The sequence below is a fragment of the Perna viridis genome, chromosome 6 (assembly GCF_037379345.1).
Source record: "Perna viridis isolate PV_CMFRI_1.1 ecotype Kerala chromosome 6, ASM3737934v1, whole genome shotgun sequence".
NCBI classification, from domain to species: domain Eukaryota; kingdom Metazoa; phylum Mollusca; class Bivalvia; order Mytilida; family Mytilidae; genus Perna; species Perna viridis.
In genome coordinates, this window is record NC_142450.1 from 16395511 (window position 1) to 16519593 (window position 124083).

Below are 124083 nucleotides of genomic sequence, written 5' to 3' on the forward strand. Positions count from 1 at the left end.
TGACCTTTTACACAAACTGGTTTATAGAGTCTGTAGAAACCAATATCCAAAATGATAGCAACAAGTCTGTATAATGGTGAGGTAAGAAACAGAGTGTAAAGACATGTTTTGTAAAGGGAGTTTAGTAGGTGAGAGGTATAAATGATGAAAAATATTCATGCCTAAATCTTCCTCCGCGGTAGTAAATGATTCATTATGTAAGTGGATAGCTATAGAAAATGAACATGTAATGCAACATGCATACAATTCGGTAGTAAATGACAAAGTATAGAAAGTCAAAGTAATTTTCTTACATAAAATATTTTTGTCGTATGATTTGCAACAAATCATAGCTAACGAGGCTTTATCGGCAGTACTAGTATATTTTTGTCTACTAGATCTTAAGAACAATACCCCTAGATATGTAAATTCCTGCAATGTATCAGGCCAGATCAAGGGGGTTGCTAGTCGAGATTCCTCAGAAAAAGGGGGAGACATTATTTGCCAAATTTTATCAACTTTACACAAAAAATGACAAATTGTCCAACAAAAAGGGAGTGCTAACACCCCTGCACCCCTATGGATCCCCTGATGTGAGTTAAACAGAAAGACGTCACAAAAATATGAATCATATCATGACGATAATTATCTTTTAAAATTTTCTAGCTTGATCGTTTACTATTATTTTAAAGATGCCAAGTTATTATCTGTTATTTTTTTTCATTTTTAGAAACCAATCGTCAAATGCAAGGGACGAAGACAATATGTGTTGTCTCAGTCTTCTTTATTTTTGGATGTATCATTAACTTGTATATATTTACAATCCTGAAATCCCCGATCGACATAGAAACGATGGCTCTCAAACCTTACATGAAGCCAACTAATAAACTGCCAAGCAAAAAGGACGTCAATATAAAATTTTACTCCCAAAGAGGACAGGACAAAGCTGTTTATGATATTTTACCAATCAAGAACGGATTTTTTATCGAAATAGGTGCTTTTGACGGTCAAACTTTGTCAAATACATTATGGCTTGAAAAACAACATGGGTGGAGTGGTTTACTTATTGAAGCCAACCCCGACCTGTGTAACCAGATAGACAAGCGTCATCGGAATGCATGGAGGTTATGTGCTTGTATAGCAGATGAATCGAAATCAATTTTTATCAAAATGAGCAAGAAGGATTCAGCGTTGGGTGGATTAAAGGATTCTTATATGGTAAAGGTGTGCTTTACTGGTTTCATCATCATTGCTCCATCGGATCAAATTGATACAGGGAAGATGACGTAAACTTATAGAATGGTCTGAAAAATTCCCAACGAAGCAAATTTTTGTCGTTCCCTCCGCGGGACTCGAACTCGTACCGCTGTGACATCTATGGCAACACCGCCTCCACTAAGTCCAGCGCCCTAGACCACTCGGCCAGCTAGGCTATATAAAATATAGCTTTCGCTGGCCGGGTGATTCCTCGTAAGATTAATCTAGGGGTGTAACTCAGTACACGATGTATGGTAGTACGGGACAGTTCATCTAGGTGTTATTATGTAGGATAGAGGATCAAATTAATGATGCATGTCACAACAAATCAATATTATACAACGTCTCAGAATGTGACGACTCTATTCTCTACACTGCTCCATCGGATCAAATTGATACAGGGAAGATAACGTAAACTTATAGAAGGATCTGAAAAATTCCCAACGATGTTAGAACTGTCAAATTTCCGAAGCAAATTTTTGTCGTTCCCTCCGCGGGACTCGAACTCGTACCGCTGTGACATCTATGGCAACACCGCCTGCACTAAGTCCAGCGCCCTAGACTATATATAAGTAAATGTGGTTTTATTGGCAATGAGACAGTCATCCACCTCAATAACGAACAATTTCATTTACAGGTCCCACACGGTCTTCGATGATGGGCAAGCCCCATACATGTACCATTAAGCAAGATATAAAAGGGCCCTAAAAGAATTGAAGTGAAATTAATGGAAGATGAAAATCAACCTAATCCATAGACAAAATGTAAAACGAATAACAAAAAACAAAAAAAAACGTTCATGGCTTGGGACAGGCACATAAAGTGTGTGGCGGGGTTAAACAACGTTGGTGAATTCTCGACCCCCCCCCACCCCCTCCTTACCTGGGAGAGTGATGGGGAAAGACAACAATTAAACGAACTATAAAAAATTGTTGAATCTTGAGATCGATACGGAATAAAAACACTTTAACAAAACGGACAAAAGACAAGCTCTATCTAACTTAAAAGAGTACTCGTTTTTTTTTGTTAATTGCAGGGTTGTCGATGAACATGACATGTGTATATACATGTAGATTGATGAACGTAGACTAGATATATGGAATATCAGAAAGAATAAAGTACTCACGCACTGAACCAATTTACATCGATTGTTTTAATTTGTACGCCTAAAATAATAGTCAAAATGGGAAAAAAATGTGGACAAGATGAAAGTAAAGGCCGAGGTCAACTTCAAACACAAGGTTATTGCCGAGAATTGTTAGCATAAAACTCTTAGATTTAAATTCATCATTTTGATTACGAATAACATTATTTTTTAAATACCACACAGAAATTAGAAATTCACGTGACATCGTAGTCAGTTTGCCTTATTTGTTAAGTTGATATGTTCAGTTAAATCTTTGAATTATGTTTTTATTGGTTTTAATACCCACTTGTTTGCCATGAGTTGCAACCCGTGAGTTATCGGTGGGCGAGGAGGTCCTAGTGGATGAAGGTCGTATCTAGACTCCAGTCGTGACGTAACCCTGTGTCATCGATGGCTGGATGATCGAGGATACGGCTGTATATGCCACTCGGCTCTTAGGTCATCTAAACGGGAGATCGGATGGACCCGGTTCGATCAATCGGCTGGTCACGCCATGTCCTTCATTTGTCCACCTGCTTTACTAATGGCATTTTGTTTAATTCAATGTTTCTAAGATTTGCAAAAGCTTACAAATGGCAAATGAAGAAGGCGGTGGCTCATGGGTCAATCGAGTAGTACGCTGTCTATGCGCTATTGATAGATGCGCTCTGTTCGAGTATGTCGTCTCTGGAATCCCTGATGCTATCTGCTGGAAATCCGTAGAGTCCTAGAATCGCCCGTGTTGGCACTCGGTGGCGGGTGGGGAACAGAGACGATGAAACTTATAAAAACTTAACATGGCGACAAAAAAAAACAACGGGGAGTCCGATGTTTCTTATTCAAAAAAACGATTAAGTGATGTCTGCAATTCTTCTGAAGAAAGTGATAATAACTGGCCAAGATTTATTGTAATTTCTGCAAAAGACAAAGATAAAAATGTTAATGACCTTTCTCTTTTTTTAATACAGAAAACTATCAAGGGTGTAGCTGGTGATGTTAAAGATACAAAGAAAATAAGATCAGGAATTTTAATTGAATGTCTCAGACCTGGCCAATCATCAAATTTGTTAAAATTAACCAGGATTGGTGACCTTGATGTGGTTTCATCTGCACACAAGTCACTAAATCAGTCACAGGGTGTCCTTAAATACCGAGGTCGAGACCTCGACGCCTTGACTGATGAAGAGATCTGTGAGGAACTGAAATCACAAGGCGTTAAGTCAGTGAAAAGATTTACTTCTCGACGTGCAGATGCAACCACACCAATGAGAACAATCCTGTTAACATTTAGTTCCACTTCAGTGCCATCTCATGTCTACATTGGTCCATACAGGACAGCTGTCAGTCTGTATATTCCTAACCCACTTCGGTGTTTAAATGCCAGAAGTTTGGGCATGGAAAAGGCCAGTGTAGAGGAAAACTGTTTTGTTTCCGATGCTCTGAAGAAGGACACGAGGGAATCGACTGCAAAAAAGATCTGAAATGCATAAACTGTGAGGAAGCTCACATGTCATCATCTAAAGATTGCCCTCTTTATAAAAAAGAAAAAGATATTTTTTAAGCTAAAAACTGAAAACAAAATTTCATATAGTGAAGCTCGCCAGAAGCGGTCCCTTTCCAACAATGTTCTTTCATCTGGCAAAACATCGTATGCTAGTGTTGCAAAGCGTGCTTGTCTGTCCTCGACTGTTGAGGTGCAGACGATCATGAGTTGGAAAGAGGATATCAATGGTCTTGCCAAACTGCCCACTGAGGTATCCACCAAAATAATGAAACCATCCAAAAAATGTTTAGAGGAAATTAAAAAGGCCAGAGCTAAAAAATCTCACCAATGTTCCCAGACTCAGTCATCCCAAAATTCCGGATCATCTTCAAAATCATCTCCATCATCACAACAGTCATCATCTTCGTCTTCCAAATCTTCTCAACAGAAGAATGTCCAACCCCAAAAAAAGTTGGGGAATTTCCGTGTGGAGGACTTGGAGAAATCTAAGTCTAGGCGACAGATTGTGTCGCCTGTGGTGTCGGACTCGGATTCCGAGTCTGACATGGAAACAACAGATCATGGACTTTGTCCAGGTGAAAACTGGCTGGGTCCCGACCTTGATCAGATTGACCAAACAGATCCTGTTGCCATGAAAAAATACAAGGAACAGCGTGCTCAGTCAATTCGAATTGACCTCAATGGTGGCACTCGTACTAGAAGGTCATCGAGTCGTGGTCGCGGATCCAAGTCAGTGAAAATATCCCCCATTCGTCACCCATAAAAAATGGTCAAATTATTTCAATGGAATTGTCGAGGTTTAAAGGCTAATATTTTGGAATTAACTCTTCTTGTTCAGTCATTTTTACCAGTTGCATTATGTCTCCAGGCAACTCATTTAAAAGAAATGGATCAAATTTCCGTAAAGGGATATACAATGTATAGTACATTTGCTGAGGCAAATGAACAAGCTGCGGATGGATCTACCATTTTTATTAGGGACAGAGTAATACATAGTTCAGTTCCTTTTACTACCGATCTACAAGCAGTGGCCGTTCGGTTATCCCTTGATAAAACCGTAACCGTTTGTTCCATTTACATTCCCCCAACTTCAATTTTGTGCAGAAATAAATTAGTTGATTTGGTTAAACAGTTGCCCAAACCATTTATTATTTTGGGTGACTTTAATGCTCATAATTCTTTATGGGGAAGTAATCATACGACTGATAAAGGTAAAAAAGTTGAGGAGCTCCTTCAAGCAAGAAGATTTGTGCATATTTAATGACGGATCTTCAGCGTTCCTTCATTCAGGCAATGGATCGTCTTCTTCAATTGATTTAAGCATTTGTGGTCCTCTCGTACTTTCAGAGTTTACATGGCGAGTTCATGATGACATGTGCGGGAGTGATCATTTCCCAATTGTTTTGGAGCTTTTATCCTCCAAAACGAGGAACGTCAACCTCGTTTTAAACTTGAGAAAGCAGATTGGGCTTCATCTGAAACCCACTGTCTTGAAGAATTACGATTAGAAACGATGAAGGATGTTGAAGATCCCATTTTATTATTTAATGAAAGACTGACATCAATTGCTAATAAAACAATACCTAAAACCTCGACAAATCCAAAAAGGCCTAGTAAACCATGGTTTACTGATGAGTGCGACAAAGCGATCTAAGAACGCAACAAGGCCCATCGCCGGTTTGACAAAAATCCTACACCAGCAAATCTGTCAAACTTCCGAATATTTTGAGCAAAAGCTCGACGTCTATGTAAACAAACCAGAGGAACCTCTTGGAAAAATTTTGTTTCTAGTATTAAATCTGACACTCCCCTCAATAAAGTATGGAATTTTATTAGAAAATTAAAAGGAAAAAATTCGAATTCTTCAGTGAAACACCTTAAAGTTGGTAATACCACTCTAACCACCGAAAAAGATATCGCCAATAAGCTAGCCGAAACTTTCGCTAAACATTCATCCTCAACTAACTACAAACCGGATTTTCAAAAAATTTGATCATCTGCAGAAAGGACAAAATTAAACTTCAAGTCAAATAATGCTGAATCCTACAACTCTCAATTTTCTATAGAGGAACTAAAATCGTCACTGGCTAAAGCCCACGATACAGCTAGTGGGCTAGATAATATTCACTATCAACTTTTGAAACATCTTCCTGATCCATCTCTACATACACTTCTTGCGTTAATGAACGAGATATGGACTTCTGGTAACTTTCCGTCCATCTGGAAAACGGCTTCAGTTGTCCCTATTCCAAAACCAGGCAAGGATCATTCGGATCCTTCCAATTATCGCCCGATCGCATTGACAAGCTGCGTCTGCAAGACAATGGAACGAATGGTCAATGATCGCCTTGTGTGGTTCCTTGAGAAGCACAACTTACTCACTAATATTCAGTGTGGTTTTAGGCAAGGCAGAAGTACTCTTGACCATTTAGTCCGGTTTGAAACGCTCATCAGAAATGCATTTGCTAAAAATGAACATGTTGTGTCGGTCTTTTTCGATTTAGAAAAGCCTATGACACGACGTGGAAATATGGTATTTTAAAAGATATATTTGATATGGGGTTGAAAGGAAGACTTCCTCTGTCCTTGTCTATTTTTTTTTTTTTTTTTTTTTGGCAGATCGTCATTTTAATGTAAGGGTAAATTCGACTTTTTCTGAGGAGAAGGAACAGGAAATGGGAGTTCCTCAGGGAAGTATTCTTTCTGTCACTCTCTTCAGTATTACAATTAATAGTTTAGCCCAAGTTTTGGAGGACAATATTGACGGTTCCTTGTATGTAGACGACTTTTTGATCTGCTACAGGGGACATAATATGAGTAATATTGAAAGGCAGTTACAACTTTGCCTCAAAAGAATTAAGAAATGAGCTTTGGAGAATGGGTTTAAGTTTTCTACATCTAAATCTGTTGGTATGCACTTTTGTCGAAAGCGAAAGCTGCATCCGGACCCAGATCTCTTTCTTTATGGTAATAAAATCAAAATAGTAGAAGAAACAAAATTTCTTGGATTACTTTTTGATAGTAAACTTTCTTTTCTTCCCCATATCAAATTACTTAAATCTAGGTGTCTTAAGGCACTAGATATTTTAAAAATGGTGTCCAGTACCGATTGGGGTACTGATACCTCAATTTTATTAAATTTATATAGATCTTTGGTTAGGTCTAAACTTGATTATGGATTTATTGTTTATGGTTCCGCCAAAAAATCTTACCTTAAAATTTTAGACGCTGTTTACCACCAGAGGTTGCGACTTTGCCTTGGTGCCTTCAGAACCTCTCCTATTGAGAGTTTTTATGCCGAGGCAAATGAACCATCCCTTGGAGACAGACGTTTGAAATTAGGTCTTCAATATGTAAGTAAACTTATGGCCTACCCAGATAGCCCTGCCTACGACTGTGTCATTAATCCTATTTATGTCGACATTTATCGAAAACATGTAAGCAAAACCCCTCCTTTTGGAATGCGAATAAAACCTCATTTGGAAGCAATTCATCTGGAGACCAATGCAGTGACACCTGTTGTTACTTCGAAATGCCCTCCATTGGAGCTTCCACACCCTTCTTTCATTTTTGATCTGCGTGAATATAAAAAGTCCGATACCAATTCTTTATTTTTACAACAAAATTTTTCTGAAATTAAAGCAAATTATCCAGATTTTTCGACGGTGTATACAGATGGCTCAAAAGATGGCGATAGCGTTGCATGTGCTGCGGTCCATGGTGACAGAACTGTAACTGAACGGTTGCTATCAAGCGCTTCCATATTCACAGCTGAAGCTCGAGCCATCTTGTTAGCACTTAAATTGATTACTCAATCTAATATGTCACAGTTTATTATTTGTTCTGACTCTTTGAGCTGACTTTTGGCAATTAAGAATCACAAACTGAAAAACACTCTTATCTTACAAATTTTATATTTTATTCATCGACTTCGGGAATTTGATATAGAAATTGTTTTTCTCTGGGTACCCAGTCATGTTGGTATTCAGGGGAATTCAGTTGTAGACAGGGTTGCCAAGAAGGCATTAAATGAAATAATAAAGGACGTTAGTTTGCCATACACCGATTTTAAACCTTTAATAAGGAAATATATTTTAAAGGTGTGGCAGGACCGATGGGACGGTCTTGAACACAACAAACTCAATTCCATAAAACCCGATCTAGGTGTTCATCAATCCGGGTCGGGCAATCGCAAAGAGCAAGTGGTCATGACTAGATGCCGCATTGGACATTCTAGATTTACACATGGCCATTTGCTTGTTGATGATCCTCCACCTGAGTGTATCTCATGTGATTGCCCTTTCTCTATCAAACATGTTCTTCTAGAGTGTGTGGATTTTGCCAACACCAGGCAAAATTATTTTGACTGCGCCAATATGTTTGATTTGTTCAAGACCGTTTCATCTCAAAACATTATCGATTTCTTGCGGGACATCGGTTTATTTTATAAAATCTAAATTGGATACCTTCCCTGATTTTTCAATTTTTTAAATGTTTTATCGAAGTTATTTTTCTATATGTATTTTATGTCTCCAGTTCACCTTTTATGTACCTTTTTATATGTAAATAGTTATTTGTTTTAATTTCATTATTTTATGAAGAGCCTTTGATCTTAATTTTAATATTTTCCTTGCATTAAATGTTCTTGCCGTGATATGGCCCTGGTCGCCGAAACGGCAATAAACAGCAATAATCAATCAATCAATCATTTATGAAGAGACTTTGATCTTGCTTTTAATATTTCCATTTCATTAAATGTTCTTGTCGTTACATGGCCCTAGTCGCCGAAACGGCATTAAAACATAACAATCAATCAATCAATCATAGTAAATGAGAAAGAAAAGGCAAATCTGCTAAACGAATGCTTTTGTTCGATATCCAACATAGACAATTCATACCATGATCCACCACATTTTGGAACTCGATGTGTAAATAATCTAGATATTGTTCAAATTAGCCCCAATGAAGTTCAAGATGTTCTTGAGACGCTACAGTTAGGCAAAGCTACTGGCAATGATTATATTAGCCATCATATGTTAAAATATACTGCTTCAAACTGTGTGTTATCCCCTGTATATTATATTCAACAAATCACTAAGGGATGGTAAATATACGTCTACCTGGAAATCTGCTAATGTAATAGCTCTTTTCGAAAAAGGGTCAAAATCAGATTCAACTAATTATAGACCAATTTCATTATTAAGTTGTGTTGGTAACGTCTTCGAACGTGTTATTTACAATCATATGTATAACTTTCTGGTAGATAATTCCTTAATTTACCGGTTCCAATCTGGATTTATGCATGGACACTCTACAGTTCATCAATTGATTGAAATTTATCATAATATTAGTCTAGCTCTTGAAAAGAAACAAACTATATGCACTGTTTTTGTGATATATCGAATGCGTTTGACCACAAAGGCTTAATTCAAAAGATAGAGGCATATGGTATATCTGGAAATTTATTAAAATGGATTGAAAATTATATGGCAAACAGAAACCAAAAGGTATTAATAGGAAATTGTCTATCAGATATTGGTTCTATTAAAGGGGGTGTTCCTCAAGGGTTAGTGCTAGGACCTCTTTCTTTCTTATTGTATAAAAATGACATTGCTGACAATACCACAAGTCTATCCAGGTTATTTGCTGATGATACATCACTGTCATATGCCTCCGGAAATATAAATCAAATTGAAGAAAACATTAACTCGGATTTAGAAAAGATATATAACAGGTAAAAAAAAACTGGCCAGTAAATTTTAATCCCCAAAAAACAGAATATTTGTTATTTTCTACAAATCGGCAACTGGATAGACCAAGTATTAGATTCAATGATCAGTTGATTGAATGTGTTAAAAATTATTAACACTTAGGTCTTACATTTCATTCAAATTGTAAATGGACCTGTCATATTCAAAATATAGTAAAAAGCGCTTCCAATCAACTTTCCGTGTTGCGTAAATTTAAATTTATTCTTAGTAGACAGATCCTGGAAAAAAATGTACCCATGTTGGAATATGCATGTGATCTTTGGGGTGGTTGTACACAAGATGATATGAACAAAATTGAACGAGTGCAACATGAGGCTGCAAAAAATGTCACTGGTCTTCCAAAATATGCAAATATAGACTCCTTATATTTTGAAACTGGTTGGGAAACCCTTCAATCTAGAAGGAAAAGAAGGAAATTTAGTTTGTTTTATAAAATTCACCATCAAGATTGTCCATCTTATCTTAATGACTGTTTATCACCGTATCAACGATATGTAAGGCAAAGAATTTTGCGATCTGATTCTGACTATCGGCAACCATTTGCAAGATTACAGTTTTTTTTTTTTCAATTCTTTTTCCCGTCCGCGATTAGACTTTGGAACAATTTGGAATCAAATATACGTAATCTTCCAACCATTTCTAGATTCAAAAAAGCAAACATATATATATTTGAAATATATAATAAACCTCCTTCTTATTATTTCACAGGTTGTAGATTATGTAATATTGTACACTTAGACATAGGTGTTGTGCCCTGAATGCAGATCTATTCCGTGTTAATTTTGTGAATGATCCGGGTTGTGTCTGCGGGTGGGTGGCTGAAGATGCCATACATTACCTTTTGGAATACCCATTATATTTTGAGACACGAGAACAATTATACTGCCTTTTTACCTGAATTAACAATCGAAACTTTCCTTTTTGGAAATGAAACCTTATCTGATGATTTAAACACAGATATTTTTTTATAAATTAGTTCAATTATTCAACAAACAATCAAAGCTTTTGACATAAGATGATCACATCAAGCAATTTTAACTTCATCCTGTTAATATTTCCCATATTTTCTCCATTTTATACTCTTTTTTTTAGTTCAGATAACCATTGCCAAATATATTGAAATGACAAGTTCATCACATATGATAACATATATACTGTTCTTGATTCAGTTTTGTCACAACAAGTTGTTTTATGCTTTGTTGCTGACGTATGTTCACAAAATATTTGTAATTAATTATGTGGAAAGGACCTTTGTAAGTTGGTATAACTTATATCCGATCCAATTGCCTGTAAATTTTAGCAATAAAATATGTTTAAACTAACCAATGTTCACATGTACGTTTGTTTGCATGACTAAAAATGATTGCAAATATCATTTGTAGCATTTTGCTATTGCATTGGATAGGAACATCTGTGGTCATAAGTAGTAGAATGTACCCTTTCAGTATAACGGTGTAATGCAAATAAAAGCTCCATTTTTGATACATGTCATGTTCGAAACAGTGACGGATACATCATGATTATTTCGGGGGTTGGGTCACTCTTTTGTGAAAACTGAGGAATAAAACAGTTTTATCTCATAAAGGATTTCTAATGGTACATGTACTTCCACTCAAATTTCAATGCAGCTTATAAAAAATGGTGGTAATGACATATAAAAAGTTATTTTTTTAATAGTCTGTGAAGTAAGTAGAACCTGTTGTTTTCTGTGTAGTTCATTTACTGTTCTTTCGGAATATCTATCTGTGTCTGTGAGATATTTCTTTTTTTTTTTGCAACTACCGAATACATTTATACATGCCCAGGGTACCAAATTTGGCTGACAATCAGCATTTTGGCAACCAAGAAGTGTGTTTTTCATAAAAATAATGGTAAATATAGAACATTTTGACTGTATTTTTACCTTTGTGTTATCAAGAACTTCAAATTTGTGCAATTGACTGCATCAGAAAGCAGATTTTAGATTATCAAGAGGCTCCCATGTGTTATGGCAAAAAATGGGGACCGAACTTGACTTTTTGTGAATATGAGGATCGAACATAGTTTGGATTTTGAAACAATTTGGTATTTATTTGTCTGATCAATAAAGACCACATTTTATGTTTAAAAAGGTAACTAAATTATTTTTTTATCAAAACTTGTCTTTTTGGCAAAAGTTGAGATATATGACTTTTAAATTACTGTTATAGGGTACCTATATGAAAACTACTTGAACAAAAATTAACAGGAAAGCAGGAGGACAGAGATATTTTGTCTTTAAATTGGACATTTAACACATTTATAGAAAAGAACAACCTTTGAATATATCTAAAAGTTTTTTTTTTATTAGTAATACGGTGCTCATCGACATTACAGTTGACACACTAGATACAAATAGGTCATCTAACGGAACAATCAATGATTCCTCGCCACGTTGTTTACATATATAAATGTAGGATTTAAAAGGAGTAAAAGTTGTGAATAGTGAATGTGTCAAAGATTTAACAGAACCAGGGGCGGATCCAGGATTTGAGTTAATGGGTTTTTTTTTTTTTTTTTCGGGAGGGGGTAATTGAATTAAATGCCGTACAAAGCGACTTGAAGGCAAAAAAGTATTGTGGTGATTTTTTTTTCTTACCGATTTAGGGGTGGGGCATACACCTGGTACGCCAGTCCTTGGATCCGCGCCTGAGAACCAGAGTGAGTCGACAAATATCAGCTGAAGGCAGTCTATGTGTTTTCAATGGATGTTTATGACAGCCTCATACGTTAGGGACTGTTGCAGTTGGCAAAAAAACATAACCGCACAAATATACGTGTATGTATCGTAATTTTATTGTACACACCAAATCGTATCGGGAATATCCGAATTTTAAATCGATACTTGAATTTAACTATTTGCCTCTAATTTTAACGACAAAAGTCCAAATTTAACTCGGAACGTCGAATCTTTAGAAAAGTTAGGGAGTTCGCGTTTAAATTCGGAAAAAATATGTGGAAATTAGGACTTTTCATGCTCAGTGTATGTCAGCCTTAACAAATCTTCACTGGTTCATTTTATAGTATTAAGAAGAAAATTGTATATGAAGTCTTCTTTGGCTACAAAATCGTCACTGGTCCATTTTATCGTACTAAGCAGCAAATGCTAGAAGTTAAAAAAAATTCATTGATGCGTTTTCGAGTTTTCATCTGAAAACATGTATATGAATGGTAAAGAGTGAAACATGGCATAACTCGAAAAAAAATTTCGAAATTTCATTACAATTTAGCTTCCTCTGTATTTTATAGTACTAAACAAGTGTGCAAAATTTCAAAACAGTTTATTGATTCTCCGTAATCATCTGGAAACAAGTATCGGTATTAAAGAAGGATCAAAGAGAGTGTACGATCTTGGCTTAACTCGAAAAGTATTTTTTGGATTTAGCTGAAAATTGAACTAACCTGTATTTTATTGAACAAAACAATTGTTCAGAGTTTAAAACAAAACAATTCATTAATCCAATGTCAATTTATCATCTGGAAACCGTGGGGGAGTGCGACGGACTGACGGACGGACACTCAATCGCGTAATATTTCTTAGTGTATTACACACCACTTCATGTGGCGGGGTTTGAAAATGGGACACATGTGAGTTAACAAGATTATCATATTCGAGTAAATATCATAATTGTAAAATTAATGTTCTGCATCACCTTTCAGTTAAAAGGTATATGTTCAATTTCAAGTAATATGTTATATGATATTTGTTGATAAGACGTGTGTATAGTACTTTTTTATATTGTACAAATATATTCTTAGTTTAGGTTAATGGACGAGTAGATGGTCTACATATTAATCCTGGCCCCAAATTCCTAAAAGGTATATGCGTCAAAACAGGCCCGTCGGCAGGAATTTGTAGCGTGGTTTTCATTAGACTCGCGAAACGAGTCCGGCTCCTCGCACCTCGAGGTTCTATCGACTTTAATAGTCACCAATCAAAACTTCAACTTTAATAGTGCTTATTCGTTTTAAGGGGGGTTTATAACCCCAAGACCCCCCCTCCTCGCCTACGAGTGTGCATAACGTTTTGAAATAATCATATCAAAGCCTGCCTGTTGTGGTGTGAAAGATAAGCACGGCCGCAATTTGAAAGTTATTACTGTATCGTTTTGCGATAAATTCTATTCTGACTAGTTTATAAGAAAAACTTATTTTGATTTATAATAAATAAACAAATCTCACCATTATGGTATTGAATATTTTGGAACAATACCATAGACAATCATTTCATCTGCTTTTACTTAGTTGGAACTATATAGATAAATTCCATAAAATGCTTATGATGTCGGGAAGAAAAAAGTAATATGTGCGTCCTTCTTGCATGCACCCTAACGCGTTACCGCTCTCTTATATAATGTATGACGTCATTATTGTCTCTATGTATTAAAATGTTCTGCATCACCTTTCAGTCAAAAGGCATATGTTCACTTTCAAATAATTTGTAATTTGATATTTATTGTATGATGTCATTCTTCGGTATTCCATTAAATGTTTATAGACGTCGTTCTCACGTCTCACGTTAATATTCTTCTATATCGTCGACACGGCTTTTTAGGCTCCCTTTTTTGGCCTTTAATTCTAAAACGGTTGGGACTACAACCCCCAAAACAATACCAACCTTCCTTTCGTGGTTTGGAACTCAATTTGTCTGCGGACGACGACAGCGCCATACCAATATACGACCGCTTTTGCGATTTAAAGAGTTAACTGAACACACTTCATTTGTGCCAATAAGTATTGCTTAATATGCAGAACAGAAAGAAGTCTAATTTCGAAATTTCATTACAATTTAGCTTCCTCTGTATTTTATAGTACTAAACAAGTGTGCAAAATTTCAAAACAGTTTATTGATTCTCCGTAATCATCTGGAAACAAGTATCGGTATTAAAGAAGGATCAAAGAGAGTGTACGATCTTGGCTTAACTCGAAAAGTATTTTTTGGATTTAGCTGAAAATTGAACTAACCTGTATTTTATTGAACAAAACAATTGTTCAGAGTTTAAAACAAAACAATTCATTAATCCAATGTCAATTTATCATCTGGAAACCGTGGGGGAGTGCGACGACGACAGCGCCATACCAATATACGACCGCTTTTGCGATTTAAAGAGTTAACTGAACACACTTCATTTGTGCCAATAAGTATTGCTTAATATGCAGAACAGAAAGAAGCCTTTAGGTACCCTGCCTTAAGTTTTGAGAAAACTCAATGATTTTACATACTTTTGAATCAGTCTCGTATGCTATTTTGGGGATTGAAAACCAGTGATAAGATAAAATAAATTTAAAAAAAACATCAAATACTATTTGCATTGCCCAGAGTGTGAAAAAAAATCTGTGTCTGAATGTTTGTGCAGGCGGTGTTGCCATAGATGTTACAGCGGTACGAGTTCGAGTCCCGCGGAGGGAACGACCAAAAAATTTGCATCGCAAATTTGACAGTTCTAACATCGTTGGGAATTTTCCAGACCTTTCTATACGTTTACATATATATATCAATCATAAAAACATAACTTATAATTATAAATAACTACAGTTATCATTTGACAAAGGTAAATCTACGGACGTATTTTGAGGCGTAAATGATAGCACGGTCATGCGTGTACTAACAAAAGTGGTAATTTGTAATTTGGAACACCATATATATATATAAAATTTAAGACTACAATGGAAAACAATGCTATTCTAAATGGTACCCTACTGAACACAAATTTAGGAAAGACTAACCACTTTCAATAATTAAATACAATGTTCTGGCTACAAATTGCACAAATCCGGCGATTTTAAAACACTATGTCCCAGTCCAGCATCACCTCACAGTGTTAGAAAAATATTGCGTCGACCGTACCTGTACCTGTTGTTGCTGTCCGTCTGTTATCCCGTAAAACGGGCGGATCCAGAAACTTTGAAAAGGAGGGGTCCCAGCCGATGTACCTCAGAAACTAGAGGCTCACAGGAGCCTGAATCGCTCACCTGGTTGAATTTTATCTTTCAAGGACAATAAATTTAACAAGTTAACCAACAATTTTGACTTTGGTAGGACCTATCAAATGGATCATTTCAGCAATTGAAAGTTTCTTTCTATCTATCATATTTTTCAAGATATTGGCTGAAATTTAAAAAAAAAAAAAAACGTCATTTTTCCCCTTTCAAAGGCAATAACTCGTACAAGGAGTCGTCTAAAAACTTTTATGCCTGAAGACTTTTTGTAGTCCTAATAATAAAGATCATTGCAGCTATTGAAAGAATTTGGCTAACGGTTTTGGAGATATATGCAGAAAAACTACAGTCTGACCCCTATGTTCTATTTTTAGTAATGATAGCCATGTTTGTCGACGGATCAAAAATCCCCACATCAGTTCTAAGCAGGATACCCCTAGGAACATTCGTACCAAGTTTGGTTTCAATTTGTAAAGTAGTGTAAGAGGAGAAGATTTTTGAAAGAAATAACATTAAAAATAGAAAAAAAAACGCTGAAAAAGTGCAATAACTCCTACGGATTAAAACGAAAATTTGACCGCAGATAGATCTCAATATGCTGAACACTTGTATCCTGTCAGACTTTAGCTAAACATAACGGTTTTGGAGACATATGCGAAAAACTACTGTCTGACCCCTATGTCATATTTTCAGTAACAGCGGCCATATTTTTCAATGGATCAAAAATCCCCACATTAGTTCTATGCAGGATACCCCAAGGAATATTCATACCAAGTTTGGTTCCAATTGGTCGAGTAGTATCAGTGGAGAAGAGTTTTGAGAAATTGTTAACGACGACGACGACTACTACGACGACGGACGCCAAGTGATGGCAATAGCTCACCTGGCCGAAAGGGGGTGCTACGACAATATTTGCCTTTTTCTGTCAAATTTACATATGAAAATTTTCCAATAAAAAGGAAGGGTGCTGAGCCCCTGATCCTCCAACTGGATCCGCCACTGTATAATATACGATTGTACACTTTTCACTTTTCATTTTATTTTCTATTGATAAAACTAAACGTAAGACGCGCTGATTTACTTTTGTTTTGCCTTTTTCGTATTTCTTTGAATAGCTTAATTTTCTCTTTCAGGTTCGTTTTTCTGTAAAACATTTTAAATGAAAGTTGTTTTGGATATGGGTGGACGAACGGTAGAAGGAGTGACAGTTTTATGCCACGGACAGGAACAACATTTAGTAGAGTCGCAAGGTGACGAGAAGTATAATCTATCATATCAATATAAATGTCCAAGTGCAATGAATAAAAGTATACATGAAATGAATCTATAGAAGTCTATGCTTTAGTCTATCAAGTTTAGTCGTTGATCATTCTTTGCTTGCCCATATTGAGCCCGGCTTGACTAGCTCCTTTATTGCTTCCGTACTGAAGACTAACGACGTTTTTGCCTGCTGCTAATTGTTCTTCTGTAAAATCAACTTCATGCTTTTCAGCCATTTTTGGACCCAGCTGTGGGCCAGTATACTCCGGGTGAAGCTGTGTCTGAAATGAATACCGATCAAAATGCATTTCTAATTCGGAATTATAATCTTTGTTTGCCATAGATCGGGTTAGTCATGAAATTGAATTAAAAATGAAACGATCATATCTTGAAAAAAAAATATTGAAATAACGAATTCTAGGATCATGTTAGTTTATTGTCCTTTTTCTCTCTTAATTCCTAAACGGTCCAAGACATCAACTTCCAAACGATTATTCCCAGCATTCCTTTTGTGGTATGGAAACTTATTGTATATTTCATGATGATCTATACCTTTTACGCAAGTTACTGCCCAGACAATGTCTATGGGCGACGATGACGACAGCATGATATCATCTATATGTGGTCGTTTCATTATGTACAGATTATTATCAGACAGAGAACTGCGTCCAACTTGGTTATTGAGCGCTTTTGATTCCACGATTTTTTTCATTTCCGGTACTAACTAAACGGACAAAGAAGCTTATGAAAATATGATAGCACCGTTATGACGTATATCCTCGTCTTTAAAAATAATCAAGGAAACCAAGGTTATAGCGTTAATCAAAAGAATGTAATCCAGGGACAAAGTCCAGACATGGAAAACAGAGATACACATTAAAGAACATATAGTAATTAAAATCAAACATAAAAGTAACAAATGAGCAACTCGGACTCAGCTAAAAACTGGGTGCATGGCTAAAGACTCAAGTTCCGAACATGTCTTACATTCTAATCTCACTCTAGACGCTGCAGACAACTAATTAAGAATCGTGTTATGTCGGGAAAAAAGTTAATGTATAACTCGAATGTCAAACGGCATTTGATTTGAATAATGGCCAGTCTGCAGTGGTCAGTATACGTAGGAGAGAAATGGTATGTCTGTTGCTGCTTGAGGCTTGATTGAAAAAATGTAACCAAAAAGTACCCTTACCGTTCTACCTAAGGCGAATATACATTTTGTTACTCCAGGTATATTCTTTCTCTCCCATAGATCGACTGTTTGAAATACTTCCGTTACTGGTACCCCATAGGCTTTAGCTGCCTCTTGGAACCGTTCAATGTTCTGCATCAATGCAAATCCTCCTCCTTTCTTGTCGATCTTTTTGATACATCCTGGCATTAGTTTGTTCATTAAGCTGTGAAATAACAATGATCAGTCTACACAACAGAAATAATGAACAAATATGGTGAAATGCGACGAATGTATCAGCGTATAACTTAAATTAAATAAATAGTAAAACAGGGGAATATAGTTCACGAGAAATGCATGTGAATCGAGCTTCATGTGAAATTGATGTGGCGTTCACGTAGAATTTACTTATCACGAACTTCGTGTGAAAAGTTCACATGCTCGAAAAATTATATTTGTTAATTCAGTTGAAAATCATACGTTATAAATTTGCATGTGTCGCAAAGATAAACATGCCACGAGGAAAATTCTTTTATTCTATCCAAGCCTTACCTCGTGGAAGTGTATATTGCGCATGATCATTAACTTACCACAAACGGTTCTATTACCTCATCACAGTGTATCTTGTATTAATTTATTTAAATTATATCGTAGAAATCATACCGTATGTAGTGTCTAACAACTATAAATTTGTAATGGTAAACAACTTAAAGTTGTGTTGCTGTTATCCTTCGTTGTGAATTGGTGATTCTTACATGTAACAAAATTCGTGTATTTGATAAAAAAAAATCCCGTGAATCAGCGTTTCAGTGCTTTGATTTATCATCTGCAACACTACTTTGTCGCCCTCTACATGTAAATGTACTTTCTTGAAGTAGGGTGACATATCGTATCTATTATTATATAGACAGCAGTGATTTACCGAATGTTCCTTGTGTAAATTCGATATTATTCATTCTATGATTTCTTCCGCCAAACTTTATAAAACGTCACGACACGAATATCAATCCGCCGTTCCCAAAATTTAAAATCACTGTTGAAAATTGCAACGAGTAATGGCGGAAATATATGAAAAGGATAATCAATTGGTTATCGTGAATAACCAACAACAATCACGGGAACCAAGGTTATAGCGGTAATCAAAAGAATGTAATCCAGGGATAACGCTGGACCAGACATGGAAAAAAGACACACACAACAAAGAACACAAAGTACATGTAACTAAAATTATACATACAAAACAACAAAAGCAAATGAGCAACTCAGACTCCACTGGGAGCACGGGCCAGGTGCAGCGGTAGGGTAAGCGTCCTCAGCATTTCTAGAAACTCCCGCCGAATTGCTCATAAAAAGTCAAGTCCGAGGCAGACGAACGAGGAAAGGAAAACTATGCCCGGTTGAATAAATCAGTTATCATGGTGCAGATGGATATACGACCAAAATAAGACCACTTGTGTCAAGAATGCATTAAGATTTACTCGATCATGCGCGGAACAAGTTCCATGCACTCGTTATATAAATCTAGGCGGACTTCGGCACTTGTGATCATATTTTGGTTATTCACTCTTTCCAATTAATCATCCTTTTTGTTATTCAACATATAGTCTTATTCGATTTTTATTTGGAGGTCAGTTTCATGCTAACGAGCCCCGTGCAGGTCCGGGTGTTAAAAGAATAGGCCTGCAGCAGCGCTAAGCTTGTCGTAAAAGGCGACTAAATAGTGCTCAGAACCCTAGCCGGCGGTTAGGGCGCTCTGCCCACAGAGCAACTGGGATGTGTGCCCCAGGCGGTGGAATGGGGTACCCCTGGCGTGTTACATGCTGGGGTTGTCAGGCTATAATACGGAAAACCTGACCGAAAACCATAGTGGTGCACCGTGTTGGGAAAGATGACACGTTCCTCGCACGTTAAAGAACCCTACTGTGAGTAGGAACCATAAGGGTCAGCCACAGGAGGCTAAATCGCCCGACCCTACCCACCTCCCTATTTCCAGTGGCAATCAAAATTTGGCGACCTCATTGTCCTTGTGTCCCATCTCTTTTTCATTTCATTATCATTTCATGTTCATTTTATCATCAATTTCATGTTCATTGTCTGAATATAGCTGAAATATTGCTGCTCGGACATTAAACCCCAACAAACAAACAAACAAAAATCATGCTAACAAAAGAACGATGCTATTTCAAAGGATTTTTTTTTAGAAAATTCTGGAGGCAAATATGTTCTAAACACCCTCTTAGTGGTTGATCCCATCGATCGATTTTTTGTAGAATGTTTTAATGCTGTTGTTTGCAGCCGGTTGTTCTCCGTTAAATTTATATCTTATCAATGTTTTATCGCCATACATCTGTATCAAAACTATTGCTTTCTGTCTTACTTGCATAATACAATGCCATCTCGTAATACATCTTCATAAGGCTTTGATCTGTCGACCGGTTCCCCCAAATTGGCTTCAATCCAATCTAGTGCTTGCGTTTCCAATTCTTTGTCTCTCTGCAAAAGTAATAACAGATAATGTGAAATGCTGTAATGTATATATTATCTTAATAATAATTTAGTAATAATATGATCTTCTGGAAATTGGATGTGTTTTGATGGATAGTTATAGCTATATGCATTTTCATACTTTAAAGTGCAACCATTTGATTTCGATGAAATTGGATAATAATATTGGGTTTTGTGGGCTAAAAACAAGTAACTCAAGTTCCATGCGATGCAAAAAAAAGTATGCAAAATACAAACTCAAAACACTTATTTAGATTTCGGTAATATATATTGCAGTTAAAGCGCTTTTAAAACACCACAAAATTGAAATGTGCCGATCCTTAAAGGGTGAATTCAAGAGGTTCGGTCTTCCGCTTGCAATGTTGACAACAATTTTTAAAAGAAAAAAATGTACTCATTCATTGTAAAAAAATAAACTTGTATTATTTACCCATTACAAGGCAGATTTTCATTTTTTTTATTTCGGTTGCTGCTGAATTATAAGTAAAATTTTGCTCTTGCGCAGAAAAAAAATCTAACCCAACAAAAAATCAGGATAAAATTGAGTGGTGCCTCATTTATCTATGCAGAAATTGACCCATGTCGTTCCTTGTTCATTAAGAAAATTTTGTATTTATTCGTCATGCATGCAGAACAAAGCACAAGTGATTATTTATAAACAAGAACTATTTTCATATTATTTTTCCTTGACTAACATTACACTGGTTAATTATCCTTCAGGTCAAATCAGGTGCAAGAACTTCCAAACCACTAAGAGTACAAATTGTGCATCAACCCTTTGTTTTCTCGTTAAATCATATACAGTGAAATCCGTCTAAATCGAACCAAATTTGTTCAGTTTACAGTTTTCACTTTACCCAAAATACTCATAAGACATAAAAGAAGGACTGTACTTGTAAGCATTCACCCGAATACATGTAATTGCACCTTATAGTAATTGGCATGTCAACCACCATGTAGTACATGATATATATCATACGATCGTTCTTTACAACAGAAAATTATGCATTGTTTTGGCACCTATAGCTCGGAAGCAGCAGACTCATTTTTCTACAGGCTGTCGCTGGCTTACTTACACGCCATGCAGTGAAAATACTTTTTTTTTAAATATCACCATTTTATAAACATCATTCCGACGCGATCAGTATAGTTTCCCTTTTTACTCTTTGACCTTAAAGACACTTCTATGGAAACGCAAGTCACTTGCATGATTGCAATATTGTTTCCTGATTGGCCTTTCAAAAACTGATAACTTAGTGGCGTTCGAAAAAAAAATGCATCAAAAATTGAAATTGTGTGCCATGTGTTATTTTCTTAAATGGAATGTAGAAAATAATAAGTAAAAAGAACAAATTTTACTGCGTCGGCGCTCTTGTTTTTAAAAGATAGTATTTGTTTTGAGTACATGTATATTTTTACTTATTGTTTTTACATCTTCTGTACTGTTTTGACTACTGGTTTTACCGGATTTGACTGGTAGCGATTATTGTTGAAGTATACTGAAAGTAATGAATCGTAATTAATGGAAGCGGAATGTTTAGCGCGCTATAAAATCTGGTTTTGACCCACTTTTCATTTTGAAATGTCGAAACTAAGTCAGGACCATTGCGGTTGTTTTCAAACTTTCCAGTTTTGCCCTGTTATACGGACTTTCCTTTATGACTAATCCTTTTGACTTACATCCTAGATTTTATTTTTACCTTTATAGCAATACCGAGAGTTAGAACGAGGGAATTCTTAGAAAACAAATACGACATGAACGCCAAAAAAAACACAATTACACATGAAGAGCAAATCGGCTAACCTTGGTTAATAATCCTTCAGGTCTATCTGCTGCCAGAACTTCTAAATCGCTAATAGGTACAAATTCTGCATCCACCCTTTCTTTAATTTTATCATTAAATCATATACAGTGACGGCTGTCAAAACCGAACCAAATCTGTTCAGTTTACAAAGGATTCAGTTTACCCAAGTTTAAAATACATAAAAGAACTTCAATAAGTGACTGGTTCTGACAGGAGTTCAGTTTAGATAGATTTCACTGTACAAGCACTCATCCCTAATACATGTACATGTAACTGCACCTTAGTTATTGGGATGTCAACCACTTGTAGTACATGTTATATATCGTACGATCGTTGTTTACAACAGAAAATGATGCATTGTTTTGGCACCTATAGCAGACTCATTTTTTTTACGGGGGGTCGCTGACTTATTTGCACGCCATGCAGAAAAAATACCAATTGTTTTGCTTTAGATAGTATCATTTTATATACATTAAAGTGTATATTAAAAATAATGAATGTAATTAATGGAGGCGGCAGGTTTAGCGCACTATAAAACTGGTTTTGACCCACCTACATGTACATATACCTACTCTACACGTTGACGTACTCCCAAATAGTTAGAGTGGGGAAACGCTCTCGGACCCACGTGGGGTCTGGGAGTAGACCAGAGCGTCAACACTGCAGCCCAGCCGCTAGTAGGACATACTCTGACTGAGTTTTTCGGTCAGGTATCCCGAAGGCTGGGTTCCGCTACATTCTACAACTAACTGGCATTACTAGCAGAATCCCCGTAAGGGACGGTCGTGCGAGATCCGTAAGGATAGTCAAGACCGTAAAAATCCCCAATCTTCATAATCATGAATTTAGGACTGAAGGGAAGACTTAAATGGCAAACGATACATCCAAAATAAAATAAAATAAAATAAAATGCAAAAAATGAAATTCGCCACTGAATATCAGGAAACCCTGTCTATGAATGAAAGATTATGCATGACTAGCTGCGCGCATGCAATCTGTTGCCAATTTAATCTCTTATCTCATGAATATGACACAACCTTTCACAAAAGTTCTCGTTTAATCAGCAAGGATTTGTTTATTTGTTGTAGTAGCCATTTTGACAGCTGGTAAATAGCATTTGCTAATTTTACTCCCCCTACAATCAATGCTATTGACGCTTCATTTCACGGCGATATTTTCCATGGGATAATTGATTGAGCAGAAGATATGAGTTTTATCGGTGATTTATTGGTTCGACTCCAAAACTCATAGTTTTGATGCAGATGTTTTACGTCACAGGTATAGCTGGTGTCAGACAGAGTAATAGTTTACATCCATACGCCCTTTTTTCAACAGTTAGCATCATGTTTAAAACGTATATTCGATATTAATAAATGTTCCAAATTTTGGAAAAAACATTTTTTCACTCACCCATTGAATAAAATAAAAAAAATGAGTCTATATTCTCCTCATTTTTTAACAAGGCAGATTTTCAAATAAAAATATTGATTTCGGTTTCTAAAATAATCAAATAAATAAAATAGGAAGATTGGAAAAAAATATCTTTATCTGACATTGCCAAGATTCAAAATTCACAGGTAGACTAGCTCCGGAGTCCTGTCCTGTACATTGTTGGTGAAAAACTAGTAAGATTTGATATATAAATATTCTTAACATCTAAACAATATTTTACATTATGGACAGGTTAGTATCCTAGTTATTCAAATTACACACTTGGATAGCATCACCTTAGCGATCTTTAGAAATATGATTTTCAAGAAACAAAATGATATTACATCCGTTCTATTGGAGAATTTTCCTATGAGAAAAATAAAGAGTACCAAATATTTTGGTTGGTTTTTCAATTTTCGAAAATAGGACGAACTAGGGTAAGAAGTCGGCACCAGGCCTGAAATCTTCCATATTATAAGAGGTTAAATATTAATTGTAATAATGATAAAATAAACATACCTTTGGTGGCATTTTGATGATTTATTATAAACAGTGTGTATCCAGTCTAAATTGTATATATTTTGCAAGGTGATTGTGAAAGGCGTTTGCGTAAATAATCATTTTGTGGAATAGTCCATTGATATTTATAGGGGAGGAAGTGGTGTGCACGCGAGTTAATGATTTAACGGTAATTTTAACGAATAATTAGTTCAAGGGGTACGTCTGTATTCTACTATGGTAACATATGTATAGTTCAATATTCTAGAACATAGTTACAGTATTCTGCCGAGTATTAAATTCGTCTAGCCATGGGTCGCTCACGGGACCGATGACCCCATTTGTCAACATTTTAAGCGTTAAGGTGACACAACGATCACTGTCGTTTAGAAGCATTTTCCCACGGTTTTGATACTTGGTTTGTTGCACGACGAAATTTTTATTTTTGTGATTTAAGATAATGGCACAATACAGAGCAACAAAATCAGGATTAGCCAGAGAGGCGCAAGAAAAGGTATGACTCTGGCTTATTGACACGTTTGCAGTTAACACAGTGACTTTGTTTTGATTAATCTCCGGCCAAAAAGTAAAACCGGTTATGATGATTGTTAAAAAAAATTATGGTCACACACTGATGACGCTTAGTTTTACTTTACATCTACATATGCACGTTGAATGGTCACTCGTGACCATTAATGACCCCCGGTGTGTCTGAGAAATATTTTAATGACCAAATCGGACCTAATAATATGGGGTAAGCACTGCCTAAATAAGCGAGCAGAGCACTGTGAGCTTTATTAATTATGCATGTACCGTCTATGCTAGACTCGTAAAAATAATAAAGGGCAAAGGGGGGAGTCGGGGGTCGACCCAATGAAAATGTTTGCTTTGCAAGTGCAATATTTTTATTTATAGTTTAGCAGCAAGCAAAATCAATATTTCTATTTGAAAATCTGTCTTGTTAATTAATGGGGGGTATTTTTTCAATGAATGAACAACTTGAACAATGTTTTTCCCCAAAATACCAACCCCATGAGCATACCCCCTTTACCCTCGCTCTCAAAATGGTCAATAACTTTATGGCACTTTGCAATATTTTACATTTTTTATTCATTGAGGGCATCTCTAGCAACATCATTTTCAGTTTTGACCTGTCAGATCAATATGTACAGATACCGGAAATAGTACAGTTCTCCACAAATGTTGGGAATATTTTACACATATTGTGACGTAAACAAAATTCAGACGACAGCTGCAAATTCCAAAGAAGAGAATGATTGCCTTTCCTATCTTAGAAAATCTATGCTTCGATTTTGATAATATAATCGGAGTTCTATTTTTTTAAGGCAGGTTAGGTGCTTGATAACAGCAACAATGGAACAGCGGAGATACACGTACATACATGTACATCCACATGTTTCCCGAAGTTTTTATAAACATAACAATTAACATTCACTTCTTAAAATAACTAAAACAAATTAGAAAAAGACTTGAAAACTATCAGAAAAGATGAATTTATTTTTACTGAAACGTAATCTTAACATATATTTTTTTATTTGTTTGATTGAAGGAAATGACGAATTTTCTCCGTAAGGACTGTCACTTTTTGTTACTTCTGGGACATGACTTTTTTTTCGTTAGTATATTGGGGAATCTTATGGGAATTTTAGAAAGTACACGTAATAACGGTAGAGCTCACACCGCTTCGTGGTGCTTGCTATAATTAAAGAAGTATTTGTACATGTAATGTTAATTAGCCAGTATATTGATAAAATTATCATGCAGTGGAAGACAAGATTCTCTGTTCTTTCTACTTTTTAATTAAACTACTTTTTCCCCTTTTGATGAAGATAACTGAAATAAATTGTGGCAGATGCCAAGAAGCATGGAAATGGGAAACTGAAGATTTTATTAAATTATCTTTTGAAACAAAAAAGTTGTGATGGGTTAATTTAAAAATTATGAATTTAATTTTGAATTACTTTCATTTTCATAAAAATCAGGTAGGTAGCTTGTTTAGAATTCCTCTTTTTTGTTTGTATTGGTAGAAAGAAAAATGCTGTAAGAACATGAAGCTACATGTATGATATAGTAGAATGGCAAATTGAAGGTTTTATTTCAATATTTGCAATATTTTTTTACTTATGATTATATAATGTCAAGTTGTCATTGTAGATAAAGTAAGTTAGAGATCTCATTCCCCATCACCTGTTAATGTGAGATTTCAGTAACATTTAGTACATGTACTTTGCAAATCTCTGTAATTACAGATCTGTTACCGAATACAAATGCACATGTGTATAAACAAAAGTCTTAGAAAAACTGCATAAAATAGAATAAAAGTATACAAAAGAAAAGATGTGTCCATTTACTTTTCAATCATCTGGTCTTAATTGTCTGGTCTAGACCACATTCTGGCTTCCATGGCAGTACAAGGAAACGGGTCTTAGCTACTTAAGTTGTTAAAGAATTCCAAACTGGAACTGTTCTCACTAAAGGAAAATGTATATCAGTGTGTTGGTCCTGGAGTGGTATTGAAGGTACATCTACATGTACATGTACTTCTTGGAATATGCTGATCTACATGTAGTTCTGCATGTAGCTGTTGATGGTGTTAGGATTTGGTCACATTTGATGTCAGACACCCAATAGAACTTGAAATCTTACCTTTGGGTGTATGAGATTTCATTGTCTTGCAGTCTCTGAGTGGTCTTACATTTGTTCATTGTATAATGATGTAGGTGAAAACAAAAACATTTTTGAAGACACATATCCCTGATACAAATGAAAGTCTTTGGACTGCTTGGTATAATCAATTTCCTACATCTATTTTGCTTTCATTGGGAAGGGGACAATTGATATTTTGGAATAATTACTTTTTTATTTGTAGGCCGCTAACACACACATGTACATTTTGTACATTTGTACATGTGCATTGCATCTTGGTACCGTATAAACTGACCCAAAAAAGTTCTGAATTCTCAAATCCGAAATTCCTGTTTATGATAGAGCATCAAAAATGAGACATTGCCAAGGAAAGCATTACATGATTTTACACCATGACAATGTCTGCGAAAAGAATGAGGGTCTCCTGAATGATTTAAGTGTTATAAGCTACATGTAGTAAAAAGCTTCTATATGTAAATGAACTAAATTAGGCATGCTGGAAGAATAAATATCAACCACTCTTTCATTCTACTGAATTCTGACTTGATTTTCTTGGACGGTGCTATTACTGTTTACCCTTCCATCATATGATATTTCATGTTATACAATGTATATATACAAATGTATATGTTACATGAGAGTTTCCTCTTGTTCATTGAAGACCCATGGGTGGCTTTGGGCTGGCATTTTCATCTCAGTGGGGTTGTTGTCTCTTTGACATATACACCATACATATTCTTGTTGTATATAGATAATTTAATCATACTCAATGATAGATTTAATTTCAGAATCAACTATCAACAACTCTCCTTGGTTTCCTATATCATTTAAAGACTTATTATCACAATGAATAAACACCATGAATTAGTGTCATATTTCCTATAAAAATTTCCTGCATACCAATAACATGAAATACTTCAGTTGTAAACAAAATGATTGTATTAAGAAAATAAGGTTGACCTACTTTGATATTTTTAATTATAAGAGATAAGATAAATAGATAAATTTCCCTTCAGTTATGTCATACATGTATGGTAGATGTCAATAATTTTCAGGAAGCAAGGTTGCTACATGTATATTGCCTAATGTGTATTTGTGCAATTTTGCTCTTATGTTCTTCCTTCACTGCATGTATATGTACAGTTGGCATATACATGTACAATGTACATGTACATTTGTAGAGATTACATTGTACTACATGTAAATGTACATGTGCATCCCAAAATTTGATTTTAACAATAATTTTATGTTAGAGAGTAATGAATACATGTTTGCTGTGGTACATGTGCATGCTTATACATGTGTATATACATGTACATTTTGTACATATACATATACAAAAAATGTTTAGTATATGACCCAAAATGCATTAACTGCATGCACTTGCCAAGTTGAAATTCAGTTTTGCTATTTGAAATTATTTCTTCTTGCTAAAATGTTCTTGCCAAATTCTTGTACAATGTTTTATAAGTTCTGTTCAGAAATAGCCAAGAACCTTAGATTAGTTGAACGTTAATTTTAGTACTTGCATTATTTAACTCAGGGCCTAATCTAAAATTTTCCATATTTGTGCTCTCTTCTCCCGTTTGTCTTTGATATTGCAGTTTTTGATAATAGATTGCATATACATGTACTTGTATAGAAAAACATGTCAATATTGTTATTTTTCAAACATAATTTACTAAAACTTCTTGCCATCAATGATTAGAAAAGGTCCAGTTGTAATAACTAGTGGCAATAAAAGTCTTAAAGTAATTTCAGCCACTGAGAATTGTGCTATTTAAGCATGAGTGAGTCAGTTATATTGATCTATAAAACCATATTAATCCCAGATTATAAAACTTGATAATGCATTTACAGTGTGTAACTGACCCTTCCACTTTCCTTCAGTGACTTTTTGAACTCTCGCTACAGCTTGGTTGAAGTGGCTGCTGTTCAAATTCCTCATTCATGTACAGATGTTAAAATCAGTAGATAGCAATGAGATTTTACTATTCACATACATGTGTTTCTAAGTTTAATCACTATTACTTCATTGCATTCAACTATTAATGCTTAATGAGATACTATATCTCTTGCTACATTCTTTAGATTATTTCAGCCTTGAAAATGTGGAAAATTATTTGGGGGCAAGAAAGGGAAATTTGTTCTGTTAGATAAATTGAAGAAAATGTTTACAAATTAAAAACTTATGGTTGTGTGTGAAACTCAAACCTATTTGATTTACCAATAATTTCTAAGAAACAAATCAAAACTTTAGTAAAGAAGCAAGGAGCAATTTGCATACTTATATTTTACCCCAGCTGCCGTGTAAGTAAAATACATATTCATTTCCTCTAAATACATATTAAATCTGCTAATTCACTGTGTTTCATGTGGTTTACATTTCACACGCCTACAAGTTCATGTCCTTATTACTTGAAATTTAAGCTCCCAATTTTTTTTTGGTCTACATGTGAAATAGAAGTACATGTACAACTTTGTAACTCTTAAGTTCAAGGGTTTGAATAGTACATGTAACATGGAAAAATTTTGTATTCCAGTAGTAATTGTACTACATTTGGTACATGTACATGTACAAGCAATGTAAACTAGTGCATATGGTGTACATTTACTCTAGAATACACATTTTGTTTCTACTTTTTATCTTTTTCACCATCAAACTATAGTGTCAAGGATTTTGTTACATGTACATGTATTATGGCAGATATAAAAATGAGGGCTTTCATACAGTTTTGATATAATGGTGTAAAAATATCCATAGAATGGTTTCCAGTGGGATTCAGGAGATAAATTCCACAATTTTCATATTTTTGCATTAAATTTTGTGATTATTTTTTTTTTATAAAATAAGAAGGTACAAATGTAATGTAGCATATGTAAGATTTTTGGGCTCTGCCATGGGAAATTAATCCAATGCAGTTAAAAGCTTTCTTAAGAGAAGTTTATTTATTTCAATCAATTAAATTACAGGTAGTTCAGTCATTTATTTCATGTCAACATATTTTACCCAAGTATCTAAGAGTTAAAGGAGAACTCTGTCTTTCTTTATCAGTGTTCCTTTGAAAGACCTGAAAAGGGATTGATGTTAGGTATTTAATTATTTTTGGCCTGTAGGGGGTCACAATGGGACACAAACATTTGTAAGTGACCATGGGAAATTTTGATTTGGAGAGTGATTCATTAAACGAAAACACTTGCCAATTTTCAAGATTTTCTTTATTTTGAAATACATGTATTAAAACAGGTGATTCATACAATTTGCATGTGGAATAATATGTACTTTATTTTATAATACATACGCATGTACAATGTCCTTACCAGCTTAAGATTTTCTGCTTCTGAGAAAAGTCATAAGATTTCATCTCAAAAGAAATAAATTGAAAATCTGTTTGAATATGTCTATTTTTCAGTCTGATGTGATTTGTTGTGGTGGGTGTGATGGTTGGATGAGTCTATGTATTTGTAATGTAAATGTGTGGCATTGCCCTTGTTTCCAGTTTTGAGTCTACCCGTCTGCAGGGTCATACCCCCATAATGATATTTTAACCCCCTGTTGCTATAAATTAACCCCCTGTTATGATATATTAACCCCATGCTGTGATATACTAACCCCCTGTTATTATTATATTTTAACCCCCGCTAGGGAGGGTTACAATATCGTACAGGGTTGGGGTATGTTAAAATAACTCTCAGGTCAATATTTCATATGATCTATTGACCCCAAGGTTAAGACATATGATATTTTTACCCTGGGGTAAATTTTTCCTGGAGATCAAAATATCATATTATCTTGGTATATCCAACATGGAACTGTATATTAAACAAACAGGCAAACTAATGTATACACTTTTAAACCTTATGTACATGTACAGGTATATCATAAACTACATTTTTGTACAGATACATGTACATGTACAATATGTTAATATGTTGATCTGTAATACATGTACCATAGAAGTCTGTGGAAGTCCTGCAGGGGGTGGGGGGAGGGCTTCTGAGGTTAGACACAGTTTGTTAATTGTGTGCTAAATTTGGGAAAAAGCGATTAAATGTTATAGCAGATGAATCCCGTCTTTACTTAAAACTTTCTGGATCAGAACACCACCCCTTTGAGTTTATTTGTAGTAGTTTTCTTTTGAACAAATATTCATTCTGCAAACTTTGCATTAAAAAGTGGAAAGCCAGACATGCATTTGTAGATTTTATTGTAGGATAATGGAAAAAAAGGCTTACACCTTGATTAAATTTTGATATTTCTAACTTTCAAGACCAAATATGAAAAGCCTTAAGATTTCTTGATATTCTATAGGTTTTACACAGGATTATAAGCATTTAAATTATTTATCTGATCATAGAAAATATTTATCTGTTGTCAAAATCTCAAAAGAAATGTCAGGCAGTCTGGCAAAACTTATACCATTAATAATTTTGCATTGTTTATATATAAAGATCGTCTTTTAAGATTAACCTCAGCTTCTTTTAAAAGGTTGAATTTGAAAAGCTTGATGTTTGTTCAGATTATTCTGTAAATATTTGAATTACAAAGGTTGGTTTAAAAAGGTAACATTGCATGAAGGGCACACAAATGAAATTGTAAATAGGGTGGTTAAAAAAGATAATACTTTAAGGCCACATCAAGAATAATGCTATAGATTTTTGAATTATAAAGTATGAACACTGCGTTGAGGCCGCATTAATATAACTCTTTAATTTTTTTTCACTTACATGTACTTGTTCATGTATTATTGTATTTCACCAAATTAATAAAGATTTTTGATAGTGATCCCAGCAGTTTTTATAAAAAAAAATATTTATGTCAAAATTGAATCATATATGTTGTACGCTGTATGTATATTGCGATGAAACCTGTCTAAACCAAACCCTAAATAATCTGAAAACCTGTCTAAACCTAAACCAGACCTTGAATAATCCAAAAACCTGTGTAAACCAAACCGAATAAATTGAAAACCAGTCTGAACCAAACCCAGAATAATCAGAAAACCTGTCTAAAGCAAACCACAAATGAACTGAAAACCTGTCCAAACCAAACCCTGAATAATTTGTAAACCTGTCTAAACCAACCCTGAATAAACTGTTAACCTGTCCAAAGAAAGAACTGTCTAAACCCAACCCAGAATGAGCCAAAAACCTGTGTAAAATAGACTTTTTAAGTCCTTTCATATCAATTTAAATATGTTTTAAATCTTGATAAACCAAACACCTGTCTAAACCAACCCAATTTAAAAGTCCTAAAGGAGTTTGGTTTAGGCAGGTTTCACTGTATATAAATAAATAGATTTTATTCAAAAAAAGGATGCCTGGGGATGAGAATCAAAAAAAATGTTTGCATTGGCCTACAATGCAACAATGAACAATGCTACATTTAGTTACAGTATGCTGCTAACCTCTCAACAATGTTTATGTCTGCATTGTATGCAGTCTTTCTTGAAGTTACATCTTTTTTATTTTGAATCCTGCATTCTGCATCCAAACAATTATATAATTTTAAAGTTTTGTGTGCTCAAAATAAATAAGTAATGTAATCAACTGCACGCAGTGCAATTTGATTTTTTATTCCAAAACCTATGCATAAATATATCTGTTTTTGCATTTGATGAAACAGCGGTGTATGTAAAATCAATTAACTGCATACATTTAGCTATAAAGAAATTTATGCATTTGATGTGTTCAATCTGGTTGTGTCTGCACAAGTTCTGTTCAACTGAAAACCCTGTCCAATTTGCCAGACCTGTAACGGTAGTTAAGGACATTTTATAAATCTTTACACAGCAGGTCAGGGGTTTGGGAAGGCAAGCAGCCATGGTACATTTACTCCTTCTGTCTGAAAATTCAATGGCCCCTTTCATCTAAAAAAATTTTGTTTTTTGAACAAATGACCCCTTCAAATTTGATATACATGTATCTTCAAAAAATCATGAAAAAAATTCCTTACCAACCACTTCATCTTTATAAAAGAGGTCTGATTTATAAACGGGATGTTCCAGGGACCTGAGGCTATGATTTACCTGTTTTTGTCCAAATTTTTCACATGATAAAATTTTCCAACAAAAGGGAATTCCAAACCCAAGAACCCTCCCTCTTCATCTGATTTTGCTCAAAATGACTTAGAAATTGCTGTGTAGCATTTAAAGTTGTGGCGGGGATATTGCAACACCAATGTACATACATGTACATATATGACTCATAAAAATGCTCTAAGCATCCATTTACTCCCTTGTGGACTTAATGCCAATTAGGCCTGTGATACATGTACATGTACACATACATGCTTCAAACCCAGGACATGTTATCTTCTACTGGGGTCCAAAATCAGGATTTGTTATTTAATGATTTCTGATGTACATTGTACATGTAGTATATGTATATTTTTTCTTCATATATTGTTCTGGCATGACAGATCTTAAAAGATTTCACAGACATATGAAATCCTTGTTTTTCTTAAATCCTTTACATAATTCAGGGTAGGAAACTCACTGAAATTCTAGCCAGTCCTGAATACAATTTTTCAATATGTTTACTATACGGCTTTATAGGTTTTTGCTAAAATTAGCCAGCCCTGCCCTAGCGGGCAGGCTACTCTTTCTAACTCTGGACATAATACTTGTATTTATACATGTATATGAATATGAAGTGGCATCATAGTCTACATTGTATGGAGACTTAAGGAGTGCATTTATTGACTTGAGTGAATTTATTACATAGAGGTTGTCTGGCAAGCTATTTTCAGACTGGGTGCGGGGGTATGGAAGAACAGATAACAACCTCTTACCTTGTTAGAGTACATGTATGGAGAGTTCAAGGTTCAAGAGAGTCATACAAATTTTACACAATTAATTTTAAAAATATTTTAGGACATGTTTGTTTGATGTTAGACAAATTTTAAAGCTATGCTATGCACTTCGTTCCCCCAATTAAACTACTTTTTGTACATGTATGGCATTTTATGTACAATTTGTATGTTTATACATGTGTACATACTGCTCTGTTTTCTGGCACCACCTCTATTTTTATTTCGATTTACTATGGTCATTGTATCGTTGTTGTAACTTATGGGATCAGCTAGCCTATAATTTGCATTGCTACGCTGCATGAACATGTGTGCCAAATTTATGGATGTTAACTGTCAGTCTCTGTAAGAATCAGGCAGTGGGTGAAACATGCTATAAAAAAGAACCCACCAATTGACAATTTGCACCATTAAAATTAAAGAATAAAGACATGATTTTCCAAATTAGTTTCGTGAATTGAGTAATAATTTTAATGAAATGCACTGAAAATGAACATTTCAGGGGCAGATAACTCTATGAAAAACCTAAATTTTCTAACATTCTATTGGAAAAATTTCTGAGCAAATCCAGTGATGCAGAGATAAAAAAGTGTGTTTTTCAAATACAGAAAGCAACCTTGAGTGAAATTGTATTGTAAGGTTGGTAGGTTTTTGACATGCATATTTGATTTTTCCCATTTTGCCTGATGCTTACAAAAACTTACACTTAATCACTATTTAATTTAATACTTCAACGTACATGATATACCGGTAAGTACTCTTGTAAGGGTAGAATAAGGCAGGGGCATGACGGGTATGCACCTTCCTTAAAACTTGCAAATCATGGGTTGAAAAAGAACAAATATGTGGAAAGCAATGTACAAACTGATTTTAGTATTGCATTTAAAAGATGTAACAAAAAACATGTTACACGTTTTATATTTTTTTCTTTGTTTAATTGGGCAAATGAAAATTAATTCCTCTCAGAAGTATTTTTGTCATGCTTTGTCCAGTATTGAACTGCACTCCCTTTAAACTGAAATCTGTCATCTGCCCTACCTTAAATTATAAAAACAAACTTCAGTTTTGTAGTTCATTTCAGCCTACTTTGTAGTTTGTTTACAATATCTAATCCCCAAAGTCTCAGGTTAAGTTTATAAAATAGACGACTTATCCTTTTAAATACCGTGATGTATAATTTTACATGATTTGTAACTAGTGAAATCGAACCTTTTGTTAAAGAGAAAAGCCCAAAGAAAATATTTACTCGGTCGTAGTCGTCATTTGATCTTAGGCTAAGAACAAAAAATACCTGTGTTTTGGTTAAAGGGGAAGACCATGTTATTGTGCAAGTCATAAATATCGAAACTAATCTGTTAAATATTTATGAAAATTAAATTGAAACAAAATAATTTCCTTTTGTTAATTAATTAATCGAGATTTATAATTAGGAAATTTTAATTTTCCGCGCCTATATGCACCACCATGATCGGTTGAACTGTAACGTCACGAAGTCGGTTTGTAAAGTGAAAGTAAATAGGTAATTGATTACGATGTCCGAAAAAAAAAGAAAAAAAAAAGATAGTCGAAGCAGTAAAATTTGTTCTTTTTGCTTATAATTTTCTACATTTCAGTCAGGAAATAACACATGGGGTGCAATTTTAGTTTTAGAAGCAGTTTTTTTTAATGTCGCTAAGTCATCAGTATTTTGGCCAATTGGAAAACAGAATGTGATCAGGTGACTTGTGTTTCCATGAAAGAGCATCTTTCAGGTCTAAAGGTAAAAAGCAAAACTATACCAAATGCATCAGAAAAATGAAGGTTGGTTAGTTGGCAGAACTTTTTATTTTTTTGAAAGTTTTTGATTTGGCTGGTTAAATTGATTTAGAGACACGTTCTGAAATAATAGTGCTTGTCTAGAGTTGCCAACACTGTATATGCCCTTGAAAGCAGCGACATAGCTATTTGAACTTGAAATTGGAAGATGCCCTATTCAAATACATTTGACATTGGCCACAATATTTGTCTGTGCTTTATTTTTATCACATTGTACATTAGATAAAATTGAAGATGAAGTTCATTTTGTTATAGAATTTACTCTATGAAAATAATATGATTTTAGGCTATTCCTATAAAGGATAGAGCTCATTCTTTGTTTACAGTGCACCCACATGTTGCTATTTGGTGAAGAGAATGTTTGAGACTTTCTTCTGGTAAAGCTTAATACACAGCTTATAATTTCCAAATTATTATTAAAAAAATAAATAAATATAATATTACAAAGTCACCCAATTTTAGAACATATCGCAACTTCGCTTTAATTTGTACTATTTTGGACTCACTTGAAGTTTGCCTATCTTAGCCGATTGGCTAACTGTTGCATTACACAACAAATTTCAAAAGCTTTATTTAAATTCAGTACTTATAAAACACTACAACACGTGTTCTAATGTGCTTTTAAAATGATGCAATATACATTTAGTTCTAAAATGTCAAGTATATTTTTTAAAAAAGGAATACTTAGTACACTTGTTATGCTAATAATGTACAAATGTACAATGTGAACAGATGTGAAATGAATAAAACATGAATGTATATTATCAATGATCATCCTTGCATAGTCTTCCGTAAATCGATCCAAAATCTTTAGGTTTCAGCTCACTAAAGTTTGTGACATTTTTTTAATTCTGAACCAAGTCCATACACAAATCTATGGTGAAAGGGAGAAAATCACCAGTTGATTTTGAGTTAAATTAATATTAGAGAATTGAATTCACCTGACAGATGTTGAAAGCAAGCCAAAATCAGTGGCATAGAATATTTGAGGATTAGTGACTTTGAAGACTTCAGTCTTTGATTTTTTTTTTTTATGCCTTATACAGAATCTGCTGTATTTTTAATTGATTTGGTCATTTCACAGTGGTTAATTTTCAAACTATTATCCTGTTTCAAAGAAGGGTGTGTGTTATTAAAAACAGACAAACCTATATTAGTGACCAAATGTGTCCAGCAGTACCCTGTCTTAAAACACCATGAATAAAATATCCCTGTATAGTGCATTCTATAAAAAATTAATTTGTAATAAAAAACACCTGTCTTAAATGTAAAGGGTCTTGACTTAGGTCTCCATGGTAATATGTCACTTAAGACAGGTAGGCTGCATTGCTGCTCAGACGTTAAACCCCAACAAACAAACAAACAAACAGGTAGGCTGCATATATGGTCACTTGATGGGATGGTTGAGATTGTACATGTACATGTATGCCCGCTGCCTATACTGTACAAGTGTCAGAGGTACAAAAATGTACATGTACAATGTATGTGTATAGAGAACTGGATCCTGATTTTTATCTGGTAGCGAATTTACGAGGAAAGGGGGAATAGCACAGGGGTTGACACCCTACTTTTATTGGAAAATTTGTCTTTTCCATGTGTAAAATTGACAAAAAATGTGAAATAATGTCCTAGTAACCCCCATTTTTTTTCTGAGGAGCCCTAGCTGGCACCCCTCATTTTCAAAATGTCTGGATCCACCCCTGTTATTTCCCCCTGCTTTGCAGAAAGTATGTATTGTTCATGGTGTCTGTCTGTTTGTTTGTCTCTCTACAGTTTCTTTGCAACTTCTTATCACATCCACTTCATATTTTGACAGATGCTTTATGTAAGTAACGTATGCCATATCTTGGTATTGGATTTTTTTTTTGTTTATTATACACCTGTTTCGAGACGGGCTCGGCACATATGTCGCATTAAATAGTGACATAAATGGCCAGCTTGTGGTAAAACAAAGATAAAATGGATTGTCCATGATTTATTTTGATTCTAATAGGACTACATGTAGTTTCTTCATATTCTTTAACAGGCACAGCCTATGAGTTGCATGAAATGTTGGTCATGTGTTTATCACTTTTTTACCATGGCTGTGGTCTAAAGAGCCTTTGAAGCACCTAATATTAGAATAATGAATTAGATTGTTCATAACAATACATTATAGCTCTTGATTTTTTTCTCTCCTGGAAAAGGAGTGGTAAAATTGAAATAATCACACTCCTATGAAATTTGGAAAACTGAATGATTTTGTATAATCAATGACAAAACAGGGTACATGTAGTTAAGAATTTTGAATACAAACATTGGAGATATTTAAGTGCATAGGTGTGATATTTGTATGTTTAAAAGTACAAGCAAGAATTTTGTACATGTACATGTATATGTTACATGTACCTGCATATTTGTTTATTAGGAGTGGCATTATAGACACATGTTAGACTTGGAAGTCTCAGACAAAAATGATTTCACATCAAGTCGAGCATAGATGACTGTAAGACACCTGAAATTGACTAAATTGTAAAAAGTTTCATGTACATGTAAAAATCACAAAAATTCAGACGTGTAACATGAACTGATTGTCTGTATTTTCTACAAATTTTGACTGTAAATTACACTCTACAGATTGTGAGATTACAATCGGTAATACTGATGATGTAGCTCCTAAATTAAAAATGAAATTATTCACAATCATTTTTATAAAATACAACCAAAATATTATTTCTCATAATCTTTTTAAAGTACATGTACAATGTACCATAAACAGTTCTGTGAGTGTCTTGTTTTATTTACCGGTATGTAAATTTAATGAGTAGCTACATATGTATTATGAAATTCATGTGGTCCACATTTGCCCATATCATATCATACATGTATTTACTGGTAAGACCTGGCGAAAGGGCAGAAACTATAAAAGTTATTTGAAGTGTACAATGTATTTCATCGTAGATTCTTTAATATTTAGTGTGTTACTCTATTCTCATTAATTTCCTAAGATCCATACATGTACATGTATCTGCTTGTGAAATATTAACATAAAATGAATTGTTGTAGATTCTTATTTTATGATGAATTTTTCATGTACATGTGAATTATTATACGTGAAGCTTTATTTTCACAAGTTTCACATGATATAATATATTTCTCTGTGAAAAATACAAATGTTAATGTATGCATTACATGCTGAAGGTATACATGTACATACATATACTCCATGCCCATTTTTTTTATCCTTAAGTCATCTTAAACAAATTTTTTAGAGATATATATCTCTGCTTCTATCTTTCTCTCACAACCCTAGCTTGCACACCTTATATCATCCTTCAAGGAATTTTGAATCATTTCAGGACTATCAGAATTTAACAATATTACAGATATCATATATCCATGATAAAAAATTTCCTCAGCTGTCACTCAATTTTTTATGGCTTTTTGAACACCTGGTTATTGAAATCTTCTTCTTAAGAAATGATATGTATTATTTTACAATATACTGGCAGTAAAAGTCTAATTAGTCTAAATGTCAGTTATAATTAGAGAAGTTGATGAAAGTTGATATACCTCTTAACTAATAACATTTCAACTTATACATATGTATAATCATCTCTGTTCTGGCACTCTGCCTTCTCCCTCTATACTACAATATTAGGATGGCATCAAATCGGAAAGTGTCGATGAATGAAAGTGTGTGTAATACATGTAGGTACTTTCTGAAAGTCTCCAAAAAAAAAAAGACACAAAATCTATTTACTAACGTGCACTATTCTTTTTGTTGAGGTACAATCACTTACATGTACAACTCGAATAATTTGGTATGTACAATGCACATTGTAGTTGTTAATACATGAAATGAAAAAAAATTTCTGTTTACAATTTAAAAAGTATGGAAATTCTTACGTGGTGGTGCAAAGTAAAACTTATGTTAAATTGTAGATGTGTTACTTTGGGTTAATTACATCATCTAACAGTTTAATGTAATCATTTAACAAGTATTGCCCTTTAGGTGAATCCAAAGAGTGGAGGAGGGGCTTATTTTCAAAAAGTAATTTTGAATGATTATATAAAAACTAAATTTAAATCACTAAATCAGTCAGTTGTCGGTCAGTGTTCAGAATTTCTGGATCTGCAACTGTGCCCACCTTCAACCTTACAAAGCTTTGATCTTGGAATGCATTCATTTACCAAAATATGCAGTTTCTTGATAGTTTCAAGGATCATTAGTATCATGTGGGATGCACATTCATGCTGTTTTTGTAGCAACGTAATAGTTTTGTCAGGTTATTGATAAAATTCTCTTCTGCTGAAAATAAACAAACACACTATTTTTCAAAGTCTGATTCAGCATCTTCCCATAAATATACCATCTATACGTCACTCTGTATCAAACAGAAGTTTTATTAACGTGTTTACTTCGATGAAGGTTATTTTTAGGGTAGGATTGAAGTGATACAAGATTTAACCTGGTTTATGTCGTGTGTAGTACATTCTATCTTGAAATACAGATAAGCCTGCAAGGCAATGTTTTAAAAAAAATTGTAGAGCTTGCTTTCTTCCAGGAATTTTAGCATTCCAAGAACAGAAATCATTATGTAAAACTTACATTTATAAATTACCCTGGTACTTTCTACGTGCCATATGTGTATTTCATCTACTTGTATTTGACATTGGAAAAGTCAATTTTAGAGTCTTGACCTGTCTTTACCAAATCCCAAATGTGAAAGAGAATCTTGTCTTTAACAAGTCACTTTTAAATTGAAAATCTAGAGATATTGTAACTGCATTTTTTGAAAAGTGCTTGGTAATCCAGGTCCAACACAACACTCAAGCATGTTAGACGTATTAATTTGACACAGCCATTTACATCTATTTAAGGGAAATTGACAGAAAAGGGCACACCATTTTTAAAACTAATGTAATGGGAGAGCATGATTTGACTCCCAAAATTGTCTTTAAGGATCAATATATCGTCGTAAGGGAATACAGTACTATAAGTTCAAACAACAGATACACTCTCCCTCACTTAAATGAATTAAAATCATCTTCCTCTTTCAGTTACCTGGATTGAATTATCATAATAAAAGGGATTGCATGTACAAGGTAGACAGACAGACTGACAAATTGAGAGTTTTTAGAATTTATAAGAAATATTATAGTTGATAAATAAAGGCTTAAATGTGTTATGTATAATTTTACCTCTTTGTGAATTTGTTCTTGAGACTTTTGAAGTAAAGATGTGATGGCTGTACACTTATTATACAAGTACAAGTAGTATGAATTATAGGAAGTGCCTTTTTTTTTTCATTTATGGTTGTGGAATTTGAAGCATATATGGTGTTTGACTCTTCATAAAATAGGTACATCTCAGTGATTCCTTAAGCAAGAATCGCTATTGCATGCCAAATCTTGTGAGAGATATTGGTTGATTGGTCTTTAACACCCAAGCAGCATTATATTAGCTACATCCAGTGATGAACGTAGAATAGATGATAAAATGAACATGAAATGGTGAGATAAAAAATGGGACACAAGGACTATATGGTCAACCAATTTTGATTGCCTACCTGGGGCACACAACCCAGTTGCTCATTGGGCAGATTGCCCTAGTCCTTAGTCAAGTAGTCCTATTTAGTCACCTTCTACTACAAGCTTAGCACTTCTGCTGGCCTATTCTTTTGACACAAATATCTGCAAGGGGCGATATTATTTAGAAAGAGCTTTTAAATCTGCTTTTTAAATTTTTTTTTTGGTTTTAGTCAAGTTGAGGGTGTGATGAAACAATCAATTTGTGTATACATTTTATGTACTTTAAATGTACTACTTTCCAGGGTGTGCTTACTTTCTCTATTTTTCGCTGTTTTTAATGATAGTCATGATGTTTTAAATACGGATATATAACCTTAAATGTAAATCAGCAATAGTGATAGAGTTATCTCCCTTTCCATATGCAATTTTCAGGTAGGAAAAAATGTCTTGTTTTCAACAGCTAAGGGAATACATACTGGAAGAGGACTATCAAAGGAATAAGAGCATACATGTACATGTAAGAATTGTGTGGTTTAACCCTCAGTCAGTGTTGCCTGTTGTTAAAAGTTGAATTAAAATTTGCAAAAGTATTGAAGTATTGCATACAGTCTTTATACATACATGTACTTGTATTTATAATTATACTGTCTACTTTGCTGGAAGTGCATTTTGTGTATATTTATCATCATGTTTATTCATATGTTCAAAACATTTTTTGTTACAGTTATCTCAGCAACTTTTTATCATGACCCACTTGATATTTTGACAGAAGCTTTATATTCAGTATCATGGGGTTTGATTTTATACTGAAGTGGCATCAGCTTCCTTTTTAGCTCGCCTGGCCATCACTTGGCATCTGTCGTCGTTAACAATTTTTCAAAACACTTCTCCTTTGAAACTACTTCACCAATTGGAACCAAACTTGGTATGAATGTTCCTTGGGGTATTCTGCATAGAACTGTTTTGGGATTTTTGATCCATTGAAAAACATGGCCGCCATTACTAAAAATAGAACAGAGGGGTCAGACAGCAGTTTTTCGCATATATTTCCAAAACAGTTAGGTTAAACCCAATCTTGACTGGGTTAAAGTGTTCAACATGAGATCTATCTGCGGTCAAATTTTCATTTTAATCTGTTCAGTCACGTTGGAGTTATTGTCCTTTTTCAAAATTTTTTGCTATTTTTAATGTTATTTCTTTCAAAAATCTTCTCCTCTGACACTATTTTACCAACTGAAACAAAACTGGGTACTTGGTATGAATGTTCCTTGGGGTATCCTGCATAGAATTGAAGTGTGTTTTTTTGATCCGTTGAAAAACATGGCCACTGTTACTATCAATAGAACATAGGGGTCAGACAGTAGTTTTTTGCATATATTTCCAAAACCGTTAGGTTTAGCCAAATTCTTTCAATAGCTGAAATGATCCTTATTTTTAGGACTACAAAAGTCTTCAGTCTAAAAATTTGTCAGAGGTCTTCTTATAAGAGTTATTGCCCTTGACAAGGGAAAATGACAGTTTTTTTTTTTTTTTTTTCAGTTTTAAGCCAATGTTTTGAAAACTGTGATAGATTTAGACTTTCATTTACTGAAATGATCCTTATGAAAAGTCCTATCAAAGTTTTCTTGAGTCAAAATTGTTGGACAACTTCTTGTTTAATTTATTGCCCTTGAAAGGCAACATTCAACCAGGTGAGCGATTCAGGCTCCTTGGAGCCTCTTGTTTTACGTAATTTATTTTCTAATTTCAGATTAACAGATCCTTTGATGTAGAGGAAGCTAAGAAATGTTTGTTGTGGATAGCTTCTATTTCTGGACAGTCCATAGAAATGAATGGAATTGAAGACAAAATGAAAATGATGGATAATTTCCACTCCATTCTCAAAGATGGAATGGTACTTTGCAGGTTTGTGGAATTTTTTTTGTTTTTCACTTGTAAATTTTACTGACATGGTATAACCGATTGCATATAGGCTTCAGACTTGGAGTAACTAACAGATAGGGCTCAGATGCAGATCCAGAAATTTTGACAATCGAGGTTCTTAGAGGATACTATAGAAATTTCTTTGAATGATATAGAATTAAATAAGTGTTTAAAATGTATAGCTTTGTTTCCTACAAGAGGGTCTCCAATCCCCTTGTTGCCTGCCTTCTCTGTCACTGGAACAAAGTTTACTTACCCAAATGATGATGACATTCACAATGACTGTGACTGTCCTCATGGTTGTTTATTGCTTCATTCAGTTGATTCTTGTTGTACATTTGTATTCATTTCTTGGTTTAGAGTTCTGGTGTTAGGTTACTATATTGACGAAATTCGGTCAGAATGTTCTTTTTACAACATTTGACTATTTGACCAACTCCCAGAACACATGCTGTATGTGAGACCTGTGACAATATGGAGAAATAGCCAACCACATTAAATCAAGTATTTTTGTGGGTAAAGATTTTGTGTTTTTTTTTTAATGTAAATCTGATTTCCTGTGGATTATTTAAAACAGAAGACACTTACCCTACTGGTGCACCTGGTCCATGTTCCCAGTTTTTAGTGGAGTCCAAGTTGCTCATTTGCTTTTGTTACTTTGTATGTATGATTTTAGTTATTTTATGTTCTTTGTTGTGTATGTCTGTTTTCCATGTCTGGTCTTTGTCCCTGGATTACATTCTTTTGATTACCGCTTTAACCTTGGTTCCCTTGATTACTCTTTCATGGAAAATACTGCTTCTACAGTATATTGCTGATTTTATAATATGAATATTTGAAAAAATAATTATCGTTAATTTAACATTTGAAACTATTATAATATGAAACTATGTAAATGAAATTGAAGATGACAGTTGTAGCTGTATTTTTATTGTAAATAGAGATAGATATATAATATTTTATACTATATGAAATATGAAATATATTATATTTTAAATAAGGCTAAGTCAAAACCAGATCTTCTTCTTCTTGTCGTTTGCCATTTCACTTGAATGCCAGTCCCCTCAACAAATCTGGCCATCTTCTGTAGATCTTCCACATTCATTGGGTGGTTTGGTAAGCATTGATATTTGGTGGCCTGTATCATAGCTTTACATTCTCTTCTCTTACTTAATGGTTCTATGTTTGTAATTTCCTCCATACTAGCAATAGGTATTGATTTCATGGCTCCTGTGATAATAAAACTAGATTATAATGGAGAAATGATATGGCCAAAGAAAGATTTTATATTCAAAGATATTTTGTTATATGAAAATATAAATATAAATATGAATATATGAAAAATATTCTACATGCAGTTTTCATGAATTAAAATTCTTTTTTCAGATTAGTAGATGCATTATTACTTCCACAAGACCAAATAGATTTTAATGCAAAATCTTTTCAAGAAACCAAACTACCAGCTTTTCAATGTGCCAGGGAAAGGGAGAGAATTGGAATTTTTTTGAGAAAAGCCAAAGACTATGGTGTGTCTGAAGCCAACATCTTTCAGACTGATTATTTATATGAAAAAACAAACCTGGTTCAAGTGTGTAATACAATAAGGGCACTGGGAATAGAGGTGATTCTTTATTTATTTTTTTTGTTCATAAGAATTTGTCCATCAAAATAAGATATATACAGTAACTAGCAATAATAAAGATACACCAAAAAGTTATGTACACTATTTTGTATATGAGGCTGAAATTGATCATAGTTCATTTGAAAATTGGTCAAAAAACTGGATTAAAAACAATAGATGTAGGTTAACTTGCTGCAAATGGTTTACAAACTATTTTATATTACAATGCACTTGAGTTTTCTTATATTTTCCTTGTAGAAAACAATACAGTTAATCTTCTTTTATCAGTGAAGTCCTAATTATAATATTTCTTCTCTCTTGATAGTTAATTTTAGTTTAGAACATGCTCACTATAACTTGTGTTTTGCCAAATTTTGTACATCATGAGTGAATAAATGATTTAAGGAGGTAGACCTAGGATAAGGGACACAGCTCTTACATGTCATTGGAATGTTTGTTTTCAGCATTTTACATCAATCTCATGTAAGCATCAAAGTAACTTGGACTAATTGGAAATGAATATGATTCGAACATATCACAGAGATCAAGAGTTATGTGACTTACTCTAGGTCTACCTCCTTAAACCACTTCTTTGCAAAATATAATCTTTATGCCTTATTTCATTTTTAATATGGGGAAGGCATTGCCTATATCAGCAAGCACCATAAGCTTTACCATATATGTATCGTCTGTGTGATACTCATAAAAATAATAAAGGACATTACAAAGAGAGGGAGGGTCAACCCTGATGAAAATTTTTGCTTCACAAGTGCAATATTTTTATTTATATTTAAGCAGCAAGCTGAATCAATATTTCTATTTGAAAATCTGTCTTGTTAATTTATTGGGGAGTGTTTTTTTCAATAAATGAATAACTTAAACAATTTTTTCCCAAAAAATTCCAACCCCATACCCCCCCTTTCCCCTCGCTCTCAAGATGGTCAATAACTTTATAGCACTTTGCAATACTTTACATTTTATCCCTTTAGGGTATTGCAATACTTTACATTTTATCCCTTAAGGGTATTTCTAGAACATCCATTTCCTCAGTTTTGGGCAGTCAGATCAATCTGTACAGATACCAGAAATATTACAGTTCTCCATGGATGGGAATATTTTTCATGGGTCGGTCTATTAACAGGACGAGAAAAAAACAGGACGGGCATTTTTCGATACATTTTTTACTATAACTTTATAGTTTCACTCAATGGAACTCAAAAATTTAAAATGATTTCTGAAGAAGAATAAAAGTGCTTTTAATTGATATAAAATTTGTTGGAAAATGTAAAAAAAATAAGGCAAAAATCTTGACAAGACAAACTTTTTTTGACAAGAAAATGGCGGTAAAAAGGGAGAAATGTTGATGAATAAAGTTCATTATTGATAAAATGTGTCACGTCTGTCAAATAATGTATACTTATTCTTATAGCTTATACTAATAGGTACATATGATATAAAAGTTATTCCATTTTGAGTCAGTTAAAGTGGAAAAATCTTCACAGGACAGACTTTTTCTGTTACGTGAATTTTACGGCCTTTTACGGGGGTTCAGTAACAAAACCCCAAATATTTGGATTTAAGTTCATGTCTGTCAAAAATCCTTAACATATTCTTAAAGATTAAACATTTTGCTATATTTTGATGTATATGTTCAGTGAGCAATTCAAAATCTTGACAGGAAGAACTTTTTCCAACAGGAAATTTGGTATCGGATGTGGGAACAAACAAGGTTATTTGTTTTCTAAATCTTAAATATCTGTCAAAAATTATTTATATATTCTGAAAGCCTTATTTTGTTACTGGACAAAAGGCCGTAAAATTCACGTAACACAAAAAAGTCTGTTTTTTCTTGTCCTGTTTTTAGACCAACCCATTTTACACATATCATATGATGTAAACCAAATTCAGACGACAGAAAATGATTGCCTTTACTATCTTAGAACAGCTATGCTTCGATTTTGATAATATAATCAGAGTTCTATATTTTTCCAAGACGGGTTAGGTTTTTGACAACAACAGCAGTGGAACAGCGGAGATACACATACGTACATCCATGTGTTTCCCGAAATTTTTATAAAGATAACATTCACTTCTTTAAATAAGTAAAACAAATTAGAAAAAGACTTGAAAACTATCAGAAAAGATGAATTTATTTTTACTGTAATGTAATCTTAACCTATATTTTTTTATTTGTTTGATTGAAGGAAATGATGAATTTTCTCTGTAAGGACAGTCACTTTTTGTTACTTCCGGGACATGTCTTTTTTTTTTCGTTAGTAAATGTGGAACCTTAAGGGAAATTTAGAAAGTACATTTAATAACGGTAGTGCTCACACCGCTTCGTGTGTGCTCGCTAATACCTTGCCACTGAAAGGGCATCCAAAAAGTTATGTGTCCATTTGTCTGTTTATCCCCCGACAGTTTCCAGATGATTATTTTAGAAGATATTGAAGGATCTTCATCAAACTTTGTATAGTTATTAGGTATCATGAAATACAGATGAAGTTTAAATTCAATTTGATCATTTGATTTACACAAAAGTTATGGCCATTTTAAGTTGTTTTTACCCTTTAAAATTATTTGCAACTTGGCATGGTATCATTTAATATTCATTTAGATGCCCTATTTTTCTCTTCCTTAGGCTCAGTCTAGACCAGATTATAATGGAGAACTGATCTGGCCAAAGAAAGTGGAAGAAAACCGACGGACATTCACAGAGGATCAATTGAAGGCCGGGCAGCAGATCATTAGTCTTCAGTATGGGACAAACAAAGGAGCAAGTCAGGCTGGGATGAATTTTGGAAAACAGAGAAAGATTTTAGATTGAATAATTTTGTGTTTTTCTGTATTTTCTCCTAACTTCAAAAAACTAGTCAAACTTTCCTTTTGTTTGGGTAACCATTTTTTTCAGTATCAGTTTTTTTAATAATAATCAGATTTTGTTGTAAAATCATAGCAAGGTTGCTGGTAAAGTTAAGTTTTTTTTAAACCTATGCAATGAAATATTTCTGTACTTTTCCCATATAGGGCTATTGATGAAATTTAGTGATACTATTTTTAAGGAAATCTTAGGGTAAGGGAAATAACTCTTGAAATCAGTGATATTTTTGCATTGTAATAAATTTAATCAAATCCTCTTAAGCATTCAGTTGAATAGGATGAAATTAATCGAAGTTACTCAGATGCTTACCTGAGATTTATGTCAAATGGTTTACACAAACGTAACAATGATTTGTAAGAGTTATTCCACTTAACCTAGATCTACTTCCTTGAATCTTTACATTTTTAAACAAGAAGTGTTGTGCCAATAATTTTACAAAGGTGCTGACTATTTGTTGTGGCTAACTTTTATTTAGATATGATATGCTTTTCATATAAACAACATTAAAGTTGTTTTCTTTACTTAAGTTTTATGAATCAGGTAAAGTGCAGAAAAAGATCTATAGTTTTTTTTTCTATCCTAAATAAATGGGTAAATAGAGATTTCATGTTTAATATTAAACAAAAATTCAAGTTCTTCTTGTTAAAACTGAAAAATATTGCCTACACATACTGTAACTGGCAGGTAGGGTGTGTCAGGCATGTTTCCTTAATAATGAAACCAAGAAATGATAATTATTATATTTATCCTACTGTATTCAGAGATATAGAAGATCTTATTCAAATATCACAATATTTTCCTTTTTTTACTCACCCTTGAAATGCCATGTTAAAACACCATATTTCTTTGCCTTTGTGATTAACATGTTATTGAGAAACCCTTAAAATCTATATTTTATACACCATTTGGAAATATAGCTTGTAATATTAATAAGACATTTACAATGCTATATAATAATTGAATGAATTTGATGGTAGTCCTGCATACCGGTATTGACCAAAGATCTGTGTAATTTTTAGTGCTTGTGGTAATATTTTTGTTATCTGCTCTATCCTATAAATAATTCTATATTTTTACCAAGGTTGTTTCATTGTTATGTACATGTATCATATGTTTGTTTTTACATTTAATGATTCTCAAGTTGAAAATCAAAATATCTTTGCAGTATTACATTTTACAAGGTTGTTTACTTATGGAAATCCATTTTGTTTTGGTTGTAAAACTACAGGGACCATTTGTTTTTTTTTTGTAAATAATTTGTACAAGTACTTTTTAGATATAATTAGAGTTAGTTCCCTTTGACCATTTTTATACAACAAAGGATACCATTATCATGATATTACGCTTGGTGCGCTTAAATGTATTTTCATGTATATTTACACTTACTTATTATATAATCATACCAAATATGCCTTTATAAGCCTCATTTGTGTGTTATGAAGGTTTTTGTTTTGTGTGATACATGTATTTTATCAAAACTATAATCCTAATTTCTATATAATTAATTGCCAGTTGATTGAATGATGCGAAGTTCAGTTTTGTGCTTTTATAGGCTAAATTCATGATGGTTATTCAAGTATTTCCCCTTGTCTGAATTTAAATTATGTTGGTCACACGTGAAAAAAATGGCTTTCTTATGTTGCTGTCCATGGGAAAATATTTTTAATCTAGATTATGTTGAAATGAGATGCTAGCACTGTTTAATCAGATGTTTTTCCCTTTAAAATGACTTATTGACCTGTTTCCATAAAAAGGACTTTATTTCCCAAAATTTTTTTATAGCTATAATCATCTTACAAAAGTATTCTTGGTCATGTGATGTGATGATAGAGGTCACATGACAGATCTGGCTAATTACTGTATCCTAGAGTTCTATAGTTTTGTACAGATTTGCATGTTTTTTGTTCTTGTGTATTAAGTATTGTGAACAAGTTGTTTCTGCAGTCAATTTCATAAAAAGTTGCTAGTATAAAATTAGTTGTGGGTTATATGGTCACAATACTTTGATCTATTTTGACATCAGGACATACGACTAATTTCATTCCTATAATTATATTATTTGAAAAGGACTGCTGCTATGTTTATGCTAACATGGAATGAAGGAGTCCTTAACTTAGAAGCCCCGTTCTTTAAACACAAGAAATTCCTAACAAATTAGCAGTAAAACATTCAATAATTTTATACAAGGATATGATTATGAATTGAAAGTTGTGTGAAGTGATCATAAGATGATAAAATGATCATAAGATCACTTGAAAGAAGAATGCTCTTGTAATTTGGCTTGTTGGTACAAATCAAATATAATATTTATACATGTACTTTACAAAACTGCCTTGGAGTATAATGAGACAAGAACGCTGTTATAATTTGGCTTGTTGGTACAAATCAAATATAACATTTATACTTTACAAAACTACCTTGGAGTATAATGGGTAATTAGTGTTTTTTGGTTCAAATGGCAATATATTATACCATTTTATTTATGATATCACCAATGAACTGAATCATTGGGTCTTGTTTGAACTTCTCGGCAGTACTTCACATCTTGTCCTATCTTGTTACCTAGCATCCTGGGTAATATTTTCGTTTTAACAATTTCATCTCAAATATAACCCCAGGTCACCAGTGAAGTCTTCTGTCTTTTGATTTTCTAAGTCGATGAGACATTGTTTTATTTATTTGCATACATTCAAATTTAAAAAAAAAAAAAATGTTTAAATATTTCTTTTACATTACTTGTATTATCTTTTGATACAAATACACAATAATAAAGTTAATTCAGATAATTTTATGTTGGTTTCATTTTGTTTCGTAAATGGCAATTTACTCCTGTATAGTGCATACCAATCGCTGGTGACCTGATGATATTTTAGCGATCCTAGGGTCACTTATGATATTGACCAGGGAACTAGATTATCCTATCTTGCTGCTTGTATTAATTTCTGTATTAATATTAAAACTTTGCTTTTAATGAATTGGTCATTCTTTCAAATTGATGGTGTTTATAATATTTCACTGAACCCAAGGGATGGGAAGTTGATAGGAAATTCCAATGGCCATTCAGTGGTGGATCCAGAAAATCACCTTAGGGTGGGCCAAGAGGGCCACAAAAAATATGTTACACACTTTTTTATGGATTCATATATACACAAAAATATGTTATTTTCATAAATTTTCAAATTCTTTAGGGGACCTGGGCCCCCCTGCCCCTCCTTGTATCCTCCTATGTCATTGTTGCATGAAGGTTGATAACAGTCTCTGTTTGCCTTAATAATTTTATAATTCCAAATATTTATGTAATGTCTAATTTGATGGGTCAACATCATGAAAATTGAACCATTTATTTCTGTATAATCACATGTGTTGTATTAATGCCGTGCGAGACAAAATAGTGCAGTGAATTTTGAAGCCGAAGACAGTGAAACATAAATTTTGTAGCATAAAGTGGAATAATAGGTAAAAAGGTCTGTTTTTACAGACATGGCAGAGTTTATTGTTGTGTAAATCACAAACATTACTTAAAGGCCTTTGGACATTATAAGTTTGTTAGTGATTCAGACTTAACTTTTATTACTCTATCATAATATAGGATCTTGAATGTCAGCACTGTGAAATGGATGTATTCACACTTTTGGACCCATTTGATGAAAATATTTTTTTCTCATCGTTTTGAAACTCTCCTTCCACTGAAAGATTATTTATATCTCAAAGTAATACAAGATTGTTTGTCTGATTTCAAATGGAGACAAATCTGAGGTCATTCATAGCTAAATTACAAGTGTGAATTCCTGCATTTTTTTATTCTTTTCTCAGATGATTCTACCCAACCTATGTGAACCTCAATGAACCATGAAAACTACTACTAAGGGTTTTTTTAACGTCCTTGACTATTCTTACATGTCTCTACACAGACGGTATCATGAAAATAGCCACCTGGGAATTTTATAATTGTCTGGTCAGTTCTATCTGATAATAGATCATTGTGTATTAAGTTCTATTATATATTGTATTAATATCTTTCATATATGTCAATACATGGGAAAAAGCATTGTATTTTTGAAAAAAATTTTGCAATATTTTTTCAATTTATTTAAGTAATCTTGTGAAAGCCTATAAGTTTTTGTTCGCTTTACATATTTCTCAAATAAGCAGATTAGGAATGAATGCAAGTAATTTGTATTACATGTATTTTGGAGACATTTGTATATTAAACAGCTGTGTTTTTAAAATACCATTTAAAATCCAATTAATACATGTAAAATATTATCTTATAGACTTAGTAGTCTTGTCATCAAGTATTTTTCAAAATTTGAGTGTCTGGTTTTAAAGGCTATCTGAAATAGATAAAAGTTGATGTTCTTTTAGCCTTGGGTTTTAGCGCACTTCAAATAAACTTTCGAAATAGACATCCACAATAAAAGTCAATGCAAACATTTCTGATCTAATCAGTCATAAATCCATACATTTTTTCTTACTTTTAAGATAAAATGAATGATAGAAATTGTTTACTTTAGTCGTTTTTCAAATATTGACACACAATGACACTTAAATTTTGTGCTAATAAAATCTTCATAATTCTGCATTGTACATGGGTTTTGAAATCAAGTTCAGGTGAATTGAAAACACTTGCAGGGTCACAATTGCTTTAGTTTTGGTCATTTAGAAAAAAATGTTGTAAACTGACAAGCTTGAGGTGGTAGACCTAGGTTAAGGGATATAACTCTCAAAATCAGTGCTATGTTTGTATCATATTCAATTTCACCAAAGCCTATCAAGATTTCATTTGAAACAGAATAAAATCAGTCCAAGTTACTTTGATGCTTATAAGAGATCTAGGTAAAATTCTGAATACAAACATTCCAATGGTTTGTAAGAGTAGTGTCCCTTATCCTAGGTCTACTTCCTTAATGTCGATTGCTGAATGTACTTGCTGAGCATTGAGACTAAGGATTCCATTAAAACATGCCGTACTAGGCGGAGGCACTATTAAAATATATTCATGTATTGTTTTTTTATCAAATTTAAAGTCTAAGGCACAAAAAAATGGTGGGTGGGGGAGGAGTTTGCCTGGGATTTTATGTTGAGTCAGAAAGAAACACGTAACTTTTTTATGTTTTTCAGCAGTAGCTGGAGTTAAATATCTATATTAAGTAATGGGGAAAATATTGAATAATCATTTTTTTTCTGTCCATGGCTGAATAAAATAAAATTTGCTCAGATTTGGAATATTTTTTTTTCTTCAAAATAATCCAAGAACACCTCCACCAACCTCCACACCCCTGTATAAAGATGTGTTCAATGCCCTGCATCAAACTTGTTTCTGAGGGGGGGGTTCTCTAGCAACAGGCACTCCCCCACCCCATATGTTATATCTTCGAATAGAACATCCCTTCAAAAACATTCAACTGATATATTATAGTGGTACCCGTCTAAACAAAACTCCTCACTAAATGAAGGATTTGTTCAGAATATTCTGATGCTTCTTTACACAGGTCAACAAACATTGAACCTGATACAAAGAATAAACAGAAGTTATCTCAGTTTGACTGATTATAACTTCTATTAAGTTCATTTAAGACTAGTTTCTATGAAAATTTACTAATTAAAAGCATAATGAGCTTTATATGATAGCTTCTTCTTCCTGTATGTTAGTAAATTATGTTTGATCATATAAGGCAAGATCTTGCAACTACATGTACAGCGAAACCTGCCTAAACCCCTTTCAGACTGTAGAATATTCTTTGTCTTGACAAGTGTATGATTTATCCAGGTTCAAAATAAGTTTAAGGAGTTAGACCTACGGTATGAGACACAACTCTTAGAAATCATTGGAACGTTTGTATTCATCATTTTACATCAATCACATGTAAGCATCAAAGTGACTTGGACTGATTTCATACTGTTTCAGAGAAAAGCTTAAAAGGCTTTGGTGAAATTAAATATGATACTAACATATCACTGATTTCAAGAGTTATGTCCCTTACCCTAGTTTGACCTCCTTAAACTAACAAGTTGCACTTTTAAAAATGTCTGGTCTAAACAGATTTTTGGTTTATTTGGGGTTTGGTTTAGATTAGTTTTACTGTACTTGCAGGAATTATTATCATCAATATAAAAAGGAACTGATGTTTATGATGAGGAAGACTTACAAATCGGATAAATATACTTTTGTTCTTTAGATACTGTTCATAATCCAGGCCATCAAAGTCAATTTCAAAAGATGAGGAAATATGCGTCTCTATTACAGGAAATTAATGTAAAAATAACTTGAAATGTTTCTGTAGTTGATGTTGCTTGTTAAGGGAAGTCTTCCTTTGTTGTTTAGTATGAATTTGTTTTTTAAACTAAACAATGACAGATCAATAACAGCTTTAAATTTAAACTTAATTGTAGTTGAATGATAAATCAAGTTGATAATTCTGTTCATTAAGTTGTTAAGTCTTGCTGCTATGATAGCAATAGGGTCCAATATTTCAAACTCTTATGGTGTCTTATTCATTTAGAGTTAAATACATTTTACTACTTTGCCTCAATTTGCAGTAATATTCAAATATTCTTTGGAAAATGTTTGAAGTATGTTGTTCGGGGACAAAAAGGTTGTTTGCCATCACAGTCATATCAAAACGTTGTGACTGTGGCTAATACCAACCTTATGACAAAATACTCCCTAATTGATTACGTATTGAATATTTGCCAAGGCTTCTGAAGAAAGAATTTAATTAAATTTAAGTCGGTATGATGCATCCTCTTTTTACCTTGTCCAAATACGGAAGTTGGAGGAATTCAGATCTTGAGACCGAAGTGGATGGTCAAGGACATTAAAACCCCCTTAGTTAAACCATTATTTCATGATCTGTAAATTTGAGGGCTTTACTGATGGTTTGCATCCGTCCAGCTGTTTGAGTAATTTTACTGGAAGTAATTACAATATCTCTTAATGTCTTTATATCAGTGGCAGATACAGAAAGCTTCCAAGGGTAGAAATCCCCCTTTTTTATAAGATGTTGATATTAAATACTTTTCTATTACCACTAATGAGGAAGTTGTTACCATTACAAACCTATTTATAAAATAACCACCTTGGAGTATTTTGAATTTGACAGTCTATAGCTGAAATATTGTGTTGATAATATCTACTGGTTGTTTAGATAATGTACTTACACGATGTACATTTATTTTTTAACTTTTATACATTAAACATTAAAATTTGTACTTGTTTCTTTATATGACTAATGTGTACGTTAGTAATTGCCATTTCTTTAAATGTCAATAAAGAAATATTTAATCAAAAAATCATATAAAAAAACTTAATGATTATCTCAGTTTGATGATTCTTTTCTTTTGCAATAACCAAAAAACTCTTAAGGGAGTTTTGTCTCGTCTGAAATGTTGCGGAAGGGAAGACTAAGGTATCAGTGTCAGCATCGGAGTTGACATCCACGTTAAGATTTTCAATTTAAGTTTTCTGATAAAGCCAGTTAAATATGAACCACGTGTGCCAGGGCTTAATTCTTGCTGCTTTTGCATCTCTGTTTTATGATTCTTTTCTTCTGCAATAACCCAAATAGCTCTAAGGGAGATATGTCTCGCCTGTGACGAATGTTGCGAGTAGACAAGACCAGTAGTTGCACAAGCATCGGTTCATCACAATTCCATATCCACTTCATGCATATCCCCGACAGTCACGGTCTATTGACTTGGAAGTTTCACATTTTTAGTTCAAATTTTCTTGTTAAGTTGTTTGATTTGAACCACTTGTGGTAGGTCAATCATATTTGGTATGCATCACTTTATCACAATTCTGTATCCTTTTCATGCATATGCCATCGCTGTAATAAGAAATACTATATAAAAGGAATATACCCTTGCAAAAAATACACAGAAATTGAACCATTTTATTACACGACAGAAACTTCCGAAATATACTAAATAGAATAGAATTAAAGACAAAACATAAAATGCCATACCAATATAAAAGGAACGCAACAAAAGAAAAAAATAAAATATATACAAAAAAAATATAAAAAATAAATATATAATTTTTACATTAACATTAAGCTTATTATAAAATGAGGGTTGGGGGCTTATGTCCTAGACCGCTCGAAAACCGCAAGAAATATCTGAAATCTGAATGAAAAATGCAAGCATGGATTTTCATATGGAATCCATTAAAAAATAGTTCTTAAAATTGGATAAAAAATTAACAAGTTATTGTCTTGATATCAGGAAATCGCATTGTCCCCCTTTTGGCCCTTAATTTCTGAAATGTTCAGTCTTTACACTCAAAATCAATCCAAGTCTGACCATTATGGTATAGATCATAATTGTGAAACAATATCATTGATATTCCTGTTTTTCTTTTTTTTTTTTTTTTAGTTTTATAGTTGAATTCTATAAAATGCTTGTTTTAGGCCCCTTTTTGTACCCCATGATAAAACGATGGGAACTATAACCCCCAAAATCAACACCAACCTTCTTTTTGTGGTTTGTAACCTTTTTGTAAAATTACATAATGATCAATCAACTAGTACTCAAATTATTGCACGAAAACCAAGTGTATACGGACAACATCAGCGCCATACCAATAATCGACCGCAATTTTTTTTTTTTTGCGGTCGTATAAAAATGGTTTACAATGTCCTTGCATAAAACGCCTGGGTCCGCTCCGGTAAGTTATTATTATTTTTTTTTTTTTTTTAAATTTATACAATGTAAGTTCCCGCTTTATTTGGACGAGTTAGTAACTTTGCTCTTAAAAGAATTAATGCACGCGGAGTACAAAATGTATTAATCGTATAAATTAACAGATAACTCTATTTGCCATGGAATGGATGGATTACCACCTGTAAGGGACTTGACACCTGACTTGAAATACAATACGTGCCATACTAAATGCACCCACAATTTCAACATTCAGTTCGCGTCTATAATACATGGTTATATAACTGGGGTCAATTATCCTATTAACCTTTACGTAACTTTAAATATGTTCTCAACCACTAAGTAGCTGACGAGTGTACTTTGAGATAGACTCCTGTTTTTAAACATGACAATTTATGTATTTGGGTTTAGCATTAGTATACTTCTACGGATGGAGTACGCCCGTGGAGGCGGCATGACGTAATTTAAGGGTTTGGTAAATGTTGGGTTATCAAAACAGGGTTTGATACATTATGAAGCATATTAGAGATAAACAAGTATTTCGATACTATTGGATTCTTGTATGGGAGTATGCATATTTTTATTTTTGTAATTAAGTTGTTTTAAGGGTCTATATCATGAAATGTGTAATTATTCATTCAAATGTGTCTGTTCTTAGGAGGTAATCAACATTGAAATTCCAACAGATTCTGTTTTACTTGGATGTCATTTACAGAGTTATCTCCCTTTATTTTAAAACCTACAGTGCATTCTATATAATGTTTATCTTAAGGATATATGATATATGAAATATATGATATATGAAAAACCTAATATTAATTTCAGTTAACTATGGCAATTCAAACAAAATTTCAAAAATAATGTAGAGGTGTATATTTTCATGATAATTAGTTGCATATGATAAGCATATTTTGATTTAGTCATTGTACCGTCATTCTTATATCCAGAAGTTTACCTTTATTATGATTTTAAGCGGTTTTCTAAAGGAAAGGTGATGAAGTACAATATCATGTTACCCATAAAGGATGTTGTTTTAGGTTTTTGATTTATTGGAAATTGGTGCTAAGTTGGTGTTGAATTGGTGCTTAATTTAGGTCAGTTGTGTAAGTTATGATAATTAAAATAGTTGGTGCATAGTTGGTGTAAAATTGGTGTTGAAAAGTATATTAGGGCTTTGATTTTCAGTTTTAAAAAAAAGATTGGAGATTGAAATTTAGAAGTAGAATAAAATGGGATAGGTGGCCAAAAAGGAGAGAAAAAGGAATGAGAGGAGGAGGATTGCAGATTTTATGTTTTGGAATATACGGTTGCAGACTGAATGGAAGATTGGAATTTATTTTTATGTGCTTAAGGGATGTGTTTTTCGAGACAAGTGATGCAGGAGGAATATTATTTTTGAGAGTTGTAACTTGCCGTAACTGGAAGTTAACTCGTTGTTGTTGACGTATACTTGCCTTAACAGGAAGTATTTGTATTCCGGACAATATGTTCCGAGGTTCCGGATAATGGTCCGAGGTTATTGTGAATTATTGACGTTAGTATAACTTGCCTTAACATGAAGTTATCGTGTTCCGGACAATGGTCCGAGTTGCCAGACGGTGGTCCGAGGTCGTAGATTGTATGTGTTGACGATAGTGTAACTTGCCTTAAGAGGACGTTATCGCTATATGCAGAATTCCTCGATTGTTGAGGTCTGTTGTGTTGCTCCCCTGTGCCATATGGATCCCATCCGTATCAAGGAATTTGAGAACTTTTAGATGATAACTTGAATAAGCGCACCGTATATGTGAGTTTTCGTAATTTTCTGATGTCAAAATAACTTTTCATCCTGTAACATGTATTTTATGTATAATTCGTAATAAACTGTTGATTAGTGACAATTCTCTTTATTTTGAACCCGCCTGGAATTGTGAGCAACTTGGCATCAGTGGTTAAAACATACCAGCCAAGAGCTTTGCACATACTCGGCCGCCATGGCAATAAAAATATGTAGGCTTTTCACCAATGAATCACAGTTCGCATGATTCTTAGCTGGAGTGCTACCTAAGTACAGCGGAACCTGTTCAAGCCGAACCCTGAACAATCCGCAAACTTGTCTAAACCAGATACATTTTAATGTTCCTTATATCGATTTATAGCCCCGTGCAGGTCCGGGTGCCTGCAGCAGCGCTAATTTTGTCGTAAAAGGCGACTAAATAGTGCTCAGAACCCTAGTCGAGGGCTAGGGCGCTTTGCCCGCAGTGCATCTGGGATGTGTGCCCCAGGTGGTGGAATGGGGTACCCCTGGCGTGTTGCATGCTGGGGTTGTCAGGCTATAATACGGAAAACCTGACCGCAAACCATAGTGGTGCACCGTGTTGGGAAAGATGCCACGTTCCTCGCACGTTTAAGAACCCTACTGTGGTATTCTCCCGGAGTAGGAACCATAGGGCTCCGCCACAGAAGGCTAAATTGCCCGATCCTACCCACCTCTCCCTATTTCCAGTGGCAATCAAAATTTGTCGAACCCATTGTCCTTGTATCCCATCCCTTTTTCATTTCATCATTGTTTCATGTTCATTTTGTCATCAATTTCATGTTCATCGTCTGAATATAGCTGAAATATTGCTGCTCGGACGTTAAACCCCAACATACAAACAAACAAAATCGATTTATACATGTTTGTTTTTTTAACCTTAGTATACCAATAATCTCTCCTGTAGCAAAGCACATTTTTTAAAGTTATTAATACTGTACATGGAAAATTTTTATAGCTTAAACTTTATGTTACAGGATGTTATTGAACGTTGTGTTATTTATCTTTCGTTCATGGGGTCTTTCAAGGAAAATTTTAGTCTACAGTCTCGTTTCATTTAAGTGTTTTCGGAGAGCCAAACCCGTTTTAATGAAATTATCATCCAGCAATTGAGACGATTACGTTTAAAATACCATTTTGTTGTGGTAAACTACATGTACACGTCATACAGGAAACAACTTCTTTGTCAAAATTTATGTTGAAAGGTGTCCTTAAACATGACAATGTACACAAATACATTATCATATATTCATATTATATTAAATACGTAGTGTAGGTCAAAACCTTAGCTAATATTTGTTTTTGCATAATAATGCCTCGTAAAGGTAATGGGGTCTTGATAAGAAATGCCTAATGGATACAAAATAATGCTGGCTTAGAGATTTTCTTTTGGTTACACCCACTACTTAAGAATAGTTTAGAGAGTATTTTTGGAATGCGTGACCGAGGTCACTGAAATGACACTTTTTCAATAATGCATGGTAATTGCCTGATAGGATTTTCTAATTTTTGCTGAATAAACTTTTGGGTTTGATACGGCATGATTTTTAAAGGGCTTAAAAGAGTAATCAAGGGAACCAAGAGGAAATCTAAAGAATGTAATCCAGGGACAAAGACGAGTCATGAAAAAAAAAACAAACAAACACAACAAAGAACACAAAATAACCAAAAATAATACATACAAGTAACCAAAGTACATGAGCAACTCGGACTCCACTAAAAACTGGAAGCATGCACCAGGTGCACTGGTGAGGTAACCGTTCTCTGCTCTTCTAGAAAAACCCACCGAATTGCTCATAAAAAGTGAAGTCCGGGGTAGACGAAAGAGGAAACACGTAACCTTTGGATCTGTACCGAGTATTAGACAAACACTAGAAGCCCGTGCAATAATATCATAATCCCTCGTACACTGATCTAGTCAAAACCAAAGACCATTGATATTTTTCAAATGTAAGCCTCCTCTGTTGCAATTGGCCACATAATACAAAATTAAGTATGGTGAATATATAAAAGAGACCACAACCCCACCGGTATGAAAATGCCACCCATTGGTCTTCAATGAATGATGAGGAAACCCTCACATCAAAGGACAGGCTGCAGCGGTGTACATGTATTAAAATTTTGTCACCCCCTACTCCAGCAATGCTAGAAATGACGAGCACGTATTCCGTACTTGGTGCAATCCTAACACAGCGGAAATAGATATTTACTTTTTTGCATCTTCTACTCCGGTAATACTGGTTGCAACATTCTTCAGTTGTTGCAACCGCTACTACCATATAGCCTCACGTAGTTGCATTGGTCTTCCTTATCTTGTTTATAATAGAATTGTCATTTTTCATGTCTCTGTCACCCATGATTCACACGTTTTTAGTTGCTCTGCCCTAATATTAAACATGCATTTGACTTTCACATCTAACGAGAAAGATATCTATATCTCATTTTGAATGTGCAGTTTAAATGGCGCAATTGAAAGATAAAAAAGAAAATGTTTGTTAAACATCAAAAAGCAAAGGAATTAAGTATACAACGGAAACTGTTAACCCATTCACAGGTATGAATCATTCTCCCCACTTTTATGTACATATATCCTTGACACAAACACAGTTTACGTTAGACAATCATATGATGCATACATGTTCATGTATGAAACAACAGACCAATTAATAATATAAACCACCAGCTAACTGCTGTTACCAACGCAACGCAACGCATACTTTTTACCTTAGTAAGATAAATAGATGGTAATAAATGGCGTGTCTATTGATTACATCCTAGCGCTTCCTAATATGTTCATTTTTGCTTGCTAAGCATTTATCACGATACATGGTGCCACGCCCTGCTTTAAAGCAGAAGTTAATAGAAAGCCGTGATCGAGATGGTCTATTTCATGTGCGACTTCCAAGATAAATGGACTCGTAATGAATGCTTATGCATAATTTCAATTTTAGAATGATTTTTCCCCATTAAATATAATGTTGATGTGAACTTGATCGATGGTCACAGGAAGACCGGGGATGGACTTTCAAGACTGTTTCCTCACTGTGACAGAAAATAGATAACCAAGACTTGAAGTGACTGAGCAAATGGACTGGAGACAAAAAATATTCATGTAATACAAGAGAAAATAACCAAATCTCTATATATCTACACCAGATGACACGTAAATCAGAAGTATGCAAGACGTAGTACTCTTGCACGGCCACAGAGTACTAAATTTTCTTTTTTAAGCTTCTGGTGTCTGAAGAATACCCACGAGATATCACTAGCTATACCACATCACAGAATACAAACAACTAAACAAGTTACACAGTTCATCTATACACTATAGATCTATCATTCACAGTAGAGGGTCCAGGGGGAGTTGGTTCCGGTAGTCGGAACTCCAACTTATGATGGAATTGTTTTACTTTCGTGCAGAATTTTTGCAGCAAATAATGGCCTGAGACCCATTTTGATTTCCCCTTTAAAAATCCAAGGATCCCCTTAGGCTCATGAACTACACATTAAATGTTTGTTATTTCTATTTTTATACTTTAATATCAATAAGAATAATAAAGTAATAACATATCTAAAATACTTTGTATGAATCAACCAGAAAATTGTAGACTTGGTTTTTTTCTACAATGTATTTGCAAAATAAGTGCTGAGGTTTGCAATTTCGTATAACTACATTTTCTTCTTAAATTTAAGTTATTATCAAGATATTGTAAACATTTAAGACAAAAAAAACAGTAAGATAACACAGAACTGGCAACAAGACAACGGCGATTCAACAACGAAAATGTTTTGGTCCTATTTATCACACAAATCTGGAGCACCATTTTTGGTCCACTGAAATCCACTAAAACAACATTTCTATTTTTGGTCCATTGAACATTTAAAATGCAAGTGCATGAAGTGATCAAAGGTCGAAAGATTGTATGAAAAATCCATTAAAATGTTGTAGAAAATTCCATTCAAATGTTTAAAAGGCATGATAAGATGATTGCAAATGAACGATGAAATAGATTAAAGTTCCTAATCCATAATGTGTCGAGATTTTCCCATGTTCATTCCAGCTTGTGATGCCCCCTTATTTGTTCCCATTTGAAGTCCAATAACACTTTGTCCTTGTTTTAATTGCTCCTCCGAAAATTGTCTCTCATTTTTCTCTGCCTCCTTTGGTCCAATGCCTCCCTGTCCCTTGGCTTTAGCCTGGAAGTGGAAATATATATTTAGCATTTAAAGCACTCTATAAAAAATTCTTTTTAATTTCCATTTTAAAGCACCGGAATTTTATACGTACATAATGTGTTTATTAATTAACACTCTTTTTTACCACCCCCTTTTTTCCGCCAAAAAAAGGCTTGCATTCGTTATGTTTTATTAGTAAAAATGTACATTTGTATCTATAGAAATATGCCAAACTGCATTTCAAAAGTGATCTTTCTTTTCTTTGAAATGACCCATTTCCCCTTTCCATCTCCATTTTTTTCATAAGGCTACAACATCGGTGTAATTCTAGACAGAGAACAGAATGTCGCTTTCCCGTCTATTCTTAGCTCGGGAAGATGAAATATGAATATTCGTGCCTCCGCAATATGCAACTTGGGTCACGAGTTTTGAACAAGCTCGTTTCACATACACGTGTATATGAGATAGAGTCACGGAGGTTAAAACTAACAAAAATGTATATGAGATAGAGTCACGGAGGTTAAAACTAACTAAAATGTAGCTCACTCTTAATCTTCTCTTCAACAAAATATGACTAATCAAAAATCATTTTATCAGAAAATCAGAGCACCACCAGTGTTTTGTCGCAATCAGGAACTGCTCACCCTTCAGAAGCAACCGAACCAACGACCCACTTCTAGCGGGTTCGTCCTCTTAATTTTTCAGGGTACTCTTTTCATTGTTCTTAATGAGATGTGTAGTACGAATTTAGTTTTTCTGCATTTTCTTGCATGCAGTTTCCTACATTTAACCGCAGTTGGTGTTCATGGTGTTAGGGGTGTGACATTGTCTTCCACGAATATTTCCTCGTCATTACACCTCAGTAACACTTTTTCATATTTTGAATCTACTGCATCAACACGAAGTAAGCTTAAATAATGAGGTGATTTTTGTTTCAAGTTCATTAACTTCATTAATCACCAACGGATATTTGCATTGAACACAATACAGTACAAAAAACGTGTACATGCAAAAATGCTCACAATGTTTTTTGCATATCAATTTAAAACCCCAGATAGTAAGCATTTTTGTCCAATTTTGACACTGGTGAAGTTTCAGTCATGTGAGCAATATATCCGCTTTTACTTTCTTGAATCGTTACCATTATGTAATACAATCTCTTTCATAACGTGACTCATTCTGACAAAAAAATTCTTACAATAAAGGAATGACAATAAAATTCGCATTAACATTTATAGATGAAATATTCCCATCTACCATCGACAAAAAGAAAGATATCAATATGGCGTCAAAAAATGTTCTTTTAGTATAAAGAAAAATTATCGCATCACCTGAAATTCAATGTCCTTCTATATGTAGAACTGTAAAATATTCATGGCGTAAGTTTGGCTTTTTTTTGACACCTAAATTTTCGTTTATCAAAAGTTTTTTTTCTAATGACATAAACTCACCTTACGCCCCACAGATGAACATGCGATTAAGACAGCATTAAGATTTTGAGCCTCCCAGAGATCGACAGTTTGAAAAAGTTCTGTTTTTGGTACACCATACTGCTCCATAGCATTTACTGCTGCATTGATGACTTCCATAACTTTAAAAGCTAGAGTTGGAACTTTTCCGTTAGCAATCTTCTGAAGTTGGGGATTGGGAGATAGGCTATTCATCAATCTACAAAATTATCCAAGTATTTATTCTATATCTCTGTTCATTTTTTGCATGCTGTTCAGCTTTTACCTATTGTTCTGTGAAGTATAGCTTAAAGTATAAGACACGTCAAAGGTATTGTAAAATACCATTCGCAACTTATCGTGTATATATACAAACCATGCTAAAAGCATTTTAATAACTCAGAAAAACAGCTTGTTGTGGAATGATGACCCATTTCAAGGCTAGTTCTCATTTAAGTACATGTATGTCCCTATGTGTACATGTAAGGTCTAATTAAAATATTGCACAGTCGTCAAAACTCCTACAGTGAAGTCAAAATTCTTAGATTAATGTCTTCATTTCTTTCAACAAACCTTATAAGATAAGACTGGAATGCTGACAGACAAAGTGAATCTGGCATCGTAAATGTTAAATTATTTTTGGTGAACCTACATGTATGTCCGTCAGTAATACTTCCTGTTTATATGTTATGAAATTCGCTGCTTTTCCTACAAAAAATCTTGCAGTAAAATTCGGATTTCTAGTTAAACGAGTTCATAAATAAACCATAAAACACAAGTTACGAGATATTTTAAAGCTATTTAATATGGTGCCATGTGATTGGTTTTGATTAATGAACTTGACATGTATTTATGCTTGAGTCTGAACCCTGCCTTTTTGTTGTTTTTACTATTACCTGTATATGCGTTATGGATATACCGGTCAATTACAACACCCCACATGTACATGTATTCCAGCATGCATACACATGTACAAATGTACATGTATGTATATGGTCATCAATCCATACATATGTAGATTTCCAAAACAACGAATTGATATGTCACTATGGTGACCATGCAGAACTTGTACACTGCTGACCATGAACATAAAACAAACTTACTTCGCTAAGAGCATTCCGTTTTTAAGAACTTCTCCAAAGTTATTCATATCCCCTGAAGTGTTGAAAGATTCGCCTGTAACTCGTGAAATCCATTGTAAAACCTCGGTAGCCAGGGATGCGTCGAACTTGTCTATGTTCTGAAAAGAAATTCAAAGCCGTGTTTGCTTTTTTGTTAACGAAAAAAAAACATTTACAAGTTTCTTACACTCATTTATGCTTATCGATTGGCTAACTGTTTTGTTGCAATCACGATTTTTGAACTTCTCGAAAGGGACTGAAAATTCTATCATATGTCTCAAAACTACTTGTTAGTAATAGACACTGAATTATCCCAGGTCAAAGTGTACATAGCGCCAGAAATGTTGAAGAAACTTCATTTATTTACTTGACCCTTTTTAGGCAGAGTTAAAGTACGTACGGAGCACCATACTAAAGGTGTACATGAACTAAGAAAATATGCACATGGAAAATTTGTTATTTTTCAATAGACAAAATTTTTATCCAGTTTTTATAAATTAATTTTAAAACATATTTTTATCTTTAAACATGAGAAAAGTAGTTCTGAATTGAACTGAATAGGGCGTGTCAATATTTTTTTTTATCCACTGAGATATTACAAAATTATTTTAACCAATTAGATGACAGTATTTATCTCAAATTAATTTATATCTGCGTATTATAACTATACGAATGTGTGCATGGTTGTACCTGTATATTTTCATTTTTAGAAACGAAAAATAAGATGGACGTAATCTTTATCACAGTTGAGCTCTATTCACAATAGTGCCAATGTGTCTAAGGCCTTGTATAGTCTGTTAAAATTCCTATGACGTTGTGTGTCGTTTTAATGAAATAATCATGATGATGAAGTAATTTAAATTCAAATTCGAATTTATAAAATTGAGTAACTTCATGGATGAATGCGAGAAAAATAATTTCAGCGGAAAAAGATACAATATCTGGTCGCCGTTCCGTACAAGATCGGTTTCAGCTCCGGATGTTGACACAACGCAACACTTGTTGTATAAAGAGGCGTGTACCGGGTGATTCATTTTAAATTGTTTTGGTCATAATCAACCTTGAGACAAATTTTAATCTAAATTCCACATAATAAATTTGAAGTGGCAAGAGATTTCCTGTCGTGATAGCGTTACTACACATGGTAACTCGGGGCTAAGTTTACTATACATGTATTGTACTTGTACGACGATACATTATGAATGATAAATTCGACGAATAAGGGACGATTAAAATAGGGTGAATTTAATCGGGAAAGACGTAATGGTACCAAATTTTCATATACCCAATGTCAACGATATGCTGAAACAAAACAAAAATATACAGCAATGAGAACGTTTCAATTTTTAAATAAAAATAATCTGCACAGACGGGTTTTAAGGTTCCGGGGTTGGAACTCCCTTTATGTTGGAAACAAGTTTTAATTTAGCACAAAACTTAGGCCAAAAGTCTGGAACCTCCGCCATTTATAAGCTTCTGGACAGGAACCACCTTAATAAAAATCCTTCCCCGGTTTTATTGCAGCATTGTAATTTGGTGCCACATATATCAAGTCTGCAGTAGTTCAGCTCGTTCAACCTAGTCCCACCCTTTTAACTCACTAATTGCAATTTAGTTATTAGCTCACATAAGATGCTTAAAGTGCATTTAATATAATATAATCAAATTAAATCATGCAGCTGAAATAAATGTTTGTCTAGATAAAACGAAGGTCAGTCACCATTAAACCACGGACAAAGATATAGCGTTAAGATTAGCGAATCAAATTGATCTAAGTGGGGTCGTGTCGAAACCATCCATACCTAAAGTTGATTTATTGATTTGATTTTTTTTTATTTCCTCTGTTGTTAAGTTGGAGTGCACTACAGAATAAATTTGAGATATTGATAGTATTCTGCCGCAAAAGTTACGTATTGAGGCTTGTAAATTTCTTAACTGCAGTTGAATCTGGCCAGGATATGTACATGTATCAGCCTACTTGAGTAAAAAGGGTGGAAGAAATTCCGTAAATGGAAGCAATTTTTTTTCTCAGTTTGCTTGAGTGATTTAGGTTGATTTCCCAGCAATTGGACCGTCGAAAGTATTACTTAGTAATAAATAAATGCTCGAGACCTTAATGTAACAGTTAAAAATGATCCGGAATATAAGACGGTAAATTCACTGTATGCATAGTGAGAATATCTATGGAAACAAGCAAAACGTTGACGTTGCATTGCCTAGCAAGAGCTTTAAATTATACATGTAACACATTTATTAAAAACGTTGCACATCAGAATGCCATGCCATTATCAGCGCTCAACATCATTTCCAGTCTTAATTTTGTCGATTAATATACGAGACCACTTTATGGTGATAAATCAATACCAGACAGAAAAGTCAAATATATTCACGAATACCTGAGAGACTTAAGACAGGTAAAAGTTGTTTGTACATCGTCTCGCCTTTCCGACAAGGTATGATGTAAAAAACAACAGATCTGAGTACACATTTAATTCTTTCCTTGAAACACGAGATTTTTTTTGATAAGTGAGAACTTAGAAAGGGCGTCACTTTGTAAACGTAACATCTGTTAGCAGTCAATTCGGCTTATAAATCTTTGCTAGATACTAGAAAAATTTCAAATATTTCCCATTAAGTGATAAGCTGAGGTTAGAAAATTGGATATAAAATCATGATGGCTGTGGTACGCCGGCTGCAAATTTTGTTTTTTTTTTAATCCATCATCGGTGGTAGTGTGTGACATGTACATGTACATTTGTATGGCATGTTACACGAAAGGAAGTAAATTAATAACAATTTCCGCATACATGTATCATTGTTCCCATCTACATGTTCTGAACGTGTATTAAATTTAACACCTATTCTTAATTATTATTTTTTCTATAATATTGACAAACCTTTTGATGCGCTTCGGCTGCAAAACCTGATTTTGTTGCCCTAGTAGCCATTTTCACTAGCTGATAAAAATTCCAAATGCACAAACTATAAATGTATGATAACTGAAAACGACCGGCGATTTATACCATACGGAACAGAAATGAGTGATTCACACACATTTCAATCAATGAAACATAAGTCACGTGTCATAAAAGTAAAAATTTCATTAGTTAAACGGGAAAATGGGTGTGACCAAATTATTTACTATAGTAGTAAAATGCATTCACCAGCGTTTACGTAATTTTGCACTCGTGTGATTTTATATTGACACTACCATATTTGGAAAATACATTTCAGGTATTAGAACGACAAACACGTACCGTTTGTTTGTTTACATATGCATAAGGATCTGTGTACGATACAATTGTCTCAATTAAAATACCGTAATTGCGTCACGAATTCTTTGCATGCATGCGGTCTTTTCAATAGATTTTTAAATATTTTAAGGCATGTCGTAATGAACTTGATATTTAAGTTACACTAAATGAATTACGTTTAAGTGCATTAGATTTGCGATTTGAAAGGGTCAGTTACCTTCAGTCTTTTGCTATTTTTATGCTGTAACATGTACTACCCCTTACAGTACAAGTCACACGCGGGAGACTTTCCTCCTCTAACAATACCAAGTGCGCATTGTAACGTTGTGTAAATAAATTTAGTGTTACTGACTATTTTAAAACGGTCAATAGCTAGATTTTTTTCAGAAAAAGGGAGACGGTCGGATCGGCTTTAATATTTGGACATAACTTGAATTTTAATCTAATTTTAAGCATTTTTTTTGCTTCAAATGGGGAGGGGGTCGTCGTATCTACCGACCCCCCATGTCTTCTATTCTACGGGTATGTGGTGCGTAAAGGTTAGTAGATTACACTGAAAAGCATGGGGACTATATTCCCTTTTTCACTTGTTTTGTTCACAATCACTCTGAGTGTAATCATATATCTGATCAAAAGGATGTTGCATGGGTCTATAATATTCATTGTACTATAGAAAACTACATTTTTTTTTGTATACATGAATTGATATTCACAAGTAACCGGTAATGGATAAAAACAAGTGCTAGGATTTTAAACTGCTTGAATGCTGGAAAATATATATAGTAAGAAAAACTTAAGCAGATGGTCTGCCCGAATTTCAACCATAGCAAGCCCATGTTTTCTATGTACATGTAACTAGTTTAGCTTTAAACAGAATCATGTTCTATTATGGCCGATGCACATTTCAAACATATGATTCCTCTGCTATTAAATATACTTACCTAATGTCAATCACATAATACGCAACAGTTTTTTTCTTCGTCTTTATCCTATAGCAAAACGTGTACCTTAGGTCTATTACAGCTCAATTTTCTTTAAAAAGGAACCGAAAAGGTATGGTATATAAGAAAACAATTTTGTTTCATAGCAATTCTTTCGTTTTTCGTAATGTTCGTTCCTGGTATTTTATACACCGCCACACGAAGTGGCGAGGTATTATGTGATGTCCTCCGAAATGTTCCAGAACAGCGATCCGTCCTCCTACTCAAAATTTGCGTCTATACCGTCCTTTTGGATCTTTGGTATTTAGATGATAACTTGCAATTGAGAACGGATCAATGAATTTTTTTTTAAACTTGAATATTTGTCCAGTGTGGTAAACGCGTTTTTTTTAACTACCGATCGGCATTCCAATAGGGAAAAATGTGCTCTTCTACTTGCTGACCTATTTATTCCCTCTTATGAAGCTGATCTGATCCGAAAGAAAGAGCATCGTTTAGCTAGATCCTTTAATCTCCGCTATATAGATGCCATATTTTCGTTAAACAATCCTAGTTTCGGGGATTTGATACATCGCATCTACTCCAAAGAACTTGAGATAAAGGATACTACAAACACTGTAAAAGTCAGCCTCATATCTTGGTCTACACTTAGAAATCGGTGGTAAAGGAAAACTAATGACCAAACTATACGACAAACGTGATGACTTTTATTCAGTTTTGTCAACTTTACTTTCATCTGTGACATCTCTTCAGCACCTGTGTATGGAGTTTACATATCACAACTCATATACGTTATTCCAGATAATGTCTTTACTATGCAGACTTTTTGTATCGCGTTAGACTTCTTACAATTACATGTAGGCTTCTGATACAGGGTTTTGTTGCTACAAGATTGAAGTCATTGCTACAGAAGTTTTATGGTCGTCAACATGAACTCGTGGATCGTTACGGTGTATCCATCTGCCCTATGAAAACTGATTTGTTATAACATGTCATAGTTTTCCTTTACCCTTTCATCTACCCCAGACTTGGCTTTTTATGAGCATGCAACTAGGCGGGTGTTTCTAGAAAAGCAGAGGACGCTCACCCTACTGGTGCACATGGTCCAAGCTCCCAGTTTTTAGTGGAGTCCGAGTTTCTTATTCATATTTGTTACTTTGTATGTATTATTTTAGTAACTTTATGTTCTTTTTTGTGTTTGTTTGTTTTCCATGTCTGGTGTTTGTCCGCGGATTACTTTGTTTTGATGTCCTCTATAATCTTGGTTTTCTTGATTATTCTAGCTATTCAGTACCATAAACTACAGGTTAAGTTGTGTACATGTAGTTCTCGAGTTAGGCCACCGTCCCCATTTTTCTCCATTACGTGGCGGGATATCACTTAATGTTCAATTAATGGCCTATTTTGATCTTTTGGATTTTTGTTTTTTTTCTGGTTTTTGTGACTTATTTTTTTTTTTTGGGGGGAGTGGTAAGGAATAATTTGATATGTGGCATAGGTTCTTCTTTTTTACGTATTTAAGGCAAATTAAAGTGTCAAAGACACCTGTTTTTAATTTAATACTGTATTTTAATTTGAGGTTGACTCTTAGGTTTAATACAAGTATTTCTTCATTATAGTGCGGCGAAAATTACGAGAAGAAATCGACATTCCACAAACACTCACAAGATATAATTTACATGCCGTCATTTATTTAGCGATTAAATATTTCATTAAACTTTTAAGCTTTTAAAAGGTCGCTTGAGGTCACGAATTCTTATCACAACCAACATTTGTTCTCCGTCAAGTAAAATTCAAATTTGAAAAGGGTCTTGGCTGGGGGCTTTGGTAATATGCCCACTTTTAACCCCGTTATTTAATCGCTTCAATCATGCTGATACGACATGCGGCCTTCTTCAATACATCTGGGTTCTCAGATAGCATTTCAGTCCAAAGCAGTTTTAAATGTGAAACTGAAGTGACTTGAGTTATCCCACTGGTGGATCTGGAGGTTAGAGCCTCCAATTTGTTTAAACATTATGTTAATAAAATAGACTTGAATCCCATTTTCTGAATCCCTCCATTTCCAAAATCTTTTATAAATAATTTACTGGTATAGTGGTGATAAAATGTAACTTTTTTTACATGTCCAATAAATAGACATAACTAATGCTAAAATGCTATTATTTATATTAGGATTACATAATCAAACAGAAAAAAACGGTTGCCGTAGGAAAAAGGGGAAGCAACCCCATGCCCAAGTGTCTGTAGATAAAATCGACACAAAATACTCAAGTTTTGAATTTTAGAAATACAAAATTAATCTTCTTTTACAACAAAGCTGTTCAAAATTGAGAATATCTTTTTTGATTAGATCTACCTTGAAAATATTGAATCACGCTACAGTTAGATGCACGAGTGCTCAACGTACATTGTATTATGCAGCAGGGTCGTGTGAAAGTTTATTAACATACATGTACATTGTACTTCAGAGCAGAAGAATATAAAAGATATATAACTTACAAGTTTTATGCAAAACTGTAACAATGTGTTGTAAAATAGTGAAAATTCACTGAATATACTCCACCTTGTTCAGTAATTGGGAAAAATATAGAATAATTATTAATATTCATTTTTTTACAGTCATGGATGAGTTACTTAACTCCTTGGTTCAATGTTTAAATTGTTCAACACTTATTCTACTAAATAGTTCACCTTCGCAATAGCAAGTGGCAAAAACTGACTCGGACCAACTAACGTGCTAAAAATGTTGGATTTGCGCATCTATGTACGTGTATATAAATACTAACATTGTGCAAAGTTTGAACACTATTGGCTGAATATTTTTTTAGATACTTATTACATAATTGTAAAAAAGAAAGTAGATACTCACTATGTGTATTGATCGCGCTAGGCTTCGCCAATGTCTCAATTTGCAATTATTTATTTGATTTGGCGACAAAAATAATCAGTCGGCGATTTTATTGGAGCCCAGGTTTTGAAATTCACTGAAAGTTTGTTAGCAACAGATAGTACCTCCAATCAAACAATTGTGTTGACACCTAGTCAAGATTAAGTTTGTCCATCATCTCATAGATCAAACGTTGTAATGTGATTATGACGTCATCAACCTTTTTATTCCAATTAAAATTTTGATACTAAAATCAAATTATAAGAAATGACTATCATATTTTTCTGTCTATTTGAAATACATGTAACCTCAATGCCGTGGTGCACACTTGAAAATAACCTGCTATGCACATTATTTACAAATGTAGCATGTACCACATGATTGAGACCAAAAAATATAACAGTTTCTTAAAAATTAAAACCAAAACATTTTAAACCTAAAATAAACTAAACAGCTGCATCAACTGAACAAAACAAGATCAGGTTACCTTACTCCTACAATGTAAGAGATTCCATTGGCACCAAGTCATGAAAAAAGCTTGCCAGACAACCTCTAGCATTGCTGGAGTAGGGGTTACCTGGTTCTGGTCACAAGGGCTTGCTCCCACTGTCAAATATGCAGCCCCTCTAGTATAATTATAATTTATAACCTATACTAGTGGGCTGCATATTTGTAGTGGGAGCAAGCCCCTCAGCTGGTTTAGACAGGGCTTCGCTGTAATTAAAGAGTAATCAAGGGAACCAAGGTTCTAGCAGAAATCAAAAGAAAGTAATCCAGGGAAAAATACCAAACATGGAAAACAGACACGCACAACAAAGAACATTAAGTAACTAAAATAATACATACAAAGTAACAAAAGCAAATGAGCACCTCGGACTCCACTAAAAACTGGGAGCATGGACCAGGTGCAATGGTAGGGTAAGTGTCCTCTGCTTTTCTAGAAACACCTGCTCAGTTGCTCATAAATTGTAAAGTCCAAGGAGAAAAAAAAAGGAAAGGAAAACAATGACACCATGAACAAATCAGTTTTCATGGTGCGGATGGATACACTATAACAATGCAATGAGTTCATGATGACAACCATAAAACTTCTGTAGTGATGACTTCAATCTTGTAGCAACATAAACCCTGTTCCAGAATCCTAACTGTAAGAGTCCTAGTGCGACACAAAAAGTCAGCGTAGTTACATGTAGTAAAAACAATATGCTAACCAATTTATTTGGGGTAAATGAAGAGATACATGTACCAGAAGTTAATGAAACACAACAAGTGAATGTTATCATAATAAAAAAAAAAAATTATTGGGATAAATATTAAGAAAAAAATGCATGTATGTTGAGTAAAATCTAAGCAAATATTTTGCAATTACAATGTAACTACATGTATCACATCAGTAAAACTTGAATAAACAAGGTATTATCTACATGTATTACTAGTAAAAAAAGAGATGTGAAAACAATCCAGGTAAATGACCAGAATTGAAACTAGTGTACCTTAAAAATACATTGTAAACTTGTAAAAATGCCTAGCAATATATTCATGAATGGGAGGGTGGACAGAGGGGTGGAGATACAGGGATTAAGAGGGTGAGAATTGACGTTTAAAGGGGTAGGGAAAGGTGGAGGAAGGGAAAGGGAAGAATGATTGAAGGGGCGGAACTGGGATTGAAAAAGACAAATTACGTACATGTACATGTACATGTATCATAATATTTAAATAAATCCCTGGAATAGAGCCGCTTCACATACATTGTTCATGTAATGCTCAATTAAAACGCTTTAAAATGGATTTCTTGGTATAAATAAAATACACTACAGTCAACACTTATAAAGTTTCAATTTCTCCACTCTTCACAGTTGAGATGATTTAAGTGGAGTCACAGTGTCTCCACCAAACACAGTGAAATCACCATTTACAAATACATGTATGCTTGTAACTCAATTCATCTGTTTACATATGTACATGTATAATAGCTTTTCAGTTATATACAGAAAAAAAAGGAAAAGTAATGGAATGAAGTAATTATATTTCAGTTTTTAAATTGGTGGAGACACAGCTGAGTAAATTGGTGATTCTACTGTGAAGAGTTGAGAAATTTTAATTTATGTTGATGGTAGATTACTTTCAAAAACAAGTTTTGGGTAGATTTAAGTTTTCAGGAATCTAGACAAAGAAAGTACATACATTTATGTACATGTAGCACATACCAAGAAATACCAGAACTTAAATTGCAGTCTTTGGAGTCCATGTCACAATATCAACTACAAATGTATAGCCATCTCATCACAAATACGGTCATTCCCTTTCAAATGTTTCAATTCTAATTTGTCTGAAGCCTTTAGTGGAAATAAAAATCTTTACTTGAATTATTCTTTAATGTTCTAAGGGAGATAACCACATCTTACAACTGATTATAAAAGAACAGAAGTCTTCCACAAAAAGGGCATTCCAAGTAAAAACCGAGTATTATTCAGATACATGCAAGTCTTACAATGTCAATCTAACTCTGATTAAGCACTCAATTAGGCCAAAAAAATAAAATGTCTGTTTCCTGTTCCTATACTTTTTTGTGCAAGCCTTAAACATTTTATGGTCATTTTGGTTCTAAGTCTCGATTTCCCCCATTACCTATATCAATGTTTTTGAGAAATAAAATAATTTTCCTACCTATCTACCTACACTATTTTCTTTATGCAGATAGCAGGAAACAAGACTTTTATTTTCTGGACCTTATGTAAGATATCATTTCCTACTAATGAGGTTTTCTGTGCAATTAAATATTTTTATTAAGTGCCTTTATTATGCATATAAACATTATGTACCATGCTTGGTGTCATCAATGTTCTGGTGTCTCTTATATATACAAAAATCAGACAAAAGATAACTCATGCATGTCAAAAACCCACCAAATTTACCTCATTAGGAAATAATTACATACCACATAACAAGTAAGAGTCTTAAAAGTTATCTGGTTGTTGCACATTTGAATTTCAAATTCTTGTGCATAGCCCTAACTGGTAAGTAAAAATATTACAAATATTTTACTATCACAAATAATGAAAGAATACTTTATGTAAATAATAAACCAACAATTTTATTTCCTTAACATCCTGCTTTATGTTACCAAATGTTTACTCATTATGGAAGACTGATTTGGCTGTACTATTGTGACCAATAACATTTTTCCGGGATAAAATAAACATTTGTACATGTACATGAAATCCTAAATTTTTTGGTACTTTCTTTAAATATATTCATAAAGACTATTGGTTTGTAGAACTATGCCAACCCCTCTGTAACAAATTTGTCGTCTGAAAACAACTGCTTAAGGTAGTAGACCAAGGGTAAAGGACATTCTCTTACAAATCATTGGAACGTTTGTATTCAGTATTTTACATCAACTTCATGTAAGCATCACAGTAACTTGGACTTATTTCATTCTGTTTCATATGAAAGCTTGATAGGCTATGTTGAAATTGAATATGATACTAACATATCACTGATTCCAAGAGTTGAGTTCCTTACCCCAGGTCTACCTCCTTAAGGTAGTACAATACACTTAGGTCATTTCAGTTTCATTTTGTTAAAATAAAGCTGTTTTGAGGCAGTACACACCGAAATTTCTAGTGTTTTGCCATAAAAAAAGTGCATATTTTTGAAATCCTTATGTGTGGATGTTCAAGTCATTTATAAGTAATTTAGTGATTATTGTTATAAAATCCAGTAGCCATGGAAACATACTGAAAAAAATATTACTGAGTTTTAGTACAAATCAGGGGTGCCTTCAAAACTAACAGCCAATTACTATGTTTTATAAAATATCAGGCACTTAGACACTAACACAGGATGAAAGCATGCATGGAGTAGGTGGAAAAAGGGTAAAAATAATAAGACTCTTTTCGATTCATTCTCTCACAATTTTAGTCCCAAAAGTTCGTGTGAAATAAGGTATTTTAAAAATCAGCCACCCGATGCTGAGGAGCGAACCTAATACGGCAGAGGACTGAAACATTCCGGATACCATTCTTCCTTTTAATTACACCTGTTTACCATTACATATATTACATCTGTCTATGTATAAATGCTTAACGACATTTAAACAATATATCCACCAAATTTAAACTTTTAATTTTAAGTTTTACAAAATTTGACCGGGGTAACTTGGTGTCCGAAACAGTGCGTCTTAATGTAACTGTAAAGTGCACCCTAAGGTGACATTATACAAAAGAAATACTCAGTCCCAAAAATCTAAAATTCCTTAAGGCCAATATTCTAGCAATTTTTTTCAAATTTTAAATTTCCATTTAATAGCTCCAAATGAATATTAACTTTCCCACAATTGAAGTCCGCTTTCTGTTCCAAACACATCCTTTCAGAAGTTCAATTTTTCTACCTGCTAAAGTGAACATGATAAACAACTTTCCCACACCAAAATTTCACTTGCTAGATGAGTGTTAGGAAAGTAGAATTCTAAAACACAACAGTAAGTCCCACATATACCACTTCAGTCCGTTCTAGTCAACTCCAAAAAGCTGGCACTGAATACTCCTTATTCCTCATGAAGCTTTTGTACGAATGATCCTCAGCTACAGTGCTAGACTTTCTTCACTGGGATAGCCTACCGAGTAACCTCAGAGATGGTTACGTTATATAAGTTCTGACATTGCCTCTGATCGGTGCCCTACATACAGGACACTGCTGTACTGCTGGTGCACACTGTACACAACAGCACAAATGTCCACATGGCAAGAAAACTATTCCAACTTCATTTTCTAAACAAATTTTACAAAGCATCATGTCTGAAAGAGAAAAATTAACATCCCATTTTAGATACATATAATGTGTTTTGTGTATTTCAGGTGGAAAACATTTAATGAATCAAACATACCCTTCTTTATTCTAGTCTGACAAGCTAATCTGGATATTTAATATGCTAGCTCATTGAAAAAAACAGTCAACAAGATGGCTTGTTATCTTATTCAGTCTTATTACTTATGGTTAGGGATATAAGTCTTGAAATCAATGATAAGTTTGTATGATATTCAATATCACCAAAGCCTCTCAAGCTTTCATTTGAATAAGAATAAAATCAATCCAAGTTAATTAGATGTTTACATAACATTGATGTAAAATGCTGAATACAAACATTCCAATGATTTTTAGAAGTTGTGTCCCTTACCCTACATCTATCTCCTTAATATCCTCTTACAATTTCAATTTATATATTTTTATACTGGTACAAAATGTATTTATACAAAAATAGCCTGAAAAAAAAGTGACAACAAAAATAGCCTGACTAATGGATTACTTGAATTGTCTACCTTTTCCCATTGCCTAAAGACAGGATGTGTTAAATTTTAAAAATCATTTCATATTCATTCACATGTACATGTATGTACAAATTTATGAAATGATTCTTTTCAGGGAAAAATGTTATCTCTTTAAAAATTATTAAAAAAAAACAAAAAAAAACAAAAATACAATCAAGGATCAAACCAAAAAGTCAAACCTATATTAGCTGTTGAGGCGATGATGGAAAAACAGTGTCAAACAATCAGTAGCTAGATGTAAGAAAATATAAATGACATACAGCCCTTCTTAAAAAGAGAGAAAGAATAAACTAAGTAAAAAATTACCATTTGGTGTAGATCCTGCACTGCTTGGTCCTGAAAGGGAAGACAGTAGAATACTATACTTGATAATGCTTGTAGATTAACACAATGCACAGAGGCAGATCCAGAGTTTTAGATAAGGGTGGTGGGGGGTGGGGGGCAAAAAAATTCTTGACACTGTGAAATCCTGTCAAGAATTTTTTGGCCCCCACTGGTGAGGATCATGAAGTGATCTGAATTTGCAAAGGGTTTGGGGGCATGCCCCAAAGAAAATTTTGAAATATTAAATCTCAAATCCTGCATTCTGAGGGTATCTTGAACAATTTTTCAACAATTTTTAAAAATTGTAATTTTCTAAAGTGGATCTGCCACTGATGCAGTATTCTGCACATTAATTTTAGTAACCAGTTGACTTACTGGTGTAATATACATTATTAATTGACTTGGAATAATATTTTATCAGTAGTGAACTGTGATTGAGTTTTGGAAAAAACCTTGTGAATAAGTACATGAATATATTTAAATCAAAACTAACAGTCAAGCATGCAAGAAATTTTGAAAGACTTATAGCAATCTTTTACTGTTGTGGGCAGTTTTCAGTTCCATTTCACCATCCTTTGTTAATTATAACTTCCTAACATAAATCGATTAAAAAATATATCGGCAGAAATAAAAACAAAAATCCCATCGAACAAATTTCTCCTTCCCAGACCCCTGACACCAATTTTCTATCCCCTGTCCACCAGTACTAGCAAAGACTATTTCCACAGTGTAAATTTTTGAACATTGGTTGTTGTATGCAAGATAAGTTTGCAGTATGCTCATGCGTTTTGTAACTTTACTCCATATTTTTTTTCTGATACGTTTACTCATTACGGTAAAAAGTAACAAACCTGAACTTGGTTGATTTCCTACTGATCCTGGCTGGGAGTTAGGGGGACCAGTTTGATTTCTGTTGGTACCTGAAGTACTTGGCCCAGCAGTAGGAGTAGACACTCCCATTTCTTCTGGTTGAGCATCCAGATTTAGCACTGCTTCTAGAAGGGACTGAGCGTCTGGAAAATCATCACCTGTAAATACAATTTCATTCATTAGGCTACCCTAACAAATTTGATTTGCACTTTATCTACTCAAATTGAATTTTGGGTTAGTACCAGTACGCAGTTTTTTTCTGAAAAAGGCTTAAAAGGACCTCATTTGTAAGAAGTATGCTGAAATTATAATGTGAAGCTGCACATGTTTTACTTTCTTATTGTTATTTTAACATCCAGGCCTGTTCCATAGAAACTGCAATCAAAGTCTTTGAATTTGATGACTTCAAAACAGCTAAAAAAATTTCTCTGACTTTAATAGTATTTTTTCAGGTTTTGTGGTGCCAGGGTCTGATGGCAGATGCAATGATGAGAACACATTTACAGTATTTCTAGCTAAATAATATTGTCTGCTTTTTTTTCACATGACATCAGGGGCAACGAAGCTTAGACAGGGATCAAAATTAGCAGTTGCCCAGCAGCCCATGGCTACTAGATTTTGAGCTGGGCTACCAAACTTTTGGGTAATATTTAGTTGAACATTTAGAAAGTATTAAGCAAAGACATAGTCTGGGCTACCAGCTTGTATTTCCGAATTTTTATCCCTGTTAGACGTACATTTTACATGTCAGTGATGACTGATGGACTATTCATTTGCCCAACAGCAACTGCAAGTTAGGAATACATAAGCTCTGTAACATACCTGTTTCCCTAAGTCTTTTTTCAATGGCCTTCATCACACTACCCTTGCTGACACCAGTACTAAGGACATTACGAACCAAAGGAAGCTCCATTCTGGCTTTGATTTCTCTGTCTTCTACAGCAAAACCACCTCCAGCTGGTACTAAAATGGATGGACATACATTTGTGAAAAGTTCTGGAGTTGGGGATGTCAGTTTTTAGGCAAGAGAGTGGATATGAGATTCATTCTAGATCACTGGCTATTTCTTGAAAGTCTAAGACTCTTATAGTCCTTCTCATATTCCAGAATTCGACGTTTTTTTTTTTTTTGGTTTTCAATTTAAGCAAAGGTTAGTTACTCTCCAACTCGACAAACTGTTTGACTGTCCCATTTGAGCAATGAACTTTAAATTTAAACATTTAATTTATTGGGGCTGCAGTAAGTGCTTTAATACTTTAAAATAACCACTTATGTACTACGCAAGTGAAAAAAAGATAGTTTCAAAGATAAATATTTGTTTTTTTTCCTTTCCCTAATGAGACCACTAATCAGGTTGTCATATGTACATGGGTTACATCCCTTTGAAATATTTGCTAAAATGGCTTGCATTCCATAAAATTAATATAACATTAAGTGATGCAGTGAACTTTTCATACTAATTTTGTACAAAATGTAACTTAATAACAACATGGGGAATAAGTTTGACTGGGATGAAGTACATGTAAGCTTACTATACATGTACATGTTAGTTACCATGGTTACTGGTACTAAAATTTTAGTTGGCCCAAACAAACTAATTTCACTTTTTGGATCTCAGGACTCAAAATCTCATATTCCACAATACTGGACAAACCTTGTTCTCTTGTGCCACCACCCTGTTTGAATGCATCCAGGACATTTTTGATAAACTCTGGTCCCTTAACAGACAAAACAAACGGACATTTAGGAAACCAGCGAGCATGCTCAACCCAAGGGTCATCTCCAACTTCCCAATTTCTTAGTCCTCCATCACAATAAAAGCATTTTACATTATCTCCAAAACCTTGAAGAAAAAATAAAACAATAGAAATTGATAGTAAAAAAATGGCCAACATACATTTGTAATTTAAAAACATTCTTAACTTGTAACTCTACAAAAGTTTGTACTAGGATTGTGAATGTATTTGAATTATCCCATTGTTGATGTTTCAGTTTTTTTTAGCCAATATTTTGTAAGGTAAAATGCACATGTAAACATTGACATTATTTACTACTAGGTAACAATTAATCTAGGCCTGTCAATCAAAAATTTTAAAAAATATGCAACTTGAAAAAGTTATATGACATATGATACACATTCAGGGGTTTCATGAATTTTTCAGGCAGGAGGTACTTTACAGAAAGTAGGAGGTACCAAATAAATTCGGCAAGTGGTCTGGGGGCCTTAAGCAGCCCCCAGTTGGTCCACGGCAACGCCTTGGTGGGGGTTCGGGAGCTCCCGGATGTTGGCCTTTTTGAGATTTAAATTTTGACCTGAAAATATGGGATTAAGTCTGCAATATTTGCTTCAGTTTTGTTTAAAATATACGAATTTGAAATCAAGATATATGATGAATCATAATTGATTTAGTCTCAAAACCCTGAAATCCAGGAGCTCCCCATGATTCCATCCAGATCCATTTCTAGACAAATGCTGATAAACTTTGTTGACTGTTTAATACTATGCCATTCTAAATGAAATTTTGATAAATGTCATAGTTTGTTCTTTGTTTATTTACTTGTTACAAAATTTGAACACTAACACATACAAATAAAAGCATAGGAACAAAACTGAAATTCCATAACATGGGGTGGTTCCTAGTGCTGATTATTCTTATAATAAAATTAAACTTTGTTGTTGTTTATTGACTAATTATTACTGTGACATGTAGAGCAAGTGCATGTGTCTTATTGTGAAATGTTGGTCTAAAAATCAGTCTGATAATAAATTCTTTGCTTCTGAAAAAGAACAAGGCTGGCAGTTTTAGTCTGGTTGACATTTAGATGGGCAAAATTTTTTAAACATTACAATGTATTTATTTTCTATTATAATCTGCAGCAGTTTCGAATCTCTGAGCCAATATCTTTTTTTATATTCTTGTGAGCAAAGGCCAGACATGTTCTTTTCAAACTTAGGGTTGCCAAAATATTTTTACCAACTCCCACCTTCCCGCCAAATCGAATGGTCGCCCTTTAATCTTATTCGAATTATGTAAAAGTCTGTTTCACATGTTGACTCGATGTCAACACTAAAAATTCGGAGACATACCCCTAGCCTAGAGACAGAACAATCTTTGATATCTACATGTATTTACTATATTTTTCCTCATGATTTCTTTTTTGCTTTTATTTTATTCTGCCGGTACCAGACGCTACCGTAGCTGGGTAAAAGTACTGGGTACCGGCTCTTGATGAAAGCACTGGCTGCACATTGTACATTTATACATTGTTTGTATATTTCGTATAGATGGTACACTGTAAACTAATGTACTGATATTTCTAACGTTACCCTGAACTTCCTGTGCCAGGTTATATTTTCATCACAAGACCTGTGAAACAAAAACAAGGCTGTTTTAAAAATGTATGACTACTATTTCCAGACTCAGGAAAAAGTGTTTTTTTTTTTTGTTTTTGCCATAATTGTTTTAAGCTAGCTCTGACATAATACTTTACTTTTTACCTGCAAAAAAGAATCCTGCTGCAGCCAGAGATTCTGGAGTCTGGTGTTTATAAGATGGCCAATTCTGAAATGTTGAAATTCTTGTTGATTCTACAGCATACTGTGAATTCTTTGGACGTTCAGTGTTAATTCCTAAAGCTTCCATGTTAGACATTGGTTGGTTATTTAAGAAACTGACATTCGGTCTGGAAGGTGCATTTGAAGGGTTTGGTGGTGGAACAGGTACATTTCGAACATTCGTTCCTAAAATAAATGGACATCTTGGAAATCTATTTTTATGCTCAACATGAGGCTTGTCACCTACCTCCCAGTCTTTCAATATTCCCTTGCAAAAAACACATTGAACCCTATCTCCCGTTCCCGTGTAGTAGAACCCATTTTTAGCAAGTTCTTTAGCAGTAACGGGAGTTCCCATTGGCCAAGTTCTATAGGTTTCTAGTCTATGTCTTTCATATTTTAAATTTCCAGCATCAACTTTGGGTAGATTTTCTGGTCGATTTTCAGACTTTGATGCACCACTTGTAGCACTTCTTGCAGCAACTGCAGCAATATTTTCTCTTGAAATATGAACTGAACCTGGTGCAAGACGTAAACTGAAAGTTTCAGCCTGCTGTCTGTTAAACTGATTGTCTTCTGGAGTTCTTTGAACACTTATGTTTCCTGCACTTCCACTCCTAATGGCCAAATTATCTGGCCTATTCATTGTTGGGTCCATAGGATTCATATATTCCAATGAATTACCAAGGCTACTATGATCTGACAAACTCAGAGAAGAACCCTGTTTGCTAGGACCAACAACTTCCGTCTTCAACTTAGGAGTTTGTATTTGAAATAAATGAGTTATTGTATTGAATCTGTCACTTAATTCAACAGTTTCCGAATAAATCGGTACATTAGAGCGATTTTCTTTTGTTAAAAAAGCACAATATGGGTTCAGATTGCGATGAACTTTCAATGGAATATCCTGATCAGCCCAATCGTCTTTTTCACGCAGACAAACAAAACAAACACAATTACTTCCAATTCCGCTAAAATAAAATCCTGCGGCAGCTAATCGTAGAGCAGAGCCTTTAGCACTTGACGGTCTGTCTTTAAATGACTTCAAACGAAGAAATTCATATTTCATATCATCATTCAAGTCTGGGTTTTTTGCCTTTTCTTCAAAAAATTTATCTAATTTTGATGACATTATTCATTCACAAATTTGCATTAATTTGAAGATGAAACTAATGATTTCACTAAATAAGAAAATGAAAATTAATGAAATTAAATAAGTACATTTTTAGGTTTATATAAAAGTTTAAAACGAAATATTTCAAAAACACTCTGCAAATCAATGTCCTCTCTAAGAATCAAATATAGTATTATATTGTGGAAACTTAATTGTTTTCCATTAAAAACCATATGGAGCCTTTTAGAGTCTGTTCTCTGCAATTGCATAGACCGATTCCTAAAAAAAATTGTGTTTTTGATTCCACTCAAGTCTGCAGACAGCTGAATACCACCATCAGTATATGAAAGCAAAGCAAATGAAATATAAAACAGCTTCCAGAATAAACCAATTTTCCTTTTCGGAGGTATTTTACAATGAATGCTACTCCTTTTAAACTCTGTCTTGTCTTTACTGAGCAAAACCCTTTTTTCTTCACTCACAACTGAATTTCCAGACAAATATTTAAATAAGATAACAGTCCTCAGCTGATAAAAACAATCAAATAAAAATCTGGAATCAGCTACTGTATCATCTTGGTCATCTGTGACATTTTCATTCAAATACGGCTCTTGAGTAAGGCTGTGGACTAGTCCAAAAGGTGAGTAAACACTATGCTCATCTGATGGCTCTGTGTTGCTACAGTCACAAACTTGATGGCCACTTGGTAACCATGGAATTGTCATCACGCTCTTGTGAGGACATCATATACAAGTCTGAAATAAAAAAATGACATGCTAGCTTACAATCTATCCTATTTGTAGTCTAAGAGGAGAAGATTTTCAAAGTTGGAAACGTAAAATTAAAGGACCCACAACTCATTCATCTGTCTACTGATCTATTTAAAATTTTTGGCATTAGCCCAACTATCATGCTGAACAATTTTACTCCCTGCCAGATTTTAGCTACCATAAACCCAACTGTTTTTGAGTTACATGTATGTGCAAAATACTGCAATTTGATCCCTCTGCTTTATTTTTAGAAACTGTGGCCATGTTCATCACAAGACCTTAAATCCCCACGTACAGATTGTTCAAAATATTCTATAGAAAATTCATGCTAAATTTTGTTGCAATCCATCCAGTAGTTTCAAAGTTGGAAATGTAAAATTCTGAAAAAATCCATTCAGGACCCATAACTCATTCATCAGTCAACACTGAACAGGTCTTTCTAAAAAATTTTGGCATAGGTCCAACTTACCATGTCGAACAGTTTTACTCCCTGCCAGATTCAGCTAAACAATTTTTCAGTTACATTGTATGTGCAAATACTGCAATTTGACCCCTATGATTTATTTTTAGTAATGGCGGCCATGTTTTTGCCAGATCTAAAATCCACACACACAGGTTGTTAAAAATTTTCTACAGAACATTCATTCTATGTTTTACAGTTTCAATCCATCCAGGAATTAGACAGAAGATTTTCAATTTTGGAAATGTAAAATTTGGAAAAAAAAACATTCAGGACCCATAACTCATTCATTCTTCAACTGATCTCTCAGACAATTTCAGCAAAGGTCCGTCTCATCATGCTGAACAATTTTATTTCTTGATAAATTTTAACTTAACCCAACTGCTTTTGAGTTATTTGCAAAAGTCTGCAAATTCACCACTATGATCTAATTTTAGTAATGGCAGCCATCTTTTTGGCCCCCCACAAAGATTGTTAAAAATCCCCTAAGGAACATTCATGCAAATTTTGGTTATATACAAGTAGTCAAGTAGTTTGACAGGAGAAGATGTCTGAAAAAGTGAACAGACGACGATGACGAAGATGGACACATAGTGATGGGAATAGCTCACATGGCCTTTTGGGCAAGTGAGCTAAAAATGTAACTTGACCTCCATTTTGTCACATGCATCAAAATTTTTAAATAATATGCCATAATATACTTTTGAAGTTCTTGCATGGACAATGTTTAGCAGCCGTTTGTCCAGCGGACCATCTGTTGCCACTGTAAATTTTCAAACTCAAATCACTGATTTTTTTCCTTCCTAAAATTTGGTAGATAATATCAAGATAAGCAAAAAATTGAAAATAATGTCATTTGACAAACTTGGCAATATCTGCTGTAAAGCTTTTTTCAATTAGCTAAGTCCAAACATTGAGAAACCTACATGTAAAATTGGGATACACCCCCCTAAAAAAATAGAAAAACAAACTGCAAAATCCTTATGAATGGTCGTACATCTTTCTTAGATAAACACTGAACTCTAATTGATCATAATAATTTACTCTTGAAAGTATGAAGAATATTCTGAGAATTTTAGGCCCCACCAATCTTTTAAAAACATAATTCCATACATTAAACTTAAAGCATTGAAAACATTGTGTTACTTGAAATTTTGTCATATATAAAATTATTATATTGTTATTTACATAAATTTTTTTCAAAATGCATATATTTCCTGAACTTACATGAAAAAACTTAAAATCTGTCAACATCTGTCTATAGCTGGTGTCAAAAGAAAATGATGTGAAGCATTTTTGGTTCGATCTTTATATAAAAATTTAAACTAAAGTATTAGGTGATATTATCTACTTTCCCAAGAATTTAAAAATAGATAATTTTCCTAGAAATAGACATACAGAGATATTCTGAGTAAGTTGAAGGTCACACAAGAGAATGGTCCAGTGAACTACATGTCGATGTATGAGGAATAAATGCATTGTATACAGTGAATACTGGCTAAACTAAACCCTGAGGTGTCAGTCTCTGTAAAAATCTGGCAGAGGGTGAAACATTATATATGTATGAATAAACACACCATTTTGAAAGTGTTATTTGACTATTTGCACCATTGGAACCAAAGAAAAAGGAGAGAACTTTCAATATGATGTTGCTAAATTGAGTTATAATTTCGTTGGAAAGCACTGAAAATGAATATTTCAAGGGCAGATAACTCTCTATTTTTTTTTCTAATATTTCATTGAAAATTTCCTGAGCAAATACAGTGACACAGAGAACAAATAATGTTTTTTTTTCTTTTTTTTTTAAATAAAGAAAGCATCATTTCAAGAGTAAAATTATAATGTCAGATCATTGGGTTTTTAAAATGCATGTTTCTGATATTACCCATTTTGCACTCTTTGCATTCTTACACTGAATAATCCAAATACAGGTCTCACTAACCACTTCCGGGTCAAATGGCCACCCCCCTATGTAGTACCAAAAACACACTGAACCTAGACATATGCATTGTAAGTGCATTATTTGTGTGTATTATGATTAAAAGTAGTCAAAATGAAGCTGAGAATGTGTACTTTAAAATCATATATGTAATTAACTACAAAAGTGTATGAATATTGTTTACATGTGTGAGTAATTTGCTTCCATGCTGTCAGTTAGCAGAACAGGTAAAAATGTGGATTTTCAGTATTATTTATTCAAGTAAATTTTGTGAAGAATTTCTATCATCGTAACCATTAGCATAATGATTTTGGAAGCCTTTTTTTCCAAGCTACGCAACGGTATGCAACTTTAAGATGTCCTTTGTCCTGGGAATCCACAGTGAGACTTTGAAAATTACTTTTTTAACATGTAAAGTAATGGAAACGTTGAAAGTGGTTAGTGAGACCTACATGCTTTAACCAGACAATTTTGTAAGTCCCTTTGTATTACATAAACCTTGGTAAATTAAACACCTGTCATTTTTTTAAACTAAACAAATTCAAAAGTTAAAAAAGGGACCAGTTTAGTCTGGTTTTATTGTATTTGAGCCTTAACTTGTGAAGAAAAATGATCTTTTGCAATAACCAACACTATACATTATAAAATGTTCATGATGTACGATATACTTGTAATGAAAAAAAAGAACATTTACACTTTTGTACCAGTACTCACAAATGTAAACAATAACCTTGTTTTTTTTTATTGTAACATCAGGCATACAGATACATCTTATCAAGTGTGGATTAAAAGGGGGCAGATCTGGTGTAAGTACTCCCTTTCCCCAAAAAAGTTTGAAATTTTTTTTCGTGCAGCTCATTTTTTTTTATACAAATTCTATGCCAAAAATTTGTTTGCTTTGCTTTGCCTTTATTTCTATTTATTCAATAGGGCAAGATTCACAAAAGGTTAATGTCAAACCCTGCATTGGTTGGTTTATTGCATTGATGGATATGATGCATGTAATTCACAAACCTACCACAAAAAGGGGTTCATTGAGCATATACATTTGTAGGCATGTTTCCAAGTGCTTGATTTTGGTTTTATAGGTGAGATAAATTCATGATTTTAACTAGTAATTCAATTTTTTGTACCATTATTAAAAATTTCCCAATTAAAAAGAAAACTAATCATAAGAGGATGGCAAGTTAAAAATGAATATCACTGATGTTACCTTGCATATGTCAGTTGTCTTACTAAAAAAGAGAAAAGTACATGTAATCAACTCTCTACATGGAAAAGGACATTCTCAAGAACTACACTACATGTATTAGTACTTGTTTTAAGGTGAGACCACAAAAAGTAATAGTCTTATTACCAGCAAGAAAAAAATACATGTAGGGTACATGTAAGTAGGTAGGGATATCATTTTATTTTTCAAAAACATTTTACATTAAGTTCATGGGGAAACAACCAAGACCTTAACAGTGCTTGAGCCAAAATTGTTAAAAAAATGTTTATGATAGGCACATACATCTAGGGTGGGTAGGGTAGCAGAAACCTGACATTCTCCTTTAATAGCAGATTTCATCCTGTACTATAATGAATCTCAGTTTATGGCCAAACTTCACAAAGATTCAACCAAATCTGATTTAATAGGCAAATTTCATAATACTTACATGTATCACTAACTTGATGATATTTTTGCAGTGAATACCAGTAATCCTGACTTTTTCAAATACACTGCTGAAATTTTGCAGGGACTTTGAAATTAGTTTGAGTTATCTGAGATTTCGACTCTTCCAAGTTCGACACATTGAAGTTCTACTGTATAAATAGTATACTTTTCTATTGTTTTACATAACACAATATACAAACATAAATTGAACATATTTCCTTATTATACAGGTATATCATAATGCATATTACAAGTACATGTAATTCAAGTACAATGCATATATAAATTGTAAAAAGGATCAACTCTTATGGTAATGCTAAATTACAAGTACCATAAGCCAAAAAAGTTTATACTGGCCCTTGCAGTCTTCTAGCTATGATTTGAAAACTGAGGGACGCAGGGAAGGCACTATAACATGTAGCATGTTTTTTTTTTCATTGATTTTAGTTTTTTCAAGATTTATGTTTGCATAAAGTCAGAAATATCTTCCATCATTTTTTTCTTTTCTTGTAGGTTTGTATTCTTATTACATACCTGCCAACTTTTTGGGCCAATATGTGAATGGACAATGTTGCATCATATTTTGCAAGCTGAGTAAGTTTTACAGCATTAATAAATGCATGTCATCCTTATTAAAAGACCTTTCTCAGTTGACAAGTGCTTTGTGAAAATATAAACACATTATTGTATTTTTGATCCAATCAAAAACTGTGTTACTTCTGAAATTAAATTATCATCTGATAACCCTGATTAGCTGATTGATCACTGATAATTACCTGAGGTTTACCTGAGGGTTAATTACGACAGTATGTAGTTAATGAAGGTGACACTTCTTAATTGGCTTGGGATAATTTATTAACAAAAGTGTAATCTTAAAGGGACATTCAGATAATTGTAAACAGGCACTAAGGGGTAACTCAATAGGGGCAGAGGAGAGTGGGTGTGATAGGGACAGGGCGCAGGGCTCCTCCATTTTGCCCTACATGTAGCTAGGACACTGACCTTGGATAGCCCATGAAAGTCTTAAAGTTATATAGAAAAATCTGCAATTCAAAACTTATGGTATGAGTAATGCTCATAATTGAAGACCATGAGGTGACCTGTAGAAATTACATTTGTACATGTAAATTGTTTGTTGGTTGGCTTATGGTGGCTAACTCATACCACATCTCCAAATTTTATGCCATTTGCCTGAAAATATTTTTTCTTACACAATGATACTTTTATCATTCTTTTCTTGTATGTTACATATATTGAATTAGAGGACTTCAAGAGCATGATTTTACTTTTGTCCAATCCTCTTAGTTATATTAAAAATAAAATCCTCAATGTTAGCTCAATCCCATTATTGCTTTAATCAACAATTTTAAGGTTGCTGGTACATGCACATGTTAATAGTACAAGAGTCAACAGTAAAATCACCAAAAAATTAAAGGCAGTGGCTCCTCATCCACACATTTGTGGACGGGGAGTCTCTTCAGGCTAATCATCATCACATCTGGTTTGCGTAAACAACATACAGAATTGTGACCAAAATGCCTGATTCGTTACCAAAATGTTGTCAAACTTATCCGACAATGTACGACTATTAATGTCATCACGAACTGTGTTTACATTTAATAAACTGAACAGTTTTCTGTTCGTGTTATATACTAGTTTGACTGCATATTTGATAGTGGGAGCAAGCCCATGTGCTTGAAAGAGTAATCAAGGGAACTAAAGTTATAGTGGTAATGAATAGAATGTAATCCAGGAACAAAGACCAGACATACACAATCTAGAACATAAAGCAACTAAAATCATACATACAAAGTAACAAAAGCAAATGAGCAACCCGGACTCCACTAAAAACTGGGATCATGGACCAGTTGCACCAGTAGGGTAAGCGTCCTCTGCTTTTCAAGAAATATCCACCGAGTTGCTCATAACAAGTCAAGTCCGGGGTAGACAAAAGAGGAAAGGAAAACTATGACACATTGAACATATCAGTTTTCATGTACAGGTTTTATGTTAGTTAAACTTAATTTACATTAACTCAAAGAAGACAAGTTATGATGACTAGTGCCAAAGTGGATGCATCATCTTTACCAGATGTTTAAAAATAAATAATTAAATCTTGGCTGATAACATAAATATCACACGTTACAAAAACTCATTGAATGTTCTTAAAATTTTAGTTTTTACAAAAAAGGACCAGTTTGAATGGATATGTTTCACATCTGTCATCTGGAATGGCAGCATTAAGATTTAAAATGAGCCAGACTGAATCATGTGCCAAAGCAATCTTTCTCAATGTGCAAAAATAGTCTTTCAAGTTTGTTCAATGTGTATTTTATATTAATTCTGAGTGATTTTTTATCATTATTTGTTACATCAGTTATGATTTAAATTATATTTGTATCATTTTGTACATATTTGCATAAAAAGAATATCGCACAATTTCCACTTTACCAAGGTAAATGAATTATTTCCGACATGATTCCGTGAGTTATTAACTCAAACTGGATGTGTAGACGATTAGCCTGTAGAGGCTCCCTGTCCACAAATGCGTGGACATGCAGCCACTGCCTAAATAAAATCGTCTTGGTTAAAGAATAACTTAACATTTTACCATAGGAACAAAAGGGATGCTAGATTATGACATCACCAGAACAATTCCAATTTCTGTGAGAAATCATTCCTTGATCACATTAAGCTTGTTTTTCTTAATAATTTAAATACCCAAACAAAGCAATGAACAAAACTTGTTCATATCAGTTAAGATCCCAGAGGTTGAAAGGAGGCAACAAAGCAAAATAAAAATTAGCCCTTCAGGACAGCATATTTATTTGGACTATCACAATCCCAGAGATATATTATGTGACGGAGTCAGTTTTTGGGATGTTAATTATACCTGTTTTTCATATAGTTTTAACTATACATTTTTGTATTTTCATTTGATTTCGGTATCATTTTCTAAAGTTTATCGTACATTTTCCCTCCTTTCATCTAGATTATGCCATTTTATTTTTCTGGTACCCTTTTCAAAATCTAACCAGTTGATGTTCCGAGTTTTCCAAATACTCTCGGGATTTTTCATTTAACTCTATGTTACGATGTGAACTTGCTCGTATCGTTAAAACGAGGCATAACAAGTTTCTATTATTACTTCTGATTGGTTAATCCTTTAGTAAAGTAATTTTCCATTGGGTTTTATTTTTACTCCTCTATATTGATTTTAGTATATAAAGCGATGATTTTTGCAGTTTAATTGCTTTTTCCACTACGAAGCCACAGCAGTCTCTACAGACTTAGTAAGGTAGGAGCAATTTTTATGCACCATTTCTGTATTTATATATAGCTTTACCGGGGATTTTGGTAGGTAATCAGGGGAGATAATTTTTTTTGATATTTAGGATTTTTACTGCTCTTCTGCACTTGTATTTTCATCCCACATTTTTGTTCTTAAATAGGGAATATAAAATGTCAGTCTTTCTCTACTTACGTGGGCAGAGACTCAGGTCCTGTGAACGAACTCTATTTAATTTATAAAGGAGAAATACATCAGAAATAATGTTTCCTAACCCAAACCCAAGTAACATGAAATACTAATGGGCTAGAACCACTTTGTGCATCACATAGTATCTGTCGTTCAGCAATAGCTCACAAAGATTTACGTCTGTCATTGCCCATCACTTAGTGTCTGTGGTTAGATATTTTCTGATTTTTCTGTTTTGAAGCGGTTGTGTGGTTTATTTTGGTTTATTCTGGTCAATAAACACATTATAAAACATATTTAGGAACACTTTTAAAAAAAGACCATTCAACGCCCAAACCATGGCTTAAACCTTCTTTTTTAAATCTTGAGATGAAATAGAATTTCCTAGGTTGAAGTTTTCTGGGTTTCAAATAGTCTCGAAACAGGACATTCGATAAAACCAAACCACATTACTTCCGGTGCTGAAAATATAACCCCTCCTGTTACAATTATAATGTACATGCACAAATATGAATTATGAGAATAGTTATACATGTGATGCCAATGATGAATCGAGTATATCACAGCCACAGGTCTAATAGTGCCAACCATTTGACTCACCCAATTTTGAAACTACATGCAACAAATTTGCCTTTTTATCTGGGGTATAAATTTCCTATGCCGGCTATGGTCTTTCGTATTTTTTATTCTCATTAATCTTTCAATTTTTTTAGCTTGAAAACTTGGCAGGCATGCAGGTTTATGAAAAAAAATATTTGCAGCTGGGTTGTGGGTCAATGTACAAGTCGCTCATCAATCGAAACTTACATGTACTTCAATAGACAAACGCCATTTTGTGGGCTATCGTCGTATCGATTTTATTTTTAGAACAGCGTAGGTTTTGGGGGATTTCCAAATTCGGCTTACCAAAACTGCAAGTACCTTCAGTATTTGACAAAATGAAGTCGTCGATGAAAAGAATAAGAACACTTAAAGATAAACAAAAAGCAAAAATGGTCGATGATTTTGTTGATTCCAGACGATGACTCATAATACATTGCAGAGAACAGGGAATGAATGAGCTTCCGTGTTTACATTAGCAAAGATGATTCTGTCGCCACTTATCTAAATCGCCCTATGATGCCGTGTGTAGCATTTTAAATCTATAATCTGATCACGATTAAGAATCACATACAGAATTAATTGGTAGAACAAATAAAAATAATACAATATTTAAAAATCAAAGTACTCATGTACTGAATCAATTTATATTGATTGTTTGAATTTTTACGCCGCAAATAATCGTCAAATTGCAAAAATTGGGCCGGATATGAAGAAAATAAGGAGACCGAATTCAAACGTATCTGAACACAAGCTTATTGTTGTAAATGGTTTATATTAAACTCGGTGTCGATATCGGTTTACACGGAACACCTAAATGAATGAACACAAAACTCTCCGACATACCGGGTAATTGAACAACAAAATAATACTTGCAATTATCCTTTCCCAGTTTCTAAATTTTGAAATCAAAATTCAATTTATCGACCTCCAGGTCAAAACTGTCTGCCAAATCATTCAAAATTCAGCTGCCACAATTGTTGAAATAAATCATCTCCTTAGATACATGTCCCTCTAAAGAAAGCTACATTCCCCAGTTGATGAGCTTTATAGCTCAAGTACGTCCTACAAGTTATCGCATAGACACCTATGTGTCTTTTAAAGTGCTTGGTTCCATAGGTACCTAGTTCCAAACACACGTATTTTAAAATAAACGCCAAAGTCTTAGAATATATTTTCAACAAATATGTCTGCATGGTGCAAATACTAGCCATGCAACTGGAGCACCTGCAGCTCTATTATCTTCACACATGGCTAAAGTAGCCTAATATAATGACTATTACATGTACAAAAAGCAATATCACCAAACCACAAACCTACATGTACACCATCCCGAGAATTGCATAATCAAAATTCCTATGCTATTGTCTAAGCGAAGTTTCGTTTTTATTTGTCATCTCTGGGCTTCCGATGTCACATGGCGGTAACCGTAATAAAATCTCATTTGGCCCAAAAAATAAGTGGCAAATGATAGCATGGGACCCCTTTCTCTATATAAGTTTCTTGATCGTACCCACCTCCCCCTTTTTTGTAAATTTTTGGATCCACCAGGCCCTGCATGAAATATCTGATGACAGCTTCAGCATTCCTCTTTATATTTCATTGCTATGACACATGAAAATTTATAGTCTCACAGGGTTTTCATTTCTACCTAAACATTAAATAGTTTACTATGCGTCTAAAATAAACAGACAATTTGAATATATCGATATGTAGTGAACGACTGGGTGCTTAGAAATAAACAGGTACTGATAAGTGGTTAGAGGTCAACTACTTTTAATTGGATCTTTGTTAATCAGTGGCGGATCCAAACAAGTATATTTTATAGGAATATAGGAAAATAGGATAGGACATCAACTTTTATTGACTCCGGAAAGATAATAAGTACATGTCGTAGATGTCGTAGATGCATGGTAGATCAGAAGATTTCTTGGCATGATATCCACCTAGAATGATAATGAAATTTTCCTATTTTTTTTCTTTTGATTGCAGGGTCATTAATACAATGTAATTGATCTATATCCCTACATGTGGTAATAACATCAGTTATGTTAAATAATGAACCCCTGTTATCATCACGCGCACAGTTTGTGAGAGCCCCCTCGGGGAGTGTATTAAGGATTTTTTTACCATACACAGATTGAAACTACTTTTGTGGAGGTGGGGGTCAAAGTTTTGCAAATGGGGGGGGGATTTTGAGGTGGAAAAATATGGTAGTTTGTAGGGAGTAAAAGAGAGGGGGGAATTGTTTGGTATTTTATTTTGCGTGAAAGATTAATTTGCAAATTTCTGAGGCATGAGATACATGTATATAAGCTCAATAAAAGGGAGAAAATGATGAACGATGAATTTTCATATATACAGAATAGAATATTTTTTGTAGAATATTTTATTTTCCAAATTACAGGGCCCATAAAGTGCATATCAAGTACAATGATTGATGTACAATGTAATTAAGTATTACACATTACACAGTAGTATTCATAAATCATTTTATCATCACTAGCTTTCGTCAGAATCAGAGCCATAACCAAAAAAAACAAACAAACAAACAAACAAACAAACAAAACAAAAAACACATATATATCAAATAATAAGAGTATCAAAGCATATTCTTCTTAGGTTAAAGGAGCTCCTGATAAATTCACCGATTTTCACCATAATAGACAAGTTCTGTGTTAATAGTCGGACATATTTTGAATATTCATCAAGGTTAAATTATCTAAGTTATGACTAGTGGTATAGATATACTGAAAAAGTTCATTTCTCAAATGATCATAAAGGGAGTATTCAGTTAAGACATGACGCTCATCTTTAACTTTAGGCTAAAAACCACTAATTCCACTTCCCATAGGCTTCTATGCTAATTTCACAATATTCAATGGCTTCTCTGGACTTTACCTTAACTTTAACCTGCAGATGACTATATATCAGCATGATTCTACATATGCCAGCTCACAATCCTCAGAATGGCATGTGGGGTTAGCAGACTTGCAGTGCAGTACTGGTCACCGGAAGTGAAGGGTCTATAAATAGCATGGGAAATCCCAGTGTTTTCACAAGATAGGGGTACATTTAAAAATCATTATGGAGATTAGGCTTCACATCACAAGAAGCAAAATGCACCTATAAAATGTACAGAAATGTTTTTCCTTTCAGAAACTGTTTAAATTTTTTAAATAAGATGAGAACTTTTTTCACAGCACTATGAGGAACAGGGGTAATTTCTGCGTAGGACTATTTTTGCCTACGTTCCAAATGCTCATTGGTTGAATTGGTGGTCTGTAACCTAAAGAGTCACTTTTTGTCTTAGAAAAAATTAATAACTATACAGGTATCTTCCTACACACATACTGAATGCATCTGCAAAGTTTCAGTGAAATGTGACAAGCACTTTTTTAAATATTTGATTTTTAAATATAGGGTAACCAAGTTGTGCGAGCAAAAAAGTGACAATATTCTACCATACTGAAATGCATTAAATATTTGCAAAGAACTTTTTCTGACTTTTCAAATAAAAAATATCAACCACAACTTGTTTTTTAACAATATTAATGAAGAAATAGTTTTAAAAGTAATCATTTTCTGAGAAATTGGTCTATTTTTAAAAATTTATTTCTGACATGCCTCCCCCTTTTTCTTGATCACATGTCAAAAATCCTAAATCTTTAAATTTTCACAAAAGGTGATATATTTGGCTTTAAATTTGTAAATACAGTGTTTTCACATTAAAACATGACCAGTAAAGGGCACCTAAAGCAAAAAAAGTGCTCAATAATGGATTTTCCATGTTGCCATAGGGGAATGCTTATATGGCCTTAACCGCAGTAATGAAAGTGAGTTTTTCCTCATTTCTAACCTAATTTTTGCTCAAATCTACACAAAACTTGATTTCAAGTGCTTATTACTACCATATTTAGGTAAATATAGCCCTCAAAGTTTAATATTTGATATTTTTACTAAATTTTCTACACTTTTTACAAGATAGGACATAAAAATCAGCCAAAAAGACCAATTTTCCATAATTTGGACCTATAACTTAAAAAAATGCATATTTTGAAGGATTTTTGTAGTGTATTCCTGTCATGGCAAAGTTAACAAGATCTTCAAGTAGTTTAAAGCTATTTCAAGAAACTTTTCATTTTGCCATGGCTTCAGCTTAAGGCTAAAAACCACTAATTCCACTTCCCATAGGCTTCTATGCTAATTTCACAATATTCAATGGCTTCTCTGGACTTTACCTTAACTTTAACCTGCAGATGACTATATATCAGCATGATTCTACATATGCCAGCTCACAATCCTCAGAATGGCATGTGGGGTTAGCAGACTTGCAGTGCAGTACTGGTCACCGGAAGTGAAGGGTCTATAAATAGCATGGGAAATCCCAGTGTTTTCACAAGATAGGGGTACATTTAAAAATCATTATGGAGATTAGGCTTCACATCACAAGAAGCAAAATGCACCTATAAAATGTACAGAAATGTTTTTCCTTTCAGAAACTGTTTAAATTTTTTAAATAAGATGAGAACTTTTTTCACAGCACTATGAGGAACAGGGGTAATTTCTGCGTAGGACTATTTTTGCCTACGTTCCAAATGCTCATTGGTTGAATTGGTGGTCTGTAACCTTTATTATTTGTACAGTTTAACCACTAACACTGAGATCTATTAATACGAATTTTTGAATTTCTGACATTTTAAATTCTTAATGAGTGAGCACTGATCCTTAATTTACATAATGACGTCCTTTAAAAAAACCCAAAAAACCCGTGATATCTAAATAGTTTTCGTTTTCAAAACTTTAAATGCTATTCGTGAAATCCGTCCATACTCCCAATTTTAATGGAGTATGAGTTGTTCATTTACTACAATTTCGTTATGGGTACCTTCTGTCATGAAACAAGTCCTTGGCACAGGTGGGGTTATCAGAGCATGAGGCCTTATCATACATAACGAAAGGACATTACAATTCAATTTAATATTCCAAAGTTCGTCTTCTTGATGAAACATCGATACAAAATCACGAATAATAAAAACATACTACCACATGAGTAGTAAATAATGATTGCTTGATAATGTGTTGCATGCAATACAAGTTTGGTTATTGACGTGCATGTTCTATGATATCCATGTTTTGGCAATTGCGTGACGTTTCAACTGTATTTTAATAAAACTTTGCCACTTTAGTGTTCTTTTTGTACGTTATTTTTGGGTTTTTTTTTATACTTTTCTGCTCATACAGTTTATACATGTTCTATTTTCAACTGTCTATAGTCACCGACGTACAAATAACTCTCACCATTGTCTAGAGTACTAAGAATGTTTATATTTCCTCTACAAGTAATTAAAACATAAGGATCATTTGCAGAACCGATAGTCTATTTGGGCTATGTCCACAATACAAGTATTTCAGTGTATTAATCTTAAACAAGTACTATCTTTTAAAAAAGATGACCGACGCAGTAAAATTTGTTCTTTTTACTTGTTATTTTCTACTTTTCATTCAAGAAAATAACACATGGCACGCAATTTCAATTTTCGATACAGTTTTTTTCGAATACCATTAAGTTATCAGTATTTGGCCAATCGGAAAACAGAATAATTACATGCGATTAGGTGAGTAGCGTTTCCATGGAAGAGCTTCTTCATGGTCAAAGGGTAAAATCCAAATTATACCGACTGCGTCGGGAAAATAACAACAAAATCTTTGTCCATAAACTGATTTTGTAGGAAGTACTTACATAATCTCCGTATTCAACAATATTAAATTAAGTAATGTCATTAAATATTAGATAATAAAATAAATTTTTAAGCAAACCGATCAAATATGACGTAAATGAGATTCAGCCATGTTCAACCTTGCAAATTGAACTTCCATCGGATAAACTGTAAACATATATCAAATGTAAATCGTAAGTTTTATTATGGATTTTGTCATAGAGTCGTTACAACATTTACTTTTTTATATTCGAATAATTTAATATGACGACTTTAACTGTTAGAAAAGGTGCCATCGTTTTTCTTCAATGAAGCCACGACAGCCACCTGGCTGAAATTTACCTAGGCATTACATGAAAATCTTGCTAAATATCATAATTTGCGGTAGCACTCACATGCATCCGCGATCAATACAATTATGAATGGAAAAGAGTGAAACGTGAAATGGAAACTTAAGGAGTAAAATAACCATGAAATTGATAGTTAATCAAACAACATGCAAGGGAAATTTGGCATCTTCCATTTTATTTAGAAATCCGTGTAATATTTACGCACTATTTGATGACTTGTTTCTCCGGACTGTTGATCACGTGGTGAAATATTGTTACAGTCACCGGCCATCTCATGCGTATGAATATCTCACGTGATCTTAGAAGAAAAGTTTCTGAAGCTGAAGGAGACACCAAACGGGAAATAGTTTGATTAAATAAGGTGGGTTACTGCACGAAAGCATTCCCTAATGTAGACACAATTCTTTCATTACAGATACTATTTGCGAAAACGTTTTGATTACCTTGAGGGAAAGAATGGATATTTAGTTCTGTATCTGTAGCCCCAATTAGTACACTCGCGTCATCCCGCTATCTTGGATTTCTCCTTTTCAGCATCATGACAAATCTAAATATATTCTTTAATTTGCCTGACAATTTTTAGATGTAGACTTAAAATAGCTGAAAATAGTATTTGAGAGACAAAGTTTTATATATTTTGGTATTGAAGGGAAAATGAATCCTTTTTTTTTCTGCCAGTCAACCCTTTTAACCCTTTTTAACGGTACTTTCGCGTCACACCGCATGCAACTTAACAGACGAGCATCATGTCAAATCTTCTGTATTAATCCTGTTTAATTTTTTTATATTATTTATGTACAAAATTTGTAAAATATTCTTTGTACTCTGTTGGTTTATGATTAATAGGTATGAATCTATCATGAGCTCATAGTCCTGATAATTTACCCTTTTTTGCTGTGTAATGTATAATTATATTCATCTTACAAACTTAAGAATGTTTGAACTTTTTGGATCAGTTTATATTTATGCAACAATAGTTTAAGTATAGTTATTGCATGCTGTACATACATATATGTACCAACAAATACTTGTAACATGTATTATTTTTCCTACGCAGTTATTTCCAGAATGAAATGTAGAAAATTAAAAGTAAAAAGAACAAATATTACTTTGTTGGGTATCTTTTTTTTCAAGATAAGACTTGTTTACAGTGTGTTACTTGTAAACAGTACAAAAATCTAGTTTCAATGGAAAAATTCATATCATTGTTTGTCATCTAAATACATATACACATATTTACAATTAACAACACGTGTTGAAAACTGTGTAAGGTCCTTGTTTTTGTCTAAGTTTAGAATAGATAGTAAAAATGTTATTTACCCTTCAGGGCCTGCGTATGGAGTGTTCATATCACAACTCATACGTTATGCCAGAGATTGCCGAGACTATGCAGACTTTTTATATCGCGCTAGAATTCTAACAAATAGGCTTCTGGAGCAGGGTTATGTTGCTACAAGATTGAAGTCATCACTACAAAAGTTTTATGCCCGTGGATGAACTCGTGGATGGTCACGGTGTATCCATCTGCGCCATGAAAACTGATTTGTTCAATGTGTCATAGTTTCCCTTTCCTCTTTCGTCTACCCCGGACGTGACTTTTTATGAGCACCTCGGTGGGTGTTTCTAGAAAAGCAGAGGACGCTTACCCTACCGGTGCACCTGGTTCATGCTCCCAGTTTTTATTGGAGTCCGATTTGCTCATTTGCTTTTGTTACTTTGTATGTATGATTTTATTTAATCTATGTTTTTTGTTGTGCATGTCTGTTTTCCATGTCCGGTCTTTGTCCATGGATTACGTTCTTTTGATTACCGCTATAACCTTGGTTCCCTTGATTACTCTTACCAAAAGTCTTCATTTTCTGTTTATTTAGAATATTTTGACAGCTTTGCATTTAATAAGGATGGACTTACTAGTTATCTGATTAAGCCATTAAACACATGTATGGGATCCACTAATACTGAAAGGTACAAGTTGTTTGAATGACATGAAAATACAGATTGTTTCTATCACAGTCTTGAATACCCTTTTTGTGTCTCTCGGGACTGCTCCATTTTATGACTATTAAAAACTCTAGTAGAGGTGAAAGAACCTTGGTTTTGGGTGAACTACTATGTTGATGATCTGCCCTGATTGTATGGTCATAATTCATTTTGAAAGTAATTAGACAGCACAATTGGCAAATTTATTCAACAGTGTTTAACTAAAGAGTCTTTGTCCATGTACGACTAAGGGAGAACTTGGAGCTGTAGAAATATTTGCTTCAATTCTATGATAAACAGAAGCAAAAGCTATGCAGTGAAGTGACATAAAAAGCAAAAAAGAATGGAAGAGTGAATTAACATGTATATTTTTAAATGTGTATCGTCAAATCTGTGTGTGTGTGAAAAGTAAGAAAAGGTTGTGAGTCATTTTCCCCCATTCGTCTTGTCAACTCAAGAAGTCATGGCTGCTCAGCTAATAAACGGTCCTTGAAGACAAATATAACAAAAAAGAATGGTAAAAAATATTAATTTCCCTAGTTTAAAATATTACAATCCGTTTTTATGATCAGAAATGTGATTGTGCAGTAAGAAACCGAACAAACTATGAAGGCTTCATTGACTCAGTACTTCAGTACTTTGATAATTTATCTCGGACGCAAAATTTTCCTATCACCTGATCATGCACTAAAAAAAGAACCAGAAAAAAAAAAACAGAAAAAAAACCAAGAAACAGAAACAGAAAACAAAAAAAAAAAAACACATGAGCTAACCACATTAACACGTACAGAGGAACAAACGTAAAAGAGAAACTTGGACTCTTCTAAAACTTGGATAATAGGTCTTGTGCATGGATAGAGTAAGCGTCCTCTGCTATTCAGGAGACAATTGATAAGTTAACGTTGCTTATTGAACATCACGTCCGCGATAGATAAAAAAGAAACGAGAAAAACTATGAAACAAATTGGTTATTATGATGCTGATGGGCATGTCATAACAATCCATGAGTTCATGATGGCGCCATTAAGTTCCGTAGTAATAACTTTAATCTTGAAGCAACATTACACTGTTCAAGAACCAGCCAAGTTGACAATACGAAATGTTTTGATATAATATTCCAGCTTTTCTATAACATCTTATTCGGTATAGGTCATTTGGAATATTTTAAAGTGTAGAAACTTTCTACACATAATACTAAAATATACTAAATTATGAAGTAAAACAACCTAATTTTAATTATATAACCGGTAAATTATAAAAGCTATATTCACTTTTCTAATCCATGTGTAAAAAAGAGAGATAATCACATTATTTAATATGACAAAACCACGACTGTCACACATGTATAGTTTCTATAACATTCATCTTTCTTACTTGAGTCGTGATTGAGTGATAAGCCTATAGGATAGTGCGATGTACGATGTGTTTTGTAGAATGAGTGATTGGACTATACACAATATTTGCATGTTACCATTTATTGACAGACTGGTGACATTTTTTTTCTAAATGTTATTTTTTATATGGAATTTGCATTGTATATATATAAGTCTAAAGGATTGTATAACGATACCGATAAAGATGTTAACACACTATAATAAAGTATATAATGGGCAAAATTTTCAGTCAACAAATGACCTTCTTCAGTGCCTTAAATAAATTGAGTGTGTATGTTCCATACACACTCAATTTATTTAAGGCATTTATTTATTCTTATATTTGTTCCATACACACTCAATTTTTTTAAGGCATTTATTTATTCTTATATTTGTTCCATACACACTCAATTTATTTAAGGCACTGAAGAAGGTCATTTGTTGACTGAAAATTTTGCCCATTATATACTTTATTATAGTGTGTTAACATATTTATCGGTATCGTTGTACAATCCTTTAGACTTATATAATTATTTTTGTTTGTGCTGCATCGTCATGACTGGACGATCCGATACCCATTAAGTTTGCTGGTTGGCAGATTCCTTTAGACTGTATATATATATATATATACGTGATCACGAAGAGTGTCAACATACGTTATTTTTCATTTTCAAACTAAAGAGCAGGTGTAATCATATCCATTTTTTAGATTTAGCGGGTATGTGACATAGTTTGTACGGATATGGGAAATATACAAAAAATTTCCACGCATGGCGGGGATATTTCACTTATAAAAGGTGACATTAACAAAACTAGACACATCTTACTAACAGCAACAATTAAAAAAGGAATGAATGCCTTTCCTCGTATAAAAGGCCATTCTTCGATTTCAATAATACAATTGGAGCTTTTTTTTTCCGTGGCGGATAAGATTCTTAATCAATCAATGGAAAAGCGGAGAAAGATGCGTACATAAATCTAATTTTTTAAACATGTTCCGTGCGTATAGTACCAATTGGTCGTACTTGACGAATCCAAACGAAAAAGGGTTATTGATTTATTTTAAAGTTATTTTTAAAGACTATACGAAGTGAAAAATCATTTTTTTTTTAGAATTGAATTATACCGAAATAACTTTGAGTCACAGAGCACAAAATATGATCTAAATCACTTTTTAAAAATACTGACGCCATTTTCCGTAGTGTATGCAAACAATTTTTTGTCAAACAGCTGGGGTTTCCGGATTTCTTTATTTACTGTATTCGTGGTCTTGAAGAATTTAAAGATAAAAAAAGGAAACTGCGACATTGCTGCCTGTTATTGGCGACGTCACTTTGCTCGGCTTGAAATTCATCATCGAATGTTTTTTGTTTTTGCTTGGATCGAGAGGTGATTAAGTAAATAATTACAGTATCGAATTCAGTCATTACACATGCCTAAGCATATCCAAAAACATGCATATTGCATTCATTTCTATTTAAACTGATGGAATGATACACTTAGCCCATAGAACTTTTATTAATAAAGATATTTCAGGAAATATGGATATAATTAGAATAGGTATGATGTACATGCAAAAGAGACATCAGCCAAACCAGGATGAAAGACCAAGGCAAGGCTTTGGACGAAGACGAGGGAACTGTCATAAGACAGTACAGCTGCAGCTGGTCACAAAACCTCATTATATACAGGTACAGCGAAAAAGTTGCCACTGTATTTTTGAAGTACACACACCATTAGCAGCAAGTTAAAACACTAAGTGGACGATATAAGATTCTTCATGAAACCAATGGGACCGAGAATGCTACTTGGAATAACGGATGCCCGCAGTTGTATAAACGTCGCCACATGTACTTCAATGCCTTGAAGCATGTACAAAATATGTAGTCGTTATAGTAAACATAATTGTCTGAAGAAAAAAAATATCAGTGGCAGTTATTGGAGATAATATCCACAGCGCACAGGACCACTCCCTTGCCGGAACTATATTTTGTGGATTACTGAATGTCATCGTAATACTTGAAACTGATTACATTAGCATACCGTTAGGTGTTAAAATAACACAATAGGGAATCCCTTGTTATTTTGTTGAGAACGTTAAGAAAAGTCATAATTTTAATTAAAATACTATTTGTAGACTTGAGGTCCTCTAACTCAAATAATAAAATTTACCATTTTCATGCATTCATTATGCACACGACCAGCTATCAAAACATTGTTGGATAAACCATATTAATTGACTAGGAAAAATCGATCGATCGTCTTGGTGTAACGGAAAATATTGACAATGACATAGGTACTAAATAAACAATAAAAATGCAAATAAGGGTAACAGCAAAACTATCGAACACTTCGACGATCCATAATCAAGTCAAGTCCAAAATATAACTGATAAAATAGATATTACATCAACAAGTAGCTGATACCGCAATGGTCTTGACTTGGCATCGGCATTTCAAACGTTTAATTCTGTAATTTGTTGTTAGATGTGTAGTTTTATAGTTTTTTCTAGAAATGCAATAAGAAACCCCAAAATAATACAGAGCGATATAAATACAATTTTACATTTTAAGAGTAATGTAACGTACTCCACTAAAAAAACTAGGAGCATGGACCAGGTGCACCGGTCGGGTAAGTGTCCTTTAAATTTTATGTTAACTTCTTTATCCCTCTTTGATGTTTTCACATTATCAAGCATCCCCGGGATTCCAATAAAGTACCTTGCTTGATAGTATGTAAATATGACAAACACTTTAAAAAGTGGTGTAAAAGGTCGTCTCTTGTACACCTTTTTTTTAAATGATTAAACCAAAACTAAGACTTGTTTGTTGTGTTTGCAATTGAATAAGATAGCATTTACAAGAAATTTAACATTATAGGATCAACAATGTTTTAATTATAGGAAACTTAATTGAACTTTACTTGTCAATGTCAGATGTTGAAATAACGAATTGTTAATATGCAAATCTGTACTAGAGGCGTTTAAAATATACATGAAAAGACATGTTTCCCAGATTAATTTAAAAATCTATTTGTGTTTAAGAAATAAAAAAAGATTAGAGAATATGAAAATATCATTTCACTATGTGCTGTTATAAAGGTGTTTAAGATATAAAAACGATTAGAGAATATGACAAGATCATTTCATTATGTGCTGTTATAAATTGCGTTGCCTTCTGTCAATGAGGTAAAAGTAATTTATATTTTATAGATTACTTTTTAAATAATGGACAAGAAAATCGTCAACGCTCTTTTTCGATATGAGTTTAATTTGTGGATTTTGCATAAATATTGTCACAAAGAAGGTTACAAAATGTAGTTAACTTTGCACATTGAAGTCGTTGTGAAAAGTAAACAAACATTAGAATTAAGAAAGATTTTGTTGTTCGGTAATCAAACAAGATTCTGAAATGTTCATTTTGACTATTGGTTATTTTCATTTAAATCTATTAAGTTCTTATGTCATTTTATAACAAAACAGCGAATATTGTTGAATCGCCAAAAATCTCTATGAGTTTCTATTGATAATTTTTGTTTTTGAACACGAATTGACTAAATTGTTTTACCAAAATTAAACGCTTTTGTACGGAGAATGTGCTCCCACTGGTTATTGAATATATAATAAGATTGTTCAGAATTTCAAATTTTGTAATGCAAAAGTGTACCCGAAAAGAGCATTTTAGTTCGGCACCAGTCAAACATAATCTGATTGTTTAAGCTTGTCATGAAGAAAGGCATAAACACTCAAGGCGTCTTCATAAAATTCGCCGAGAAATCCCATTAGCAGCCTATAAGTTATTGTCGTTGTTGTTGTTCCCGATATGATCGACTCTATCACGGGGAAGTCAATGTCAATAAATAAGCCATCTGTCACTATAGCCCCTACTTAAGGTATTTCTGCTAAAACTATAGGAGCAATGCTTTTTCACTCACATAAAAATCGCTAAGATTTTAGTTTTTCAGCTATAGTCTGATCTAAATTTGTTCACCCAAAAACGTTTCGAAAGTGCACAACCTTGTTCACAATAACTACAAAATCGATGGCGGCACCAGTGTTGGAACTGCTCCCACTCCTGCACCAGCGAGGCAAACTTTCCGAATCCTCTAATTAAGACTTTTTTCTAATTGATTCGAACAAACTTTGTAATCGCAGGCATATATTCAATATATGATTCAAAATTTCCCTTCGATGATCTAATTTGCGTAAGATAAAAAAAAATCTGTCCAGTCTCCTAGAAGTGTATTCTTGTTAGAGATGAGAAATAATTTACAGTCGTTCAATTCTGTTGAGCTGAGTTGTAATCGTATCAGTGGAATGACTTCGTTTTTTTTTCTATTCCATCAGCCTCGGCATTTTTTATATCATTATCAATCTTAGATCGGACAAAGCAAAAAGATATGTTTAGTCGTATTAGTGCACCCGCTAGCCAGTTGTCATCCTCGCCAATACCAATAGTTTGCTTTACGAAAGTTAAGAGCATATAATTAATTTCTAACTTAACCTGTTTAACAGAAGGTGTCGCTCCTTAAATTAGTCTTGTTACTCTAACTTCTGGCAATCCCTTAATTCAAAGGATGATGATAAGATGTTGGCTTCAATTTTGTGTTTCCATATCCCGATTTTGCATACCCACTCTCTTTATTCGTGACGCTACGAACTAATAAATGTTGATTTTCCTACAGCAGATCTGCCTGTAATGGCAATTTGTACTTTTTTTGTTCTTCCGATGATTTAAATTGCCATTGACAAAGTCTTCTGCTGCCTCTAGTCCTCCACTTTCTGCAATATCTTTGAGTGTTGCTTTTTGATTTTTTAATAGATCTGCAGGGCAATTAGGTTACTCAATCATTTTGTTTCCCAGGTTCAATATTTCGAACCAAAAATTCAAAATATTTAGTAAAAAGTACAAACACAACAACTTATTCCTATCGTGTGAGCTGGAGATACAAGTACAATATGAATAATTCATAAGTTTGTGTAAAATTGAACCTTATAACAGTAATAAAATCCAGTTATTTCGACAGTACTTAAACAAATACAAATTCAGTACGCGCTTTCGTTCTACTTGCAGTTTACAAACTATCCGACAAGTATATTGTAAGCCCGAAATATGAAAATGAAAACGTACATGCGCTATGCGTTTTCGAATAGTGCAAGGGAGGACTACACCGAGCATTTTATCTTTGCTACTATGATATGAATTTGTTTTGCAATCCGGATACCTTCATTCTATTAAAACGTCGTTTGCACGGTCTGTAGTACATTTAATGAATTCGTCAAATACTTTGCATATTACAACAGTTCCTTAAAGGGCTCATTATTACAGTGAAATTACATACTCATTATAAACAAAATGAATTAGAATTTATAGACATTAAGATTACAGAAGAATAACTGACAAATTGTTTCACCAAAAAAGTAGACATTTTAACCCCCAAAATCAATATTGATCCCATTTATCTAACAGTGTTTTTTTTATCTGGAAGACGTAGTGAAAACACACACACACACACACAAACAAACTGAGTAGTTGTTATGAGCATGATGAATAATTGAGAGAGAGAGAGAGAGAGAGAGAGAGAGAGAGAGAGAGAGAGAGAAACAATTCAGTTGAGAGCTAAATTCGATTATGTCTGAATAAAAAGCTACACAATTGGTTGTGGACAATGGGGAGATCAAAGCTGTCGCGTTAATTATAATAAGTAGGTGTAAAGTTTCCTTTTTGAATTATGTCCATTTTTTGGTTAAACTATCGCTTAACATGTAAGTTTATGAATAAAAAATAGTCTGTACCTAAGCAAAATTAATAAGGAACTTGATTTATTGATACACTTACAGCGTATTAGGATTTTTTTCCTAACTTACGTAACAATATCATTTATTTTCTTTTATTTATACGTATCAAAGTGATGATCGAGTTTAACAAAGTGGCAATCATTTAATATGAAACATGTTAAGCCAATAAGAGGACGAAGTTATAATTAATCTAGAGACGCTTTATTAATAGATATGTCATTATTCTTATAACAGTTTGATGTATATGTTCTCCGCAGATGGCATGAATATTTTACACATAACCTCAATTAAAAACTCCGGAGCATTGGTCTTCCATGCAGGTACTACTTTTACCATTATAGAATACTACATGTCATTTTTGACCAACAACTTTTTTTAAAACGAGCCTATTCCATGAATTCTATAACACAAAACTAGAAAGACTTACGCTGATGGCCCATCAGAAACATAAAAATGTGTATGGATTTAACTAATTGTCAAGGTCATATAAAATTTCGTTTCTAACAAAGAAGATACGCAACTAGGCCTGTTTAACTCTATATGACCGTTGCATAGAATATAAGACTGAAAATAGACTCTCAGCGCTTCTAAGGTCAAAGGTTAAAATTCGTATTGCTTCGTCTCCATTATGAAATGGCCACGTCAATTATAATATTCACTTGAATAACAGTTAAAATGTCGATATGATATTAGGTGGAGAACAAATTATTACGGACTAACTGGATTTTTATCGGTAATGGCTAGATACTAATCCGTCCAATATACATGACGTTTTGAACATCTTACTGATTAAGCTTATGACGCACCTTAAAATCTAAAACGTATTTACATTTTGTGTGATAAAGAGAGCGATATTTGTTTGCAAGTAAGTGGACGATTGAGGTCAGTATGCACTGCATCAATGATGATGACGTAATCAGACGCATTTATCACAAAAACAGAGATAACAAAGAGATTGTCAAATACTTTCCTCATATTTACGAAATAAACCAGGACACGCTGTTAAAGTAATTGCCGTTATATTTCCAATGGAAAACAGAAAGTAGGATCACTACACATAGAAAGTCGATACACTAATTTTCTAAACAATTATAATATTCTGGTGTAAAGTCTTTGCTGTTTATTGTATATTGATTTATAAGTATGCCTAAACATGGCAAAAGCAAGTCTGCTATTTTGGATGGAACTTGAAAAAATATATTGATATACTTCGCGTACATGTATTTGTTTTACAAGACACTATTTGATAAAGTTTCTTCCATTTTAAGAAATATTCAGGAATCATCATGCTTTTTTGACTACAAAGCTTTTCAGAGCCACTAATAGCGCTCAATTTTATATGAAGTTTAGGTCACATTTGTGCACTTGCATTAATGAAAAAAAATAAATAAAAAGTCATTGTTTGATACCTGCAACGAAAATAAACCTGTTGTACGCACAACTCCAAAATACGAGTAATATGTACATTATCATTGTTTGATGCATGTAAAGGGAGATATTAAGGATCATATGCAAGAAACTTTTGATGTCATCTGTATCTTAAAATATAGTTCAAATTCAAATACTTACGGTCCATTAATAAAGGGTAACAATAAAAGTGCAAAACCAATAAGTCAACAGTAATAATGATTAATCAAGAGAAGAAAATTCCATACAGCAATATTGCAAGATCAATACTAAAACCGGAAAGTTGAAAAAAAAAACTGCAAAATTTGGGCTTGTTACAATAATTTGTTAATTGTTATAGCCTGCATAACCTCCCACTGTCTTACAGGCTAATATGATGCATTTTGAAATCAGAATTGGGGCAACAAGCAGCTCTGACATAGCATAGTAACTGAGAAACATAGACAACATATGCTGAGGAATCTTGTAGATCACAATACACTTAAGGGAAATTTGTAATTTTAAAATCAAAATCGTCTCCGAATATAACTTTAATACTGAAGGGTTCTTTAGACAGGATGTGAATGTTCACTAATTTAAATTAGTCCCTAAAACGTTCTATTTTGAAATTACTTTTATTTGTGGACACCAATTTTCGTAGATTGGGGAAGAAATACAAGTTCGTGGATTCCTGAATTCGTGGTTTTTTAGTTTTAAGTATACACAGCCATATTTTGTTGTTTTGCCTACCCACGAAAATCACGAAAATTAGTATTCCGCAAACAAAAGTACTTTTACAGTATTTTTTTCTGTTCTATACATTCATCTTTTATGTTGATATGTCTAATATTGTCATTCGGATAGTTTTGTATTCGTAAATGCAGAAAGACTGATTGCAAGTTTCGTCACTTAACCCATTATAATTTTGTCATGTTTAATTTGACAATAAATATCGTTTCGTTAGTCATGTATTTTTGTACTGAGATTAATACCCCGAATATGAGATAAAAGTCTGTGCAAGAAATCCCTTTCGTGTCTAGTTCTGGTGGATACATGAACGGTAGCCATTCTCTAATTTAAGATTTACCAATAAAATATCGAAATATGTCGATTTATGGCATTGAATGATCTAGTTTCTTTAACCATCTTGTTGAAATTTAAATTGATACATATAAAGAAACAGGTCTGCTAGGAAATTGTTGCAAATTAGTACCTATTTGAGTTCTGATATTTTGTTGTAAAGTGTCCCTTACATATTGCTAAGAAAAAAAACCACTAGCAAACGGGTGGTCTGTTGCTCGATATAAGAGCTTTAGCTTTTATGCCCTTTAGTGGTAAAATATGTTAAAATGTAAAACTAGAAAAAAAAAACGATAAATTTGTAATAATTATCACTTTTACAGTAGAATGCCTTATGGATGATTTCTTTTAAAAACGTTTTCAATATCTAATACTGACAAAGGTACATTATATCTTGACTTGCTATGTCAGGATATAATGCTGACAATTCAAGCGCTTAACGTGTATTAACTTGAGCGAAATTCCGAGATTAAAAATTGTCTAATTATCAAAAGAGATAACCTGCATATGACTGTACAATTAAGAAAGTAAATATTTTTACAATATTTTTGTTGATGAAAATCACGGTATGCTGTTCAAAAAATTGTTTTGATGAACAAGACGTTTTGATCCAGGTATATACCGTTATCTCTTTGGATTCTTATGGAGTTAGTGAATATAATGCAAATAAGATTAGTACTCAGATTTGAAGGAGTATTGAACTATCTGAGAAGGGCCTTTGGGTAGGTATGATTTTTAGCTCACCTGAGATTTTTTACCATCACTTGGCGTCCGTCGTCGTCGTTTTCTGTAAACAATTTTTCAAAAATCTTCCCTTCTGAAACTACAAAGCAGAATTATATGAAACTTTGCACAGATTTTTCTTAGGGTATCTTGCACAAACGTTTTATTTATTTATTTTATTTTATTTTATTTTATTTTATTATTATTATTTTTTTTTTTGCTATTTTAATGTTTTTTTTTCTTTCAAAAATCTCTGACACTACTTGCCCGATTGAAACATAACTTGGTATGAATATTCCTTTGGTTATCCTGCATAGAATGGATGTGGGGATTTTTTATTCGTCAAAAAAACATGGCTGCCGTTACTAAAGATAGAACATAGAAGTCAGACAGTAGTTTTTTGCACATTACATATCAAAAACCGTTTGGTTTAGCCTAATTCTCTCAATTGCTGAAATGATCCATATCATGAGGCCTACAAAAAACTTCCAGGGATCAAAGTTGTCAGACGACTGCTTGTAAGAGTTATTGCCCTTGAAAGATGAAAAATGACTTTTTGTTTACAGTTTTCAGTCAATATTCTGAAAAATATAATAGAAAGAAAGAAACTTTCAATTGCTGAAATAATCATTGTGACAAGTCTTACCAAAGTCTTCATGAGTCCAAGCTGTTGGACAACTCCTTGGTAAATATATTACACTTGAAAGACAAACTTTAACCAGTTAAGCGACTCAGTTTCCAGGGAGCCTCTTGTTTATTTGGTCGTGAATACGAATTTTCCTATCACCTAATCAGTGAACAAGGTCATACAATTTTAACTACGCTCCTTTTAACCGGATGAGTTGTTGTTTTAAGTGACGTGTGCATTTGAATTAAAGAAAATCAAAAATGTTAACAATGAATTTAAATACCATTCTGTGTAAGAATCAGGCAATGGGTGGTACATCATAATTGTGAATTTGTTTTTTGCCTTAAATATATTCAATACATCTACAAAACAACAAAAATCTATTTAAATTCATACTGAAGCATTTGTGACGTAGATATTTTTTAATGCTTATATAAGGAAAAAGTTCGGGAAAATTGCATTTCAACTAAATTTGACCTATCACATCTTAAGAAGGCAAATTTGTCAAACACTTTAATGGTTATTTCTGGAGGATACTAGGTTTAAATACAAAATCTCAGCGTTTTTTTATCATGTGCCACACCAAAGCCTTTTTGTAATTCGAACTTTTTATTATGTCTACTAAAATAATGTCTTAAAAATCTCTAATGTCCTAAAATTACATTTCAAATTTGAAATTTCCGTCGACTTCTTTCAAAAATTTGCCACTGATTTTGATGTTGACCTACTAATAACATTTTGTCAATTGAAAACATGCCTGTGATTGAAACATCGACAATATACTGCCCGACTTGTCTGTATCGACATCAGCAAACCAGCCAATTGAAGAGTTTTAAAATATTGCTCCAACGTCTGTACCAAAACCCAAGTGATTTAAATCAGTTTCAGACCAAGCTCTGAAGACTTTGTAAGAATGGAGACAGTCAAACCCAACGAAAACAAAACACAAAATGGGATAAGAAACTTTTTTTTTTTTTTTTTAAAGTTTTTCATCACTTTGAAAACGATTTTGATAAATGAAAAGATGATGACATTTTGACTGTCATTCCACTACTTTTTCAACTTGATACATCTAAATCCGGATTTGCACCAAAATGTTTTATAAATGTACATAAGCGCTTGAATTATTTAGTTGTTAAATCAAATTGAAAGAGTAATTAAGGGAACCAAGAATCGAGCGGAAATCGAACGAATGTAATCCAGGAACAAAGGCAAGACATGGAAAACAGAGAATCACAACACAGAACATAAAGTAACTAAAATAATACATACAAAGTAACAGAAGTAATTGTGCAACTCGGACTCCACCAAAACCTTGGAGCATGGACTAGGAGCACCGGTAGGGAAAGCGTCCTCTGCTTTTCTCGAAACACCCGCCGAGTTGCTCATAAAAAGTCCATTCTGGGAAAGACGAAAGAGGAAAGGAAAACCACATGTATAACACGTTGAACAAATCAGTTTTCATGGTGCAGATGAATACACTATAACGATCCACGAGATCATTATGACGACCATAAAACTTCTGTAGTGATGACGTCAGTCTTCAAGCAACGTAATCCTTTTCCAGAAGCCTAATTGTAAGAAGTTTAGCGCGATACAAAAGATATGCATAGTTACAGCAAGCTCTGGTATAACGTATGAGTTGTGATATGAAAACTCAATACGCTGGTGATGAAGGGATGTTACCACAGATGAAAGGAAATTTAACAATGTGAAATGAAAAGTAATCACGTTTGTCATAAAGTTTTGCCAATCGTTTTCCTTTACCATCGATCTCTAAGTGTAGGTCAAGATACGAGGCTGAAATCACAGTGTCTGTAGTAATCCTTATCTCTGTGGGGGTAGATGCGATGTATCAAATGCCCGAAACTAGGATTGTTTAAAGATAATAAGTCATCGATATAGCGGAAACTGAGATCAAAGGATCTGGCTAAATGACATTCTGTCTTTTGGATCAGATCAGCCATAAAGTCAGCCTCATTAGAGTTAAGGAATAAGTCAGCAAGTAGAGGAGCACAATTTGTTCACATTGGAATGCAGACCGTTTGTCATAGTTTTTTGCGTAGATATTACATTACACATGTAATACTGTAATTGATATCAGAATATATTATCTTGTAAAGGAACACTCGATTTAAGCATAACATAAACCACGAATTTAAACACATGTTTAGCTTGCATTTTAGAGATTAAGCCATTTAATAATTTATGATACTATATGATTTTGTGGTAAATGTTCAAACAGTCGAGGAAGCATTATTCAAAATATGATAGACAGACGAAAATATTTTTGGCTCACATTTTTCGACTAACCTTACCATGTTACGATGATTTAGATAGATGAATTAACTTCAGGACAAGCGTAGATTTACGTTGGATGCATGATTTTTTTTTATTTACATCAAGATGGCCACAGGTTCAAACTATGACCTAATTCATTTATTCTCTTGATACAGGTTTGTAAGACCATCTACTTCCTATTCATAGTTGATCCGTTATGCGATTAGAGCCTTATTTTTTTAATTTGTTTTGCAGCATTTTTTTTTAATTTCAGTGAAAGTTTAAAAGTTGAGGAAATGTCATTGCATGTCTTTAATAAGGAAACACTCACATGTGTTCTAAAGTTTTGCCAAAGTTCCAAACAGCAGAAAGTCATCGTATATCACTTGTGAATATACGGTCAATGCATATTGTTTGCTCAAAAAGAACGGTTGCAATATAAATTACACACGTACATTAAAACATATCAAGGTTTTGTTGGGGAAATTATAAAATTATAAAACACACCACATTCAAGTTAATTTATCAACAATCTGTCTATTTTCACGGTATAGTACATCTTTATTACATTAGTATGTACCAAAGTTTGTGTGTCTTGTTTTGTTGTTATTTACTTTATGAAAGTTGAATTTTTGTGTATTTTTCTTTATCATATATCATCGTATAAATCATCATATCCAGTCGACCAAGTCAGTTAGAATTAGGTAAATCAGGTAAATTGCTAATCAACATTTGAACACGCTGGTATTTTCCTTTGTACAAGCAAATTAACTCTCCATGTCACATAAACATTTTAAACGTTTGTCCCAAGCAGGACAAGGTGAGAGTCCTCAGACACATACATATAGTATATTTTAAGTAGTTCTTTTGAGATAACAAAGCTACTAGTAATGAAATGAAACAAAATTATTATCTTTTGCAACAATATGAACAATTAACAACAATCACAAAATGATCAAGCTTTAAAATTAATCTCTTGCCGATTACAAGTTTTCGATAAAAACAGAACAAATATTACGGATGTGTTTCTCACTACATCACTCATCTAGTATAAATCTGAGTCGACTGATCTTAACCCACGTTGACTCTTAGCCTGGTTTAACCACTTACAAATAGCTATACTACGACTGCAACACAGAGGAAAGTTTAATTTTCTGCTATTCTTGCCAGTTCATGTGTTATTTGATGAGTTTAGTAATTTTGATATTACCTTCGTTGCACTGCTGACACTATCTTAACTAGTGGAGAAATGACATGTTAAAAGATGCTTTTTAGATATAAAAGTCGATTTCTTTTTTTTTTAAAACGACTTGAGATATCAGAAACATCTTAATCTGTCTAAAGCCAATTAAATTGTACAAGTTGAAGGCAGAAGTAACGTTAACTTACATTTAATATTTGTACGTAGCATCCCGTTGCAATGTTAGAGAAATGATTGTGAACAGGATCGCGAAGGTAACTGGTAAGGGTTGTGAACCACTAATAACAACTATTTATTTTTCTATAATATTTGCAGCACAGTTGCAATTTAAAAACAGGAAGCAAGACTTGCTGTCAAATAATCATTATTTGAAAAGAATATTGAGTTTTCCGTTATTGTAAATTATATATTCCTCATAAAGAGAAAGGCAAAACACTCCCTTTACACATTTATTCGTTATTATGTTTTGATTTATTTTCTATACTAGAAAGTCAGTTAAAGATGTACATTAGATACATGTACTATAGGCTTTTCCTGTGAGTAACGATCTTTAATGAAACCGTGGTTTATTGATGATGTACCTCTATGTTATGGGTAATGTCTGACCAACGATAATATATGAGAAGTCCTAGCGCACCCACACGGGGACAAATTGAAAGTTTTAACAATAACCTAGAAGCCCAGGTAATATTTTCGTTTCACAGGTTTCCCTCAAATATAACCCTGGGTCACAAGTGACGTCTTCTGTCTTTTGGTTGGATGAGCGAACATGACGATATTTTATTTACTTGTATACGTTCCAATTTTCAAATTCAAATTAAAATACGTGAAAATATTTTTCCATATTACTTATATCATTTTTCGATATAAATGCACGATTATTTAATTAATTAAGATAACCTCATCTTTGTTTTTATTTTATTTTATAAGCGGCAATTTACACATATATTGTGTATATCCGTCGCTGGTGACCTTATTCTATATTTTAGCGATCCTAGGGTCGCTTACGATATTGACCAGGGAACCAGATTAATTTTAACAATCACTTCCAAATAAATAAATTGACTGCAACAAACTGCTGAACTATGAAGTAAAATGTTCCTAGATTATTCCTAATTCTTATAATTTGGAAAGTGATATGTAAAAATCAAACCTCTACTCTAGAATAGCATTTTGGATCCATTTACAAGACGTATGGATTTTGACGACATAACCAGTTACATGTACGATTACGGGGCAATTTCACAGGTGAAAAACACCAAACAGCTACTTCAACTCCTCATCTATTTCAATTATTTTAACGAAGAAAACACGTCACATACTTAAAATGAATTTCAGTGTTATGCTCAACATAGAAATACTCTTTCGCTGGAACCTTTTTTATAAATAAAGTCAGGGATTATTCAAGAAAAAAGAGCATTGTTTGTATTCCAAAACACTCACACCAATAAGACTTTTTGTGCCGTAATTTTAATATAATGTCAAACATGTGAAATTTTGACATATTAAAACTTAATAGTATACACGTTCAGAAACTCAGAAGCTCAAAAACATTGGTACAATGTGGGATATACATTCAAATCTAGTATAAAAATCAATAATTTCAACTTATATTTAACAATCGCTTTTTTGCACTCGACATGCACATTCATTCAAGTATTCAGTACGTGTAGGCGAGTAAATTCCATGTACTGTATTTTTAACAAGATTTCAATAATAATAAAACTTAAAATTAAGGGTATAATTTACCACCAAAGTGGGAGAATCGGGATCACAAGGAGATTTGTTGATGTAAGACGCAGAGATATGGTTGCCCAAGGAAGACGTCATCGATCACAATATATGTGCAAATGTTTTGGAGACCATGAATCGTTACAACCGAAGAGACATGGAAATTTGGAAACCACAATTTGCTAAAGTGAAGTATGGAATACAAGATATGGTATACCACTCTCAAACTGTCCTGCAATCCGTTATCAAATTAGCATTTTTTATAATCATGGTTGCTTTGTTTTAGAGGCTTAGTATCTATATCAGTCAAATAGCATTGAAAGTCAATGCAGTGTCGACACTTTAATGACAACAAAGCTGTAAATGTAATCACGAACAAGCTTTTCTTGGTTTCTGTTAATTTATTTATTTCTTCTTCTTTTTTTTGTTGGTTTGTTTTAAACTTGTAACTATGAATTGTTATTTCGAATTGCATATACAGTTTTATTCAATAAATAAAATGGGAAAAATAATAAAAATCAATGACAGTGAGAACTATTCACTGTTCGGAAAATATTGCCGAGGTCACACCATTAATATCATGATATAGTACACTAAACAAGAAGGAAAAAATGCAACTAGATTTAAGCCCAGTCTTTATAATATATAACTCGCTTAATTTCTGTTTTGTTTTTTAGGTTCAATGGAGTTAAGAGATATCTAAAGATTTGGCATGTGAACTGACAGGAAATGATTATATAATGTACATACAAAGTAGTGTTTTTTTTCTACATTAGCTGAATCTTTACCTTCTATAAATCTTCGCGATTATGTATGAAATTCTCATGTATATTTATTATGCTTTTAGAAATGTTTGCAATAACTAAGCCAATATTTAAGTCATGGAAATTGAAGACATGTACAACCTTTCTTTATCTTTGCCAAAATTCCCTAAAATAGTCCAAATGAAAGACAATTGTAATTAGTACAATCAAGTATAAAACAATGTGTCCCTTGACCGCCTAAACGTTCTATGCAGATAGGTTCTGAATTTCCGCACGTTAATGGTACAGATAGACGTTTTATACAAATATGACATTGCAAAACAAATACAGTTTAAAATGACGCTTCTCGTTTCTGTAAATGATATTTCACGGGAATTTTTTATATAATCAAGAACTGGCACCATGTACTTGGTTATAATGGGAACATGTAATCATTAAAAACACATGCAGCTGCCTTATAATAGCACTCAATAGCCATTGCTTTGTCAGATCGAGTTATTAATACGAGCGTGTGGATTCCGGGCGTACATATATGTTGTCAGCCATCTAAATAAGGGTAAAAACAATATTACCGAACAATAATCCGATTCATGATGGGTTAAATCTAAGTTCTACAGCGCGCTTAAACTCTCTCTTCTATTGCGGCGTGACTATACTAGAGGTGACAAAAAAGCATTTGCTTGCTATTGTCAAAATCGGTAAATCAGCACAAAGAACTTTAAAAAAACAATCATTATTCATTGTTGTTGAAGAAATTAAGTAATTTTTAACCAAGGACTGATATCTAAAAGAGAATTTGGCAAGAGACCTTTTCAGACGTATTTCCTCGTACCCCTGATTGAGGAGTCTTTTACGAAGATGTTTATGGATTTCAAGGAAATCTGAATAGTTAGTACTTGCTCTGGCGTAGCGAATCAATTGTGATTTTAAAATTTGAGTCGTTTCTTTTATCATAAATTTTAGTGCTGAGATGACCACTGTTGACAAATTCGATATGTAGGTCCAACAAAAATGCAGAACAGGATGTTTCTGTAATCTCCTCTATCTCGAGATCTGGTGGATATATTGATGGTAACCATTTACAAAAAGAAGGGTTGTTGATGTTTGTATTTTGCACTTGCTCTTGTTCCCTAATTATAGTATGAATCACTTACTTTCCACTTAAAAGGGCACCTTGCTAGGACTATTCCAGTTTTATGAAGGAGGGAATAAATATTAATTGAGATCTCATTTTTTATAATAATATAAATAACTTCTGTGCAATATAGTTAAAAAATAATAAATACTTTAATGTATTATTCTAAATCATGGTTTTCAGCCTTATCAACAAAATGCAAAACACAATAAAATTTATTAAATTTGAACTCCCCTCGTTAATGAAAAATAGATTAGCCCAGGTAGCTACTTCAGATTTAAAGAACTAGGAGCTACCTATGAAAAGATTCATAGGTGAGTATTCATCAACTAGTTCAATAGCAACTGGTCAGTTTGAATGTCCCAATAGTGTATTGTTCAGCAGATTGGTAACAAAAGAGTGTCATGGTTGAAAGAAAGTCACTGTAACAACAGTATGACGAATGAATGTGGTATTGATTATAAAAATCCAATCATCCTTTTTTGAATATTTTGGATATTATATATAAGTTTCGATATATATTTTTAGGCAAGTGAAAGATAAGTAGCGGTACATTTTTTTACATATTCACGTGAAAACTTTATTTAAATATTATGAGTAATATGAGGCAGGTGTTTCTTATCAGGCAACAGTCTGCTCGCATTGGATTATAGATGCATTGTTATTGTTTTTTTTTTGTTTTTTTTCGTCCCATTTTTCCTATTTGAACTCTTAGAGTATGCCTGTCTTCCTTATTTTATCTTGATTACCAAAATGAAAAAGATTCATGTTCCTTTAATGCTATATGTCGTTAGTACATCTAATTGTCAAAGTCGGATAAGAGTTACCTGTCTCTAAAGTTCATTATGATAAATGTGTGTAAATGGATACAAAATTCAGGATGCATTTAGTGTGGGTTTAAGTTGATGAAGGCAGCTAGTAGTGTTTAATTACATATAGATTAAATACAAAGGAAGCTTATCAGTTGCAGATCCATAAATCCAAAAAGGGGAGCACTGTCCAACTCGTCCCACAAGATGGGGAGTTGGGGCTCCAGCAATTTACAGCTTTGACTATGCAAAAAGCATATTATTCGAGCATAAGAGGGGCCTGTGTTCTCCCTTATATACACATGCATTTGAACAAATTAAAGGCATTAAATTTATGTAAGAGCTTCACCATACCACAATTGATGCTCTATTACCTCTGTATAGTCTATTGATATTCCATAAAGGTATCAACAACAACTTCAAGAGATGTTCATCTTTAACTAGTACTTCAACCAATTGAATCTGTCAAACTTACGGCTGAATACATGTATCCTGTGCATACCTACATGTCTTACTTTAAAAACCTTCTTTTCTAAAATACTAGCAAAAATTAAAATTCAATGGAAATCTTCAAATTAAATGATATATTCCTATAATTCTTGATTTTGATGATCCATTAGAAATTTACTTTCCAGAAAGAAAGAAAACTGGGAAATCTAATACTAGCGGACAAAAAAACCAACAGATATTTGGATGCACATTTGTTCTTTATACAAAATGAAGATATATCAAAGGAAACTGGTACAAATCATTTCCTTAGTTCTTAATGTGAATAATAAAATTATGTAAACAAAAGTCAAACTTACTCAAGGAAACAATTGAAATCCAATCAATAATTCACTTTAAACTGGACTGAGCAAGTAAACTAAATACAGCGCTAACTGCAATTTATACTTCGGATTTTAAGGTAAATTCCAACCAATTAGCAGTAATAATTTTTATGATTGGATGACCAGATCAGCTTATTTTTCAGCCACACCTTTTGAATTTAAAGGAGACTAATGTGGATATTTAGATGGAGTAATTTCATAATAATGATGCTATTTGATGAACAGTTTGCCATTAGAAATGTTTCAAGATAAGGCTTTCCAAACATTCTTTAGCTATTTATCAAATCCACTCAGCTAAGTGATATTTGACATGGCACACGCTAGGCAACTTCAAAACAACCACTAGAAAAATAAATATTCCTACAATTTTCAACACTTTTGAGTGGCTTCAGATCACATGGAGGAATAAAGTGAAAAGTGTCCAAAATGAATATCTATTGAGTAATCAAGGGAACCAAGGTTATAGCGGTAATCAAAAGAATGTAATCCAGGGACAAAGACCAGACATGGAAAAATGACATACACAACAAAGAACATAAAATAACTAAAATCATACAAACAAAGTAACAAAAGCAAATGAGCAATTCAGACTCCACTAAAACTGGGAGCATGGACCAGGTGCACCGGTAGGGTAAGCGTCCTCTGCTTTTGAATTGGTTTGAATGGACAGGTGTTTGGTTTTCCAAATTTTAGAATAAATTTAAAGTGATACATGTACAAAGGGCCTTTAAAAACTGTCTGGTGACGACAGGTTTTTCCTGTTTATTCAGGGTTTGGATAATAGACATGTTTCAACGTAAAAAAAAAGTATTTGTATATCTTATACAAAACTATTATTAATAGTGTCTCTCACCTCTTGAAGAGACAGATTCATGAAGTACCTTGAAATATTTGAGAAGGAGTTGAAAGATCATAATGTCTGTTATAAAATGGTATACCTAACCTTAGAATAAAGGGTTATATTTGTTAACCACAATCCTTCACAATCACAGATTCTTTATTACGAATTGAAAAACCAAACAATAGTGGCTAGTTCAGAACTTGTAGTATTTCCCTTCCCTGTCATATTAAGAAATTGTATCAAGAACATGTACAGTTAATTGTCCTAATCTCTTCCTAAACTTATTGCAATCTATGAATCTAAATCATTTATGGTGACAAATCATTTGATGCTGGGCAAAAAGGTATATTTCAAAAGCTAATCTTATCCAATTCAATAATTCTAATTAAAGATGTATACCAATATTTCTACCAACTATAAAGTTTCAATTAGCCTTTAAGTGTTTCTCATAAACCATGACGCCCCGTGCAGATCCGAGTGTTTAAAAGAGTAGGCCTGCAGCAGCGCTAAGCTTGTCGTAAAAGGCGACTAAATAGTGCTCAGAAACCTAGCGCTCTGCCCAAAGAGCAACTGGGATGTGTGCCCCAGGTGGTGGAATGGAGTACCCCTGGCATGTTATATGCTGGGGTTGTCAGGCTTTAATACGGAAAACCTGACTGCAAACCATAGTGGTGCACCGTGTTGGGAAAGATGTCAGGTTCCTCGCATGTTAAAGACCCCTGCTGTGGTATTCGATAGGATAAGGAACCTTTCACTCCGCCACAGGAGGCTAAATTGTCCGACCTTACCCATCCCCCCTTTTCTAGTGGCAATCAAAGTTTGTCGACCCTGCTATCCTTGTGTCCCATCCTTTTTTTCATTTCATCATTATTTCATGTTCATTCTGTCATCCATTTCATGTTAATCGTCTGAATATAGCTGAAATATTGCTGCTCGGACTCTAAACCCCAACAAACAAACAAACAAACAAACATAAACCATGACAATTTTGAAAGGCTTCCCAATTCACTACTTAATACAAACAACACATCCTAATCTGTCAATACTTTATCCTTGTCCTTGAGTTAATATCCTTACTTGAGTAGCAGTCTTTATAAAAATCAGACAGGAGGTGATTCATACATGACAAGAACTCACCAAATTTACTTTTGAACAGCTACAGACCACATAACCGGTCTTAATTCTTTCATTAAGGTGTTGCGCTTTTGAGATAAAATTTATATAGATATTACATGAAACTAGCACTTTGCTACAATTGTCATTTAAACGTTCTTGGTAAGGTTTGATTTGGTTCATTTTAGTGGGAAGTTAAAGTCAAAAAACATATTTGATTACAGAAAACACTATTGTAACATAAAAAAAGCATATGTAGCCCAGTAAGGCGTCCTTTGGAAAGGGGTTTTCTACACCTTGAATCACCTTCACCATAGGCAGTGTCTGAATTTTATATGGACTGGTAGTCTTGACAAGTAAATAATCATTAGTGGATAGTGTTTGTAGGTATGACAGCCACACCTACAATTTACAATAACGATAAAAGGGGAGGGGGCATGCACTACCCCCCACCTCCCGATTCAACAAGAACTAGCTGTATAAATTTTGAGCCTATACATGCGAACATGAATAACTACATTCAAATTTTGGAAAATGATCGTTGTAATTTATACTAGTACAAAAATGGTTGTTTTGGGAGAAACTGCAGTGGAATTTAGAACAATTTTTTTTCTTGAGAATCAATTGATTGTTATTTTGTGGAGAATCAGTGTATAAAAGAAATCTGTGAGCCAATGCCCACTAGTGATATCCCCACAACCCAATTTAAGTATATTCTCAACATGTAGACAGAGTTGTCAAACAGAAAATCCAAAATTAAATCCTACAACATAATCTGAAGCTAGTGGCAGAATATAAAGTGGTTTTGACAAGTTAAAGTTGCTGAGATAACTGTATAACGGAATGACGGGACACAGCAAAAACATATACCTCATCTCCAACAGAGGGGCAAATTAGAATTGCACCCTATTTTGACTTGGAAGTATAAATATAATTCCATATTCCTGTCTTTCAGAATAATGCTAACAATTATTTGGGTGTCAGTATGCCACTCTAAAATGAAAAGTGTGACTTTTTGTGATGATGAGGCTTGTTCTTGTCTTTTTTTTTTTAAATCCAAAACTCTAAGTATCTCGGTTATATTGAACTCATTGATTGCCTTAAATACTTAGCAGTAGATACTTCATGATAAAAAAAAATCTAGCAAACTAGCTGTCTTCCTACAAAAGTCTCTTCCTTTAAATAAATTAATCACATCAACTAAAAGTATACATTTCAGATTAATTTTTGAAAACAATAAATTCGAAACTTTTTGAAAAGCAATAGATATAACTTTTACCTGAAATCCAATGACACTGTAGGCTTAATTCACTATACCTTAAATTATCTTGCACAGAGATTTCTTTAGTAATACAAACCAATCAACATAGTCTCTTTGTTATCTTGACTTAACCGTTACAGTTTCATTTTTGGTCACATGACTATAAGATAATTTTATCTTTCCTAGAGGTCCACCATCCTGCATGTTATATCTTATACAATTATTTACAAAGGAAATTACAAAGACACATTAAAAATGATTTTTGACCAAAAGCAGAAGATGTTTTTTTTATTGTTCTGACATGAAAATTTCAGTTGAATCATTTGAACAAAAAGTGATACGATTCTGTCCATGCAAGCCAAATATCTATGTGATGGTCAAATAACAAATGCTCATCTTAGATAAATCATATTTAAAATGCTTGTACACAGCCAGTAAATTAACAATCTTTCAAAAGCAGTGAAATAAAATGGGCAGGGCAAGAATCCCCTAAAGAAGAGATCACAAAATGACAAACTTACACAACATTATGTTCAACTTTGTTGAAAGAAATATATCATCAAGAGATTTTTTTAAATATTTATCTACTGCAAATCTATTTTGGTTACTGTATGTGTTAAGAGAGCAGGAAAACTTTCCAGGACAAATCAATCCAATTGACAAAAAGGAAACATAAAAGGATATGCAAATTTGTCCTTCGTTCAAACAAATGTTTACACATAAATAGACAGCATTGAATTGCAGCTAGTGATCGAGATACATGGATTAAATAACCGACATCTATTTACGAGTTCAAATATCGGAAAACTGTTGCAATATATGAATGACCACACAGCATTGTATGAAGATTTGGATACTAACAAAATGGCGTGGATATCATGGACACTAACATATCAAGTGTCATATTATATCGTTTTTTTTTACATTGAAAAAACTTGACAGAGCCAGCAACCTTATCCATTTCAAATTATAAGATCACTTTGTCCTTAAAACAAATATCTAAACATAAAAAATAAATACAGCAATACTGTTTTAGATTATCCTGATATAATCTAATTTTACTCAAACATAATTGTATATTCAGATTGTACATTTCGTCGTCTGTCAACATCAAATATTTTTATTTTTTTTTTTTGTTTGCCAAGAACTAACCTGAGATTACTGGTCAGAGAGTGCGAAATATCTCTAATTGTTTGGCTT

At 33.5% G+C, this 124083-nt stretch overlaps 4 protein-coding genes and 2 long non-coding RNA genes across 9 annotated transcripts; 2 read left to right on the forward strand and 4 right to left on the reverse strand.

The window, feature by feature from the left end:
• Positions 1–15252: 15252 nt before the first annotated feature.
• LOC148613858 (myophilin-like) lies at positions 15253–24357 on the reverse strand. The gene is made up of 4 exons (XM_088587502.1): positions 24287–24357; positions 20404–20519; positions 18048–18252; positions 15253–17136 (listed from the first exon to the last, which is right to left on the reverse strand). The coding sequence occupies exons 1-4, from the start codon at positions 24296–24298 to the stop codon at positions 16951–16953; spliced, it is 519 nt and encodes a 172-aa protein (XP_088443628.1). The 5' UTR covers positions 24299–24357; the 3' UTR covers positions 15253–16950.
• Positions 24358–24516: 159 nt separating this feature from the next.
• Positions 24517–54707, forward strand: LOC148613859 (myophilin-like). Its single transcript, XM_088587505.1, has 4 exons — positions 24517–24779; positions 42823–42977; positions 44382–44616; positions 47258–54707. Exons 1-4 carry the CDS (start codon positions 24726–24728, stop codon positions 47441–47443), a joined length of 630 nt encoding a protein of 209 aa, XP_088443631.1. The 5' UTR covers positions 24517–24725; the 3' UTR covers positions 47444–54707.
• A 14-nt stretch (positions 54708–54721) lies between these two features.
• On the reverse strand, positions 54722–59213 carry LOC148613860 (uncharacterized). Its single transcript, XR_015923480.1, has 2 exons — positions 59087–59213; positions 54722–55326 (listed from the first exon to the last, which is right to left on the reverse strand). It is a non-coding gene; the product is annotated as an uncharacterized LOC148613860 (long non-coding RNA).
• A 2369-nt stretch (positions 59214–61582) lies between these two features.
• LOC148613861 (myophilin-like) lies at positions 61583–67755 on the reverse strand. Its single transcript, XM_088587506.1, has 4 exons — positions 67596–67755; positions 64681–64817; positions 63581–63797; positions 61583–62150 (listed from the first exon to the last, which is right to left on the reverse strand). The coding sequence occupies exons 1-4, from the start codon at positions 67644–67646 to the stop codon at positions 61974–61976; spliced, it is 582 nt and encodes a 193-aa protein (XP_088443632.1). The 5' UTR covers positions 67647–67755; the 3' UTR covers positions 61583–61973.
• A 5227-nt stretch (positions 67756–72982) lies between these two features.
• Positions 72983–111076, reverse strand: LOC148613862 (baculoviral IAP repeat-containing protein 7-like). Of its 4 annotated transcripts, XM_088587510.1 has the most exons (8): positions 110937–111076; positions 110312–110390; positions 81807–83732; positions 79962–80150; positions 79130–79270; positions 78289–78465; positions 77420–77449; positions 72983–76582 (listed from the first exon to the last, which is right to left on the reverse strand). In XM_088587510.1, the coding sequence occupies exons 3-8, from the start codon at positions 82993–82995 to the stop codon at positions 76425–76427; spliced, it is 1884 nt and encodes a 627-aa protein (XP_088443636.1). In that variant the 5' UTR covers positions 82996–83732; positions 110312–110390; positions 110937–111076; the 3' UTR covers positions 72983–76424. The 4 variants fall into 4 exon arrangements, with proteins under 4 accessions (XP_088443636.1, XP_088443637.1, XP_088443639.1 ...); XM_088587511.1 differs by lacking the exons at positions 110312–110390; positions 110937–111076 and adding an exon at positions 92188–92374; XM_088587513.1 differs by lacking the exons at positions 110312–110390; positions 110937–111076 and adding an exon at positions 92203–92368.
• On the forward strand, positions 86901–91292 carry LOC148613863 (uncharacterized). The gene is made up of 3 exons (XR_015923496.1): positions 86901–86952; positions 88317–88397; positions 91049–91292. It is a non-coding gene; the product is annotated as an uncharacterized LOC148613863 (long non-coding RNA).
• Positions 111077–124083: the final 13007 nt, after the last annotated feature.

Excerpts from the sequence above, each read along its gene's own strand:
- LOC148613858 (XM_088587502.1), bottom strand. Across the intron at positions 18,253-20,403 it reads GATGGCATTGTATTATGCAA|CTTAATGAACAAACTAATGC; the intron begins GTAAGACAGAAA and ends GTTATTTCACAG. Across the intron at positions 17,137-18,047 it reads TATTCGCCTTAGGTAGAACG|ACACAGCTTCACCCGGAGTA; the intron begins GTAAGGGTACTT and ends TATTCATTTCAG.
- LOC148613859 (XM_088587505.1), top strand. The coding sequence starts at position 24,726 with ATGGCACAATACAGAGCAACAAAATCAGGATTAGCCAGAGAGGCGCAA. Across the intron at positions 24,780-42,822 it reads CCAGAGAGGCGCAAGAAAAG|ATTAACAGATCCTTTGATGT; the intron begins GTATGACTCTGG and ends TTCTAATTTCAG. Across the intron at positions 42,978-44,381 it reads GATGGAATGGTACTTTGCAG|ATTAGTAGATGCATTATTAC; the intron begins GTTTGTGGAATT and ends TTCTTTTTTCAG.
- LOC148613861 (XM_088587506.1), bottom strand. The coding sequence starts at position 67,646 with ATGGCTACTAGGGCAACAAAATCAGGTTTTGCAGCCGAAGCGCATCAA. Across the intron at positions 64,818-67,595 it reads CAGCCGAAGCGCATCAAAAG|AACATAGACAAGTTCGACGC; the intron begins GTTTGTCAATAT and ends ATTTCTTTTCAG. Across the intron at positions 62,151-63,580 it reads GTTCATCTGTGGGGCGTAAG|GCTAAAGCCAAGGGACAGGG; the intron begins GTGAGTTTATGT and ends TTCCACTTCCAG.
- LOC148613862 (XM_088587510.1), bottom strand. The coding sequence starts at position 82,995 with ATGTCATCAAAATTAGATAAATTTTTTGAAGAAAAGGCAAAAAACCCA. Across the intron at positions 80,151-81,806 it reads AGCAGGATTCTTTTTTGCAG|GTTTTGGAGATAATGTAAAA; the intron begins GTAAAAAGTAAA and ends TTTTTCTTCAAG. Across the intron at positions 77,450-78,288 it reads AGGAAATCAACCAAGTTCAG|GACCAAGCAGTGCAGGATCT; the intron begins GTTTGTTACTTT and ends CTTCCCTTTCAG.